Here is a 144,179-nt window from a genome sequence, read left to right on the forward strand (position 1 = left end):
TCATTTTCTCACCATAACTACTTCTGAAAAATGCTATTGAGTTTACCTACAAAATAGATCTTGTATATATTACCACTACTATCCTAGACCATCAACTATCATCCTATACTATTGAGATAGTCACCTAAATTGTTTTTTGTTTGTTTGTTTGTTTCCCTCTTGTCCCTTTAAAATGGTGGGAGGCATTGAGAGAGGTGTGTTTTTTTTTTTTTAATGAGTACTGTGGTGCAATCAAATAGATTTAAAACAAAACTTCTAATGTAGGATAACTATGGTTAAAAAACAGTTAATTTTACATTTTTAAACAGTTTGTAGAGAGGACCTTGAATCTTCCAACAAAAAGAAATGACAAAGACTTATGGCAATGGATATGCCAATCACACTCATCTGATGATTGCACAATTTGTACACGCAGTGCATTGTCACAGTGTACCCTATAAATATGTACAATTATAATGTATCAATTAAATACATATTAAAATATTTGAATGTTTTCTCTGATATGTGGAAGTTAATCCAAAATAAGTGAGATATAAAAAATAGACTGTATGACCAATGTGATTCTGCAACCTGTACAATCAGAAAAATGAGAAATTATATCCCATTTGATTCAAATGTATGAATTGTCAAGATCATTGTACTGTCATGTGTAACTAATAAAACATAGAAAAATCAGTGGAATAGATGAAGGAGAGGAGAAAGGATGGGATAAGGAAGGAACATTGGAATGAATGTGACCTTAATTTTCCTATGTGCATATACCACAGGAAATCTCACCATTACATATGTCCACAAGACATGAGTTAAAAAAAGAAACTGAGTAAAAAGCAGAAAGAGTAAAAAGGCAAGAGAACACCGGGAGAATGGGAGGGAAAGAGGAAGTACTGGGGAGTGGATTAGAACCAATTATATTCCATTCATTTTTAACTTTGTCAAAATGAATCCTAATGTTATGTATAATTAAAAAGAAGCAATAAGCACTATTGAGGTCATATCAGTTCTCTTCTCAGAACCATAGATTTACTTAACATCTTATGCAGGGAATTTCATGGCACAGGACCTACACGGCCTGCCCTCTTCTGTCTCACTGATGATTTCACGCACTCTCTGTGGCCACAATAACCTCCATGTTGCTCAGCAAAAACACTTAGCATTCTCCTTTCTCATGACCTTTGCCCTTAAGGTATCCATTCCCTGGAATGTTCTTCCCTCTGTAGAAGAGTATGTTAGGTCTACATTAAAAGGTATCTTATATGCATGATTTTGTCTAAATGACCCAATCATATCACTGATTGTTCTTTCTCCTGTTTTTTTCCTATAACTCGGTGTTGGTCCTAATATCCACCTGCTCCCCTAATTCTCTCCCCTCACATTAACAGTGGCAGTCCAAGTCAACTTCATTCTTCTAGTTCTTCAGGCCAAAAATGTTAGTCATTTTTTATATCTTTTTCTTTCAGATTCTTTAGACAACCATTAAGAAATCATATTGGTTCTGCTTTCAAAAGAAATAGCTATATGAACAATTGCATATGTATACCTATACAAAGGCTTTACCACTCCTCCCCACGTTGTGGCCATCATTTTTTCACCTGGTTTATTGCAGTAGCTTTCTCACTGAGATCTCTGCTTATGCCCCTGGTCCTCTTCTGTCAATTTACAACAAAGTAGTCTGAGTGATCTTATTAAAATGTAAGTTAGGTCACCTTATTCTTTTGAAGAAAACCCCTGATGACTTTCCTTTTTACTCACAGTAAAAGCTCACCTCCTGTTACAATAAAGGAGTACCCACCCGATCTCCCACTGCTATTAACTTTCTTAGTTCATTTCTATACTCTCCACCTTGTTTACTTTACTGTAGTCACCCTGGTTTCTTTGAAGATTTTTTGACATGGCAGATTTACATCTGGCCCAGTGTCTTTGCCCTTGCTTTTCAGAAAAACTCTTCCAGTAGATATCCAAGTAATTGCTCTTTCCTTACTTACCTTTAGGGCCCATAGCACAATGTCATAATGATAAACTTACCTGGCCCGTCTATTCAATTATCAATATTCCCTGTATTTCATATCTCCTTTTCATTCTTTATATATTTTTTAAAATTAAGTGTTCTATAATTATCTATTGATTTCTCTCTCTCTCTCTCTCTCTCTCAATTGGAAGCCTGGAAGTCCCATAAGGGCAGAAGTTGTCTGCTTTTTCTTTTCTATTTTTGATGTTGTATTCTTAACTTTTATAACTGTGCACATAGTAAGATCCAATAAAATACTGTTGAAAAACAAATGGATTGTTAAATTTGTGTGTTTTGACTGCAAAATGAGCTCCTTGTAAGCAAGAGCTCTAGCCTATCACCATTTCCACAGAAATGGGAAGAGTGCCTGGAACACTTTAGAACTCAAGAAATATTTGTTGAATGGCAAATCAAGAGCGTGGTTTGGGGCTACACTTGACTGGGTTTCACTGAACCTCAGTTGTCCCCAGCTAGAAAATGAGAGGCTTGGATGAAAATGTTGGTATTTATTCTGGAATCTAACTCTTATGTTGTAGATATTATTTATCTTTCTGGCCCTCTCTTTAGTCATTGACTTCCTGTGAATAGGCAAACAAAAGGACTTGATCTGCTATAATACTGTGTTGCCAAAGACACATAGTTCACTGATGTAACTGTTGATCTATTTCCTCAACAAATCAGAATCACCATTTTGGGACTGTTTTTCAAGTAATTTTTGGAATGCCAAGGTCTGGTAACCCAGTTGAGGATGAAGGAAGAGCTTTAACCATGCCTTCAAAATCCTCCAAAGCTCATCTTTCTCAATATGTTTAGGAGGCAGTTAGAAATGTATTTATGTATTCATTATACAGAGAATATAGTTTTATTATAGGTCATCAAAATCAATTCCATATGCTTTACTAACTGTTCCAAGTTAGAATAACCTTGTGATAGGGCTGTGGATATAGTTCAGCAGTGGTAGAACACTTGCTAACATGTGGGTCGGGTCATAAAGACACCGTAGGCAGCAAAAAAAAAAAAAAAAAAAAAAAAAAACAACAACAAAAAAAAAACTCATGATGGGAGATTCATGCAAAATTACTCAAACTTTCATCTGGAAATTGACAATCTTCTTGAAAAATATGTGGCCAGCTTACACTTCAGAAATGTCTATTTCTTGCCTTTACTCCTGTCTTCTTCTAGTGTAACTTTCCTCTCTGTAATATTTAATGCACTCTAGTTGTCTATTTCTCTGATTCCTTGGTTTCACTTTTGTGTATTTTGTACATTTTCCCTTTCCCCCAAAATTCTTTCTGCAAATCTCCCTCCATGAAAATTGCTATGCAAACTCTTGAAGTAGTTAGAACAGTATAGTACATCAGCCACAGATCACCTGTGAGTATTTAAATAAAAATTAGCTAAAATAAAATAAAATTTCAGTTCTTCAATTGCACTAACCACATTTCAAGAGCTCAATAGACATATGCAGGTAGTTCCTATAACATTAGACAGTGCAGACACCCAACACTGCCATCATGGCAGGTACTTTATTTGGAAAGTTCTTCCATATCTAATTTATCATGGTCTGTCTTCTTGTTACATTTCTCAATATTTTCTCTTTCATATTCTTAATAATTCAGAATAGTATTCATTATATCATAGGTGCTCAATATTTTGGACCTCATTATATTTTGGCTAATGCAATTGAAAAGTGTCTATCCTCCAAATTAAAATTCCTCAGTAAATATGCAGGTTTTGTTTATTGGTTTCTTCTGCTTGGGGAAGAACTTAGAGAATTTTGAATTTCATATGTCAAGAAAGAGAAGGCAAATATGCTAAGTTAATTAAATTGTAATCTTTTCTAATGACTTAAACATGGAGTAAAGTTGAACTTTTGCTCGAAGAAGATTATGTGTATCCTATTGAGTTTATTTATTTACTCAGCAGTACTAGAGATTGAACCCAGGGGTGCCTTACCACCTAGATGTACTGTAGTCCTTTCTATCATAGTTTTTGTTTTGATAAAGGGTATTGCTAAGTTGCCCAGGCTGACTTCTACTTTGCTCTCCTCTGGCTTCAGTCTCCTAAGTCACCATGCTTATTTTATTTATTTTAGAATGTTTTGTCCCATAGATGTCCCTGTTATCATATTGAATTGACTTACACACCCAGGGAGTCAGTAATAGGTTACATTTCATAAGGGTGCCTAGTAGAACAATAAGGCTCGCCTATATTTGCATGCTATCCAAGAAGGAAAATATACAGTGGGACCCTAGGGAAATAATAAACCCCAAGTGACATCCCTTGGTCCTAAACTACTATCATTTTATTGCTTCTTCCCTTTTATCCTTAGCATGCACACACTGAAAACTGGACAGGAAGAAAATATTGGTTTAGATGGCACATATATGTTTTTGGAAAATGGTGATTTAATATCATCATAAGGCATTGTGAGTGCCAAGTCAATATACTAGAGTGATTTTTTTTAGTACTCATTTCATTTAAAAAGTTACTTAGGGACCAGCATTGATAGCAGAGAATTTTCTAAATGTTGGATCCACAAGGGAAACCACATCCTCACTGATGACAAATATTCAAAATGACAAACTGAGGTGAAAAAGTGACATGTTCAACATGAGCATGATTTACTGTTTTGCTAAGAGGTTTTCCATAAGAATGAAAGGACATTTACAATTCAGGCAGGTAACTATACACAGTAATATGAAGTGTTGAAAAATATCAAGCTCATATCTTTGTTCTCACACTTTAAGATATAACTGTACAAAGAATTTTTTCCCTTATCCTTTTATTCTTCTCATTTCTTAGCATTCTGTAACTGAATGCTTTTTTAATACCCTTCTTTAAGAGCCATAGCTGTGTTTTGGTTGATTATAACTAGAAATTGCAACCAAATTACATGATCACAGCCCAGCCTACAAACTACCACATTGTAAAACCTTAGGTGAAGACCCCCAAAAGTTATATTAACGACTTTGTGCAAGCATAAAAGACAAAGTGAATGCCAGTATAGAGAAACTTTGCTAATACTGATGATCTTTTTTCCTTACAAACGACAAATATAGAAGTATTAACATACCTACTGCCTATTTTGCTCATTATGACACTGCTAGTGTAACCACATATGGTATCCTCCATAATTTATCATAATATGTAGAAGTGTTACCTTCAGGCAGCTGATATTATGGGAAACAATTAAGTAAAACACTATGGTGCTATCTCTGTGGGTAGAAAACAACTCAGGGATTCAACTATCTGCCCCCATCCAGTGGGGCAGCCAGAATCTGCCTATCTAGCATCCTCATGGCTGAATTTATAGGGTGTGCCATTTAAATTGTAGATTTCATTTGCAATGGGGTGGATGTGAATGCAATGACCTAGCCCTCTACTCATCAATAAAGATTTTTCTGCATCTTTCTCTGACTGAAATATTATTCCTACAGTTTGTATTTCCATACGAATCAACCCTGTAAGGCAGAGGAACCAAGACAGACACAGCAGGGACATTTCTTTCCTTGTGTGCTTCCATTTTTGAAGCTGACATTAAATAGCAGTACCAGGAATAATGAGGGAAGCTGCATTGGCTGCTGTGGCTCAGAAAAGTGGTAACATTAGGAAGAAAGCCACAGCACAATGATCACAAGGTAAATTTAGAAAAAAACACAACACTAATTAAGAATTCCACCAGTGACTTAAAGATCCAACATGATGATTATTGAAGGGTGCTGTTTTAATAATAAAGATGAAGATGTTGGATTTCAAGATCATGGTGCTTGCTGAGTGAAATCTGCCAGACATTATTTTTATAAGATTGTATTTTATTATTATCACTTTGAGATTTTTCTTCTAAAGTAACCTGTGTAGAATCTTCTGATCTGTGCACTTTGAAAACATTAAGTCAAATTCCTTCTGTATCTCAAGCCGTTTTCTTATGACAATAGTCACTCAGAAGCTGTTACTGCATCACTAATGTCCCTCAGTGTTGAAGTTTCCCTTGTCCCACTCCCCTATAGAACAATAAATGTCATGGGATGATTGAAGCATTTGAACTATGATTTGAGAAATTCAGCTCATCCCTGGAATCTGGGCCAGTGCATTTAATTGAGAACACATTTAAATTTCTTTGATATTTTCTTTATAGAAAAGTATAATACCCCAAGGGGAAAACATATTTCATCTAAATTGCATTAACTTTTTAAAATAAGCAAATAACTACTTACCTGTAAGCAAAAGAAATGGACAAAATATAAGCCTCGGCTTTATCGTCTTTGTATCCAGAATGAGCAATTGCCTTTGCATAGAATAATTTTCAATCAACAATTAGTCATACTGAATAAAATAGTTTATAAAGAGGCCATAAGAAACAATTGAGCCGTCCTATAAAAGTAATTGATTCCTGTCTGTGTGCAACTCTTAAAATATTACTTGTCTGCCTTTGATTATTTAGGATGTGTAAAGACAAGATCAGCATGATTCCCACCATCTTTCTTTCTCCTGAGTTATGGATATGTGTGGCCTATAATAGAGTTATCACAGCTGTAAAGTTCATTACATAGGTTTTAGAGTGAGGGGAAATTGTAAATTCTATAGCTGGATTTTCTGCACCTAGTGTTTTCACTATGCTCAGATTGAATTGAAAGGCTCTGTACTTCTACCTTCTAGGACAGAAATTGTACATTACTAGGTTCAGGATGCATGAGAACTAATCCACGGAGAAAATTGTTCCACAGAAGTTCACTCTGAGAGAAATATCATTTCCATCACAGTCAGACATTTACAATCACTGAAGAAGAAAGTGATCATGATGAAAAACATGGTTATGAAAATGGTTGCATGGCACTACTCCAAGTTGTTCTGAAAATCATACCAATTTTAATCTTTATTTTAGATCCTACCAGAATTGTATAAAGTTTTGATAGTATTGGAGAGTGGTGGACAGACTATTTTAATAATTAAATGATTGTTAAAATCTATTTTACTATTTATTTATTAAATGTTCAGCTTTTTCCAAAGAGCATTTCTGATAATAAAACCAAATCTGAAAGAATTTTTTTAAAAAAATGTTAAAAGCATTGGCAAATGCAAAGAATTGAAAGTGGTAAGGTAAAGTTTGGGTTAATCAATTTTTTAAATGAGTTATGACTAGTAGGTCACTGATTTTTTTTGAGTGTCTGATTGGAAGTGTTAAAGCAGAAATATACTCTAAATATTTTCTTGATTCCACACATTTGCTGGTATAAAGGATACAAAGTTATACTGCCACTTTCTTAACTCTTTTCAGAGCATTTCTTTTTGAGGCTTGTTGTTATAATTTTGTTTGTTTGAGAATCATTTACTTTGATAGAGATTTCACTTGTCTGGAAGAATCATGTAACACATATAAGTTAAAAAGAGAAAAAACAGTGAAAGGAAAATTGTGGTATAAAACAGGTTAGTTTTCAGATCTCAATTCCAACACTCACTTGCTGAATTAATGTGTCCTTATGAGTTTAAATTGGTTTCTTCATGTGAGAATGGTAAGATTACAACTTACACAATGGGCTTATGTTTTAGGTAATTTAGGTTGCTCAATTAGCAAATTTAAATTATTGAACACCAAATAGAATGAAATGAGGTCTGACAGTGTCTTAACAAGTTGAACTGGGCAAAGAATGCTCCCCATGCATCTGTGTTCACACATAATTATGGAATGCAATTCTAAATCTCAAGTCTTATCTCCCATTTCTGTCAGGCATATGCTGAGGTAAATTTTCATCATCTATCATCATCTCTACTATACAAATAAGTAACTGAGTACTTGAATAATGAAAATATTGAGAATAAGTTGTTCTGTTTGTAAAGATCTTTACCAGCAAGGCAAAAATTAAATGAATGATTTGCATCTATGATGCAATGATTTTCAGGTAACCCTTACAACTTGGGGTAAGAGCTTTGACTCTAAACAAGAGGGTTAGCACACATCCAGTTTGACTGATCTGTCCATTTTCAGATCTGAAATACTAAAATCCTAAATATGACATATGTTACTTTGTTGAAAAGCTGTCTGATTATTTTTATCAGATAGCTACAGCTTCCGTTATCAGATTATATCTAAATCTATATCTGGGAACTGGATACAGTGATAAATGATAGGTTGGTAGATAGATAGATAGATGGATAGATAGATAAGAGATAGAGAATAGATAGATAAGAGATAGATTTAAAGGAAAAAATACTCAGAACATTTTCAAACTCATTGTCTAAATAATTTATATAATATTACTAAGATACATTTTAGAAATTATTCAGTTTTATGACTTAGTTTGTATGTACAGACATAGCCATGAGCAACATTTTTAGAAATTTCATGTCATTAGTGTAAAAAATAAAGCCCTATAAAACTTTGTGAAGCTGATATGGACCTCTGAACTTTATTTGAAGAAAAAAGATCTTGAAGGTTCATACCTTTTCACTGAAGTTACAACAGTATGTTGATCTTAGAAGATAAAGGATAGGAAATATTGAACACTGCATTGAAGATTTGCAATAACCCTGTTCCATGTCATCACACTTTAGTAGAAATAAAATGCCATCATGATTTAGCACTGAATGGAAAAAATATAATATTGGAAGAAAACCATACTGATGAAATAAGCAAAAAAAAAAAAAGACATTTTATCAGGAAACTGAGGATGGGCAATATTTTTATCTCAGCAAGCATCTATTCCCTTTTTCTTTTCCTCACTATGATCTGAATTTGATATCAAGTTCCTTTAAAATGTTATTTATTCTTTTAAGGTATGCCTTGTATTGATGAAGTTTGTTTACTATTTGAGAGGTTCAAGAATAAAGTGAAATGTTCTCTTTAATCCTCAAGGTGAGTGTCTGCAAAGTAGGTGTCACTTTTATGTAGGAAAATAAATATTGGTTTCATCAATTAGGTTGTACACTGAACTCATTCATGGCAGAGGGGGTAGTTCAAAGTGCTTAATGAAATGAAGAAAAGTTTGAGATTTCCATGATTTTAGTGTGGGTGAAGGGCCACCTCTTTTTAATTATTTTAAATTTTTATTTTAGTTCTTCTGGACATGTTCTTTAGGATATGTGCCTACAAAAAATGTCAGATTGAAAGAATAAACATTTAAAATCTACAAGCAACTTATATAAGTCATCTTTACAAAAAAAAAAAATGTCTGTGCTTAGAAATTTTGATCCAGCTACGTGAAAGGGCCAAAATGAATGCTTCAAATGCTTAATTTATGTTAAGAAAATTGCTTGGGTGGTAGACCTTTGACTCACAATACTTAGGCTGAAAATTCATTTATGACCCTGGCCAGATGAGGACAGGTAGAGTGGTTTCAGAATACACAATATGATAAATATTGTATTTGCAAAAGATAGAACAGATTTACTAACATGTTCAATATGATAATATTTGCATAAAATTCTGACATTATAGTATGTTTACTGAAAGCTCAGATTTGTAAAATAAATGTTTTGTTAAGGGATAATTAAAAGTGTCTTTTTTACCAATTTATATAAACCTGTAAAGTAGGTACATGTTATAATTAAAATTGGCAATGGTGAAAAATATTTGTAAATAACTTGATATACCTTAAAAGCATCTGTTTAGAGACCAAAAGCATAAAGCAGTGAAAACAATACCTATTGCCCTGGTTTTAACATTTCTGGGTTTTACCTATACAAATGGAAGTGGTCTGCCCGAATGCACTATCAAAGAAAATTTAAAAAGGCAAGACAGAAAAACAGAGAAAAATTTTCCATTTAGAATTTGTGCATCCATGTATAATATGGATGTGAAACTGAGTTTGAAAGAAGATATTGATATAATGAGCATTTTTTAAAGTGAAATTTTAAGTCTAATTGTCATAATAAGTGGATTTCATAGAGGAGATATGCTAAGAAAAATAATATATATTCCTCAGTTTTATAACTTAATGGCAAATCTTTTTCTCATTAATTAAATGCAATATGGCATTTACATATGGCTTTAAATGTATCTATTTTAAAATGAAACATTAAAATTCACACCTCTGAGCAATCAAAATCTTAGTTTTACCATCCATTCTGGTTTTACAAAAGGATAAGTGATCTGAAGGTAAATATAAACTTAAATATCAGTAAATTCTTGTTTCTGAAGAATAAACCAATCCTCAAGCAACTGTACATCCCCCACTTGGCACTGAATTTGCAGTTGATTATTCCAAGCGACAGGGTTTCCCTCAGAGTCCCTCTTCCATCAGCTTTTTTTTTTCCCCCCCTGGAAATGTGACTACTCAGGCCACAGGGTGAGTGTGTAAGGACTCAGGTGGATTTTTAAACCACCTCCATTCACACGCATATATACAACAGCACCTGGGTCCTCAAATTGCTAAGCTCTCTTTTCCCTGAGTGACCAGAAAGGGGACTTGGCAACCTTTGTCCTCAATTGGCCTTTGGATTGTTTGTTGGTAAGTAACATCTGCGACTGTGCTCTGTGTTCAGCTTCTGCTGGCTCAGATGCACCCTATTTCATAAGCAGAGCTGTTCTACAGGCACCTGGTTAGGCTGATGCTAAGTCACCCAAGAAGAGGAAATGTGAATTGACATTTCAATTTCCTCTTAAGTCAGTCAATCTTAGATTTAGATATGACATCATTAAAAGTCACAGAAGTTCTTCTTCTTCAATGTCACATTTCCTTTAAGTATTTATTATTTATATTCTAAATCATGCTACTGTAGTCCAGGTCTGTGCTGGAGACTTATATATCTAACTCCTAATCCTCATGGCAAACACTTTAGTCACATTACACTGGCCTCTCTGACTGCCTTAACCCATGTTGCTCTAACTACACGTGCCAAAGCCTTATTGTGGCAATCTGTGACATGGCTTTATTTGTCAACTGCCAGCTAGAAAAGAATAGGATGATCTCCTGCAAGACAATTGCTACCTCTAGCCTAGCATTTTAATGAATATGATTTTCTCAAACAATAGTTTGATTCTGCCACCATGCAAAGAAAACCAACCATTTTTCATTTCCTCTCTTCTGTGGTACTTTCTTCTTTGACTTCTGTCCTTTGTGTCACTGCCAACATATATTTTACATCTACATATTTTATAAACTTAAAAAAATATTACTTTATGCTTTCAACAGAAAAAAATATCAAGAAAAAGTCACATATGAAATAATATATGAAGTCATATGCTGAATATAAATATAAATATTTTTACATAATATAAATATACAATACATAAATAAAAATATGTATAATAAATATCATATATAAATATAAATATATAAATATAAATATAGATAGATATAGTTATTATTCCCAGGATGCTTTAGTCTTTCAGAATATTATAGTGTCTCTCTCATACAATTTCACCTTCAGCCTGAAGAACAACTTTAGCTTCTCTTTTTGTATAAATATATTGTTAAAACAGGCAAAACCTCTCAAATTTAATTCATCTGAATTCCATTGTATTGGATGACAAGTTAGCCATCATTTGCATTGCTAGTCCCTTGTGTGTATAGCATGTTCCTTTTCTCTAGGGATCTGTATGATGCTCAATTTTTGTTTCTCATCTGTGTGACCATGATTTGACAAGGTGAAGTTATTCTTTTGTTTTATTACTATATATATATAAAATCTCTTTGCCTGTTCTTTCCACTATCCATTTTCATCTCTCTCTTTGTATTTATTTCATTCACTTTATCTACCCTCCTCTCATTAACCATGTGTCATGTTCTTACCTTCCATAGTTTTTGTAGCTCTGAGTTATGATCCCTGTTTTGTAGACTTCATCTCAAACCATCGTGTAAACTGAGGATTCTCTGTCAATGGATGTTTTACAGATTAGTGGTGCTATTTGTGAAAATGAGTGAAACCTGGTCAGTGTGATTCTGAATTAGGAGAAGGTGCTAAGTTGCTGTTTTTCAGGATGGAAAAAGAGACCATAAGGCGAGAACTTTTAGAAGATGGAAAAGAAAAAAGAACACCTTCCTCCTGAAACCTTCAAAAGGAACTCAGACCTTCCAAAACCTTGATTTTAGTCCAGTGGGCCCTATTTCTGGTTTCTGATCTTCAAGAACACATAATATATTTGTGTTGCTTTAAGCCACTATATTTTTGGTAATTGATTACAGCAAACATAGGAAACTAACACTTTTCCTCTATGTAGATGGTGGCAAATTTATGGAGCTTTTAAGTTTCTAAAATGATATTGCATTAGTTGACATCTGAGTAAGTGATATTTTGACCATGTATTAAAGACAAAGGAAACAGATGACAGACTGGTAAAGTGTTGATTTCAATATTCCTATTCACAAACAAAAAAGAGAATGAACAATGTTGAAGGTAGTCGTGAAAGGAGTGAGGGCCTTCATCTTTCCAGGGAGAAATTTTTTAATAATTTCTAAAGATGACAGAATTGTCAGATAAGCGTACCATTCTTTGACAGTAAACATCATAAACAGTTTTTCAATACCTTTTATGTAACTCCACAAAGGTATTTAGAGAAAAATAGGAAAAGAAAGGCTAATACAAAGAAAAAAGACAAAAAGGAGGCTATTTTTTTTTTTTTGAGACACAGATAAAATTTTTCAATCAATGTCACTACTTCTTAGTTCTACAGCCCCTGATTCCTTAAGCCTATCCGTCTTTTACTTTTCAGGTTAGTTACAGCCTCCAGCTGGTTCAGTTCTACTATCTTCTCTAATATGGCATTTTATTTTAAATTCTGGGGCAGTGTTGTGAAATCATTTCTGTAAATGAAATAGAATACAATGGAAAAAAATAAAAAAGCCTCACATGCAGAAAATACAGTGTTTTTTTTCATAGAACAGTTACCATTTGATATGTATAAATGAGTAGATGTGTGTGAGAACCACATTCAACCATCTTCTGTACTATTATTCTCGTAAAAAGTTTGAAGCAGGGCTGGGGTTATGGCTCAGTGGTAGTTTGCCTTGCATGTGTGAGGTCCTGGATTCAATCCTCAGAACCACATAAAAATAATCAATAAATAAAGATATCGTGTCCATCTACAACTAAAAATATATTTTTAAAAATGTTTGAAACACACAGCTGATAAATTTATAAAATTTGCTCAAAATTTAGGCATACTATACCTGTGATTAAGAAACCTGTGGTTAAGACTGTAGTCTAAGGGACAGAGATGAAAACAGTATTTGAGAGACATTTTGGGCAATGGAAATGAATTTGATTAAAAATACACTAAGGAAAGTAAAAGAGTTAATACTCAAGAAATGATTATTTTGTAAAAGATTTTCAGTCCCATAAAATAAATATACTCCGTATTTTAAGAGCTAAAGACAGCTGATTTTACTGACATTTTCAATGTGTGACCTTTATCATCTGGGGCTCATATAATACAAATAGAGTTCAAATTTACTTGTGCCAGAAAACAAGAAAGTGCTCCAAAGCAAATGCAATCATGTTGAAAGTACACAGAAATGACATGAAATGTGAGGGTAATTGAATATATATAAGACACTGCATATTTAAGAATCCATAATCCATAGTGATATTCAAAAAGGGAGAGAGAAGGTATATGAAGCCTGAGAGAGAAGAGAAATATTTTAGACAATACTGTTAAAAAGGTGAAGAATGTGAAATTTATTATTATAAAAACATGTGTAATTTTCCAATACCCAAAGTAAAAAACTCATCCAAGAAAGGCTCATTGACCACTTAATACTATTGGTTCAACCAGTACCTGATTGTTGGTGAATACTGATTTATAATTACGCAAAAGCATCAAGCATCACAGAGAGCTCACTATGACAAACACTATCTATGGGATTTGTACTCCAGGCATTTAATGTATATGGAATCATAAAAAGAAGTGATCTATTTTGTCTATTTTCCTTCACTAGGTACAATATTTTCAAGGCTCATTATATAACGGCATGTCAACACTTTCTTCCTCTTTATGACTGAATAATGATAGGTCATTGTTTGGACATAACACATCTATTTACCCATCCATATGTTATAGAACACTTCAGTTGTCAATATTTGGCTGTTAGAAGTAATGCTACAATGTATTCGTGCATAAGTTTTTGTGTAAACATGTTATTAAGTCTCTTGAGTTACACCTAAGAATGGAATCTGTGTCTTATGTAGCAATATGTTTAACTTTTTAAACAACTGCTCAGCATTTTTTTAAGTGACTGTCCTATTTCACATTCTCTCAGCAATGATTGAAGGATCAAATTGCTTTAAGTAGTCACCAATACCTCTTATTATGCATCTTTTTTATTATTGTTCTCCTTGTAAGTATGAATGTCATTATTTTTTGAATTTTATCACATATTTTTTATTTCTAAAAAAATCTATATGAATAAGTGATTTTGTTTTCTAGAAATAATTTATGAGTGATCCCCTTTTCAAGAGTTCATTATCAGAAAAGATCTTAATATTTCTCAATACAAGCAGGTATATACATTAGTTTCTATGTTCCATACTACTTTTGGCCAGGATTTTTAAAAGAAAGTCATCTAGTTCTCATATAAATATGATACTAAGATGATTCTTATTACTTTGTTGGAAATGTGTGTGTGTTAATCATATTTTTCTCTGTGTGACCAAAAGACAAGACATTTATTTTGGAGACTTATGGTTTCAGAGGTCTCAGTCCATAGATGGCTGACTCCTTTCCTCAGGGGCTGGGATGAAGCAGAACATCATGGCAGAGGAGTGTGGTGGAGGAAAGCTGTTGGGAACATGGCTCTAGGAAGGAGAGGGAGAGGGAGAGGGAGAGGGGGAGGGGGAGAGAGAGAGAGAGAGAGAGAGAGAGAGAGAGAGAGAGAGAGTGAGTTAGTTAGTTCTGTTCAACAAGGACAAAATATAAACTCCAAAGGCAAGCCCCCAATGACCCACCTCCTCCAGTACACCCTACCTGCCTACAGTCACCATCCAGTTAATCCCTTCAGGGGATTAATGCACTAATTAGGTAAGGCTCTCAAAACCCAATCATTTCACCTCTAAACCTTCTTGCATTAACTCACACATGAGCTTTTGGGGGATACCTAATATGTAAACCATAAAAATGTGTGCAGTGTTTCTTTTTAGAATCTTTCAGAATATTCTCTAATCTCTTTATACTTGAAGTTATGGAATTGCACAAATTTATATTTCATTGTGAATTCTCTTTATTTATCTTGCTTATTCTTCTGTAAGCCTTTTTAAATTCAAAATTCGGAGCTAAGAAAGTATTTTCTCACCATTATTGAGGCATATTTGACAAAATAAAATTTGAGTATATATGATATATAATGTGATATTTTAGTATATGCATATATTGGGAAATGATCACCATAAGCAAGCTGTTGCTTCATCTCACAGAGCTAACTTTTTTGTTGTTTGATTCAAGCCATCTTCTATACATGTGCTCTTGTTCTCTTGTGTTTTGAGGTCATATCTGAAAAATCACTGGCCACACCAATGTCATGAAGTTTTTTCCTTCTGTTTTCCTCTATAAGTTCTGTAGTCTCAGGTCTTACATTTAACTCATGCATTTTGAATTGACTTTTTCATATCTTGTGAGATGAGTTTACAATTGAATTTTCTGTGTACATATTCAGTTTTTCCAAAATCATTTATGGAACAGATTTTCCTTTCCTTATTGTGTGTTCTTGATGAATATCAATCGACAATACATGTGTGCATTTGTTTCTGGGCTTTCTTCCATTCCAATGATGTGAATGTCTGTTTTTATGCCACTGAAATACTGTTTTGATTATGAAAACCTTGAGATATATTCTGTAACCAGGTAATGTGGTGTTTCCAGCTTTTTTGTGTGTTTGTTGACTTTTTTTTTTTTGTAAAAAAATGCCATTGGAGTTTTGCAATAATTACACTGAATATTTAGAATGTTTTATTTTGGAGGCTTATGGTTTCAGAAGTCTCAGTCCATAGATGGCTGACTCCTGTCCTCGGGGGCTGGGATGAGGCAGAACATCATGGCAGAGGAGTGTGGTGGAGGAAAGCAGTTTTGGTTTAGGTATGTGGTGCCCCCCAAAAGCTCCTCTATGAGACAATGCAAGAAAGTTTGAGGTAAAATGATTGGGTTATTAGTGCCTTAATGTAATATATGTGTTAATCCCCTGATTGGTATTAACTGAGAGGTGACTGTAGGCATGTAGGGGGTGGCTGGAGGACATGAGTCTTTGACTGCATGCCTTTGGGTTATATACTTTTTGAATTGAGCTTAGTCTCTCTCCTCTCCCTCTCCCTCTCCCTCATCCTCCCCCTCTCCCTCTCCCTCCCTCCCTCCCTCTCTCTCTCCCCTAGTGTTATTTCCCCAGATGCTTTCCTCTGCCATACACTTCTATCATAACATTTGCCTCTCCTTGGGTCCAGAGCAATGAAGCCAGATTCCTATGGACTAAGACCTCCACAACCTTGATCCCTGAAATACATTTTTCCTCCTCTAATTGTTCCTCTCAGATCTTTTGGTCACAACTGGGAATAAACCCTGATAAAACAGGTAGTATGGACATTTCAACAATGTTCTTTCAAGTTCAAGAACACATCTTCCAATTCGTTTTTGCATCCTTTAATTTCTTTCATCATAGCTTTATGGTTTTCAATGGGCAGATCTTTCACTTGCATGGGTAATTTATAGCTTAGTATATTTATGCCAATGTACATATGACTTTTTGTTTGTTATTTCTTGAGAGATTTTTGTTAGTATATAGAAAAGCTACTGATTATTATATGTTGATTTTATGTTTCATAACTTCACCAAATTCATGTATTACTTCTAGTAATTCATGTAAAGTCATTAGAGATTTTTATATAAGTGAAATCATTCTATCTACAGATAATTTTACTTTCTTTCTGAGTTGATGTCATCTATTTCTTTTTCTTACTTAATTGCTCTGGCCAATACTTCTAGTACTATCTTAAATAGAAGTGGCAATAAGTTGTGGGCTGGGGTTGTGGTTCAGTGGTAGAGTATTTGCCTGGTATGTATGAGGCACTGGGTTCGATTCTCAACACCACATATAAATAAAATAAAGGTATAGTAACAACTAAAAAAATATTTTTAAAAGCGTGGCAATAATTTGTCTTTTTTTGATTGTTAATTTGGAAGTTGACTATTCCCCAAAATGGTCATGTGTTAAAGTCTTGGTCCACATTGTGGTACTATCAGTACGTAGTGGGACCTTTGGGAGGTATGACCTCCTAAGACATTTTTAGGGGATTAGAGGCATGCTCTCAAAGTGCACTATGGAACCTGGGTCTTTTTCTCTTCCCTTTTTACTCCCTAGCAGAATGGTGAATAGCTTTACCCTGCCACATAGTTCCTGCCATTGCCTATCAGTACTACCACCAGAGACCTAAATGCCATGGGTCTGACCAAATACCAACTGAAATTTCTAAAACTGTGAACTAAAATAACCATTTTTCTTTTTATAACTTACTGTCTCAGATATTTCATTATAGTGGCAGAAAGCTGATTAATGCATTAATATTACTGAACAATGCATTAATATTATGAACTTATTCCTGTTCATCATTGAGTATGAGGTTAGCTTGGACTTGTCAAATATAGCTTTCATTATTTTGAGATAGTTTCATCCTATATTCAATTTGTTGGAAGCTGTTATGATAGAATATCAATTTTTTTTTTCAAATTCATTTTCTGCATTTATTTATGTGATCATATTACTTTCCCTACATTTTGTTAATGTGATCTATCATATTTATTGATTTGCATATATTGAGCCATCCTCAATTCCCAGGGAAAAATCCTACTGGATCATGAGGAATGACCCTTGTTAATGTTTTTATTAGTGTATTGTAGTAATACAATATATAATATCGGGGTTCACTTTGACATAATCATATACACATAGACTATAATTTGTCCCACTTAAGTCCCTACTACTTTCTCTTTGCCTCCCCACCTCACCTCCCTCTACCGTTCACCTTCTTCTACTCTACTGTTCATCCTTCTATTTATTTATAATGTTATCAATAATAGATATACATAAAGGTAAAAATTTATCATTTTATATTAATATTTTGTCACATTTCATTCTTCAATTTCTCCCCTTTTCTGTTCCTCCTCCCTCCCCTCCATTCCCTTTCTCTGTTTCACTGATACCCCCTCAATTTTTGTGTAATCCACTCCCTCTTTTTCTTTATCATTCTCTAGCTTCCACATATGAGAGAAAACATTCAACCCTTGACTTTCTGAGTGTGGCTTATTTTCACTTAGTGTGACGTTCTCCAGTTCCATTCATTTACCAACAAATGTCATAATTTAATTTTTCTTTATGGATAAGTAAAGCTTCTTTGTGTATCTATACCAAATTTTTTTAATCCATTAATCTATTGATGGACACTGGAATTGGTTTCACAATTTGGTTATTGTAAATTGTGATGCTAAAGACATTGATGTGGCTGCATCAGTGTAATATGCTGATTTTAATTCTTTGGATAAATACTGAGGAGTGGCATACCTGGGTCACATGGTGGTTCCATTCCTAGTCTTTTGAGGACTCCCCAAACTGCTTTTCAAAGTAGTTTCACTAATTTGCAGTTCCACCAACAATACATAAATGTACCTTCCCCCACATCCTCACCACCATTTTTTTATTATTTGTATTTTTGATGATTATCATTCAAACTGGAGTGAGATGAAATCTCAGTGTAGTTTTGTTTTGCATTTCCCTTATTGCTAGGGATGTTGAACATGTTCTCATATATTCTTGGCCATTTGTATTTCTTCTTTTTGGAAGTAACTGAATGACCCTTCCAATGTACTGCTGAATTTGGATTTCTATTGTTGTGTCAAGATTTTTTCCATGAATATTTATCAGGGATGTTGTTTTTTCCTTTCCTTATAGTGTCTTTTTCTGCCTTTGATATGAGGATAATGACTGCTTCATAGGATTAGCTTGCTAATTTTTTAAAGAGTTTCAGGGGACCAGTGTTAATTCTATAAACTTCAGTATAATTTATCAATAATGTCATCTTCTTCTGGGATTTTTTTTATTGAGAAGTGCTGATTACTGATTCAACTTTCTTGTTTATTTGTTCTTTTTAGGTTTACATGACAGTAGAATGTATTTTGGCATATTATACATACAAGGAGTAAAACTTACCTATTTAGGATCCAATTCTTGTGGTAGTACATGATGCAGAATTACACTGGTCATGTATTCAAATACAAGGATAGGAAAGTTATATCTGATGGATTCTACTGTCCTTCCTATTCCCCTCTCCCTCCTTTCTCTTTGTCGATTCTTCCCCTTCTCATCCTACCTTCTTGTGGGTAAGCATCCACATATCAGAGAGAATATTCAGCCTTTGGTTTGTTGGGATTGACTTATTTCACTTAGCATGATATTCTCCAGTTCTATCCATTTACCAGCAAATGCCATAATTTCATTCTTCTCTAGGACTGAGTAATGGAATCATTGTGTATGTATACCACATTTTTTTTACCCATTCATCCATTGAAGGGCACCTAGGTTGGTTCCATATCTTGGTTATTGTAAAGTGAGCTGCTATGAATTGGTGTGGCTGCATCACTATAGTATGCTGATTTTAAGTCCTTTGGGTATAGACCTACAAGTTGAATTTACTGGGTCAAATGGTGGTTCCATTCCAAGTCTTCTAAGGAAACTCCATACTGTTTTCCATAGTGGTTGCACCAATTTATATCAGCACTTTGAGAGCACTTTTCTCCTCACATCCTTGCTAACATTTATTGTTTACTTGTATTCTTTATAATTGCATTCTGACTGGACTAAGATGGAATCTCAGTATAGTTATTTTTCAGAGTTAATTGAATATTGAATATTTTTTTAACCTAGCACATTTTTTATAAAAAGAATAGAACTTCAACATATAAAGGTATATATTATATCTGCATAATATATAATTATATATATTATGTAATATGTAATTATATACAAACATATATGTACATATATCTATATACACATCACTTGTAAATTCTACCACAAATACATTTTTCTTGATTCTCTCCAAATTAATAGAGAGAAAGAGAAAGAGGGAGAGGGAGTTCTAATTAGTTATACATGACAGTAGAATGCATTTTGACGTATTGTACAGAAATGGTACACAACTTCTCATTCCTCTGGCTGTACATGGTGCAAAGTCTCACTGGTAGCGTATTCATACATGTATATAGGGTAAAAATGTCTATCCCACTACAAAATAGCCATATTACTAAAAGTGTTATACAGATTTAATGTAATTCTTATTAAAACCTTGAGACATTCTTAATAGAACTAGAAAAAGCAATCATGAAATTCATCTGGAAAAATGAGAGACTCAGAATCACCAACTCAATGCTTAGTAAGAAGACTTAAGCAGGAGGCATCACAATACCAGTCCTTAAACTATACTATAGAGCAATAGTAACAAAAACAGCATGGTATTGGCACCAAAATAAACATATAAACCAATGGTACAGAATAGAAGACCCAGGGAGAAACTCACATAAATATGGTTATCTCATACTAGACAAAAGCGCCAAAAACATACATTGGAGAAAAGATAGCCTCTTCAACAAATTGTGCTGGGAAAACTGGAAATCCATATGTAGCAAAAAGAAACTAAACTTCTATCTCTCATCCTACACAAAAATCATGTCAAAGTGGATCAATGATCAATGAGGCACTAGAAAAGAAGCCCTGTGCCTAATAGAAGAAAAAGTAGGCCCAACTCTTCATCATGTCGGCTTAGGAACTGACTTCCTTAACAAGACTCCTAAAGTGCAAGAAGCATAATCAAGAATCAATAAATGGGATGGATTCAAACTAAAAAGTTTCTTCTCAGCATAGTTTTAATTTGCAGTTTTGTCATTGCTAGAGATGTTGAACATTTTTTTTTCATGTATTTTTTGACCATTTTTATTTCTTCTTCTGTGAAGTGCCTATTAAGTTCCTTTGCCAATTTATTGATTTTTGGTGTATTTGATTTATGGTGTTGAGTCTTTTTTATAACCTGGAGATTAATGCTCTATCTGAGGTAGAGATGATAAAGATTTTCTCCCATTCTGTAGGCTCTCTCTTCACATTCCTGATTGGTTGCTTTGCTGTCAAGAACTTTGATTTTTATAACATCCCATTTATTAATTCTTGTTTGTACTTCTTGTGCTTTAGGAGTACTGTTGAGTACAGTGATTCCTCACCCAACAGGAAGTAGATTTGGGCCTACTTTTTCTTCTAGTAAATGCAAGGTCTCTGATCTCATGCCTAGGTCCTTGATCCACTGAGTTGAGTTTTGTGTGGGGTGTGAGAGAGGGTTTCAGTTTCATTCTTCTCCATATGGGTTTCCAGTTTTCCTGGCATCCTTTGTTGAAGCAGCTATCTTTTCTCCAATGTATGTTTATGGCAGCTTTGTCTAATATGAGGTAACTCTATTTATGTGGGTGGGTCTCTATGTCGTCTATTGAATTCTGTTAGTCTACTTGTTTTTTTTTTTCCTCTACACAGGACTTTTACTTCCTCATGATTCATTCTTGATAGGTTTTGTGCTTTTAGGAATTTATGCATTTTTTTTCTAGATTATCCAATTTATTTATCTGCAATTTTCATAGTATTCTCATTAATACTTTTCATTTCTGTGACTTTGTTAGTAATGTTTTTTTTCTTTTACATCTCATTTTATTTATTTTCTCCTTTTTCTTAGTTTCTTTAATTTGTCACTCCTGTTCACTTTTCAAAGCTAGCTATTAATTTGATTACTTTTTTTCTAGTCTCTGTGTCACCTATTTCTGCTCTGTTCTTCAATTTCTCCTTTTGTCTGCCAACTTTGGGCTTTCTTTATTCTTTTCATGCATTTTAGGATGTAGAAAAAGGAAAGTAATATTTTGCCAATTTTTGTTTCTTTCTTCTTTTCCACTGTATGTTGAATCAACCCCAAACTCCTACAAGCTAGAACTTGAGTTTCAAAGTCTAATGTCCTTGTCTGTCTAGTTTTTATTTTTCCCTCATATTTTCATAGAGCTACAGTTAAGTCAGGGAGCCAGAGCATTGCAAAGCTAAAGAAGGTTATAATGTGACTTCTCTGCATGCTTTTCTTTTTTTCCTTAAGTGTTAAATACAGAGATTTGAATTTACCTGAGAGTTGTGTGATTGTGCATGATCTCAAGGGGGATGATTCATCTATGGGATTCTGGATTTCTTCTCATGGCAGAAGAATTTTAAGAGAAAAAGTAGAAACACACAAGATCCTTTGAGATCTAGGCTTACAAAAGACCCACTGCTCCTTCTGGCACGTTCTTCTCATTCAAGTAAATCACAACATCAGCTGAAATTTAGTGGGCATAAGTTTTGCTGTCTTGGTGGAAGCAGAAGCAAAGTCATATTGCAAAGGGCATCCATAAAAGAAAGAATGAAATGTTTAGGTTACTTTTCCAAGCAATCAAGTTTGTGCAATCAGTGTTGGATACCATTTTCCTCAAGTTTTCCTATCTACTCGTGTTAATGTGCTAATTATTTATCTATTTTTTTGCTTAGCTTGAAGCTCACCTTTTATCATCACCACCATCATCGTCATCATCTCTCTCACACACACAAACATATGATGCATGCATATGTGTACACACACACACACACACTATAAACTATGAAATTACATTTTCTACATTTTAATGTCAGTTGGCTTCTGGTGAAGTTCTGCAAACCAGAAACCAGAAAAGAGAAAGCCAGAAGAGAAAGAAAAAAATTGATTGATATTTTCTTTAAGCTTTGGGAACAATGCACAGCTACATGTTCTAACTTCCTCCTTTCTTTATCAGGCCTGGCCCAGCCATTCCAAGCTCTCTTAGAAGTGCAACCATCACCACAAGGCTATGTCTCCACTTGGTGGGTATGGTTTTAGCCACACATCACTCATTTCCAAATACCAATCATGTGGGGCACAGTCTTCTAGCTTGTGAACACTCTACTTCTTTATTTTTGTATTATCAGCTCTAAGAATTTTAAAGTGCTTCCTGTAGTTATTAACATCTGTGTTAATTGAGAACCTCTTTAGCTCTTTCTGCCTTCCAACACCTAAATAATAAATTTCTGGCATTATTTAAAAACTAGTTTATACATTTTTTTCTTCATATAACACTGATACATACTCTGTGTTATTTCCCAGAACTTTTTAAAATTTACTTTTCACTTTCATTTTTTTTTGTAATTTCTATAAGATTTTCAGAGCTGCAACAGATGCAAGTGAACTTTTTATTTTTTTAACTAAAACAATGTATGGCTATTTATGTTATCTTGTAGTTCTTTATATACAAAATAGTAAACCTTTATTTTTTGAATGAAATTTTTTCTATAGCCTAATTCCTGTTTATAACTTTGCTTGTGTTGAAACATTCACTATTTAACAAGTTATCTTTTACTATATCAAAGCTATCAAATTTTCACAGTTAAAATGAATAGGGTACATATTACCCTAGAGGATACCCAATTATTGCTATAATGAATGTCAGAAGGATGCAATGGATTGTCTGTATGCTACAGTAAATTTTTTTGTGTGTTTAAATTCACCCTATGCTAACACTTAGGTGTATGCTTTTATGAAAGCTATTTTATGACCTTAGTTTCGGTTTCCTCATCTGAAAATTAGTATAATTAAAAAAAAAACTGTACAGTACAATTTTCTTAGGACTAATTTGAAAATGAAGTGATGCATATGGATTGGGAATTAGAGGTACTTGTCAATGGTATCATCTACACCCATACTGTTATTTATACCATTACTACTACTGTTAGTACAACTTTTATTGTCACAATTATCACTGCAACTATTAGTACTGCTGTCATTATCACTAGCAATCTCTTTGCCTACACTAAATTTATTCATTTTGCTTTTGTGCAATTTATTAGCTTTGGGGGGATATGGTAGGCTGAATAATGATCCTCAAAGGTTTTAATATCCTAGTTGCTAGAACTTGTAAATGTAACCTTGTATGGAAAAAGGGACCTTCCACATGTAGTTAAGTATTTTTAATTGGAAGAGTATTTGAAATTATGCAATTATACAAGATCCTAAATATAATCAAAAGAACCCTATAAGAAGCAAGCAAAGGATATTTGACACTGAAGAGTAAAGGACAATGTGACCAGAAAAAAGAAATTAAAGTGCTCTGTGTGCCCAAGCCAAGAACTGTTGCATCAAGAAATAGATTCTGACCTGCCAGAGGAACCAGCCGCACCATTCCTGTGGCTTTAGCCTAGAAACAGATTTGGAATTTCTGGCCTCTAGGACTGTAAGAGAAGTTTTTGTTGTTTTAAGGCACTTACCTTGTGAAACTGACACAGGAGATATAATTTACAATTTTAAAGAATTAATTACAGTTCCCTAAGACATTAAAAGTTCTTAATACATTATATAGTATAGTGGTTTTGAATATCCTGCTTCAGTATAAATCTTTTTTAGCTGAACCAGGCATGGAAACTCAATATATGGAATGTTAAACATCGATATCTCTTTTTATGTTTTTTATTAACATTAGTTTAATGTTAAATCATAATTATATATATTAGCAAGGTAGGTACAATGTGATAGTTTTAATTATATGAACACACATACAGAAAAATATAGAACAATTAATAAAATTGATTAAAATCTTTCACCTTATTTTTGTGACAAAACATTTGGAATTTATCCTTAGCTATTTTAAAACATACAATACTTTACCACTGAATACATTTATACTGCTGTGCATAAACCTTCCTGTTATCTAACTGAAACCTTGGACCCTTTGACCAACAACTCCCTATTCCCCCTTTTCCCCATCAGCCTTTAATTACTACCAATCTATTCTTCACTTCTGAGTTCACCTTTTTTAGATTCCTTGTAAGAGTAGAATAGGTATCTCTTTTTGATCTAGTTCCACCTATAGCATCCTCTTCTGCAAAACCTAAGGCAGCCAAAGATAACCTAGGCACATGAAACTCCAAAGAACACATTTCTGTCAGTGCAGGTTTAAATGAAAAGTAGCAAGAATGTTTCCTAATCTTATGTATTTTAGGAATGTCTTCTAATCTTATCCCTTGGTATTCTCTAGGGATTGATTCTAGGATCTCCGATGAATTCCAAAATCTGAGAATGCTGAAGACCCTTATACAAAATGTCACATTATTTGTGTATAACTTAGGCACATCCTCCTATGTAATTTGTATCATCATTAGATTAATTATAATACTTAATGCAATCTAAATGCTACATAAATAGTTATTATTCTGTATTGTTCCAAGTAAAATGCCTGCATGTTCAGTACAGAGACAATTGTGTTATTTTGGTATATTTTTTATACATGGGAGTTTGAATTCCCTCATGGGGGACCTTAAGATACAGAGGGCCAGCTGTACAATCCTTAAGTGAAGCTGAGAAAGGAAGAGTACTTGGGGGAATTCAATTAAAATGAGAGGCTGACACTGATCTCAAAGTTTTGTCTCACCAAGAAAAATCCTATAAGCAGGTGATTTTAATGCAGCATGACAAGTGCTAAAATTAAGTAAACACATATCCCTGGGTGGTTATAGGAGAAAGAAGACAGAGAAACTGATCATTTTTGTAGTATTCTGTATGCTGAGATCATTACTGGGAAGGATGAGCGTGTTCCTCTAAAAATACACACCTCATGTTTACTTATTTCTGCTCTATAATTCAGTTCAAATGAAAAAGTTTCCACTTATGTGAAAATGTCCATAAGAGAATCATTGACTTAGACATTTTAGTAAACACATTCACACCATTTTTTGCTTAAAGTTTTGAAATCTCAAGGGTCAGAGTGCATCCAGTCTGTTAGAGCAGTAAGACCAAGTTGCCAATTGAATTCTGACATTTCAACAACTTTGGTATCACCCTCTTAATGACTAATGATATATGCTGCTAATAACCTAAAGGCTGATGTCATGCATGAATACTTTAGAGAGCAATATATAGCTTCATTTTCAACCTTTATAGAACAAGAAAGCAATTTTAAAGCTATTTTTTGCCTAATAATGATGTAAATTCTATATTATTATGTCATGTGACTATTTCACACCATGACCAGTCATGCATATATAGTGATTTACTACATATGAAAGAGAAAGGAGAAATGATTATTTATTATTAAAACAAAGTCTAGAGTAAGACTTCCAATACAAATATCTACTGAATTATAGCTTAGTACTATGGAAATTCCTCCAATGACTAAGTAATTCATATGCAGGAGTTAAGGGCACCATTGGAATACATGCCTATTACTGCTCTCACCTGCTTTGATACATCCTTTATTAACACTGCTTTCAAGCAAGAAGGGATCTACTTTGAAGTAACTAGATTAAAAGTTTCAGTGTTTTAAATTAACATTATTTTGTAGTCTGTTCTGTCTCAATACATCTCTCACTATGAAACTCTAAGATTGAGTCCTTTCTCATCTTTGGGAAAAAAAAAGGGACTTTAAAGAAGTTTCCAAATTAAATCTCAAAGAGGATATTGCATGATTATTAACAGGAATAAACTATTGTCTAATAACTACAAAGTTGAGAATAGAGACATGTGAAATATATATCCTAAGATAGGTATTGTTAAAGAATTCTTATATAAAAGATATATGTTCCAAGATACATAAGATCAAGATAGTCTTATATTGTTGCAAATAAGAATGTATTGATACTTTTGTATTTTAGCAAATAGGTTAGACCTCATTTTAAAAGCAAATAAAACATTAGAGTTTATTCTTATGGATTTTTATTATAATATGTCCTTGCATTTTTGTGATGCAAAGTAGGATAACCCAAACTCACATATTTTACATTTTCTATTTGATGAACTTTAACAAATATGTATTCAAAGGTAACTCCTATCAAGATAATGAACATTCTTTTTGTAGGATTCCTTCATGCCATTCTCAGTTAATTCCCTCCCTCCTCCTTCTTCCTCCATAGCACAGGGAACCTGATTTCTAAATGACACATTTGCTTTACCTGATGGATATTTTCATAAAAATAAGTATATTATATTATTTTTTAGCTCAATATACTACTTTTGCAATATTGAATTTTTCAGAAATTTATTTATTTTTATTGCCAAGATATACTGTAATTTGTACGACAATAACACAGTTGTTCACCCAATTTTTTGACAACTATTTTTTTTTCATTTTTTTATTCTCTAAATCTATGCTAATTTCCTTCCTTGGTGGGTGAGGCAGCAGAAGCTAGTTTGATCTGAGAAACAGCCTAAATACAACACCCTAAATACAATGAGGATTCTTTACTCCAAGTCAAGTATCACATTAAAACTAAGGAAATTGCAGAGTTGAGAATCAAGTGGGGACTTGACCAGAGAACAGGATACATGATATCAAATAGGAGAAAAAGTTCAATAGTTAATAGAATAGCAGATATCTTCAGCTAGAGACCAAAGAGTCAAAAAGTCATCAATGAAGAGAAGCAGGCTGATTGACAGTGAAAAAAAATTGGTCCTGGAAAAAAAGCCAGTGAAAATCAATACTCTCTAAATTCTAGATTTTTCTTGTTTAGAATTGTTCACAAGGAAAATGCAACTGTTTATGTGGTGCTATGAACAGTACTTTAAAAATCTGAGCAATTAAACATACTTTTATGATCATAAAAGTAAAAGAGCAAAGAGAACTTACATATAAACTAAAGAGTTTATTTATACTGGTATAATTAATAAGATCATGTAATCCATACATGTTATCACAAACTTGACTAGTGTCTGTATTCATGATCATTACAATCAGAATTATTAATTTAAACATTCTTTTTAAAATTTAAATTTATAGGGATATTTTTAATGTAAAGTAATCTTCACTTCAGAAATATTTTACTTAAGTTTATTTGCTTGTATTCTGTAAGAAGCCCTGTAAGAGAAGCTCAATTCAAGGAGGATTTTGGAAAATGATATATGTGGAAGGATAAGGAGTGACGAATCTCAGGAAAATGTTATCAAAATGGAAGGACCTCCCTGAAATGAGGGCTGAGCTTGGGCCCCATAAACTTCTTCAGTAGGATTTAGTGATTTCCCCTATTAATGTTCAATCACTAACATGTTAGGTACATACATGTTTTTTTTTCTTTGCTTACTGTTTATTTTTGCTTACTATTTATTTTTGCTTACTGTTTAAAAGATAAACCATGATCAGTTATTATTTATTTATTTATTTTTATGCAGAATAAACCCCTCATCGATTTTGGAATTGTCACCCTGAGGTCACTACCCATGTGGTAGGGGTCATATGTTAGAAAACCCAGCTACTAGCCTTAGCATTCTCTTGAGGGGATAGATTCACTTAGGAAGAGGTAAACACTAAAAGATCCCTTATATTAAAAATCTGATCAAATTAAGATTTTAAATAGGTTTTACTTTTCAATTTCACATTTTAGATCAGGTGTGTTTTCTGAGTATTTATTAGCAATAGTTTGATCCAATATTGTTCACTATTCATTAATTTCTATTTACATCAGGTTTGAGCATTAAAAGGATTGGATAAATGTTAGAGTCTGCAAACAAGTCAAAATAACACCTGGCATTTTGTCAGGGGAATGTTAGAGTTCATAAACAAGTCTGGATGGTGCCTGGCAAAATGCCAGAGGGAGTGGTTTGAGAAGTAACAAAAGCGAGCCATTAAGTGTGGAGATTCCTTATTGGTTGACTGATGTATCTATTAGATAAGCTGTGTGGAATGTATAAATACTGCTCCTGTCCTGCAATAAACGGCTCCTACTCCTGCTGTATCAACGTACACAAGTTGTTCGTCACCCCCCGGTTATTTTGCTGCAGCTGGACTGCGGCAGATAAAGAAGATGGTGCAAAGAGTAGTGAATTAGAGATGATGAAGACCAACTGAAAACTAACCTGAGAGGGGAGATCTAAGGGGTTACAGGCTATGTACCAGCAATTAGGACCTGGACAGAAAGAGATGGGCAAAGCAATGTAGGCCATCACTGCCAGCCAGAAAGTCCACAAGCAATAAGTGCATGTAAATAGAAGGTCATAGAAAGGTCTGTAGAAAAAGACACAGTTCCAATATTAAGGAAAATATCGAAGGACTATTGACATTTGTGTCCTCAGTGTCATTCACTTTTACTTTTGTCATTCGTGGGAGAAACATTTGTAAGAGAGACATTCAGGACCTCCCTGTGTGAGACTTTATTCACAAACACCTAGAATTAACCAGAGCTATACAAAAAGTCTGTCCTGGAGAACCAGATGATTCTTGAAGGATACACACTATTTCCTAAGCGAAATACATACCACACTAAAAAGCCTTTTCACCTATACCCTTTCAAAATACATAGTTCAAATCTGAATTATTGTGAATCTTGTACTTAGATTGGTGTCTTGGGGGGGTCTAAGAATTATTCTGTGCTCACTTGTTATCACTCAAATTCAGAGGGACCCCAGTAGATAATCTTTTCTGAAGTCTGGGTGTACTGTCTTCCTGATATATATTGTCTTTATTTGTTCTAGTCAAATTAGGTACTAATGACATGCTAATATTGAAGAAAAGATGTTAGAAACAGGAACTACAATGTACAGAGGAAATATTACAAATTAGAAGTAACCACCTATGCCCACTTGTAATCTTTGTCTTGAGGTAAAAGACACCTGCAGAATGAATGTTTTCCCTTGACATGGAGGATAAGGCTGGTGATGAACATGATGCTAGTAAGAACTCCTCTTAGAAAATGGTGTGACAATTTCTTCTTCACTGAAGCCAGTGACCTGTTCATAAAGAAACATGAGAGGCCAGTTTGAAATTTAAAGCACCACCTCAATCAGCAGGATTTGTACCCTTGAAGTATCAGCTGGAGACAAATTTAAAATCTTTAACAGATTCCTTTTGTCTCACCTGTGAACATCATCCTTCCTATTTCCTTTTTTTTTTTTTTTAGGATAAAAATCTGTTCAACACTACTGCATTCAGCCTCCAGCTTCTACAAGACAAGGAAAGTCTTGCTCCTGTTTGTCTTACTTATGGCTAGTCTTATTCTAAGTAGGGAGTTAGTTTGCATGGATTCAATGGCTTTATCTCAGTGTATTTCCACTAAAATGAAAGAATGAATGTGGGTTTGATTGTCATACAAACAAAAGGTAAATTATTCCCAAACATTTTGATCATTCTTGCTACCTACACTTTCCTTGTAATAAATTCCTCTACAGGAATTTTTTTTTCCTTCAAGGCACTTTCTTCTCTGTGGTATTATGATAGGCATTTATTCACTTACTCGTATAATGAACGTTTGTTTTGCCATTTACAACAATACAAATGTGTGCCAGGTAGCACATACGTTGAATGTGTTTGCTCTTAAAAAAATGTAGGTAGCCAAGCAGTGCAAATGCATGTACAATTTATACTTTCATGGAGAGTGACTTTTCCCCAGAGTTGAAAAGTACTCATAAAGGTGGGCACAATTAATGCATTGTACAACCTCTATTAAAGAAATGAAACAATAATTTCAATTAAGTAGGTTTTGTTGGCAAGTTGTGTCATCAATTTTTATGGTGACATAAAAGAAGAAAGGAGCAAAGACACATAATTTTATTACTGTCTCCAGGGTAAAGCCCAAACTGATTTAGGTCTTAGGATTTTGATCTTGAACCATGGATTCATGAATAAGACCATATTAATGAAAGTTATAATTATGACTGTGTTGCCATCCTATGGCTCAACAAGTCAGTTTAATTGAGCACTTCACAGCCATGACTGGTTATTCTGCATGGAGCATATTTGTCATGAAGATAATCACTTAGTTTTTTACTATTTTAACTCTATTGGTCCTGGCACAACGATATTAGCTGTTTGTTAAAGTATTGAAAAGATGCTATAAAATTATTCTTTCTGTAAGAAAACTTGCACCAGTAAACCAATTTATAAGTCTTTTTATCCATATTTTTTTCTGTATTTAAACTGAACAAGCATAATCACTTTATTTTAAAGACACTTTGGAAGCTTTTTAAAAGATACTTTGGAAGCTTTTAAATCTTTTATAAATACCATTCAGTGTTGGTTTAATATCAAAACAAGCTTTGCCTACAAATCTTTGTGAGTAGTAACCTGAAATAAAGATTAGTATTTTTGACAAAAATCAGAAAAATATATATATTCTTTTATTTTGCTATTTTCCAAATTTATTACATGTAAATAAAGAACATAGACTTAAGATCTGTTGGCATATTTGTTATTACTAGTTGACATAAAGTTTTCTTAAAAGTCCAAATTCATTCATTAATTTAATTAGGTATATATGACAGTAGAATGCATTTTGATTCATTGTTCACAATTGCAGCACAACTTTAAATTTCTCTGATTCTACACTGTGTAGCATTGCACCATATGTGCAGTCATACATGCACTTAGGATAATGATGTCCACATCATTCCATCATCTTTCCTGCCCCCGTCCCCCACTCCACCCCCCTCTCTTTGCCTAAAGTTCCTTCATTTTCCAATGTGCCCCTCCCCCCCCATTATGGATCAGCATTCACTTATCAGCGAGAACATTTGACCTTTGGTTTTGGGGTATTGGCTTACTTCAGTTAGCATGATATTCTCCAACTTCATCCATTTACCTGCAAATGCCATATTTTATTCTCTTTTAATGCTGAATAATATTCCGTTGTGTACATATACCACAGTTTTCTTTATCTATTAATCTATTGTAGGGCATCTAAGTTGTTTCCACAATTTAGCTATTGTGAAATGAGCTACTATAAACATTGATGTGGCAGCATTACTATAGTAGACTATTGCCTTTTTATCACATGCAGCCTAATCTATCCTAAAAGCTAAATTCAGAAAACTTTTTCTATATTGTCTCTTTATTTTTCCTCAATATCTGAAATTTCTTTTCCCATGGAATTCATTTATTTTTCTAGTTAGATGATGTCATGAGGACAGAATCTCTCTGGTACATGAAAGCAGGCAGTTACTGCAGTGGGGGAAAGCTATGCCCTCCTTAAGGTCAGTATACATTTCCACTTCTATGCCCAACAGGGAAGCAACGGAGCCACCTGTAGGAGCTCACCAGGTACAATGTTACTAGAACTGTAATTACATTCCTGAAATTATTTAACCTTTTCTTCTACTGCTATATATCATAAGATCATTAGCATTAGTTATTATAGCTTCTTACTGTATTTTTAGCAAATACCTGCTGTCTGGTAAGCACTATGAAAATTTGTTAAAATTAATTAACCTGGTTGGTGTTCCTGAAAATATTTTTTCCCCAGGTTTCTTCAAACTCCATTTGATTCTGGGCTCAGATCAGAAATCCTTTGCCATGGAACCTTCATCACTATTCAGAATTCTTTCTACTTTGTGTAATGCAATGTATAGTATATCACTGTTATTACCCTTAAAAGTATCTGCTGTAATTATTTGTTTGGGGGTCCATCTCTTGTAATAGACTATAGCTCCCTAGAGAAAGAGCATCCTTCTCTCTCCCCTTTTCCCCTTCAGTTTAATATGGTGGATAGATACTGGTAACATTGTTCAGTATTAGACAAATATTTCTTGAGCTTAGTAGATGCCCAGGTAGGCTTTTAGGCACCAGGAATTCAGTGGTGAGCAAAACAAACCTCTTGTCCTCAAGGATTTTGTGTTCCTTTGGCAGACCATATAATAAACAAATAAACAATGTAAAATTATGTAGTGATAAGAAAATAAAGTTAGGCAACTGATTAGAGGTATTTAGGTGAGTGGTCATGGAGGCCTTTTTCCCCTGGTGGCAATAGATGCTCCACGTGTGTCCTGTGAGAAATGAAGTGTTTGTTTATTTTATTTTTTAATTTGTTCTAATTAGTTATACATGACAGTACAATGCATTTTGACACATTGTACACAAATGAAGCACAACTTTTCCTTCCTCTGGCTGAACATGGTGCAGAGTCACTCGCGTAGTGTAATCGTACATGTACATAGGGTTATAATACCATCTCATTCCACCATCCTTCCCATCCCCACAACCCCTTCCCTACCCCAACTCTACTCTGCAAAATCCAGAGTTCCTTCATTCTTCCCTATCCCACCCCATTATGGATCAGCATCCACTTATCAGAAAAAAACATTCAGTCTTTGGTTCTTTAGGATTGGTTTATTTGGATTAGCATGATAGTCCCCAGCTCTATCTATTTACCAGCAAATGCTGTAATTTCATTCTTCTTTAAGGCTGAGTAATATTCCATTATGTATATGTACCACATTTTCTTTATCCATTCATCTGTTAAAGGGTGTCTAGGTTAGTGTCCATAGGCTAGCTATTGTGACTTGAGTTGCTATAAAAATTGATGTGGCTGCAACACTGTAGTATGCTGATTTTAAGCCCTTTGGGTACAAACCAAGGAGTGGAATAGTCAAATGGTGGTTCCATTCCAAGTTCTCTGAAAAATCTCCATACTGCTTTCCATAGTGACTGTACCAATTTGCAGTCCCACCAGCAATGTATGAGTATATCTTTTTCCCCACATCCTAACCAACACTTATTGTTTCTTGTGTTCTTAATAATTGCCATTCTCACTGGAGTGAGATAAAATCTTAATGTAGTTTTGATTTGCATTTCTCTAATCACTAGAGATTGATAAACATTTTTTTATGTTTATTGATGGATTGTATTTCTTCTTCTGTGAAGTATCTGTTTAGTTCCTTAGCCCATTTATTGATTGGTTATTTGTTTTTCTGGTGTTGAGTTTTTTAAGTTCTTTATATATCCTGGAGATTAATGCTCTATCTGAGGTGCATGTTTTAAATATTTTCTCCCATTCTGTAGGCTCTCTCTTCACCTTATTTTTTCCTTTGCTGGGACTATGCTTTGTAGTTTGAATCCATCCCCTTCTTGATTTTACTTCTTGTGCTTTAGGAGTCTGGTTAAGGAAGTCAGATCCTAGGGTGACCTGGTAGAGATTTGGGCCTACTTTATCTTCTATTAGGCACAGATCTCTGTTCTAGTGCCCAGGTCTTTGATCCATTTTGAGTTTTGTGCAGGGTGAAAGAGAGAAACAAAGATTTGAAATCACCTGCTTTTATTACAATCCATTTTCAGGAAACAACAAGCAGAGTCCAGAGAAGGCAGCACATTTGATGTGGTTATGAGGATGCCAGTGTATCGGGAACAGAGGAAGTGAGTAGCAGTCAGAGGGAGCAAACAGGCGCCAGATCTTCTAGACCATGGTAGAGAATTTGGACTTTAGAATGTCCAGCATTAAAGAAAAAAGGAATGGACAGTTTATTCCCATAAGTTTGTGGCTATTATGTAATTTAGCTGACTTTCAAATGTACCAGACTTAAGATTTTTCTAATAAACAGTAACCTCATCAAAGTAATTATTTTGGAATGTGGAGAAAGAGTTCACTGGTGTTCTTCCTGCTGGAGACATTTTGGAGAGCACCTCTCATGTTGTGCCTTGGAGATCCCATGGTGTGCTCTCTCAATACTTCAGATTGATGGAAAAAATCATGATTTGAAATTGGATTTCGTTTTTGGAAGCAGTTGTTAGCCATTTAGAGCCAAGTTTACTGAATGAAATGGGTAATAATTTAAGTAACATAGCTTTGACTCCAAAGAAAAGCTTTTTAATGGAGTGAGGCTATAAATGTTAGTGTCTTTCATGTTAGCTCAAAAACATATTCCAAAAGACCATGCCCCCACCTTTTAAAAATAATGGCAATATTGTTGCTTTCAGGGAAAAGTCTTCACTGTTTAAAATCTAAGGTACATTTACTAAAGCAAAATCTGATCTTATTAAAAAATCTATACCTCTTGCATCCAGTAACTCTTAGAGTATTTAATTAGCTATGTATGAAAGCACAGTATTCTTATACTATACTTTTTCATGGAAAAGCAAACTATTTTATATCAACTACTAACACAATGAAAGAAGAAAATCCTTTTTCCCCCCCACCACATTTGACCTAACTTTAGATGTGCAAAAGGAAAATTTTACCTAGCACATTGTGTGTGATGATTCTAGAACTTAATTTATTGTTGGACATTTTGCTAGATTTTAAAAATATTTATAAAAAGATCAGAGAAAAAAGATGGATTGGATGATGGAAAGCATTTTAAACAGTCAAATTACCTTTAAGATATTTTTCTCATTAGAGAAGTCAGAGCTCACCATTTTCTGCACAAGTGATGATATTTCCTTCTTTCTAAATCACTTTATGAGCTACATTAAAAAGGCAAGGAATGAGGCTCCACATCCAGCATTTACTTAGTTGACAATGGAACCTCAGAATTAGCTAAGGAAGGAATTATAAAATAGCTCCAATTGTGGGAAAGCTGTCCTCATTAACATGCTAAATGGCAATTTCTGTGTTGATGATGCTTCTACATTATGAAAGCATGGTTTTAAAGTTGCTTCTTGCTACTTAATGTAAATGACTCTTGAAACAAAGTGTCATTATTTTGTTTTGCTTTATAATACTTAAAACATAAAATTTACCTGCAGATGACCCAAGTTGGAACCCAGCCTCTAAATTCACCCAAGTTCTGGGTCATCAGGAATATGGCTATAGCAGGTTATCTAATCAACTGAGGCTATATCAAGACTAGAGTACTTTATAGGACTACCGAAGAATTTTTTTTCATAAATGCAGTATTTGTACTATTATCTCTCTGAGATTTTCTGTAGATACTTATAAGCATTTCCATACTGAGTTTATTCAAAATAGTACGTTTCTACCAGAGAGAGGTAGATTGGTCACTTTTAAAAGGTTGTTTGCTTTTACAAGTTTCTGAGTAAATTTTGAGGGTTTCCTGTTAGCTATACTTTCCAATATAGTAAAGGTCAATATTTCAAATTTTCATACATGTGAGATCTTACTAGGATGTATTTATACATCCTTGGTTGGATTATAAAGTAATTAGCATTGCCCTTATGCCATTCTCTTTCTGGATGCGCACATGGAATTTAACTGCGCTGCCGTGCATGTTGGCTCTAGAGGAATGAATGTTATAAGAGTTCTTAATCTTTACTATAGGGCATGTTACTAAGTGTGATCTTGGCAATCACTGAATAATTTGACATATTTGGAAGTACAAGTTAATTTCACATATGAAACTAAGCCAAAACCATCATATTCATACTTTAAAAATACTTCACATGTAACCTGCCACACTGAAAAGTCTACATTTTGCATCAAAATCCTGCCTTAGAAAATCAATATTCATCTCATCCCTATATTAGAATAAATAGTAGTTACAACCCCTTGAACTATTTAGTTCACCATAGCAAGAATATCATCTATCTACCTAACCACTCGTCCACCTACTTATTCATGTCTACATTTAATAGACATGCATTATGAAAAAGTATGCCCACTGCAAAGGATAGAAAGTAAATATTTCATTCTTGCCTTGGAGATGCACATAGTCTGGTCAGGAAGACATGCATAAAACATGATTTTATTTTAGTTTTTGCCCCTGAATGAGTCTTATTATAATTATTGGCTTTTTTTTTGGTGTTTTATCTTTTTTTATTGCTGCATAATAATTATATACAATAATGGGATCCATTGTGACATATTTGTACATGCATTTAGTATAATTTGGTGGGTTTCATTTTCCCAATACCATCCCTGGCCCTCCTCACCAAGCATGATTTTAAACACACAAAATTAACATTTTGAACTTAGTAGCATGCAAAGAAGCATTAACTCTGCCTGGAAGAACAACAAAAAAAAATCATGTAAGACATGGGATATTTAAGTTGGCCTTTTAAATTTCTGCAGTAGTTTTATAGGATATTTTAGAAATACAAACAAGAATAGAATTGTGATGGGACATGCCAAATTATAGAGAGAAGTCTAGGGTGGTTGAAGTGTGTAGCAGATAGGAAAGTGGAACAGAATCTAGAGGTAAAAGTAGGGGCAGAGTTTTAAAGGGCCTTGTATAATGTGCTCATGCTAATCCTAATCCTAATAAAAAATCAGTTACCACTTAATGAGCTCCCCAAAGAAAAGGAAATTAAATGTAGCATTTATCATATTCAAAATATTTCTTCACAAAATGGAAATATACCTAATATACAAATGAAGAAAATAAGACTGAGAGGGTATAAGTTTCATGCCAACAATCATGATCATCATAAGGAACCAAACCAGATTCAGACACGGTTCTGATTTTGTAATACTTGTTTTTGGACTATTCTAGCTGCCATGATTCATGTGTGGAATGATAAATTTTGGTAGGAAAATAAGTGATCATATTATGCAATGGAAATTCCAGCACTAAAAAAACAAAGAAATTGGTGAGCAGGTTCTTGCATTGATTCAAAGAAGAAATGATGAAGGATTTAAGAGATTAAGAATATGAGTGTGAGGGGCTGGGGTTGTGGCTCAGTGGTAGAGCACTCACCTAGCAAGTGCAAGGCCCTGGGTTCAATCCTCAGCACCACATAAAAATAAATAAAATAAAGGTATTGTGTCCAACTACAACTAAAATAAAAAATAAATATATAAAAAAAGAATATGGGTATGAGATTACAGAGATATTGGATACATATTAGATGATGCCTATTGGAGAAGCTTAAGTGGAATATTCTCTTATGAAGTAAGAATAGCTGGGTGTAATGTTGGAGGCCAAAGTAATATATCTGTTTTTAGAAGCATTAGTAAATAATGCATTAATCATTTTTTGTCTTACTTTCAATGAGATTGCCTAATATTTACATTCCAACCATGCTACATAATTTTTATCTTTTGACTATGATACCATTTTAAATTTTCAGGATTTCTTCCTAAAAATTTAGCAAAATTAAATTAAATTGCTAAATTTATTTCTCAAAATGTTAATTTAATTTGTAACAAAAGGTTACACATTTCTAATATAAATTATCACAGTATTTTATATACATATTTTTCAAAATCCAATAATATAAAAAGTTTATGAATAAATATTTTCTTTATTTCTCAATGGCAATTAATTGGAAATGTTTTAGTTATTTCTTCTGTATTTTGCTGCCAGATTGCTATATAAGTATATTTCTACTTATAAATTTTTTATTTATAGACATTATCTATTTACAATTATCTGTATTGTAAATGAAGATTTTTTAACTCATACTTCTCTTTCCTCAATTGCCAACTGTGGACTAATTTTTTTTACTTAGTCCCTATTCATTCATTGTTTTTTAAGAGAGAGAGAGAGAGAGAGAGAGAGAGAGAGAGAGAGAGAGAATTTTTAAAAAATAATTATTTCTTAGCTTTTGGTAGACACAACATCTTTATTTTTTAATTTTTTAAAATTTTTTTATGTGGTGCTGAGGATCAAACCCAGAGCCCCATGCATGCCAGGGGAACACGCTACCGCTTGAGCCACATCCCCAGCACTCATTCATTTTTAACTTTAAAACTCTAAAGGTGTTGATTTCTATTGAGCTGTAATTCTATATTATGCTTATATTTCCTATTTCCTTTCTCTTACAAATTTCATCTTTTCTCAAGTTAATGATTCATTATTATTATTATTTTCAATTTTTAAATGTCTGATTAAATCTAAATTCCCTAATAACTTAGTGTAACTTGCCTTAATACAAGTTTTACGTTGTCAAACCTGGAGCTACAATTGTTCCTTTGCAGCTCACTAATATGGTCCTGTTGATCTGTATGTACACTGCACAGCTATCATCCTGGGAATGCCTTGTCTTTGGTTGATAATTGCTTTGCCTTGGTTTCTGGATTCTGTCTTCCCCTTTCATGATTTTCTCCCCTGTTTGGGGATATATGTGTTTCCTAGAAGCTCTCTGAAAATACATAAATGAGAGCAGCTTTTTGATGCATATAAGAAAATGTCTTAATTTTAGCCTCCTGGTTGATTATCTGAGAAGGAATTTCTATGTTGGTATTTTCTTGATTCAACATTGACATTATCATCTCTTACATTCACCTTTGAAACATGCATTTTGTTTATGACCAAATGATTGTCTTTGTTTCTGGTATTTTAGCATTTTAATATTGTGTCTTGTGTTCCCCTCCCTGCCCTCAGTCAATACCTCAATACCTCATGTTTTTCTTATGTACACTTTTGCATGATGTCCTGATCTCCTTTCCCAGATGTATTATGCAATAAATTTTCTGTATTGGGATGGAGTTGGAGCAACGACTTGCTGACTGGCCTAACTAACAGTTTGAAGTTTGAATAGACCACCAGCTATCTTTTTGAGAAATACTCAAATGCCAGGGTTTGCAGGTCTTCCCCCCACCCCCACCCCCCCAGTAAATAAATAAATAAATAATATTTATTCTCATCCAGAAGATATACCTGTCTACCAATGTGGCAGGGGGGAATCTGGCATATTAATTCATGATGTTACTATCTTTGTTTTCCAATCATTTGACTTACCATTTTCACTGTTGGTGATGCCACTAACTCCTAAGTAATTTTTAAGGGCAGACTGATCTTCAACTTGTTTATACCCACATACTTCCTCCTTCAAACACAAAGATTAAATATTTGTTTCTCTCTTCCATGAGTTATTTACAGTTAAGCTTTCTGTTTTCAATATTATACTTCATGATTGGGGTTAATGTACTTTATGCTTTATATTTTATGATTTCTTTATATTTCATGATTTCCATGGCTTTTAAGGGAATGAAAGAAGAAAAGTGTTTCCACAATATCATGTTAATGTTTTCTTTCATCAGTTGATAATACCAAGTAGAGACATAAACATCAGCATAAATAACTGTAGTGATGTCCCCTTATGATGCCATTTCTGCCAATGATGAACTACAATAACTGCTGACCCATAAGACAATAATGGAACTGAAAGTTCATATCACCTAATGTCATAATAACTTCATAGCTTCATGGCATGGTGAATTACTCATAACAAATGTTTTTTTAGAAAAATGAGTCCCAATATATTTTCTATGATTTTCATTTTTCATTTTAATTTGTTATGTATGACAGCAGAATGCCTTATAATTCATATTAATATAGAGGACAATTTTTCGTATCTCTAGTTGTACACAAATTAGTCACATCATTTGTGTCTTCATACATGTACTTAGAGTAATGATGTCCATCTCATTCCACCATCTTTCCTACCCCCATGTTCCCTCTCTTTTTCTCCCTCCTTTTTTTCCCCTTTGTCCAAGCTACAGTTCATCTAACCCTCCCATGCCCCCCCACCACATTATGAATCAGCAGCCTTAAATCAGAGAAAACATTTGGCATTTGGTTTTTTGGGATTGGCTAACTTCACTAAGCATTATATTCTTCAACTCCATCAATTTACCTGCAAATTCCATGATTTTATTCTCTTTTAATGCCAAATAACATTCCATTGTGTATATATACAGCATTTACTTTATCCATTCATCTGCTGAAGGGCATCTATGTTGGTTCCACAGATTAGCTACTGTGAATTGTGGTGCTGTAGACATTGATGTGGCTGTGTCCCTGTAGTTGCTGTTTTTAAGTCCTTTGGGTATAGACTGAGGAGTGGGATAGCTGGGTCAAATGGTGGACCCATTCCCAGTTTTCCGTACTGCTTTCCATATTGTCTGTACCAACTTGCCATACCACCAGGTATGTATGAGTATGCCTTTTTCCACACATCGTTGCCAACACTTATTATTGTTTGTATTCCGAACAGCTGCCATTCAGACTGGTATGAGATGAAATCTTAGTTTTGATTTGCATTTCTCTAATTGCTAGGAATATTGAACATTTTTTCATATATTTGTTGATTGATTGTATATCTTCTTCTGAGAAGTGTCTGTTCAATTCCTTTGCCTATTTACTGATTGGGTTATTTGATTTTGGTGTTAATATTTTTGTGTTCTTTATATATACTAGAGATCATTGCTCTATCTGACGTACATGTGGTAAAAATTTGTTCCCATATTGTAGGCTCTATATTCACCTCACTGATTGTTTCTTTTGCTGAGAAGAAGCTTTATAGTTTGAATCCATCTCATTTATTGATTCTTGATATTAATCCTTTCACTATAGGAGTCTTATTAAGGAAGTTGGGTCCTAATCCAACATGATGGACTTTGGGGCCTACTTTTTCTTCTAATAGAGGCAGTGTCTCTGGTTTAATTACTAGGTCCTTGATACAGTTTGAGTTGAGTTTTGTGCATGGTGAAAGATATGGGTTTAATTTTGTCGCATATGGATTTCCAGTTTTCCTAGCACCACTTGTTGAAGAGGCTATCTTTTTTCCAATGTATGTTTTTGGCACCTTTGCCAAATATAAGATAACTGTAATTATGTGGGTTAGTCTCTGTGTCCTCTATTCTATACCATTGTTCTACCAGTCTATTTTGGCACCAATACCATGCTGCTTTTGTTACTATTGCTCTGTAGTATAGTTTAAGGTCTGGGTATAGTGATGTCACCAGCTTTATTCTTCTTGCTAAGGATTGCTTTTGCTATTCTGGATCTCTTATTTTTCCAAATGAATTTCATGACTGCCTTTTCTATTTCTATGAGGAATGTCATTGGAATTTTGAATGGAATTGCATTAAATCTGTGTAGTGCTTTTGGTAATATGGTCATTTTGACAATATTAATTCTGCCTATCTAAGAGCAAGGTAGATCTTTCCATCTTCTAAGGTCTTCCTTAATTTCTTTCTTTAGAATTCTGTAGTTTTCATTTTAGGGGGTTTTTCAGCTCTTTTTTTTTAAGTTGATTCCCAAGTATTTCTTTTTTTTTATTTTTTAGGCTATTGTAAATGGGATAGTGTACCTGTTTCCCTTTCAGAGGATTTGTCACTGATATACAGAAATGCCTTTGATTTATGGATGGTGATTTTGTATCCTGCTACTTTGCTGAATTCATTTACTAGTTCTAGAAGTTTTCTGGTGGAATTTTTGGGTTTTCTAGGTATAGAATCATATCATCAGCAAATAGTGCTAATTTGAGTTCTTCTTTACCTATCTGTATCCCTTTAATTTTTTTCATCTGTCTAATTGTTTTGGCCAGGGTTTCAAGAACTATGTTAAAATAGAAGTGGTGAAAGAGGGCATCCCTGTCTTGTTCCAGTTTTTAGAGAGAATGCTTTCAATTTTTCTCCATTTAGAGTGATGTTGGCCTGGAGCTTAGCATAGATAGCTTTTATGATGTTGAGATATGTTCCTGTTATCCCTTGTTTTTCTAGTGTTTTGAACATGAAATTGTACTGTATTTTGTTGAATGCTTTTTTTTGCATCTATTGAGATGATTATATGATACTTATCTTTAAGTCTATTGATGTGGTGAATTACATTTATTGATTTCCATATGTTGAACCAACCTTGTATTCCTGGTTTGAACCCCACTTGATCATTGTGCACTGTCTTTTAGATATGTTTTTGTATTCGATTGGCCAGAATTTTGTTGAGAATTTTTGCATCTCTGTTTATTAGAGATATTGGTCTGAAGGTTTGTTTCTTTGATGTGTCTTTGCCTGGTTTTGGAATCAGGGAGATATTGGCTTCATAGAATGAGTATGAAAGTGCTCCCTCTTTTTCTATTTTCTGAAATAAATTGGTATTAGTTCTTCCTTTAAGGTCTTGTAGAACTTGGCTATGTATTCATCCAGTCTTGGGCTTTTAATTGGTTGGTGGGCTCCAATGGTGTCTTCTATTTCATCACTTAAAATTGATCTGTTTAAATTGTGTTTATCATCTTGATTCAATTTGGGCAAATCACATGACTGTAGAAATTTGTTGATGCTTTTGATATTTTCTATTTTATTGGAGCACAAGTTTTCAAAATAATACATATGGTAATTATTGTAGGGTATGAGACAACAAAAAGAAGATTTTCACAGCACATTTAGAATTGCTAAAAGAGACTGGCAAGAAAAAGGTTATATGTTTCAGGTATGGGTTCCTGTAGTTATCGTCCATTTCTTTATGTTTGCTCCAGAGTTAAAAATTAGTGAAATGTTTTTTTTCTCAAGTGCACTAGAAACACCAGTACAGTAAATGTGTCATCCAGCATTTTCATTTGTATCCATGATTTGCCAAGTCACAAAGTTCACAGTTTTATTCATTTTGGTCCAAATGAAATTTGCAAACAAAGCTATGTTTTTCATTTGAATTCAAGGATTGCTTTTTCTGTGTACCTAAACCAAATGACAAAAAAAAGAATGTTATTATTTTTCAGGGTTTTTGTTGTTTTCTTAAATAAAAAAAAACTGAAGCAGCTGGCCTAAAAGAAAGATGACATTATATTTCAAATACACATATTAAGACGTGGTATTTGGTTCAATCAATTAAGAAGAACAAGATACTGAATATCAAAAATTATCTAATATGCTTTCACAATACATATGTTTTGGCATGAAAAGTTAGAAAAAGCTATTTACAAGATTATTGCATACTATAATAATGTAATTACATATATTTACACTAATTATGCACTTACATGTAATTATGCTAATTATGTAAATACATGACATTTGATAAACTATTACTTTGAAATTCACTCAATAAAAGATGAATAAACTAGATGTAGAACCATGTGCCAAATATGAAAGAAGGAAAATTAAGGGTCTTAAATAATCTCTCTATTCTGTTTTGCTGTAAAATCCTCTAATTCTAAATTTTAACAACACAGTAGAGAGACATTGTTGACATATTTGATATAATGGCACTTATATTTAGCTTAGGAAGATTTCTTTATTTTTTTCACACACCTTTGGATGCAACTTTAATGAAAGCAGTAACCAAAATACATATTCTAAACAAACTTAAATATAAATGTGAGGATATAAACCAGATATTTGTCTAAATTAATGACATTAATTGGCCTATAAATTTCAATATTTGAAAAGAAAGATTGTCCTCCTTCCCACCAGTTTTTCCCCTGGTCATAAACACTCTTGGTCATCTCTCTGCAACTTGGGGAAGGGAAGAGCACTGTATAAGCAATACTGGTTGGGTCTCAGGCGGCTAGTGTCACTCAAGGTTGAAATAACACACTTACACATTATCTAAGCTTCCAAATAATATTCCTGCCATCCATTTTCAGTATTTGGAGATTAATGCTGATGAGGATAAGGCTGGGACCTTGACCCTCTTGTGGATAACTTGGGACATTTAGAGCTGTTCCTTTTTCCAGAGAAGAGATTCCTTGAAGATACTGACAAGGAAGACACTTCATCAAAACCAAAGAAAGCCCTGCAGGTTCCAGGCTTTGACCTGCATGGCAGGGTAAATACCTAGTCCATCTTATTCTTGCTGAAGTCATTTCATTTAGTAAATCATTGATAAGCATTTGCAATGTGAAAAATAAGGACTCCATCCTCAAAGCCCTCCAAGCATAGCATACACAAAAGAGAAATTATGTTCATGTTTACAACCTCCCAACAGCTCAGATCAGAACCATAAGGTCAGTAAAATCAATTTGCTAAAACCCAAAATTTCTAAACTATGTTTTAGGGCCAAATTATCTGAAAAGTTTATCTAGGCTGCTTCCTGTTTGATACAGAAACTACTGCAAAGGGGTGAGGTTCCCATAACTTATTGACCAGATTAATTATGTTACTGTTGTTGCTTTCTTATCATTATTGTTTTTAGCATACAAAATTTTAAATTGGGAATTTGTTCTGAGAAAATTATGATGTTTTGATTGTGTTGAAGGCAGAATTTATGTTATAGACAAAGACAAATGTTTTGAATGGAAAGCTGGTGGTAAGATGATGAATTTGATAATGATACAAGCTATTTGAATAGCTAATCATGGGCTTTTGAATTTATTGACCTCCTTTTAAAATTTATTTAATAATACCCATCAAAATAATGGTTTGGATCATTGTCTCGCTGAGCAAAGACTCGGTAGAAGTATATACATTTTATATATTTTTTACTTGAAGCTTTAAAGAAGGATACAAAAACTGATTTACACCTGAATATAAGCAAGTGCTAAAAATAGCAGCATCAATGTGTGTTTAATCAGTATGTTTAAGAACTAGTCTAATATCTGTTCATCAGATATTTGGAACAGCAGTTTGATAATCAAAATGCTAATCTGCACAGACCATTTGTAATCTAGTTGTGCTTGTAATAAATAAATCTTGAGGGCTAATATGTATTCCTTATGTTGCTGCTATTTGGATAGAAAGAAAAGAGCCTCTAAATTCTCTTATAAAACCAAAGAACCCATCTCCTCCTTGTTTGTATTCCTTTCTCATAAATCCTTCCAAACAGATGTGTACACTTGTTGTCAGCTGTATTTGTCACTGTACAGACTGTCTCTTGCCAGCTTGTCAGCATGTTGTTAGGCATGATTCATTGTGTGCTGTCAGTCCTGTAGTTTCTTTACAAAGAAGCAAATCTGACTTCCGGGCCTGAATAAAGAAGTCATCGGGGTGGTAATCAGTGATGTACAAAACTTAGCTAGCCCAAGGGGGCTTGACGCCTTCCTGATCACCCTTTGGTGAGTCAGTGCTCCAAGCTTGAACAATATCGAGTGAAAAGAAAAAAAAAAACATAGGCATTGAAAGATTCCTCAGATTTAAAAAAATAAAATAAAATAAAGGCACTGACATTCAGGGTACGCTTTTAATAAAAAGGTTATGCTTTTTTAATGTCCTTTATTATAGTGGAATTGAATCTCCTGGGGCTATCAGAATGCTGAACTATTGCCCAATTACCACATCATAAAACTGCTCCTAGAAAAGGACGCAGAGTACTGGAATAAATTGAGAATTCTAACTTTCTGTCACTTTGCAAATCTAGTTCAAGCTGAACTCATCAACATAATCTAGTCACAATGAGGATGATTTATATAGAGCAAAATCATGTTGGCTCCAGAGCTGGGGGCAAAGGATAAGGTAAGAAGACACTGAACCTTAACACAGAAATCATCTCAGCATGGACTCTGGGAGGGAGTTCCAATTTGGTTAGAAATTTTCAATTTTTCACTTAAGAGTTTTTCTTTTTACTTATTCTCCATAGGATCGAAAATACTGTACTGATAATTAAAAAAAATAGGCTAATATGATAAAAAATTTCATTTCCTGTGATAACCAACAATGAAACATGAATGGTCAATCATCAGAATATGACATTGTTTTCTTACTTGGAAAAATCCTTACAAATATAGAAGAAATAGTTACTCTAAAAATTCATAGATACAGCTAATTCATGCTTAAGGCCTGCCACTTATACTAGTACCCTCTTTATGTAAATTATGTGTGTGCTTATACATACATTGGTCACTTTTGTTCATAAATATTTACTTGTATTTATTACCAAATAAGTGTTTTTGCTTACATTTTACCAGATGCTGATCAAGGTATTGAAAATAAAGCAAAAAACAAGACAGACATGTCTTCTTCCCTCAAAAAAGTTAAATAAGAGGAACACTTACATAATAATTATTATTTGTCATAACTTTTACATTTGTAATATACCTATCTTTTCTTTGTATTCTATATGTAATATGGTAGTATATCAGGTTACTTCTAGTTTATGCTTGCTCATCTGATAAAGACCTAGAGTGGTCATTTGCTCCTTACTCCTTAAAACATGTCATGGTATGTATTCATGTGCTTTGAACATCCAACAGAAGGTAGGGATTCACATGGAATAATATTATAAAATAAGTGCAATGCTTTCTGATTTCTGGCTGCCTTTCCTTTTATCATCAGGGCCTCAATCTCTTATATCCATATTTGAATGAAAGGCAACTATAAATACAGTTTTTATTTTCATTTTATGAGTAGGTCAAAGATGATGATTCATAATTAATTTTAAATATGGCAAAGACTAGACAAATTATTTAATTTTAATACATTATGTATTTTTATCCGATGTGTGGCTTGCAAATCTCCTAGGCCATAGGTTATCTGGTGTTATCTTTGTTGTGCAGAAACGTTTTATTTTGATGGAATCTTATTTGTCTAATTGTGCTTTTGTTGCCTGGATTTTGTGGGTCAAATTTAACAAATTCTTGTACAGATCCGTGTCATGAAATGTTTCTTCTATGTTGTCATTTAGCAGTTTCCCAGTTTCAGATCTGATGTTTAAATTTTTCATTCATTTTGAGTTGGCTTTTGTACATAGTGAGAGACAAGAATTCAATTTCATTCTTTTGCTGTGATTATTAGTTTTCCTGGTGCCACATTTTGAGGAAACTGTCAATTTTCCTATTGTATATTCTCGGCACCTTTGTTGAAAGTCAATTGATTGTTGATGTATAGGTTAAATTCTGAGCTCTCTGTTCTCCTACATTGGTCAATGTATCTATTTTTATGCCAATATCATGTTCATTTAACTACTACTACTTTGTAGTACAGTTTGAATCAGGTGGTGTGATATCTCCAGCTTTGTTCTTTTTGCTCCTACTGCCTTGACTATTTGGAATTATTGTGGTTTCATATGAATTGGAAATTCCATTGGTTGATGTTTTCTATAACTATGAAAATAACACTGGAGCTTTGACACAGATTACATTGAATTTGTGTATTCCTTTGGGTAGCCTGGACATTTAGTAATATTAATTCTTCCACTCCATGAAAATAGAATATCTTTCCATTATTCGTATCTTCTTCAGTTTTATTCATGAATGTTTTAGAAAGTTTGTTTTATGTGTAAAGAAACACTAGTGAGTATATGCAAGTTTATGTTGCATCCTGCAACTTTACAGAATTTCTCTGCCCTGAGATTTTTTTAATGAATTATGTTATATTTTCTGTATAGATGATCATATTGTTAGGAACCAGTATCAGTTTCACTTTTTCCTATTCTATGTGGATGACTTTTCATTCTTTCTCTTGTCTTAATGCTCTAACAATAACTTTTAGTACTATGTTGAATAGGAAAAATTGTACAGGAAGAAAATAAATAATTCAGTTAAGTAATGGGAAAAATGTTTAAATAGATATTTTTCAAAAGAAGACATTGAGATGGCTGAAATATTTGTAAAAATATGCTTGGCATCACTAATCACTAGGCAGGTGCTAATCTGAGCCACAGTGAGACATCATGATCTGTTTGAATGAATATTACCAAAGAGAAGATAACAAATGTTGATAAGGAATGTGAAGGAAGACTTCTATACTGTTGGTGGGAATGTAATTTAGTAAAACTGTTATGTAAAAACTAAAAATAGAATTATCATATTTTGGTTTCCACTAATGGATATTTATCCCAAAGATTTGAAGTATGGTGAAGAGATGTCTGCATGTCCATGTCCACTGCAGAACTGTTTAAGATAACCAAGATACAGAATGAACTTAAGTGCCCATCAATGAACTAATAAAGAAAATGTGATATATAGATATATATACACACACACACACACACACAATGGAATACTATTCAGCCTTTAGGAAAGAAAAAATTCTGTCATATGTGACAATAGATGGAATAGGAGAACATTTTGAGAATTTGAGAATGATGCTAGAAGCATTAGATGAAATAGTTCAAACACAGAAAAACAAATACCACATATTCTCCTTACATGTGGAACTAAAATAATTTAACTCATAGAAAGAAACATTACAATGATGATTACCCATGGTTGGGGATGGGAGCAAGGGGGAGATGATAATCAAAGGGCATAAAGCCTCAATTAGATAAGAGGAATGAATCTGATCTCTTTTTGTGATCAGTGTGGTAAATTTAACTAATATTTGAATACCATTCATCTCAGTATTATTATTTCAGTGTTACTGGGAGTACAGATGTCAAATGTTCTCATCATAGATGTCACATGTCAGAGGTAATGAATGTGTTGATTGGCATTATTTGGATATTACACATTGTATTCAAAAGTAATAATACCATTTTGTACTCCTTAAGTTTGTCAATATATGATTTAAAAAAAAATATTTAGTCTTCCATGTCAATCAACTATTTTAATGAACTCCCTCTGACATTTACTTCAGACTCCAGACTGAAATCCTTCAGTATCTTCAGACTGGTTGTCATTTTTTTCTTCTAATAAATGCCTAGATCAGCATAATAGAGAGTCACAGACTCTATGGCTTCATCTAATGCATCTAATACAACCCAGCATCATTTTCAAAGCATGTTTAGGCTTAATCATAAGTTTCTCCAATGATAGAGAGTTCTCACGTTTTATCAGATCTTTATTCTAACTTTGGTTATAACTGATTGCTTATACTTTCTTCTTTATATTCAGCTGAAATCTATCTGCTTGTAGCTTCTATTTATGCACTCAACCTCTTAGAATAGATGTAACCCTTTCCCTCGCTGTTATGTTCTGTTTCATGATTATTTACCATCATCAGCAGCCAACTAATTACATGTAAAGTTACTGACTTAATGTCTATTTCCTGCAGTTACCTATCATCTCCACTACTTTTCCAGCCTTTACATAGTAACCAGTAAATAAAAAAATCTCTCACTAAATATTTGTCCAATGAATGCATGTGAATGACTCAATGAATTTTCTAGACTTTCATATCCTGTGTTTTACATAGAGGAAGCAAGAAGCAGTCCTTGATATAAAGAAGTGTTTGCAAATGATTTATTAAGGGACTAATCCAGAGAAAGGTAATAAGAATAAGGAAGGAAGTTGGATGAGGGTGTCATTGAGCCAATCTAGAGTGAGATCTCAGACATGTTTTACAGAGGGGTAAGCTTTATTGTGGTATTCTAGAGCATGGGTTTTACTAAGAGTTGTACATCCTGAAGAAAGAAAGCTTAGCTGTCACAACCTTCATGTATTAGTAACTGGTTAAGTCAACACACCTAATGCACAGTGAAGTCCTGGAGCATGTCAGCCCTGCATGTCTAAGGGATAAAGGGTCGTCTGATTCCAGTTCAAAGGCCATTTACTAAAGAAAAGGCACAGGTCTTGAGTATTAAACAGCAAAATCACACAGAAAGTAAAGGTGTGCCTACACCCAAAATGATAAAAATGAATGTAGAGGACCTGGGTAGAGGGAGTATTACCCTCATTACAACCTCCTCTTGAATATTCTGCTTCATATGCTCCACATTCCTATACCCTTGACCATCTCACAATATGAATTCAGTTCACCTTCTGTGCACCCTTTTACAAAGGAGCATTAGCTTGTTACATTTAAACCTTGACCACAAGGAAGAACTAAAGTTAATGTGAAGTTATTTGATCAAACTCTCGGCAAAGCCTGTTACCCTGGATCTCCAAAGTTGCTTCATTCAGATTCAAAATTGTATAGGAAAATTCAAACTTAAGTTTCTTGCCTGAAAGGACAGCAAGACCCATATAGAGTTCTGGATTAAAGACTTGAGATTTGCTCAAGGCAAAACTGAAGGGGAAATCAAAGACATAGAAAGGCAGTGTGAGCAACTTGTAAAGAAAATCCTGGGCTGCTAGCAAATGGGTTTCAGAAAAGAGAAATTAGGAAACAAACTATCTCAAGCAGTATGACTGAAAGCTTCATAAGAATGAAGCTTTGATCTACTGATCTTGAGGCTACCTGTGGTAACTTTTTAAAACAAATTCAGAAACTGAAAAAAACAAAGCAACAGAAGCAAGTGACAATTTTCACTAATCTGCTACTTTGAAAAATATATTAAAAATGCCTCGTAGTTAGAAATGAAGTGCTTTTACTTTTAATGTGATATTTTAGACTATAGAGACTGGACTTCAATTCTACTAAAACTTCCTCAATTCCTTCAGTATCATTCTTTAGACTGTGAAGCCCGATTCTTCAAGGGATTACAGAAGACCAAGTGATAAGGAAGCGTTGCAGGGGAGTTTGAAGTGAGGATAGATGTGAGGATTTAAGATGCTTCTTATTCCCCACATCAGACCTGTCTTTCTTGATGTATTTCTGGATTTTAGTCTAAGGGTCTGACTGGGACTTTAAAAAAGAGATAGAAAGATGGATGTGAAAAAAATAATGAAAGTAGCCCTCTAAACTTTTTATTCTCCCCTGGGGTGGGAGGGGGAAGTATTTTAGGATTACTCCATATTGAGAGCAGAAGATTCAGAAGAATGATCATTTTATTTTTCTCACATTTTAACTATAATAGAGACATATTCTGAACTAAGAAAACAAAATCCCCTACTGAAGATTAATGGAAATTTTAACCCAGTTATGCATACTTAGTGAGGCTCCTTTATTAAATATCAATGCATTCTCACGGTCGTATTTAGTTCTCTCAAGAAATAGACAGTAACTTTCCACTAGTTACATTTTTTTAATTAAATTTCTATTAAAATAATACCAAGAAAATATTTTCATGTTATTGTATCTTGCAAAAATGTGTGTGTGTGCGCTCTGTGTGTGATTCAAAATATATGCATTACTTTTTTTCCCTGTTTAAAACACACACTTTTATATTAAGAACTATTTGCCTGACATAGTTATGAACAGTTTTCAGATGTTAACTCATTAAGTGTTCATATTAAATATTAGTGAAGGCATTAAATATCTGGCTCACAATCATATACTGAATAAGTGTTGAAGCTGGGTTTGAACCTAAACACCATGGCTCAGAGTCACCATTCCTATCATGTGGATACTACTCTCTTTATTAAAAACGTGTCCCAATAAATACACCACATTGTTTGTCTATCGAGCCAGCAGTGAATTTGGAGAGCGATTATTTCTCCTTTTCTCATCTCTTCTTTGGCCCAAAGCAACAATATTTCTAAATTTAGCTGTCTAGACTCAAAAATAAGTTGCAATTGAAAAACATTTGGAAATACTTCAGAAATCAATTTTCAAAGAAAAAAAAGAGAGAGGGATCCTCTAGATAGTTTAACTCCAAGTTTCTAATTTAATACATCATTGAGATGGAGACCCAGAAAAGCAAAACAATAGCTTCTAATTAACAGGACGGGTTCTGAGAAGTTAGTCTCTTGACTTCCTGATGGCTTCTGTTTTATTCTTTGTCTAAAACACATTACATGGTGGAAAGAAAACCAAAAATAACAAAAGAAAACAATTCAATTATAATCCAGGTCCTTAAAGCTTCTTTTTCTAATTACTAGCTTTATTCTTGAATATTGCTGCCTGGTTCAGATTATGCATTCTTTGTCATTTTCAAATCAGAAGTTAGGTCAGTAATCATAGTTGCTCATGTATTTACTTATCTTTGGCCATAATTTGAGACACTTTATAAACAAAATATTTATAAATAGGTGGTTCAGACTCCCAGATATTATATTGTGGCTTTTAAAATATTAACAGTCCCATTGTGAACAAAGAGAGAACCCAGGGGAAAATTTTTAAAGCTTAATTGACATCAATGAGCTTCCCAACTAATGAAGACGAAAAACTTTTCTTTGGAGGGGAGAATTGCTTGCTGCTGGGGGTGGGGTAGGGAAGGAAGTGAAGTGGGGATGGGATTGGGAGGGAATACAAAATGTTGGTAGTTTCATGGAGCCAGGGTAACAAAATCTGGTGACTTGGGGGCTTAAACAAGTAGTAATGCTTTCCCAAAGTCTGAACAGCAGAGCGGAAGAGAAATGCTGGGAAGACAAAGTTGCCACGGTGGAAAAGCCCCCAGAAAATAGAAGATGATGTTTGCAATAAGTGTAGACAATAAAGTACTTATAGACTAAGACCAATCCGTAAGTGAAAAATTCAAAGAGATGCTTTGAAGAGATAATATTGAAAGGCAAATAAAGGGGAAAGATTATTCCACTTCATTAGTTATCAGAGAACTACAAATTAAAATCACAATTCCAAGGTGCTACATTTAAAAGAATGGCATAAATGAAAGAGATAATGAATATTAACAAGTATAGATAACCCTCAAATTCTCATTTGTTGTTGTGAGTGGTGTAAATTGGTAGATATACGAAGAACTTCACAGTACCTTCCGAATCTCTTTAAATTGCTAAGATTAGTTTGTGAAAAGCCATTGGACTATATATTTATGGTTTGTGTCATTCTCAAAATCTGCTCTACTTTGATGAAATGTGCTCCATTATGTTACTCAGCTTTCTGTCCCAGTAACAAACACCTGAGTTAATCAACTTATAAAAAAAAGGATAAAAAAGTGTATTTGGCTCACAGTGTCTTTGGAGGTTCCAATCCATGATTGCTCTGTTGCTTTGGGCCTGTAGTAAGGTGGCACAGCATGGTGAGAATACATGATGGAACAAAAACTGTTCAACTTGTCTTAAACCAGGAAGTAAAAGGGGTTCCACAATCCCCTTCAAGGAAACATATCCCCAGTCACCTCAAGACCTTCCACTGGGCCCTGCCTCTTAAAGGTTCTACCACTTCCCAGTACCACTCCCCTGGAAACCATGCCTTTAGCACTTGGAATTCTGGGGAATATTCAAGATCAAAACTGTAACAACTATATATAAATATGTGCACAAATAAAAGGATGATTAAAAACTAAGTTCTAAATCTATGTTATTATATGTTATGTACCTAAAGCCATATCTATAAAAAATAATGAATTACTTGACAATACATTTCTTAGTACCCTGGCCATATTTAGAGTGCAAATATGAATAGAACATATTAGATTAGTAATGTTTAATCTAAATTTGTCATTATTGCTGCTAAAATATTGTTATCATATATATTTATCTTATTCTAAAGATCTCACCTGTAACTTCTCCATGATTAAAGATAATTTTATCCAAGATTGCCAATATCTGTTCAAAATCAATTTGGCCAAGCTCAGTGAAACTTTGGCATATGTTGCATTAACATCCTAGGATATAATCACTAGGAATAGTCCCTAAAGTTCAATGAAACATGCTGATTTTTATTTTTATTGAGGCACAAAATTGAACGATCTTGGCCAGGTATACAGAAGCCAGTTACTCAGCTTGAAGGTGTGCCTCTCAGCATGTGTTGTCTATTAATGTTTTCTAGCTTGATAGCACAGTGTGGTTTTGGCAAATAAAACAAGACTTCCCTTCAAACACTCTCCATCTGTCTAGAACAGATAAACTTGTCTATAAAACTTTCTCATTATAATATCACAGTTTGCAATATTATCCTTAGTGAGTTAGTTGATTAATGCCTATCTCCTCCATTTATCTCCATGAAAACAGACATATGTCTTTTATATTTAATTGACCATTTTATCACTAATGCCTGGCATAGTGTCTGGTTAATTGACTGAAGAGTGGGTAAATACTATAGAGTATTTCTAGAATTTTGAGATTAACATAGACTTCAGTATATATTTATTGAAAAAGTATTATCATTACTAGATATTCAGTATAATCATCTGCTGATTTGATAGCATGTTACTGTGAAATGTCATAGATACTAGGTGTCTTCTGTCCCTTGGCTGGGAATTATGATCATTTCTGATGAGTTAAAATGGATCTGAACGAAATTAGAATTTATTTAATCATTATATATGATGTGTTTAGCATTCTTTTCTTTTTTCTAAGAACTTAAAAGAAAAATTTTAGTATGTATTGTAAATTGTTGTGGTAAGGTATGATGTGTCCTCTCAAATACTCATATGGCATTATAGCAATATTCAGAGGTGAAATGATTATGAGAGCTGTAACATAATCAGTGGATTAATCCATTTGATGGGTTAACACTTTGAAAGGACTACTGTGCTGAGTGATAACTATAGGCAGGTGGGTCTAGAGGAAGTGGATCACTGGGTGGGCACTTTTATTGGTCCCTATCATCTTGTTCTCTCTTTCTGATTTCTGGCTGCAATAGATGAGCAGCTCTCCTCTGCCACGGCCTTCCACCATGATATTCTGCCTCACCTCAGCCCCAGAACAATGGACTCAGCTAACTATATCCTGAACCTCTGAAATTCAAGAGCCACAAATTAAACTTTTCCTCCTTTAATTTGTTTTTGTTTGGTATTTTTGTCACAGTGATGGAAAGCTGATTACAAAAATAATATGAAGTTTTAAATAAAGTCAAACTCAGGTAATACAGAATTAGTGAATTAAAAAAATCTTCATCTTTCTACATATATTCCCATGAATTTCACTAATGATTCATGGTTAACCTGGAACAAACTTTTCTGGTTTCACATACCATACTGTTCTTGTGGTGTTGCCTTTGCTTCACTCCTAATTCTGTTCACCAGTTCTCAGTGTGGTCATGGCCAGCAGAAGCAGGATTACCTGGGAACATCTTTGAAATAAAAAAATTAAATGTATTAGACTCATTCCCTGGAACTCTGGAGATAACATCCAGTGATACATATTTTAGCAAGTCCTCCAAGTGAGAGTGCATAGCCCCTTTAAGGAGACTTAGTTGTATGTATTCCTGCTCAGATGATGATGATATGTTTGGGTTTACTAGTTACTATAAAGAAGAAAAAATGGTAGCAGTGACCATTCAATGTGTACAATGTGATTTTGTTTTTTAGGTCTTTATTGTCCCAGAATGGACTTTACTGATGTGGAACTGCAAGAAGCTGCCATTTTAGCATTATTCTCATCTGTATCAGTCATTAATGTTTCCTATTGTTCAACTCAGAAGCACCCTGATCTCTTATCTAAAATAATTCTTCATAACAAGCTAATGCAGTGGATTATATCTTCGAATGAGAGTCAACTCTCTTATAAACTTTTATAAACCCGGCCAAACTCCATAGCACTTAAATTAGAATTTCTGGGGTGATGGCAGTTGTGGTGATGTTAAACTGTCTAGGTAGTTCCAGTCTGCAAGCACATTTGAGGATCGGGGAACTGGAGTGATAATTTGCACAGTGTGGTCCCTGGTGGTATCAACATCACCCCAGAGCTTGCTTGAAGTGCAAATTGTTGGATTCCACCAAATGAAAATTCTTGGATCCCATAAAAGGCTTACTGAATCAAAAACTTGGAGCACTTTCTATCATGCCTTCTTCCCACAGCATTTTAACTCACCCCTCCAGGTGTTTTTGATGTGCTCCAATGTTTGAAAATCACAGTACCTCACACTCAACCTCATCTTAAAATAACCTAAGAAATGGAAGTAAAATCAAAGAACTTGAATTTTGTAAAGATGAACTTGTAGTATTTTCAGACTGAATAATGATATCTAGATATAAAATATTTACCACTGTCACCATCAGAAACTTACATTGCTTGCACTCATTTTTCATTAAATGCCTGATACTGGAAAGCTTTCCTAGAGGTAAATGCTTAAGAAAGTTTCCTTCTCAGAGGAACTCCATGGGAAAGTACTGCTATGCAGTCTCTGCATCAGAACTGTTACTGAAGGAAAATATGCTGCTATTTGCAGCTACGTGTATAATTCATTAACCTTTGGAAACTCATGTTGGCTGCAGCATCTGGTGTCAATGAGTCCTTACAACAGGATTAGCCACCTTGCTGCTGAGCTTCTCAGGAGGATCCCGAGACATGAGTGGAAGGGTTCATGTAATGAATCTCTGATGTCTTTTTACTTCTACACACTGGAAGTTTGGAAGACTTACACTGAAAGACCTATTAGGCTAAATAAGTCCAGTCCTCTAATAATCAGAAAGCTGTGTTAATTCAAGGATAAAATTGTAATAATACTTGCTTGTTGGAAAAGTCAAATCTCATTATAATAAATCATTTCAAAGCTAAAATTCTTCCAAAACAAATACTTTTCATCTTAAATATTCATAGTTATCCTGGCACGTTCTCCACTTGAATAACACAGTCATTTAAGAAACAAGTATTCATCAAGTACCTACTCTATGCAAGGAATTTTGTGCAACAGAGAATTAAAACAAGGGCTGAATGAACTATTGGAATGTTACAGTTAACACACACACACACACACACAAATTTAATTGGTGTCCCAAGATATAACAGATTAATTCCATTTGGTAAATTTAAGAAAACTTCTTGACTAAGGAGACATTTTCTTTGGGTTTTGAATCATGTGAATATTTGAGAAAAAATGGGAAAAGAACATGGAGTGAGACAGAGGGAGCAAAAGTAACTTGGAGTACACTAATGACTAGTAAAAATTTTTTTTAATGGACTTGTGAAATTATTTGGGGCCAGTCATCAAAAAACTTAATGGCCAGATGAAAGATTTTGTCTTTATTATCTATACAGAGAAGATATATTAAAATTTTCCACCAAGGAATTAATATGATCAAAAGGATGAAAGAACATTATTATTAAAGTATAGAAATAGTCTAATTAGAATGGAAAGAAAAATGGAGTCATGAAAATAAAAAGTTAAAAGGTAAAAGGGAATGGGGTGTGGTTAACAGTGGCTTGAATGCTGAGAATGGGGGTAAGAAAAGTGTTACATTAACAAGACTAGAAGTGGGATGCCTGGGTGATGTTAGAGGTCCAGAGGTATGGGAGATTCCCTGCATCTTTGAAGCTAACTGAAACCTAGGCACAAGAATAAAGTGAGTTTGGGAGGGTAGCTGTGATTATTTTTTGGATAATAAATTTTAAATGCTGATGGCAACATACTGAGGGTATAAAGCTAAAGTTTAGTGTGAATTAGATTTGTGGTGATTGTTTCAATTTCATTTACAGGGTTGTAATTGTTGAGTCCATGCGTTTGTCAGAGTGCTGAAGACTGGTGCTTTAAAAACTTCTTCTTTTTAAGACACTTATAGAATATGAGGCAGCAAATGAGCAGATAAAAGTTGTTCAAAAACGTGGAGAAGAAAATAGGAGATCCAAGGTCAATGAGACAATGTTAGAGCTAGATTCTTGTATCGAGGGGTTGGCAATAGGAAAAATACTTAAGATAGGATCAGAGGAGTTAGAGCACAGAAAGATCATTGAATTTCTGAAGTCATTAATAGACTTCAAAACCTTTCCTTCATAGAGCAGTGACACCAGAAGACAGAAGACAGAAAGTTAACATGCCTGTGGTTAAAAAGAGGGAGTGCAGAATATACTTTTAAAAAGTTTGGTGAGGAAAAGATGAAAAAAGATGAAAGAGAAAAGAATTCTCTTCTACGATATCCTTGTTTTTTTTGGGGGGGTGGTATTTAATTTATTATTTTTCTGTTTTATCAATAATAAAGATACAATATTTAAATGCTGTGCTTTTTGGAGATATTTAAAAGGTAAGAGGCAATAATATAAAATACACAAAGATAAAAGATATTGCCAGGGAATGCTGTAGTTAATATTAAACTGGATGTTGTACTGAAGGTCAACATCTCAAATGATATTTGTTTGGTGAACTAACAAAATTTGAATAAAAACAGCATATTAGGTACGTGTTCTATCAGCTTTCAACTTACTAAATTTGATAAGTATTTTTTTTTTTAAATAAGAGAAGATCCCTTTCTTAAGAAACATTCCTGAAGTACTCATTGGTAAAGGACCATGACATATGCAAATTTGTCCAAGTAGGTATCGTATATTTTCCATTTTAATTTGTGTATTTTATATGTTTTACATATTCTATATATTTATTTTGTTTGAGAGAGAAAAGAGGGAGAAAAAAGAGCTCACATGGTAAGAAATGCAGTGAGTGCTTACAATAAGAAAATGTGTAAAGTGGATACAGGGGTTCTTTTTACTATTTTATCCCTGTAACTACAGCAAATTTGAATTTGTTTCCTAATTTAAAAAAAAAAGAAATCATCTCAGAGGAACAAAATTTTATGGTTGAAACTGAGGAAGATAAACAAGATATTCCTGGTTTCCCCAAAAGAACAGTTTATTAAGTTAATGCTATCAGACTACTCATTCTTTTCCTACCCTCAAAATGTCATTTGTTTCTGAAAAATCTCTTAAATAACGTATTGTGGTGAGGGAAAATTTAATTATTCATTTCAATGAAGACTGTTTTAAGTGTTTCTGAACTTGAAAATTGGCATATATCATAAAAATATTGTATATGAGAACAATTTAATAATGTACAGTAACTGTTTTAACGCTCCAAAGAAATCCTTTTTCTCTCACCAATTTTTTTTAAAGCATGCCTACTTATCAACTCTCTTAAAGCTCCTTATTACACATAAAGCCAGGCTTACCAACAAAACAGGTATACCATGTATAAGGTTTAGTCTTCAATAATATGAGAAACTTCAAAGACAATTGTGTGGAAGCAATATAAGTAGAATCATTTGATCAATAAGTTAAACTAATGCAGGATATGATACTATATCATTCCTTCTATAAAATAGCAATCCATGAGCTCTTTCAAAAAATGTAAAGCAATGTGTACAGCTGTTCATCAGCAACTAGACTGAGGCTTCAGCAAGCTGGACTTGACTTCAGCTGCTCCATTAATGTGATGAAGGTCCTGAAGAAAGTACAAGTGCTAAATGAAATTTCTATTTTCTTCAAGTTCACCTAGCTCCAATAAGTGTATTGTGGGGTATGACTACCTATATCTATTTATAAGTTTAAAAATTATTTATATTAACAGATCCAATGTATTTTCCATAAATAAGATATCAATTATAATAAATAGATAATACAAAAGTGTTTGAAGTTAATATAGGTTAATATAGCATTGGAAATAAGAAAAATAACAAGGCCTGACCTTTTCACTTAAAACATGCCTTTCTTGGGCTGAGGTTGTGGCTCAGTGGTAGAGCGCTAGCCTAGTACTGGGTTCAGTCAAATAAATAAAATGAAGACAATATTATAAAAATGCCTTTCTTAATCTCTCTCTGTTTCACACATGCACATACACACATGTCATTAAGAGCTAAATGTTTGTCAATAATATTTTTTGACTTCTGGTTTCTTTTGTACACTATATACAACATCAGAAATTTATGTACGAATTTAAACATTCATCTTTCTTGCATGATATATGATAAGTAAATAAATTCAAATTTTAAAAGCATAAATATGTAAAGTATGCCTATAAAAGTTCACAAGTCATCATTCTTTAATAATGTATAAAATATGCACATATGAAAAATTCAATTTTTTTGTGTAATTTTTTGAGATATGTTACATAAGATTAAACCTGGTATTTCAATAAAATATAAATAAAATGCTATGCAATTTTTCATCTGGAGGCCATAAGAATATTAAGTTTGGATTGAAATGATATTTCATACTATCAAAAATTTGGCAAAATTATTTTCATGTTATATTGTTTGGATTGCTTTCATTATACACTGAAAATTTGCTTTTTCATAAATTTCATATGTTGTTTCTAAAAGACATAATACCATACCATTCAGGTTCCTATTTTAAGGAACTTTACTAAAATAATAAATTGAAATTTTAGAAAAAATAAATTCCAAAGATTAATTTATTGTTACTATTTTGCTATTTTCTTTCCTTTATATTATTTTTGAAATAACTGATAGAAATTAATGTGATGGGTAAGATTATACATTGTTCCACTTTTGGCCAGTAGGAGAGGGGTACATTCCTGCTGATTTTTTTTTTTTTTTGGTCATTTTTAAAATGATGTGTTCTTCTTTGCTTTCCTGTAAAATATGACACTATAGAGTTTGCTCCTCAAGGTCTGAAATTCACCAATTTTCCTACTGGGTGTGGTTTTATTCAGTGAAACAAAATATTAAGACCAAGACACTGAGATAGTTATTATTGAGTTAATAATTTTGTCTAGGCATTTTCAGAACTAGAAAATATGTGTATTGTAATTCCTAACTCAAATTTATAATAACAGGACTCTCACAGAAGTATTTTATTTCATATTTATATCTATTTTATACACCAAAAACCTTTGTTCTAAATGACATTAATATTTTCTTTTACTACTATGTGTATTGGTTCAGAACACCAATAATATTGACACTGTAATTTTTATTAATACATGCTAACAATAGATAACATATATTATCTACTTAATTATGGAGAGCGGTTCAATGTGTCTTTGCAATTCTTTTAACAATACAAGGTACTCAGTTAGAAATATTTAGTAATTATCTATAGATGGGAGTTATTGGAATGATTGTTCTCTGTTTTATTAAACTATAACTCAATTATTTTTTATTTTTCTTTCAGTTTGGGGAACTGGGGGTTCTTACTTTGATTTAATTTTGTTTAATGACCAAAATGATTTGTGTGAAAGATTTTTATAATCCCAAGGTCAATTTTTAAAAAATATGAAAGGAATCTATCTTTCAAATCTTTTCCTTGTTATTATTATTTTTTATTTTCACCCATTATTTTTCTTAATAGAAGCAAATGTATATCTATATGTGTTAATATCCCTCTTCTTTCTTAGGTAAAAGTCAAGCCATTTGGCACCCTATTATTCCAGTGAACTACATATCAGGTTGGTGACTCCACTTCCTTATAGAGATAGAGCACTTCTGTGGCTGCATGGTATTTTTTCTGAGGCTATGGAATTGTTTACACAATGATGAGCATTTGAGAAATTATAATTATTTTGCTGGTATAACTGTTGCTGCAATTCCTGCTACATACATTGTTTCCTAGTTTTGTTACCATAGCCTTGGAATAGAGTTCTTGAACTTGTATGGCTGGATCAAAATGTGAATATGTGTGTATTTTTGTTTTCAGTACTGTCAAATTGCAATCTATACTGATTGTGTTACTTTGCATCTTATCATTCCTATGTGTAAAATCCCCCAACATTCCAACAGAGGATAGACATCCCTTGTATCTGTGGAGGATTGGTTCTAGGACACCCTATGGGGTATCAAAATCTGCAGATGCTGAAGTCTCTTTTATGAAATGGCACTGTTTGCATAAAACCCATATATATTCTTCCTTATGCATCAAAGAGCCTCTAAGTTATTTATTGTCTCTGTATTACCAATCAATATAATGTAAATACTATGTAAATGTTATATTGTATTTTTGCTTAGTATTTTATATCTAGATTTGGTTGAATCACAGATGCAGAACTTGCACTTAGGGGGTCAATTTTAAACTTTTGGACTGTTGTGTATCTAAGGGGTGAAAAATTACATCTTATTGTACCTTTAATTTAGCTCTTTTAATAAGAGTAAGCCTGAAAAACTTTTCATGAATCATGAAGTTTTAATAAATATGTTAAAATTATTTGTTATTTTAAAATTGAAATGAATACTATCACTACATTATTATATCATTTGATGTTATACACCTTAGGGGATTCATTTGGAAGCCCCAAATGTTTGAGAAATATAGCCCTACAGCATATCCTTATCTATCTAAATATGCAAGGTAATAAGATTTTTGTATATTTTAAAAGTCCATGTACTAACTTAAGTTTGTACAAATTAACTGTACAAATTAACTCGTTAAAGTTTGAGTGTACCAAGTTAGAATACTATGCTAACAGCATAAGTCCTTTAATGGAACTATTACCATGTAGAATTTGGGTCCATGAAAAAGATGGACCATACATTGTCCAGGATTAAAGCCCCTTCATTATTACACAATGTGCAATCATAGAGCAAGTCTTACCTGATACTTCAATATACAGATGAGGAGACTGAGGGCAGAAGAAGGCAAGTGACTGCCTCGAATGACATTATTAATAATGGGTTTGAACCTGATTCTCCGCTTCTGAGTTCAATGCTGTTTTTTTTATTTTAGACATTTTACTAGAAAGCTTTCATGGCAACACTGACAGCTTGCCAGTGACAAGGACTTTTCTGATCTGAGTCAACTTCATTTTGTAAATTATTTCAAAAAGAAAACAAGGAGAAAAGCTGAAATAGCATTTTCATGGTTTCTTTAATAAAAAGATAAACCCGGGAAGACATAAAAAATTGAGAAGTTCATTCTACTGCCAACATTCTTTCCTGGTGTCTGACACAGGTGTGTTGTGCAAAGTCCCTTGACCATTCATGGACAATGCCATCATTATCTCAAAGGAAGAAAATGTATCTGCACCAAATTTTCTCATGTGTCTGAATTATCATTAGGGTGGGAATGGTGAATGGTATTCATAAATATATCTCAAGCACATGGTCCTGGATTTCAAAACCTTTCTTTACCACCATAGAGTCAATGGCTTTTGCAAACTGAAATTTTTAGTTGTATCCCTGTCAGAACACCATTTCAAAATTGACCTGCAAGAAGTCCTGTACTGATTATCCTGTTAGTTTTACTTCTTTGTTTATCATATAGACTTCGTCTAAACTATAAAAGCCATCCTAACTTTGCATGGTAGTAGTGGACAGTAAAAATGACCGTTCAAGCTGAAACCATGAAAAGCAATCCTAATCATGCATAGGAAGAGTCACACACATGGAAAAATCTTTTACTCTATGCTTTATATGTATAGTAGATAAAACTGATATGTATTTAGTACACTGGGATGGTGGCTCAGTGGTAGAGCGCTCACCTAGCACGTGTGAGCCACTGAGTTCGATCCTCAGCCCCAAGTAAAAATAAATAAATAAAATAAAGGTGTTGTGTCCATCTACAACTAAAAAAAAATTTTTAAATATGCATTTATTTATAAAATGTATTGAGTAATTTGAGCGTTTGCCTTCTTGTCATATATGTTACCATAGGAAAGAAGCATTTTTTTGTTCCTTTGTGAATTGTCATACTTTTATAATTTAGACCAGTTTCCAATACCTTATCATTTGTTTTTTCTTATGATGTATTTATGAGAATTCATTTAATGTGAAGTATTAATGTGAAGTGTTGTTATTTTCTTTTTGGACAATATTATGGTTAGCAATGAGGTCTTCCTCCAAAAGCTCATATGTGAAACAATGCAAGAAATTTCAGAGATGAAATGACTAGTTTATGAGTCATAACCTAATCAGTGGCCTGATCCACTGATATGGATTGAGTGGGTAGTGCTTATGGGCAGGTTAGGTTGTGGATGAAGAAAATAGTTATGATGTTTCACCTCATGTTGCATCTAGAGTTATTGAGTGGGCCAACCATGAACTGAACCTCTGAAACCATGAGCCAAAATAAACTCTTCCTCTTCTAAGTTCTTATAGGTCTTTTGGTGGGAATCCCACAAAACTGACTAAAGCAGACATCTTCATACTTTTCTTCACATCCTTCCTTATTTGTGTTGACAATTCCACTTTCATTCAGTTCCTCTGACTGTATCTCTAGTCTTCTTTTACCACAATGACAATACTCCAGCCACTATTTCTTCTTTAACTCTATTTATGTTTCACTTAAATTTTACTTATAGTTTTATCACTTTTCATTTTCTTGCTTCACTCTCATCTTTATTGACATATTTCCTTTTTCATATACCCACTTTTGTAAAATTTCACATGGAGTCAGGAGTGGAAATCAAAGTCAACATGTTGTTTTACACATTGCTGTGTGTGTGTGTGAACCGAAAAATAAGCACAGTGACTCATTACTGACAGACATTGAGGAGAGTGACAGGATTGGTCACTGGTCATGATGCATATCTGTTTTTTGTGGACTAACATGTTTCTGGACAAAAATGTGTACTTTTAGCAGTTATTAATAATTAATAAACCATAATAACTAAATGAAGTTCATGCATATGGAAACTATATCCACAGCAGGAACTTTTGGGATGTTCACCCATTCGGGTGGTGTTGTTCATATTCTTGTTTAAATGGAATGAAACAAATTGTTCATTGACCTTACTCTACATCTTAGTTGTGAACTTTCAAATTCTATTGTCTTTCGTGGGTCAATCCTTTGCATATTTTCCAGATGATGCTTGCAGTAACAAATGTCTTATTGGTCTGAATCATTTCAGAAAGCTTTTTTGATAGTTTGTGCAATCATTGGCTCATCTGTCTGAGTTTGATGTCACTAGTGATGTCAGTGGGCATTTTCTCAAATGGTATTTCACAGGGTCTCCCTCCACACAGCCTGTGAGTAGCCCACCTTATTTTGAAAAGCATGGTAGTTGTGAAAAGAGATTATAAGAGCATTTAGAATATAGTTCCATAAGACAAATTATTTAACTACAAGTTTATGATAAACAAATCATAAATATTGAAAAATATATCCATTTCAAAATAGTATTCAATCATAGAAAGTGCTGCACATTCCTAACATTAATTAATTTTTAAGAAAGGCTACTTATTGTTGAATAACTAGAATGATCTGAAAGTTTTATCCAAGAACCAAAATATTTCTGATTATAAATTCCACTAAATGGTGTTAATTTTATATTTAGGATTTATTTTAAATAATTCTATTATCATTTTTACGTGTCAAATATTATACAAAGCTGTCATATATTTTATGACAGCTTTTAGGGAACTGATAGCCCCTGAAAACTATATATTCCATTCCAAGAAATACACTTCTAGTTTTTAAAATATTTTTATCATGTAATATCATAACATAATATCAAATGTCCACTCTGATTCTGGAAAATTCCTCTATATATTCTTTTGACAGATTGTGTATAAAAATAAGCACACAGTATTAGGGCAAACACTATAAAAAATGTAGATATTTTAAACTTGTTATAAAAGTTTTAACACTATGTTCTTCTACCCATTGGGAAAAAAAGTTAAATATTATCAAATCAATCAAGGAAATGAGTTTGAGAATTTCCTCAATTTAACCATAAACCAGCACTTATTTTTTTACAACTTAGAAAATTGTTACATAAATGAAAATAAATTTAGTATTTGTTATATTTTAATATGGAATATTTCATATCTACAAAAAAGCTCATAAACAAACACGATGAACACTTGCATAGCTGCTATAAGATTTAACAATTGTTAAATGTCCTGTTTTTCTAAAAAAGAAAAAAATAATAATAATGAAAGCTTGAGAAAGAGAAGGAGTCTTCTTTATAACCTTTCTATCCCACTCAACTTCTTCCCTCCTTTATAACACCAACTACATTATACTTCTGTGCTTTGTTTTACTACATATACTTATATTCACAAAGTAAATGATATCTATATTGTCTCAATGCTTTGAGCTCCACTCACATCATTGAATTACACTGGTGGTTTTCTTTCGAATCTTTCCTTTCCAGATTCCTTATAAAATGCAATTCTAAACTTTGTCTCTCTGTAGTGTATGTAAATTGAATAAAAGAAAATTATATTATTTATGACTAGATTTTATCCACACTTATATCCATATGCCTGTTTCTCTCATTGAGAATGTTTTGTGGAGTGTATTGAATAGCAAGGAATGACTCGTTTGCTTTTGCATCTTTATTTTACAAAAGTTAGATATTTTGAAATGTTTATTGGAAGTGTGGTTTATAGTACAAACTTAAGTGCACTAAATATTTATTTAAGATGGATAGTCTCTGTTATTTTACAGTAAACTGCAAACATAATCTCTTTTTACCTTGGAAGAAAAGTATTAGTCTCTGTTAGGAAGAATTCAGCATTTGATATGGAATCAAGGAACTTGATATTTTCTGTGTTTTTAGCTATTTCTTTTTACTTTTGTGAATGAATGTATTAACTATTTTTCAATGTACAAATAGCAGAAATTTCTATTATTTAGTCATTAATTTTTTTTCTTTGTCCTCTACACAGTAGAATATTCTAAACCCACTTCTCCACCTGATTTGTTCAATTTTCATAATATGCTTCTTGTTACAGTTTATTTAAAACATTACTTATAAGTCTGGTGAGGAGGGAGAAAGAATCATGTGTGAAGATGAGAAAGGAGGATAAGCAAAAATAAATGGATAAAGTAATGTGGATGAAAATTGATAAAAAAAGAAAATATTTCTCTGGGAAATTATTCTGAGTCAGTTAAAAAAAATATCTTGTGAAGTTTGCTGAGCTGCCTCTGTCCTTCTTTGGAGGGTAACTATCTTTCATTTTTGATTTAATTGTTCAGAACATAGCAGTGTGATAAAAGTTTTTTATGGAAATTTCTCACAGCAACACAATCAATCATATTTCCAACTCATGTGCTGTCTTGAGCCCCTGAGCCTCAAAGACTTTTTTTTTTTTTCTGGGTAGCTTACTTGTTAAATTAGCACTGATCAAAGGCTAAAACATTTATCATGCTTATTAGTGAATAAACCTAGCAGCAGGTATCCCAAGTGAGGAAGCAAATCCTCATTTCCTGCAAGAATGAATTGGAAATTATCCAAACTGCTTGCAAACATTTTTCAGGAGTGACGAATTGTCAAAAAGAAAGCAGCTGCTAGATGTGGCAGCAACCAGGGTTAGCGGGGGAAAAAAGAGCATCTTTGGAAGGTACCTTCAAACTAGCCCATGGGGATGTTCTGCAGTTTGATTTACCCTAATTGCCTTTGAAATCCTGCATCAGCTGACCTTACCAAGGAGCTCCAGAATAATACCCCAGATAAAACAGTTTGGAAATCACAAAATTTTCACCTTTACTATTCCTATCCTTGTTGTTGTTGTTGTTTATGAGGACGTAAACTGACAAGTGCTGAAATAGACTCCTTTTTTCCCTGTTTGTTGCAATATTGCCCCATGTTGGTTTTGAAAGAACCACAGTCTCATTAGCATAGTTTAATCAGTTGGCAGATGTAACAAGGGAGGGAAACTTGTACTGAAAATCTCCATTTTTAACTTTGTTAATAAATATTTAAAAAAAAAACATTTAATTCTTAACTTTTACTTCCTATTGTATTAAGTTAGAAGTATTTAAGTTTTTCTCTGGCAATTGTGAGTGAACAAATGTATAAACAAATAAAGTATTTTAAATAACCTTAATTAATCAGAAAAATCCATAATGGAATCATAGATGTTCCAAAATTGAATGGAGTTGAAGTCCTTTGTTTCAAAGCTGATAGTGTTGCGTGTGCAACTGCTTTGTTTCGTAGGATTATAATAAACTGTATGGAGCATTTGAAGATTAGTTGAGACTAAGAATTCTTTCTTTGGAAAAATACCAAATAATGTTTTGGAAAGGATGGAATTACCTGCAATATATTTTTGGCAGATTTTTTTGAAAGATCAGATTCAGTATAAATATTTTGTGTGGTAACATAGGTGAACATCAGAACAAAGATTACTATGTAATGAGGAGCAAGGTGGTATTGTAAGAAGGAGGTATCTACAATTAAAATGATCTGACAACATTTATACTTGCTCCATTTAAGTTAAAAATGAAAAAGCAGCCTATTGCCTCCCACACTTTTCCCCAGAGTCCTCATCCTGTGAATAATGATAGGCATGCCAGTTTACAAAGGGCATATTCCTTCCTCTCTCATCCCCTATGAAAGGCCAATTAGAACCTTCTGTTCATCCTAGAACCTCTGATCCTTTTTTTTTTTTTTCAATCTGGATTTGCACACCCTGCAGGTCTCTCTGCCTGTTTGGTTATAATTACACTACTGAAACTAAGTGGAAACCAAAAGGAGACAGAAAATAAACAAGTCCTGTTTATTTTATAAAATAAACAAGTCCTGGGTTTCACAGCTTATAAAAATATCCAGAATCACATCTTTAGCTTTCTTATAAACTCAGAGATTACTTATTTCCCCCAAGAGTTTTAGATCTGAGTAATAAAAAGCAAGGACAATAAACTCTTTCCTGGAGCTGCTTGAATACCAAGTGTCTCTGAGAATCACTGTTTCGTTTGCATCCATGATGCTGACCTTCTAATCTAGGTCCTTGTTATTGCACACCTGTGTTCTTGTTATAGACTTTTTTATTATTTATTGCTTCTCCAGCTTCCCCTCTCTAGAATAATGTCATTGCTTCTTTATGTACAATTTCATTAGAAACATAAGGGATTTTCTCTTTCATTCAAGCACCTGTCAATCAGTTCTCACATTGCACAGTGTAGATCACTTTGCTTTACCCTAATCATGGGTGTCCTACTCCAGCCTAAATTATTCCTCTCCTTTGCAAACATCTCTTGCCTTACTTAGCAAGTACACACTGACCACCTACATAGTTTCCTTGTTCTGTAATATCCTTTCTGCCCCCTTTCAGATTTCTTCTGTTTTTTAGGATGCATCTCTTACCAGTGTGAGTCTTCTTCCTACCCTTCACTAGCATCCTTTTACCCCTAAAATCAGTACATTTGGTTTATGTTAGAATTTTTAATTTCTTATTTAATATCTTACTCTCCACAATTTAAATAAAATTACCTAATGGTAGGGATTACATTTATGCTGAAAAATCATAGACATTTTTCTGATTTGTTTATGTAATTATCCTTCATTTTACTAAGCACCCAGATTTTCCAAGAAAATGTGCTAATCTGTGAATGACTATGCAAAGTTTCAAATAATGCAGTGAATATTTTGGACTTAAAATCACTCACTTACATAGGAAAATTAATGTTGTCTATTCTCATCTATTTTGAATCCTTCATATTCTCTCTGAAAGTAACCACACAGCTCAGCTTTTCCATCTATATGAACTCTGTTCTCTAAAACCTCTACCAATTCTGATGCTGATATTTTGATCTCCTTCTTCTTGAGCCCTCCTCTACTTATCAGTTGGTACAAAATAAAAGCAGGAATGAGAGTAGTGTGAATTCACCACCTCATATCCTAATATTACTACAAGTATTAAAAGAATAACTACAATAGAATTTTAAAATCCTACTTTCTGTTGTCCCTATAATTATGCTCCTATCACACATATACATTAGATCCAAGCAGTTTCCAATTTTCATAGGAATAAGAGGTCAGAATGAAAATTCCCCATTGGAAATATGAAAACTATTGGTTTTATCAATAAAAATGTGAATAAACAGAAGAAATTAGGTTCTCATTTGTTTTCTGTACTCTTAGTGTCTGGCTTTTCTTTGAATACAAAATAAAATTTCAGATTGTTCACATTTGAATGTAGCTTTATTTATTCAAATGTGTAATCTGTTTTGACTCATATAGTTCAGATATCAAAAATCGAGGCAATAGAATGATCATATTGACCAACATATTCCCCCAAGAGAGAATAAGGAAAAAAAATATTCAACACATGGATTTCTCCAAGTCTGAGTGATTACCCCCAGGTGTTTCCATTGTTCTTGATGCTTATGCCCAAGATGAGCTTTTGGGCATGTGGGTTTTTGCTGGTTGAGCTGTTCAGTTTCTCATGCAAAAATTCACAAAACCCTGAGACTTTCTGAAATTTTTAAGTTTCTCTTGTGGAGTTAGAAAATAGATGTTGAGATTCAGGATAGAGTAGTCTAAAATAGTTAAGATGCCAAATAGCATGTTGGACAAGACAAAGTACTCTGTATCACACCTTAGGATTTCTATGTATTAACCGTGTGCTTCCCAGTATCTCAGTTTCCTTGGATATAAAACAGTCATGCTGTCAGCATTAGATAGCTTCATGTACAAAGGACTCTGAATGGTGTCCAGTACATAGTAAATGTCAAATAAGTGTTAACCAGATTATCCATTTTAATTAAAGAGGTTTATTCACAGAGAAGTGATTTTTCTGGCTAAAAGGATTTGTGTACTTTTGGCTTACTATTTCTTTTGCCATTAAAAAAGGATTCATAATCCCTGTGTACGTATTTGTGTGTGTGGATACTGTGTCTCTGTATAAATTTTTTGAAAAGAAATATAAGAAGATATTTTGTCCTCCCTATAATAATCAAAATAATATTTTCTATTAACCAAAGGAGTGTGTGTTCAAAACGTAACGAATGTCTAATTTCATCAATATAGAGATGTGGATTCCATCAAAATGAGGAAAATACAGATCTTGAAGTTTAGATTTAATCTTTTCTCTGAAGTTCTAATGTGGTATTGGAGAGGTTCATGGGTGGACATAAGCTGAAAGTAACATTGGTCCAGGGAGAGAGTGGACGGAAGAGACAAGAGAACAGTATCAGCTTCTGAAAGAGAGGCTGCTTCTGGCTGTAAAATTGGTTCTCCAGTGACCTCACTAAAGAACCAGCTCTGGATAATTAGATTCCCTTTGAAGATGGAATATCTTTCTTCTTCTAAAGTCACATGCATATACACACATACACACACACATTCCTGAGATTTTCTGAAATCTTTAATATGATTTTTAGATATTCTATAAATGCTTTATTTGTCATAACTTCTGCTAATAAAATGCACTAACATAAGGAGACTCTGATATATTTATTTAGAAATTGTCTAGAAAAATGTATCCTAATGTAAACCTTGAAATACTAATCACAGGTCTGAATACAGAAAAACTCAGAGAGCAATGATATATATTTACTACAATGATAAGAACGTTTTTTTTAAAAAAAAACATTTACAAAATGAGTTTTACATACGTTTATGGTATTTTTCCTTTAGGATTTCATTCTAAGCCCTTTATACCTGAAAAGAAACTATTTCCTTTTTTTATTGGGGGAAAAAAAAAGCACGGTGTGAATCATCCATTTAATACACCCTGTTCACAATAGGAAGTGCTGTACCACATGCGGCCTCTGCTTAGGAGAAACACACCATGATTTTTACTCCAGCCATTCACTGCCAGTGAATTATCCCTAGGATGAAAGACAAACAAACCAAGGTTTTAAAAGGCTGCAGAAAATGGGTTTTTGTCAATTGTTGGTGAGGAAATGAAAGCAGATTTTTATAAATAAAGTGAATTTGATATGTGGATAGGCATATTGATTTAGAATACTAATAAACTAAAATGCATATGTTATGTTTCATGCTAGGACCTAGTAAACTCTCCACTTTAGCATATTTTTTTTCCTACAGTAAAATTCCAAATTTTGGTAAAAATATGTCATCTTCATCATCTCTTCTGACTGGAAAAAATACATGAACCATACAATCTTATGATATATTAAGTGTAATGAATTCAGAAATAATAATCTAGCCATGTTTAAGATAAGTTTAAATACATTCAAGTTGTCAACTAAGTTACTTAAGTATTAAAAGGGTCCAAATTTTAGATTTTGACTCATTGCCTGTTCCTATATATGACTCTACAAGATTAAATTCAGAGTATCACTTATTGGAAATCCCAGAAGCATTTCAAATGCCACCACAAAGGAAAAATACTATTCATTAGGGTTTTTATACTAATTTCTTTTTACTTAAGAGTTTTTACTTTATAATTCTTGAAGAAACCATTTTACATTCAATTAAACATAAATAAACTCCTTAAGCATATAAAAAGAAATGCAAAATAAATCAGTTAAGATATTTAAAATTATTTACATTCAGAATCACTTTTCAGTCAAGAATAATGCTGTTCACGTTTTTCTAATGTAGCCTTTTGACCCATCAAGGACATTTCTTGAAATATTTCACAAATAACTAAGTACCATCAAGTCAGGACTCTTCAGTTTTGTGGTTATCTGAAGCTGGGCTAATTTCTATTCTGATTTCTGTAGTAATGAACAAAGCCCTGTGATTCACCCATCTCCAGTTCTTCTTCACAATCATCTGGTTTCTAAGAATGAAATAATTCTTCATGATTGTCTCAGATTTTCTTCTAAGCCCTTGAGACTTATTTTACCACTTCTAATGTGGTCATTTTAAATTTGTTTTTGCTGAAAGGCAGACAATGTCAACAACACTATTAAGTATAAATTGGGCCCAGGTATTAGAAATATAAAAATATTAGAAAGATGTCTATCATAAAATTGATGGGCATGTGGTCATGTCCTAGCTGAAAATTGCAGCAAATAATGTGGTATGTGATTGTCAAAGGTCTCATTTGCTTTTTGGCCAACAGATCTTCACATCTTCTGAATTTTCCAGAATATGAATGAAAAAAAGCTAAAGTTTACAAATTTGGAAGATGTGAAGATCTGTTGATTAGTTGATCAACTAGCATGTCCTCTATGAGCACTGTGGGAGATAGAAGTCACAGTCCTTCTCCTTGACATCCCCCAGCTCTCTGGAATAAAGAGACAAGATTGACAAAAACCACAATTCAGAAGGGCAAATGCTTTGCCAGAGCTAAGCTCACAGTTTTGCGATCACCACTTTGAGAGGCATGAAATTTAGCATATGAAAAGTGTCAGAGGATGATTCTTGAAAACAGTACAATCTTAACAGAGGCAGGGTAGAAAAAAATTTCTTAACAAAAATGGGAGAAATCAGGAAGTGCAATGTTTGGGAATAAGAAGCATGAGCATGTATGAGTGTGTGAAGGGATGTGGAGGTGAGTGCAAAGCCTGGTTTGTTCAGGAACTCCAGGGCAGAAGCCTAAGGAGGTCTGGGAATAGGACCTCTGCAGGGGTATGATGGGTGATAAAGCTCGGGGATCCAGGTCCTTGACAAGCATGAGCACAAGTCATATTCAAGAGTAGCAAGTATTTACTGAAGGATTTTAAAGAGTAGCTCAGTTTAATTTTTTTTTAAGTTTGGAGGAACTTTTATGTATTTATTTTTTTCCACGTTTTTATTAGTGCACTATAGTTGTACATAATGATGGGATTTCTTGTTACATATACATATGTGCACACAATATAACCATATATTTTGGGCATCAATTTAAATTTTATAAAGAGTCATACTATATAACTCATTCAGATAACAAGGTAGAGGAGAGATCAAATAGTACACAGAACATGGTGAATGTTCCCAAAGCCCTTGACCATGGCTTCACTCAGTTATTCACTTTTGAGTTTTGACAACTTGTAAATTTCAATATTGCTCTATGCTTAATTGTTAGTTTTCTAGATTAAAGAGATACAGAACATTTACAGCCGGGTGGAAGGAAACTTTGTCTAGTCTATGATTTTCACACTCACTAGATTTTTTATTCTAGTGAAATTTTACTTACATATGTTAAAGAGATTTTGTTTTGATTTGTGTTAAGTGGTTAATAAATGGGTTGTTTGGAAGATGGGAAATCCAGAACATGGCTGTTCATTTCTTGAACCAGTTTTACAACTATTGCTTTGTCTCAACTCTTATTACTAAGAAAACCAAGGCTTATTATGGTCAATGGATTCAGATGATTTTTGAGTGCTATCACCAATGTTTCAATCTCATCTCCATACTTGGGTCTCCATTGAACTAATTGGTTTTCTCCATTGAACTAACTGTTCAGGCTAGCTGTAATAAAAGTATATTTACAAAATAAAGCAAAAGAACTTCAGACTCATCTCTCCTGAAAACATAATTCCATATAATTATTTCTGTGTAAATGGAGAACAGACACACTTAAAAAAAAACTGTTTCTGCTTATTTACTTGGTTTTAGTGAATCACTATAATATTTTGAAGGCTGCACAAATACTCAGATTTTTCATATCATTTCTTTCCATCCACATGCATGACCAGAATGTTTCCAAGGTGGAGAAAAGGGTTATAAATTTGTCTTTTTGATTTTCAAATATATTTATCTGAGGATCTTTCATATTAGCCTCCTCTTCTCTACCTAGTTATTTATTTAGTAAACTTTTATTGAAGTGAAATGTGGATGTATACACATTTCTTTATTAAATAGGGTAAAATATTGATGGTGAAAAGATTAAAGAAAATTATTCTATTTTTTTTTCAAATTATTTAGGGTGAATGCATTAACATGGCTCTATTGTTGGCCTCTAGCACAATGGTAAAATTAAATGAGCTACGACTACCCCCACCCTTCATTTAAATAATTTGATTTAGACAAAGGCATCTACTTGTTAATATTATTATTATTTGTTATTGTTATTATTTTTTTTGCAGTACTAGAGATTGAACCAGGGCTTTGACCATGCTGAATGAACACTCTACTCTAGAACTATACCCTCGGCACAGAGTTATTTTTTATTTAGTCAAATGCTTTCTAATTTAAAGTACTTAACTATTAACACTAAAAGCTGTTTGAAGTTTTTGTCATTTTTTAAAATGTAAGCCACACTGAAAATTACTTGTTTTTTTGTGATGTTCACTCTAATGCTAACAGGACTCTTTTAAATATAGTTAAGAAAAATGGAATTATGGTTGGAGATAAGCTGGAGGCAAAGAATTAATGAAAAAAAAAATACTGTGAGACCCAGAAAATTATACATAGCAATGTTTAAACTATTTGGAGTTTGTAGGTTGGGATATTTTTATAAGCCTTATTATCTAGCTTAACATTAACTCTGGAAAACAATGTGTAAGAGTAGGGGGGAAATAATCTTTTAATATTAAATTCTGAAAATACCTAGTTAAGTTTTTTTTTTAAGAGAGAGAGAGAGAGAGAGAGAGCGAGAGAGAGAGAATTTTCATATTTATTTTTTAGTTATCGGCAGACACAACATCTTTGTATGTGGTGCTGAGGATCGAACCCGGGCCGCACGCATGCCAGGCAAGTGCGCAACTGCTTGAGCCACATCCCCAGCCCCTAGTTAAGTTTTTTATGTGCATGTGATAGATTGATTTTTAGCTATGGTGATTATTAAAATTGTCATATTAGCCTTTTGAGCAGAAGCAAAGATGATCACTAACCTCAGCTAACACACTAGTGAAAACACATTCAATATTGGGAAGATCCTGAGGAGTTGGATCATTTGTGCTTAACATTATAAACATCCTTCTAAAAGGCAATTTCTGGGGGAAACTACCTATTGGTAAAGGCTTGGGCAAATCTGATATTATAATATACTCAGTATGTTAGTATGTTGGAGTTGACAATAGTCTCATAAGAGGGAGTATAACAGATAACAGTAGTAAAAAAAAAGTGATTCAGAGTTTCATGTATCTGTTTGATTACTTTAACAAGGACATTAAGACAATAAAGAGGTATACATTATTTTTTATTTCTTTCATTCTTTATTTATTGGTGCTAGGGATGAATCCAGGGGCACTTAACTACTGTGCCACATCCTCAGTCCTTTTTATGTTTTTATTTTGAGACAGGGCCTCACTAAGTTGCTAAGGCTAGTTTTGAATTTGCCTCCCAAGTCTCCGGGATTACAGGTGTTTGCCACCATGCCCCTCAGTAGGTATCCATTTATAACTCTTTCCTGAACACATCACGAAATCTCCAATATTATTCTACCTATGCCATCCATTTGTTCCTATTCCAATTTGCAAATGCCTGCTCTTCTGATCTCAAACCCATCTTCTCTGTAGTGTTTGCTTTCCTCCACACTTTAGTGAAACACAATTCACTCTCTAGTCAGTGTTCTGGAATACTTATCTCTAATTGAGTGCTCTGGAACATGTTAGGAGAATTAAATGCAAATTAGAATCTTTCTATTCCTAGCACCTAGCATACTAGCTGGATCACACAGAAAGTAAACATCTATTCAAGTGAAAGGGATTTTGCAATCCCTGTTTTCTTTAATGTCAGTCAAGTTTGGAAGTGTCTCTTTGAGAATCCAAGTTTCTCTGTGGGCTCAAGGATTAAAGTTACTTTTGTATGCTCAATCTCTAACTCATTGTGAACATTTTCTTATTTCCCCTTGAAAAACAAAGTGTGCTCAAGTCTCATTGTCATATTTCTGTTTTGGGTTTTGCAGCATATTCACCTATGTCTACTTATTCCATAACCATCACATTCAATTGTAAATAACAATCACCTTTAATTTGTATGAGTGTTTATGCACCTCTTTTGTGCAATGAACAGTGTCAAATAATTTATCTCTCTTCATCTCACTAAAATGTAGCAACAACTTTTGTGACAGGGATTATTGTTATTTACAACATAAGGCTAACTTCCCTTAGGTATTTTACCAAATTTATAGGCTAGTTGCAAAACCAGAAGGTGATCTCAATCTCTGACTGAGGCTTGTTTCTTCTTTTTTGCTGTGCAAATCTTCCTCTTATTTTTAGAGTTACAATTTGAAGATCACATGTTAGGGGCAAGATACACAATCATTTCCCATATGCAATCTCCTTTAATCCTTACAACATATTTTCCTTCCACAGCTGAAGTTGCAGAAACATTTCAACTTTGATAATTTGCCTGTGTTTACCCAGCTAATAAGTCATTACAATCATATATGTCTGACTGCAATATTTAATATTTTCATCTCTTTACCACACAGTAGAAGTCTGTTGAAAGGAAAGTAAATGGATATGTGCATGAATATCAGAATGTCTACTTATATGAAAACCTGTTGTCCCCAAAGCACTGTGCTCCTCAGGGGAGAAGGCTGAAGAACATCAGAGGGAGGGTGGCATGAAAAGATGGAATTATTCTTACAACTAAACCTGACAGAGGGAAAGAAACCCAGGCACAGGCAGACCTCTCCTTCGGTTCACAAACACATTTTGGAGAGGGTCCCTCCATAAAGGGGAAACGTTATAAACCAGGAGAAGCTTGTCTTCAGGTGAAGTCCCTTGAAAAACTGGGTCAATCTTCTGAATTTTAAGCTGCTGTTTTTTTTCTCTGCAACTCTTTAGCATGAAGAATTTAGAGACGGGAACACAGAAAGAGAATTTTTAATGGAACTTGAGGTTTATTTTTATTTTGTTCAGCCCAGTATCCCCAGTATAATCTTTGTTAGGGCATAAAGTCTGCTTTTGGCTGGAAATTCCTTTTTTTTCCTGAAAATAAAAAGAGCAGAATACAACAGGCTCAGAGTATTTAAATATATCCCATATGGGAAGGTCCAACAGTTATCCACAAATTTAGGCTCAACAAAGTTGAATGCTTTTTTCAGTTATTCCAGAAAATGAAATTATCCTTTTCTTTCTCTTCTATAATTAGAAAATTATAAAATCTGGAAGAGGTACTAAATAAGCATTAGGTAACTATTTGTATATTTTACATTTCCTGATTTTTCCAGTTAGATCCAACATTAAAGAACTTCTGGCAGGTGAACACATTTATGGGGATATAGTACCTGCTGACAGGTCCTTGTCACAATTTGGTGGCTTTCATATGTAAATTGGAACCAAGTTGGAGTCTCATCAATGATTCACGACCTGAAATACATACTTAAAAGAAATTAAAATGTTTTAACAATAAAATATTAGAAAATTAATCTCCATCTCACTTTGAGGTGACAGAATATAAAATCAGCAGAATTTTCCAAATGGTGCTGTGGCTCCCCCTTTCCCAATAATTGATTTTAATCTCAAATTAAAGATCAACACTTTGTAAGCAAGGACTTGAAGCTGCATATTGCACTTGAGCATGTTTTGAGCTAAGGTGTAAATTTCAGATTGAGTTGAATGGTCATGTTTTCCTGATAGTCATGGACTGCAAGTCAGATGCTTCACTTAGAAAGAGATTTATTTGGACTGTGTAGCAAGTAGACATTGATAAATAAACTTATCTTCTTAAAGGGGAATAATTGCTAGGAACACACGTTTCCACATGCAGCATGCACTCAATTACTCTGTTTATTTATGTAATCAGGCAAGGTTCTTGATGTATTCTAGTTAGAGACAGGAGACATACACCAGGCTTGTGCTTCACCATCTCTCAGTGGCAGCAGTAAGAAGTGAAGCATTGATGGACACAGTTAACTGTTGGACATTCAAGCTTTCATCCACGACTGTGGATTGTTTTCAGTCTTTCCTGTGTGAGGAAGTGGCATAAAGAGTCAGGGCCCTCGTGTCCTAAACAGAAAGTTGGTCTTACATTATTATTCCACAACAAACTCTCTCTTCAGAAATTTATGTGTATGTTTAAATGACAGAAGTTTGTTATCCTAAGTCTATCACTTAAAAATGTGTGATTTTGGGTAAATGATTTCTGTAAATCAGAGTTACGATCTAAAAATTGGGTAATAATTGGATGGTCCTTATGAGTTGATTGAGATGATTAAATCTGTTAAACTTTGAAATTACAGTTCCTATTGATGTGTATTGTTTTCATTCATTAAATTGCATATCTACAGCAGATTTCTGGTGTCTCATTCTCTTTAAAATCAGATTTTAGAATTAAGGTTAAAAGTTCAAAATTTAACTTTTGAGAATAATCCCAAATAATCATGTATGAAATAGGTATTCATTCATTAATCGCCTACAAATATGTACTGAGCTATCAGTGCATAAACAAAGATCTATATTTATAAACTGATCAATAGCTGAAAATATCAAAATATTGGAGACTGAAAAATATTCTATTATCAAATTATACTTCATATGAAGGAATTTTATTTGTATATAATTCAAATCAATCTTAATAATGATCAATAAATACAGTAGACTTCAAATGTGTATAGGAAAGCTACTGGATTTGAAAATCAGGAATATCTTAGTATTGAAGGTACACATAGATTTTAATTCAAGCTCTATTTTTAGTTCTGGCTTACATCTGGTTTTATAGGGGTTATTTTAAACATAAAGCTTTCATGAAAGGTTGCAGTGTGACAAAAACTTAGAATTTGCATGAAGGGGCAGGAAACTAACCTTTATTGAACACAGCATATATTTCTAAAATTTTGCAAAACTTTTTTATATATCTGTCTCAATTAATTACCACAAAATGTTGTAGTATGGTTTAGATACAAGTTTTCTCCTAAAAGCTCATATGTTGGAAAATGCAAAAAAATGTCAGAGGTAAACTGATAGGGTTATTAGAGATTTACCCTAATCAATGCATTAATCCACTTAGATTAAGTGGGTGATAACTATAGGCAGGTTGGGTGTGGGTCACTGGGGGCATGCCTTTGAGGTACATATTTTGTCTCTGCTGAGCATAGCAGTTTCTCTAATTCCTGGTCGTCAAGTTCTGAGCTGCTTTCTTGCTCTATACCTGTCCATCATGCTCTGTCACACTTCAGGTCCACAGCAAAAGAGTGGGCCATCTGCAGACTGAGACCTCTAAAACCATGAGCCCCCAATGAACTTCTCTGCACTGTTCTTGTCAGGTGTTTTGGTCAAAGCCACAAAAAAAAAAAAATGACATCTAAACTGTTTACAATTCAGAAAGTGGTAGATTTGAGCTAGGTTCAAATTTCGTTTCAGAATAAATGACTAGAATAAAAATAATGGAATTTATAAAGAAATTATAACATAAAAGCAATAAATGTAGCAATCGAAGGAAGCAACGTAGGAAGGAAAAACTTAAATAGAATTAGGTACATATCAGTCTTATTTCTCAGATCACATCATATCCTTCATTTGCTTAATTTAAAAACATTGAAAGATATAAAAAATGAAGTAAGATTACAGAAGAAAAATAAAAGGGACCATCAGAAAGAGTTAAAAAAAGAACCTAGAAGAGTAGATGAAGCTGTAGTTTTAAAATAAAAAATTGGCATTCAGGAAAACCAAATCAGAGAGAGATTAAGCAAGAAACTTAGACTATAAAAAAGAAAGGAATGATAACTGTCAGAGTAAGTGATGCCTAGCAACAACCAATCAAAAGCCAAATTCATTAACGCTATTCCTGAGGAAGATGCTAGAACAAATAGACTAACCCACAGTTAGTTATAAAGGAAGAAAACTGTTATGACTTATGAAATGATAAAATCACATATAAAAAGGTTCATAGTAAACATAAAAGAGATAAACAATTGTCAATGTTACAATAAAATGTAGTAATATATTTTAATTGAAAAAATAAATTAGAATTTTTTCAAATACCTAAAAAAATTAGGATAATTAGTAAAAGAAGAAAACTTTATATTTAGCAAAAAATAATAAATCAATGCTTATGGAATTTAAGTACAACAAAGATCACAATCTCTAAATATTTTACTTATGAGAACCACTTACTCACACGTGACTTCCAGATATAGAAATGATTTCAACTATGTGATTAAAGATATACTCTACTCAAAGAAAAAATGAATTCAAATAAAAAAGAAATAAAAGATGTATAAAAGGTATACAGCTATGAAAGACAGAAGAAAATTGAAGTAATATAGAGATGCTTACAAAATATTAAAAATATAAACAATGATTTTTGGAAATGAAGGTGTAAATAATAATTTAGCAATGAATGAAAGGATAAAATATAATCTATATCAATAAAACCCATAAGATTGGATTTAAAAAGTAAGTAAATTTTTTTTTTAAATTTCCTGACTTTAAGTGAAGAAAAGTTGAAACAGAATTTCTTATCATTTTTACTTAATGATAATAAAAAAGTTTTAGTATGACGATTTTTTTTAAACTACCAGTCTTTGCTACTAGAATTTAAAGCAGGATTCATGCCTTCCAAATGACTAGCTTGAGGACAAAAAGAAACCAGAATTTTGTAGCAAATATAGAAAACATGGGAAGAAATGAAGCCAACAAATGTAAAAATATGAGCTTAGATAACCAGTAAAATGGATGATAAAAATAAAAGGAAGTGTATCCTTTGCGACAATACAAAAATGAATTTTGCTCTTTTACCAAATGACTGTGAATATCTAATTAGGTCATGAGTAAAATACAACTCTACTAATTACAGGCAATTTACTTATAATAAAATAATTAAGAAATACAAAAGAAAAATATAAATAAAAATATAAGGCAAAGGGAGGCAGGACTGGCAATTTTAATACCAGAGAGGTTTCAAAACAAAAGCCTTGCAGTGAGGAGTAAATATTTAACACACAGTACTCAAAGGCACAGAAATTTTTGTACCTTGAAAGTGTTCATATATTTTGAAGGAACAATTTTACCTTTAGAAATCTATTATAAGGAATATTAAGAGATGAACAGATATGTATTCATCACCCTTTATAATAGTGAAAATGTGTTATTATCATATATATCTAATAATACAAATTGTAGAACATCCAGATCTTGAACTGCTCTGTTGTTAATTAAAATCTGCAAATGACTAATATTTAATGATACTTTAAAATACTGAAAAATTATTTCTATTTAAAACACTAAGCCCTCTCACTCTCTGTGTATATATATGTATATGTGTGTGTGTGTGTGTGTATATATATATATATATATATATATATATATATATATATATATATATATATATATATTGATAAATACACTTAGGTGCATTGAAAACTACACTCATAGTACATGGTCTAAGATGCTAATAGTGGTTATTTTTTGGTAGTAAAATAAGGGGTGCAATCGTTAAAATTTTGTGTGAAAGCACTAAACTTAACTTATTCAGAAATAATATTTAGTTGGCCTATGTAACTAAAATGTCTAGAGATAAGTCTGCTTTCTAGCAAAGGTTGAACCCGGGTGTGAACAGTGTGAGAAGGACTACATTTCACTGCATTATTCATCTTTGTTTTGCTGTGATGTTGTTTGTTTTCTCTCTCTCTCTCTCTCTCTCTCTCTCTCTCTCTCTCTCTCTCTTTAATTTACATTACATATGATAGCTTCTGGTTGTTCCAAGTTTCTGTCTTCTTATGATTAAATGCAGGGATAAAGAAAAATAGAAATATCTTTTTCTGGTAGTTTCTGCATAAGTTCCAGGGATCACTTCACTTGAAATACTAGTTGCTATCCCTGGACAAATAAGAATGTGTTAGGGACCATGTGTCTTATCTGATTGGTCAGATTTACATGACATGTTCTGTCCCTGTAATTGAGAGTTGAAACATGTGCATTAAATGTTGGAAAAATTACCCCATTCGCATTCCAACTTAGGTAGAGATAAAAGTAGAAAACAATGCTAGACAGTCAAAACACCAGGATATACTAGGATGACTAATTTTTTCTTTCTCAATGTTTTTCAATGTTTTCCAAATGTTTGGCTTTCACATGTGTTACTTTTTAAATGAAAAAAAAATAATTATTTTAAATGTTTATATATCCTAAGTATTATTATCTCATGTTTATTCTGAGAAATATATCATAAGGAGAAAATTTAAAAGTAAGAAAAATCTTATATTCCAGTTAATATTCATTTAAAAATATCATTATTACAAAACAATATATTTAAATGTAAAAAACAAATGATAAAATCAATTTTAACATGATATTAAATCATATATTGTACAGTTAATAAATTAATTATTGTAAAAAGTAGCAACTGCAAAATATATTTGCAATATGGTAAATATAAATAAATGAAGATGTGAGCTAACTACCACTCTGAGGCTGTAAATGCATTGGGACAACTGTTATAAATGCATATTTAAAGGAAAGAATGATTATTATGCTTAGGGATTGATTTTGTCTTTTAAAATGATTTTAAAATTATAAAATTTAAGCATTAAAAATAAAAAAAATAATTAAAATATTCTTTCAGAATTTGAAAATTATAGACTTCAAAAGCAACCAAGCTTTGTACATATAGGTTTGGAATTTCAATGTAAAAAGCACTATAGCATCAAATAGTGAGGCTAGTCACACTGAAAGATAATCACAGTCATTTTTCTTTTCCATTGGTCAAGATGTCTGTCTTGTTATTTAAAATTATACCTTCCTTAAAGAAATAAGGATATCCAACTTTAGATTTTACAAATGCAGAACCATATTTTGTATGCAGTCTTTAATATTAAAATTATTGTTGAAAGACTTTAAGTGGATATTTTTCATTTTTCTTTATTAATATTTGTTGGTCCACTGGAAATTGTCTACACTTTATGTTAGCCAGCATGTGGTTCAAATTGCTTCCACTAGTTACTGTTGATAATGACCTTTGAAAAGTTACAAAATTTCTCAGCACCTCAGGTTCATCAGCTAAACCACAGGCGTTTCCCCCACCTCACTGTGAAGTTCATAGATTAAATAAGAACTTTATGCAAATGTGGCGGGTACACTACAGGATCCACGGTAGCTCCCTTGAAATATTAACTGCTTTAGAGACCAAGCAGAAGCAAATGCTACAAACAGTTATCCCTCTCTGCCACTTTTTACTCTTTCCATTAAACCGTGTGGGGATGAATTGAATCCTTGCCCTTTGGACAATATAGAAATGGCTGAGGAAGGAGATCATTTCTGGGAATAGACATATTTCCCAACTGGGATGAACTGACAAGGAGGATAAAAGTGCATTCTAGAAAAACAATTCAAATGAGTCCTTACTACCTAAGATGTCCCAAAAGATTCTATAGGAAATGAAAGTAAAAGTGACAGAAAGAGCAATGGTGTTAATATGCTTCTGAAGTTAAAGGCATATGCATTTCCTAATGTGTGCAAAATGGATACTTGTGAAATGTCTTACCCTCTGGTGGCATTCAATAAGTGCTTATTAATGGCAAGGATAATGTGATTATTTCCCCCCATGCCTTTTCAGGAGTTCTCTGAAGTGAAGGCAGTCCATAATCTCTTAATACCTCTAGATGACGATGTTAAATACTACTACCTGAACGAAGGAAGGACTGGTGGCAACATCAAGTTCAAGAGTGGTTACCATTTGTGTTTAAGCATTTTGTCCCACAATTCTGAATTCAGTGAGACCTCCTGTCACACAATCACCTAGAGAGCAAGGCACTGGAGAAATAGCTGTAAGCAATTACAGTCCTGTTTGCTGCCCTAGGCTTGTTTTGAGTTCATTGTTCAGCAGATGAGCTAGTTCAGATTTAACTTTCAGCAGTTCATTTGATGGAACTTGGGACCAATAACAGTGAGAGGCCAGATAAAGGAGTAGGAAATGCTATGCCTTGAGAATATAACTAAAACTGGGATCAATAGGCAATAACCCACAAAATGACAGCTATAAGATTGCTTTATTTTTATAATTTTAGACCAAGGAAAGGAGGTAATTTACAACTTTTGTCTCTCTTCATTACTGGGCTATTCAATGAATAAGTTCTCAGAACATTGTGATACAAATAAGCAGCACTGGCTCTTCCTGCTCTCTTCAGGCAGGGTCTTGATAAATTATCCATACATGAATATTCTAACAACTTTTTATGTTCAATCTGGTACCCAAGAAACATGGTGAGCTCCTAATTTTCATATGTGCTCTTTACTGAAAAATATAAATAAATCACTCCTATTTGAGAAAATGATAGTGGAGGAAGTGCATCATTTCATACCACAAATAATTTAGGATCATTCAGAAGACATGCATCACATTAAATTTTGGTGAGAAAGGCTATATAAGAGAAAGATATACAAAAGAGAAGACTTTAGTATTTCTGATCTCATATTATTAGTGAGTTTCTTACAATAGATACTCCCACTAGATAAGTATTTTAGTCTCATTCCTGACTTAGTTTCTTATGATAATTTCTACTTCAATAGGACATGTGACTTTATTTTAGAGCAAAGAATAGCAGTAATAACCAGCTTCTGGGATAGCTCCAATGATACTCTACATGCTGTTATCCACAGCTTGGTATATTCCTTTCCCACAATTAATACTGCTGGTAAGGATACTAAAATAGATAGATAGGTAGACAGATAGATAGATTGATTCATAACTGTGTGACATCGGTTAGGTAATAAAACATCGAGGCTCCTGCTTTGCTATCTCTTGGATTACTACTCATGCTGGGGAAATTTGGCTGTCATGTTGTGAGGATGATCAAGCAACCCCCAAAGGATGTTCATGTGGCAAGAGATGTGGGCATCCTGATAAGAAGTTATCCAGTGCCCAATTTGGATGTGTATCCTCCAGTCCCAGTCAAGTCTTCAGATAATCGTAGCACCAGGCAGCATCCTGACTGTAATCTGTTGCAAGACCTTGAGATAAAAATCACCCAACTAAGCCTCTCTGAAATTCTTGTTGTAAATGTGAAATAATAAATACTGTTTTAAGTCACAGATTTCTGGATTACATAGCAATAGATTACAGATACAATTGCCTAAGGGAATTAACCATTTTTTTGCTGAGAATGATTGTAGTCACAGTTACTTTGAAAATACTTTCACATTGTCAAGACTCCTAGCCTTATTGTTAATATGCTCTGTATTTTTTGCAATATTCTTTTTCATGCTGTTCCTTTTTTTCTATCAATGCTATTGCATGTTTTACACCTGTCAAAATTTTACCTATCTTTCTTAGTTTGCTAAAATTCCAGATTCTTTCTACATGACACCATCTGCTCCAGTCAGAGGCAAGCTCATTCTTCAGAGCTTTTATAATACTTTGTGTTTTTCTTTCATTTTATATAATATATCATGTATCATGGTGTTATTTCTTCTGGTCTTAACAATAGCCAGATTTGACATTCTTGAGAGGCTGGGTCTTCATTGCATTGGTTTTCTATACAACATTATTCCTAGAACCTGAATTGTTATAATGTAAAAAATAGACTTGGGATGAGAACCAACCAACTGGAACAGAATTCAAGTTCCTACTTTCCACCTAAAATGTAAGATACCTCATCTATGAAATGAGTATCAGAGCAACTAACTCAAATACTTACATATTCATGGTAAGTATCATATTATAGGTGCTCAAAATTAATTATAGTTTGACACCATTTTTCTTCTCCATTCATGTAGTACACAGTAATATCCAGTATATGCTAAGCTGTGTTTTAAACTCTTCATATCATCTTACTTAAATCTTTTCAAAAGCTTTATGCAGCATCACTGTTCAAAAAAAGAAAGGGAGGTAGGAAAATATGGCTGGAGTTGTGAAGTTGCTAAGTAGCTTTCAGGATTAGTGATAGATATTCTTCACCCAGGACCAAGAACCTAACCAATGTAACATATTGCCCAATCCATAAATATGAGTTGAATACGTGAGAATATTGGACAGAACCAAGAAGTGTGATTTACATGAATATGTTTGTTTTTGTGAATCACTTACATTTCTTATTTACTCCCATTACTTAGGGAGCAAAATTTAAATATAAAGATGATGGTACAAACTTCCTTCATATATTTCTCCAGCCCATACATTTGCAAATTTAGAGCACTTAGATAAAGAATCATGAGGAATAACACCAATCCTTGCTTATACAACAATTATGTATTATAAGTATGGAATTCTAGCATCTGCCCCATTGATGGAACTCATCAGAATGAAGTTGAAGAGGGTGTCACACAGCAAGTGATGAGTAGCAAGTGTGACATGGTTGCTTTGGCAATCCATATGGAAAATAGGAATAATACCAATTCTGTATGGATTATTACAAAGAGTGAGTAATGTTTTAAAAACCTCATATACACCTTGGGACTGACTCAATAAACATTAATTCTCCTATTTCCATGCTGGTGACAGGCATAGTCAGGATAGGGCTGATTATTCTACAGTACCAAGAAACTTCAAAAATCTCAATTGCTTGAAAACAGCAAACACTTATGTCTGCCTCACATGAAATCCTCTATAAGTCTGGGTGAGGTCTGAGTCAGCTGTTGTCAATGTGATTATTTAGCACTGCCCTTCTATGTTAGTATATGCTTTCAAGATTGCTAAAGCAGAGGAGGACAAGGAAGTCCAGCACCAGCAACTAAATGTTTCTGCCTAGAAGCAACACTTGTCACTTTCACTTATGTTCCATTAGCCAAAGGAAGACATATGGCCATGCTTAACCCTGTAAGGATCAGGAAGTATAAAACTTTCCAGTCCATGAAGGCATAGATCCAAAAATAATTGCAAGCAAGCTAATCACTATCATATCATTACTGTTTTATTTGTAGACTTAGCCACAAGATGAATAGCTCTATAATTTCCTAATTTCCTCAAGGTCACTATGGTTATGATCTAGCTAATGTTGATTTTAACATTTTTTTAATATTCAGAGGAAAAGTGGTTGCTAATTGTGAGTTTAGTTAATTCAAATTAATCATTTTCTATAATTATTATTGCTTCATGAATAAAACCCATGGTGTCTGTGTAAATGCGTGTGCGTGAGTGCACACAGTCCTCTCTCATTCTGTAAGGAAAGATGTCAAGGAGATGGATGATTTCTAGAGTATCTGTTTACCCCATAGTATTAATAGCTGTCCTTTTAGAGAGGGAGAAAACTTTTCAAAGTCATGTACAGAAATTTTCTTACCAAGTATTCATTGAGTTGTGGATAAATTACTTGCACATTGGACTAAATCTTCCCACCTCTGCTGTGCTATGGAATATAATTACATGGAGAAGAAACATGGCATAGTATATGATTCTCACCAAATAAAAATAAAAACATGATCTTACATACAGTACATTGTATCAAATGCAAGTTGCCTTTATTATAGCTCCAAAGAAGAAAGAAGAAAAATAAACAAACTATTGATTTCATTACAGGACAAATCTCATGCATATCACCTAAAAGTGTATTAGTTAATTGACATCTTGCTGGGTGGGGTGGCACATGCCTATAATCCCAATGACCCAGGAGGTTAAACAGGGAATGGCAAGTTTGATGCTAGCCTCAGCAATTTAGTGAGAGCCTCAGAACTTAGTGAAACCCTGTCTCAGTAAAGAATAACAAGCACTTGGAATGTAGCTTAGTGAAGAGTGTGCCTGAATTCAATCCCCAGTACTAAAAAAAGTAAATGGACTGATTTAGAATAGGATTTCATGGCTTCTCTAATATATTCATTTATCCCTATAAGCCATAATATTATATTAGAATAAGTGCCAGGAAAAAATACTATATAAGCAACTGTGTATCCTCAACCAAAGCTATTGTCAGTTGTCCCCAAAGAAATATGTCCTACTCAACTCTTAGAAAGCCAAATCATCCTGCATCCTTCAGGTTGCTTTAACACTTGAATGATAATGTATAACAAAAGTATACACTGCAGATGTATAAGGTGATTTCAATTTATTTGTATTTATTTAGAGAATACATTGAATTTTATTGAGATAGATTTCTTCTCTAAATAATATAAATGCCTTTATAAGCCTTAAACAAATATTCTTTCATATATCAATTAGTAAACATAATACATATCCATATTTTTGTATTATATATATATATGTTAGTAATTATGTCAAGTAATTACTTTATTACAAAAACATCATGGTAAATTACAGTTATAAAAAACCATTGTAATGTACCTCCATTATGCATACATTACTGGCTTCTAAATAACATATAGTCATTAGGAGCCAATGTGAAGATGACAAATTAAACTCCACCAATAGATATTAATGGCAATGCATGGTGAGTTAGTGATGCTAATTTTAAAATGTTGTAGCTTTGGAACAGATTTTTTAAAAAGAATATTTTCAACACCCTAGTGTAAAGCTTCTGTGGGGTTATTTGACAGATGTCCTGTGAGTTCCTTCAAAGCAGGGGATAAAAGTATAGTGCTCCAAACAAGAAAGTGTGAGCAGAATGGCTTTTGGGCATGTGGGTGGGGAGGCTGGCACATTCTCAGTTCAATTAAATGCAACTTTAAATTGTGAATTTGCACAGAGCTGAAAAAAGACAGCCATGTGGAAGTTTGTTTTCATTCTTAAAGTGAATTCTATTCTGCCCTTGATACACTCACATAGTGCTCAGTGCTGCTAATGTAGAATCTTCCTGTAATGTGAGAGGTTGGGACACATATGTTGCTAGAAACATGTTTCCTTCTCAGAAACTGAGGTATAGAGCAGCTACCACCAATTTACTTTCAACATGATTGGATTGACTTTTTAGAATCCAAAAGAGTTTTCTCAAGATGCATGGAAATTAAACATAAATGGTCTTGGCTGAGAATTTTGCGTCCATTTGATATGGCATAAGCACAGTGCACCAGATCTCTCCCACTAATCACAGCTAAAACTTTGAATACAACACATATGACAACAATCTGAACACTCTAAATGGTAGAGAGAAGAAGGTACCCTGGCTGAGGACAACTCCGTGGGAAGCACACTGGAGAATATTTAATATATATCCTGTGATTTACCTTCCCATTTCTGGAGATTTATTCTAGAGCAATGAACACTTATGTTCACAAACACAGAATGACTGAACAGTGTGACTAATTGTAATAACTATATTTTTAATTAGTAAAAACTGCTAACAGCCTACAGTTAAAATGTAAATAGTTATGTTATTTTTATATGATGCTATATTTGGCTTTTAATTTTTCACATGTCATTGGTTACAACCATTAAAATACATGAAATCTCCTAGGACATAATTATTTAAAAAATAGTACATTAATATTATGGGAAAATCAGGTTCAAGCCCACCTAATAAAGTTGAAGAAAAGAAAAATTTGAAAATGAGGTATTAGAATTTAATTAAAGATATAATCTAACTTTTTGGCCATCAATATCACTATCTTCAATACTATCCTTTGAGAATATAATATAAAATAAACAGTACTATAAAGACATTTTTCCATATTCCTTTTTATTAGAGTTCAAGAAACACAATGACTTAAAAAATGTGTTGGCAACAGTAGGTTGTTTATTCAAGCTCTGATACCATAAATCTATTAAAGACCTGGCAAAAGCATGGCTAAAGACTGTCACAAAGAACTCTCATTGTCACAAGGAATTCTCTTCTTATAAAATAGTATTTATGAACTCAGTTAAAGAATCTGCTTACTATTTATTAAGGAATCTCACCTCATCTGTTAAGGTTATAGTGCTAATTTTGAACTCTTAAGATTATGTAATCACACATAGTCAGGTACCACATAACAACATTTCAGTTGGCAATGGCTTGCATATACAATGATGATAGTGGTCCCACAGGATTATATTATCTGGTGACATCATAGCTGCATTAGCTTGTGTAAATACACTGATGCTTTCATCATGCTGAAATCACCTAACAATGCTTTTCTTAGAATGTGTTCCTATCATTAAGTAATACATAACTGTACTAAGAAATAATAGTTACTATTGGGTTCCTCAAGAATTTTGTATTGTGGATGGATCAACTTGCTAGCTGATCCTAGGGAAGTTACTAGTCCTAAGTAAATGCTTATATATAGGTTATTTGGTTTATATTAGTGTTTAGGAATAGGCTTGGTACAATGTAACTAAGCTTTAATAGTACTGAAAAAAAGTGAGGTCTTAAAATCGTAAGGATTATATCACTGAAGAATACAATGATTTTTGAGTAATGTCAATAACACTGTAATCAAAACATCATCTGAAGGACAAAGATTTGAAAGAGTAATCACTCCATTAATGTCTTCTCTCTGATGAGTTTCTGGAAGTAGCAGCCTTATGGCATTGTGCTTCTGCTTTACTTTATGGGATGGTTCACTTTTTCAACTTTAAAATATAGATCTATTATGATCTAAGCTTGAAAGAGCCATTAACTTTTTTTTTTTTTGGTACCAGGGATCAAACCCAGGGGTGCTTAACCACTGAGCCACATCCCCAACCATTTTTTAAATTTTATTTAAATACAGGTTCTTACTGCATTGCTTAGGGCCTTCCTAAATTGCTGAGGCTGGCTTTGAACTTGTGATCCTCCTGCCTCAGCATCCTGAGCCTCTAGGATTACAAACATGGGCCATTGCACCTGGCTCAACTTTTCAAAGTTAAATAAATAACAGCTATGGATGAAATACCAGAGGTTTAAAAAATAAAGACAGATTTTTAAAAATTTCTTTGAATCTCATTTTGGAACTAAAAAATAAATATACTTTTGGTACTGTCTTTTGAAATGTATTTTCTATGCACAAAAAATTACCAGGTTTAAACAGGCTCAGAATTCTGGGCTTTCCTTTCACTGGAGATTTGTGAAAATAATTAGTTCAATAGGAAGGTAAGTTTAGTCAAGGGAATAGAGACAGGGCTGTAGAATCCATTTTGCTCATCTGGGAATAATATTACCCACAGCCTCTCATGCAGGACTATTGGAAAAGAATTACTAAATTGCTACTATAGGTATATTTGAATTAGTTTTGAAATAAGTGAGGAAGGGTAAAAAGATATGTCAGAGGCCCCCACCCACACCCTGGGTGAAGTACAAACTGATTTCCGTTAATAATGACTTTGATAAAATCTTATTTTTCATTCCAGGCATGTACTTGTAATTGTATATATTAATTCCAGTGTCATACACAGAAATAGTTGCAAATTTCAGATAAGGGATCTAATTTCCTGATGTGTAATCCTTGGTTATTTACACACAAATACAACACATTTGGACTGCTTCTCAGACACCCATATTTTATACTGTATATTTATAAATGGTTCTTACGTTTTTTTAATAAGAATATGATCTTTCATTCTGTCCTTCCTATATCAGAATCACTCTGATGCCTCACCACTCAATGTCACTCAAAATAAATGCTACGTGATACAGTTCTTGGTTTCTCTGCCATGGCTCCATTTCCCATATCTACATCTGACTCATTTCATGCTGTTCTCTTCAGTGTTCCCTGTGCTCTAGCTATACACTCCATTGTTCCTCAGACCTAATAAACATGCTCTTGTTTGATGGTATTGACACTTGTTTTTTTTTCCTATTTCTTAAATGCTTCAACTATTTGATTTCCTTTGAGTATGTTTTCGGATGCCACCATATTAGAAATTACCCTCGAGAACCCCCAGAAAGGAATGCAATGCAGCTTGATAATACATTGATTTTAATCTGGTGAGAACCATAAGAGTTCTGACTTGAAGCATTGCAAAATAATTGCCTTGTGTGGCTTTGTTTTATTTTTTTCCCCCTGCAGTCCACTAACTCTGAGGTAATTTAGATGATGGCAATGGAAAAATAATATATTGACCCATACCAATAGGTCCATAGAGGTGTCAGTAAGGTAATGATCCCTATAAGTTTTGTAGAATTCATTTTCTACCCTCTGGCATTTGTTTGTCTTACCAAGGTTTACTTCCTTTTCATCAAGTCTATTACAATAGGATATCATCAATGTGGTGGACCAGTGTGACAAGCTATGGACTGGAGAAGCCATTGATAACCCTGCAGATGAGAGCATGACAGGGCTGTAGGCTGAAATAGCTCTGAGGTAGGATTTTAAAGGCATATGGCTTATCTCTTTTTTTTATTGGTTGTTCAAAATATTACAAAGCTCTTGACATATCTTATTTCATACATTTGATTCAAGTGGGCTATGAACTCCCATTTTTACCCCGTGTACAGATTGCAGAATCACATCGGTTACACATCCACGTTTATACATACTGTCATACTAGTGTCTGTTGTATTCTTCTGCCTTTCCTATCCTCTACTATCCACCCTCCCCTCCCCTCCTATCTTCTCTCTATACCCCATTTACTGTAATTCATTTCTCTCCCTTGGTTTTTTTCCCCCTTTTCCCTCACTTCCTCTTATATGCAATTTTGTATAACAGTGAGGGTCTCCTTCCATTTCCATGCAATTCCCCTTCTCTCTCCCTTTCCCTCCCACCTCTCGTTCCTGTTTAATGGTAATCTTCTTCTCATGCTCTTCCTCCCTGCTCTGTTTTGAGTTGCCCTCCTTGTATCAAAGAAGATATTCGGCATTTATTTTTTAGGGATTGGCTAGCTTCTCGGACTATTCCCCAAAGACCTAAAAAGAGTGTACTATAGGGATAAACCTACATCGATGTTCATAGCAGCACAATTTACAATAGCTAGACTGTGGAACCAACCTAGATGTCCTTCAATAGATGAAAGGATAAAAAAAAATGTGGCATTTATATACAATGGAATATTACTCAGCACTAAAAAATAACAAAATCATGGCATTTGCAGGGAAATGGATGGCATTAGAGCAGATTATGCTAAGTGAAGCTAGCCATATGGCTTATCTTATCAGGCAAAATCAAACTACTTCTGATTTTCTGTTATAGTAAGTATAGGAAAAATAAGCAAACATCAAATGTCCACCAATTCAGTGACTATATGAAAGGTGTCAGAGTAGTGGAAATTGGATTCCCCAACTAATTAAGTCTTGGGGTTTTTAGCCCCCCCCCCCTTCCCTCCTGACCTGCGGGAGAGATGGGGAAAACACGCCCAACCAGGACTAGCCGAGAAAGGCAAAGGTCAACTGGTCGCCAGCCAGCACCCAGCCCTCCTATACCCAGCCCTCCCTTGTAGGAGGACAATCAGACACGCCAGGGAGAACAGTCAAAGCAGGATCTCCTTTAATGAAAAAACACACACAGCTAATATAATGTACAGGAGCCAATCAGGGTAAAGGTCAGCAGGGTGGGGAGAATTTACATCTACACCCATCCTACAGTGTAGGAGACAGGAGCTGTCCATGAGGGCAGAAGGGTTCTGAGCCTATCCTAGAGGTGGTCCGATTCTTCATCACAACCAACGACGGCAATGCCTTCTGGCTAATCGCTAGGTGCTCTCTTAGCCACATGTGGCCCCAGGACTGCGAAGCGGGTAGCAGCCAGCAAGTTAAGTTTCCTCTTTTCTGATGCAACATGCCCCACATTACATCATGCCCTACAATTAAGTTCACACATCTATCAAAATACACAATAAATGCTCAAAATGGGCATAGAGCACAAGAAAAGTGTTGCATGTGAACTCTCAACCAAGGGCTACCTGGTTGGAAAAGGTTCTTAGCAATCAGGAGGATGATTTTTTTTCCTACAACTAGTCAACTGGTCACAGCTATTGTGATTATTTTATCCAACTACCATATTCCTTTTGTACTCAGCAAATACCCTATGGCTATATAGTTTTTTTTGTCTACTGAGATGATCTAATCGAATAAATATAATTTCCTGGGGCTGGGGATGTGGCTCAAGCAGTACCGCACTCGCCTGGCATGCATGCGGCCCGGGTTCGATCCTCAGCACCACATACAAACAAAGATGTTGTGTCCGCCAAAAACTAAAAATAAATAAATAAATATTAAAAAAGAAATTCTCTCTCTCTCTCTCTCTCTCTCTCTCTGTATATATATATATATATATATATATATATATATATATATATATATATATATATATATATATATATAATTTCCTGAAGACACTACCCAAGATTTGCAAGTTATTGCTTTACAGGTTGGACTGAAATTTAGTCCTCAAAGGCCCCATCCAGTATTCTTAGTGTCAAACATGGAAATATCAGTTACTGCTGGAATATGTGCTCATTTATACATTTCATTTCTTTATGCAGCATTCTTTGTTCTCTCTCTCTCTCTCTCTCTCTCTCTGTCTCTCTCTCTCTCTCTCTCTCTCTCTCTCTCTCTCTGTCTTTCTCCATATATAAATATTTGTTCAGAAGCAATCCCTCATGGAATAAGTTTAATGTGATTGAGGCATTTTATAAATCCAAGAATGGTGATGATTATAAAAGAAAAAATGTGGCCAAGAAAGAAAAATCTTTATACAAGGTACTGTTTATTCCAATGAGAATAAAATGGAAGTGGTCCAATGTAATCAACTTGCTATCAGGTTTCTGGCTGACCCTTGGGTGATGGTGCCCTATTGGACACTCAGTGTTGTTCTCTCCTATTGGAAGTTTGGTGTTTCACTGTGACTATGGCTAAAGTGGCCTTTGGAAGTGGAATTTTATGTTATATGAGTGATTCTCAGGAGAAACTATTGTATTCAGAAATGGAGACTCTCAATTTGAGACTTGGGGAAAAGAGAGGAAGAGATCAAATAAGAGGGTAAGAAATTATACTTCTGGATGCTGCCACACACCAAACAGGGAAAATAACAGATCTGAAGCAACATGAATGAGCTACCTAGGTATTTGGCACCTCTTACAACCTCCAAAGCTTAAAAAAATTGGCTTCTGCTTTACTTCTATGCTTCCAAACACCATGGCACATGTCTTTTGGAGCCAGTGGTAACCTGGAAAAAGGCATTTTAGAAATAAATTTCTGTGTTGACAAAGAAGAATATTTTACTACAGATTTTTATGCTTCAATAATGTTTTTCATCATTTTATAAAAAATAGTGTTTTCTGGACAGAGAGATGATGGATTAAGTCTCCATAAAGTGTATGACAGATATCCTGATCTACAGAAGAAATAAGGTATTACTTTATGAATATTTTCCTATTCACAAAAATGGAAAAGAGGGTTACTACTAAAGTGGTACAGTAGAATAATACTGTATTACACTCTGTGTAAATACTGTTGCCTTAAAGCAAATATTAGCAAAGTTTAACTTTTAGAAAAAGACTACAAGTCTGATATCCCTTGAAAGTTCTTAAATTTTATTATTTGACTTTACAGGAGTTTTCTCATGAATATATTGGATGACATCACTCAGAATCTGATAAGGGAATTCTTGTGCAAGGATTTATTTAAGGAGTGTTCTCATAATCAAGTATGTAATCTCCTCTGAAGTCTGTGTGTGGCCCAATCCCACAAAAAGCTCTAGAACCCAAATTGAATCACAGAGTTGATCACAGTTTGAGGATAAAAGGCTAGATTTTTATATTCCAGTCGATCATTAGTCATAGTGTATCCCAGAAGTTAGACTAGCTGGCAGGGGAAGGTAACTCTCCTTTGGCTAAGGATAATTCTCTGAAGAAGGAGACACCAGTAATTTTGTTGCAATCAAAAATCACAGTATTTAGGGTTAGGATTAGGGTTAAGAAAAAGAAACTAGGTAGAGCATCAGTAGGGCATTTGTGTTTTATGTGGTTCATACTATGTTAAAAACATACCTCTTAGACAAGTTCTTACATTATCTGCTATAATTCCTTCCCCTAACACACACACACATACACACACACACACACACACACACACACACCTTCCTGTGCCATGATAGTGCTTAGTTTATTATCACTACAACTCCTATATTTCTTGCCTTGGCCTACTTCCTATTTCTATCTATCACTTAAATTCTACTCAACCATTTCCAAGACCTCAGCTCCTGACATAAGACTCTGCCCATTACACAGTACCTTGGGAAACATAGTCCTTTCCCTATTCTGACTGCATCATCCTATGAGGAGAAGTCACTGGGACACTGGTGAATTTTTTTCCATCCGTCATATTCAGTTCTCACTGAAGTTTACATGGATGTAAAGTGTGCTGAGAAGGATCTGGAAATTCTCACTGGAAGTAGATAGTGGTATTAGTCCATGCTTAACCTTTTCAAACTCATCATCCTTCAAGATTTTGTCTACATTATCATCACATCCTTCAACTTAGATTAGACTTTGCCAAAAGTGACCAATCAATTTTTATTAAATGTACGTGAACCCTCAGATACCTAAGTCCTCAGATAACCCTACAGTCAGGCAAACTCTAACTAAGCCCAGATCTCAAAAACTAAACAGTCTGTTCACTTACTCAGATCTGGAGTGCTAGGACACTGGTTGCTGCTCTGCTCTTGCAGAGTAATTGTTGACCACTGTAAACCAGGAAATTGTCATGCATTTAGTATAATTTGTGTCTAGGCATTTTGCATTTGGTTTCTTCTTCAGAATAATGAGATCCTTAGGGTAACTTGACTCTGTCACTGTCTCCATTTGGAAAGGCAGGTTTTTGTTTGTCCATTTTGTTTTGATTTTATTTAAAGTTAAAAAATATGGCATTTGCAGGCAAATGGATGGAGTTGGAAAATATTATGCTAAGCAAAGTAAGCCAATCCCAAAAAAACAAAGGCTGAATGTTCTCTCTGATGGATGGATGCTGATCCATAATGGAAGGGGGTGGGGCGTGGAAAAATGGAGGAACTTTGATGAGGCAAAGGGAAGGGAAGGCAGAGGAGGGGGCATGGGGGCAGGAAAGATGGTGGAATGAGATGAACATCATTACCCTCGGTACGTACATATGACTGCACATATGGTGTGACGCCACATTGTGTACAACCAGAGAAATGAAAAGTTGTGCTGCAGTTGTGTACAATGAATCAAAATGCAATCTGCTGTCACATATAATTAATTAAAATTAACTAATTAATTTTAAAAAAAGTTAAAAATATATTGCTGAACACATACCCTCCCCCACATCCAATGTGAGCTGAGCTTCTGAGCTTCAAAGGTTTTCTCTTGTCATTTGCAAAGTAATCCTGAAAAAGTCATGTTTTCTTGCTATGAACACACTTGCTAGTTATGATGGGTTACTGTGGAGGCATAAGAGAGAAAAGACAATAAATTTTAAAAAAAGAAGTGGTATTCCAATATATTTTCATTAACTAGTTCTTGTACTAATTTCTTTGACTAGTTTAAAATATGATTAAAGTCATAGGTTGCAAATAGGTGCATATTAAAACCCCACCATATTTTAAAACAAGGAAAGATGATGCTCTTTGGTGGTAGATCTTTAACTTTGTTCATTTTAATGACCCCCATGTATTATACTTGAGAAAAAATAATGATGTTATATTTAGGGAACAAGACCAGTCACTTCAAGGAAATGCCCTGACATATGATTGATTTCTACATTCAAAGCTCAACTTTCTTTGGGAAACATTTCTTGCTTTCAAAAGGACTGACCAATGGTAGCAGAAACAGTTTTTAATGGACAGGTGCATTTTATCCAGGGAAGCCACTTGTCTTCACGTTAAAAGGTTTTAACCCTTGACAAAACAGAAGAGGATGAGTGGTTCAGCTATGTCTAGATTTTGTCTTTTGTTCTCTCTTAATTATCTTTCCTTGCAGATGCATTTCCTTGGCCTTACAGGTCACTTCTCTGTAGTTAATAGGCAAACATATTGTAATTTCTCCTCCAAGTTCCACTTTCAACTTTTCACCTTCATATTGGACATTTCCAATTAAAGTTCCCACTACTATCTCAAACTCAGCATTTATTATATTTTCCCACCCAAACCAGTACAAACTGCACTTATCATAATTTCAGTTAACAACAACAGCTAGGCAATAGTTAACTAAGATTGAAAACTTGAAATATTTTGTCCCTCCATATTTGATCTATCTCGAGCCCTGTGGATCTCCCCCTACTCTATTTTTGCAGATTTATTTCTTCCTTTGAGTCTCGGAACATCATTCTCATTTTGATTACTCTCACCTTATATCCAAAACTCACACTATACTCTCATTTCTAAACTCAAACCAGTCTTGCACATCAGTGGAATATCAAAATCATTAGCTTTACATTATACGGTCTATTCAGAAAATTTTAAGGAAATTCCTAAACATAGGGAGAAGCCACTGGTTTTAACTCATTCTCTTTTACTGTGTTCTCTCTCACTTGTTAGCGAAAATTTCCAGACAGGTGAATTTTTTCATAATCTCTCTTTTTTAGGATTTTATTGTACATATTTAAGGTGTATAATGTGTGTGTATGTGTGTGTGTGTGTGTGTGTGTGTGTAGACAGAGAGAGAGATAAAAGATGTGTAGTTGAATATACAGACAGAATTAAACAATGGTTACTGGGAATGGAGGTGGGAGGGAAAGAAATGGAGAGATTTGGTGAAAGGAAACAAACCAGTAGATGTAGTGGATGGACCAGTGTGAAAATGTTGGCCCAGCATGATGGCTCTTTGTAATGTCATTATGCTGTTCTCACTTTGATTCCTCAATGTTCTTTGCCGAATCTTTACATAATCCCTACCATTGCTAATTTTTTTCTGACCATTTTCTATCATGGTTTCCAACATATAATTGGAGTACATAAATGGCATGGATATTCTTCTAAAAAAAGTATTATATGACCTTGCCTTTGTTTTAGAAATGTTATTTTAATAATAGCATTAATAATGATTAGTTTTAGAGTGCCATTTCATTAGATTCTAAAAAAATATGCTTTAGATGAGGAAATATTTGTGCATTTTATGTATTATGACAAAGGAAAATGAATGGGAAACTGTGAAATTCCTAAAGTCACAAACCACATTAATGTAGAACCAAGAAAAGTTTGTGAACTTAATGTCTTGCATTTCAATTAAATTTCCATTACCACTCCAGTTGCAATTCATACCATTTGTATACGTTGCTCCCTGGGAACATCCCTTATTTTGAAACCTTTCTGACAGATATGAAACCAGGGGTACTGGATTTTGCCACATAACTAGTTTAGCACAATGCATGAAACTAGAGTGTCTTGTGTTTGAACCCCAGTCTGTCACCAACTTGTCATATGAATGTAGATTGATAACTTGAAATTGCTAAAGCTTCAGTTTCCTTGTTTCTAAAATGGGTTGATGATGTTACCTGTCTCGGCTCTAGGTTATGAGTCTGCAATGAGAATTCATGGAAACATTTAACACAGTGCCTGCTGCTGTCTAATAAAGGCTATTTTTATTACCATTTGCAACTGATAATGGGAAAAAGTGGTTGAGAAAGTAAAGGATGTTTTCCAAGACATCCCTATAACCTAAAGGCATTTAGACTTTTAAAACAGATGATGCCTAACACAATGGAAAAAATACATAATGATGGAATTTTAAGCATTCTTGTCAACCAGGAAGGCAGTTTTTGATGACACTGCCTGTTTTGCCAACCTTAAATGCTCTCTGAACAAAATGCATTATGTTAAAACTGAATTAGCTGCACCCCTACTTTATACATCCTATTAGGCCATATGTAATAGTTAATTTTGCGTCAACTTCATTGAGCCAATAGGTGCTTAGATATTTGGTCAAATCTTACTTCTGAGCATGTCTGTTTCTGGATGAAATAGGATCTATAGACTGAGTGAAGCAGATTGCCTTCTCTAATGTGGGTGGATTTCATCTAATCAGTTCAAGACCTTATTAGGACAAAGAGATTGAGTAGGGGGGAATGTTGACTGACTAACAAGTAGAACTGAGACATAAGATTTATGTCTTTAGACTAGAACGCATACCATTAGTCCTTCTACTTCTTAAGCCTTCTGACTCCAGACTAGAATTATACCTCTGTTTTCCCAGGTCTCCAACTTGTCAACTGCAGATCTTGGAACTTCTAAGCCATCAAAATTATGTAATACAATCCATTATCGTATCAATGTATTTCTCAAATTGATTAAATTGATTCTGAATCTCTGAAGAACTCTGAATAATGCACCATGACATGGTAAAAGCACCTGATCAAGTCAATTCATTCAAATTTAACAATGTGCTATGTAATGTCTTATTAGTGATAACTATGTATATCTTCCTATAAGTATGCATAATTCTTATTTTTTAATTGATTTTATTATTTTTTTAAATACACAACAGTGGAATACATTACAATCCTTATTACACATATAGAGCACAATTTTTCGTATCTCTGTATTAAAGTATGTTCATGTCAATTTATGCCATTATACATGTACTTCTTTTGCATTACAATTTTAATACACATATATATCACAATTTTTCATATCTCTGTTTGTATATAAGGTATGTTGACATCCAATTCAAGTCTTCATACATGTACTTTGTATTATGATGTAAATCACATTCCACCATCCTTGCTAGCCTCCCTTCCCCTCCCACCCTTCTTTCCTATCTAGAATTAATCTAATCTTCCCATTCTCTCCCTCCCTACCCCAATATGAGTCACCCTCCTTATATCAGAGAAAACATTCAGCATTTGTTTCTGGGGGTTGGCTGCCTTCACTTAGCATTTTCTTCTCCAAAGCCATCCATTTACCTGCAAAACGCCATGTTTTTGTTCTTTTTTTAATGCTGAGTAATATTCCATTGTGTATAAATGCCACATTTTTTTAATCCATTCATCCACTGAAGGACAGCTAGGTTGGCTCCACAGTTTAGCTATTGTGAATTGTGCTGCTATAAACACTGATGTGGCTGTGTCCCTGCAGTATGCTCTTTTTAAGTCCTTTGGGTATAGTCTGAGAAGAGGAATACCTAGGTCAAATGGTGGTTCCATTCCCAGATTTCCAAGGAATCTCCATACTGCTTTCCAAATTGGCTGCACCAATTTTTAAGAAGACACTCTCCTTTACATATTATAGAAATGCTTACTAAGGTCTAGGCTGTAAGTGTAGCTAGTTTTCCATTGTACTATTCATTTCCTACCTCCATCTGAAACCTGCATCCACAATTTAGTAACTTGTATGATCAACAGATTTACAGTTCACCAGATAAAATGAAATTAAAACAAATAAAAATTTCAAAAAATTTATGGGAGATAGACATCTGAAGCATCAAGCATTTAAAAATACTTTCAGCATTAAATTTCTGCAATTTCACAATGTAAGGATATGGGAGTTAAATCCAGGGGAAGAAATGATGGCCCAAGACTACTGGGTAATATATTTTTATCATAATATTAACTACAAGAACATGATATAAAGAGAATGATTGAATATCGGCAGATAGTTCTTCACTTTTCTCCTCTTTCCTTCATCTCCTCTTTTCTTCATCTTCTCTCCTATCTGCTCTCTTCTCCCACCTTCTCTCTCTCTCCTCCTGTGTTTATTAGACATATTGGACATAGTACTAGGTATTACTAGAAACAAATATATAAGTAATTATATAATCCTACATTCCTGCCATATAAGTGGTATTAAGCATATTTCATCAAATGAATGAACAAACATGCCCCATATAAGCAAAGATCAAAGATAACAAATTCATCAGAATCGAGGATAGATGAAATAAATTCAAGAATCTGTCTCAATACAGAGGCCTGAAAGACTGTCTTGAAATTTGGCACTTCCATTCCTATGAAAACTGCTATAGGCTCCCCAAAATTTGTATGTTGAAACTTCTCACCACTGTGATGGAATTGAGAGTCAGGTCCTTTGTGGAGTGACAGAGTCACCAGGCCAGAGCCCTCATGCACAGGATCAGAACCTTTATAAAAGAGGTGTGAGGGAGCTGTTCTCTCCTGCCACATGTCTGGATGTGACTAGAGGCAAGATCTTGTAATAAGAAAACAGACTTCACAGATTCTGAATATATTTGCACCTTGGTCTTGGACTTCTCATCCCTCAGATCTGTGAAAACATAAATTTCTCTTCTTTACCAATGACCCAGGTCTCAAGCATTTTATGATAGCAGTGGGAATGCAATAAAATAACTAAAGGAGAAAGAAATTGGCAAAATAAAAGGGAGAATTTAAAAATTCTGAAAACAATCATTGTTTTCTTGGAGTGATTATTTTTGTAAGGACAGTTTTTCTTAAATCTCTGTCATAAACTTCCTTTGGAGGGCTACAACATTCACGTAACTTTTTTATTCTTTAGATGTTTTGTATTTTTAGGTAACATTAGCTTTACTTCATAAATCCCATAAGTTCAAATAAAAAATAAAAAGAGCTTGTTTAACAGTCAGTCTTCTCTATAACTAAGGGATAATTGTTAGAAGTATTCATTTGAAAACTTAAGTTTTGGTAAATGATCCATTGATAGCATTATCATTTTTGAGTGCATTCATATATGCCTTTTTCCTCCTCGTCTACCTTCCTGAGAGGTAAACTGGGCTTATAAAGTTACATAATGTCAAGAGTAGTTCTCTTCACATTTTAAAGTAAACATAGGTCTGTTCTGATGGCATTTTGGAGATGTGTGTCAATACTTCCATTGAACAAATCACAAAGTAATACAAAATCCAATTCAGGCAAACCGCCTGCCAGATGCTTAAGGAGGCATGTGGTGTTAACTTGACTTGGGTTAGAAGAGAAAAGCAGGAACAAAGTCGTCAAAATCCTATCTCAAAGAAGCCAAGAACATTCCATTCAACATAGGCCAGTGCTTAATATCCAGTGTCCTGTGCTTGGGAGGCCTCTCATTTTACTACTTGTAAACTGTCTTACATTGCTGAGGTCACTTTTTTTTTTTTTGGTTTAGTCATTCAGGACACTGTGCTTGTTTTTAATGCATGTTGCTTGTTTTATATCTTTTTAAAATAAACAAACAACTCTTTTTTTTCAGATAGCCCAGAAAGAACACAAAATCTCAAGAGATTTCTATCTTGATATGGACTTTCCCCACTATGCTTCCCTGATATTTACCTAGATAGATACATTCATCTAAAATCATCTGTTTCTTACTTATCAAATATCATTACTGCAGCTCACATGGCAGGCAGTGCTTGGAGTTTGCTATCTTTGCACTGAACATGTGAATGTGTTTGGGCTGTCTTTAAATCTTAAATTAATGTGGCATGTGTATACTTTCAGAAGGTTAGTAAATGGTTCTCAACTTTGCATTTTTTTTCAATTAAAACATTTTTATTAGGGACAAATAATTGTTGCAAGAATGGGAAGGAAGAGGCTCATTAGTCTCTTCTGAATTGGTACCAAAACCATGGGAGGGGAATGCTATCCTGATTATTCATATAGTCATTCCTTCAAGATGATCATTGCACACTTACTCTTAGCAAAGAATAGCCAAATATGTGATCAGAGATACCTAGTGTCAATGCTTTGATAATTTAGAAATCTTAGGAAAAGCTTATTTTAAAACTTATTTTATTGGTGCACTATAAGTATACATAATACTGGGATTCATTATGCCATGTTGGTACATGCACATCACATGATTTGATCAATCTCAATCCGCTTTACCTTCCTTCCTTTTCCCTCTCTTCCTCCCTCCTATTTGCTTGCTCTCCTTTACTGATCTATTATTATTATTATTATTACTATTATTATTATTATTATTTTCTAGTGGTAAAATATAGGAAGAAGAAAGTTAACTCTAACCCTAGACTCCAACTATACTGCTATGGAAAAAGGAAAAATGTTTTCTTTGCCTCCAGATATTTTCTCCTTTTGTGATGACCCAGTGAGTAAAAATATTAGAGCTGGTAATCAGGAAAGAGTAATCAACCCTAGTAGTTTTCTGACTCTTCCTTGGGGCAGGTATATCTTCTGTAGCTATAAGGAGATAGTAACAAAATAGGGGAAAAAAGTGAAATTAAGGTTCAAGGATCTTCTGTCAGTGCCTTCCTAAAAAAAACTCTAATATGCGGTATGGTTAACCACTGAAACATGGTGACATAACTCACTTGAAAAATATTTATGGAAGAATGGATGTGTGTTGGTATTGGGAATCCAACAGCATATCATGTAGACGTTATGGGTTCTTCTATCTTGCAGCAATTTAATCCTCAGCATAAGCTTTATCTATAACTACAGGAAGAAGGTGGAAAAGAAAGAAGGACAACTCTTCACTGTCAGGATAATCTTTCTTAACATTTCCCATAATATACATAGAACATTTTTACTTATTAACCTCAAGCCAGAACTTAATCATATGGCAATAACAATTAAAAAAAAAAAAAGTCTGAGAACTGCCCATTCTGAGCATGCATGTTTCTAGCTAAATACTTCGTAACATGTTCGAGCACATCAGTCTTCTCCATGGGTTCTCATAAAAATCAGACAAATGTGTTTTGCTGATATTTGAACCAGAAAAGTAAAAGCATAGGGGAACACTGGATGACTATAGCAAATTCTGGCAATTAGCATTCAAGCCTGACTCTAAGAGAGTCAAGGCCATTAATGTATCAGATTTTCTCACCAGAAATTCTTCTAGGACTCATTTTCTCTATCAAAACCTTGGTGAAGTCTGGGAGGTGTCAGTTTAATTGGAAATGCATTACTAAACATGGCATTTACTCTCCCAAAGAGCTGAGATGCCTACCTGTAGGAAGAGAAATGTAAGTATCAAGGGACATAGATATCCCTTATAGGGAATAGGGTTTCTACCCATTTAAGTCAATCCTGATTTACATATCTAAGATCACTTGGTGTAATTAGCCAATACTCTGAATCTGTAAAAAGCAATAATTTGTCCCTATCTTTCAAGGTGACTTTAAGTTAAAGACATACAGAAAGTTCTTGATTTTTAAATTGAAATACTATTTACCTAAATCCCAACTTAAAACCAAGTTCAAAAGCGTGTTTGTGTAATAAGAACCTTGCTATATTCAGACAAGTGAAACCTAATCCCATTTTACTGACAGTGTATATCTATCAAGGCTCTGTATATATTTACACTTTTATTTCACACATTCTCCAGGTGAACAAAGGAAACATTTATAGTCATTGAACCTCTGTTTAAATAATGTCAAATGTAATAAAATATTAATGAAACGTTTCATAGTTTGACTATATTGCCACTCATAGAAGTCTGTCATGCATATTAATAGGAATATATGACCCTCTCTGTGGAATAATTATTCAAAAGTCATTTACTGAGCACTTGCATATGCCATGTGAAGGTACTACATTGAGGGTTAAAGGTATAAATTGAAATAAACTGTATATTCTACCCTAATAATACTTGCAGATAAGTTGAATAAAAGATCCAGAATAACTACTAACATAATGCAGCACACACTAAATGCCAAACTAGTAAAGCAGAGATTTATGGAAATACAGAGAAAGGAAAGATTATTTTAATCTTGGAGTGGAGGAGCTTTAGGGAGAAAGACTATCTTGATGTACTCATTGAAGGATGGTAAGATTTAAATAATGTTTAAATTATGTGCTTATTAGAAGGCAGAAAAAAATCTTATTTTTAGGAACTTTGGCTATAATCATAAAATGTAAAGGAGACTAATAATTCAATTTTAAACATTCAATGTTGAATTATATATTTATATTTAATTTTTTTAAAATTTATGTGATTATCATGTTTTAGCTTTATGAAGGTTTATAGACAAAAACTAGCCCATATATCAATATGCATTGATATATGGACACAGATTTCAACAATTAGCATCCATCACCTCATGTAGTTACCTAGATTTTTGTGGTGAGAACTTTTACGTTCTACTCCTTTAGCAAATTTCAAGTATAAAATATAGTATTATTACCTATAGTCACCATGCAGCGTATTAAATTTCCATAATTTATTTACAATGTATAAATGAGATTTTGTATGCTTTGATATGGATCTCCCCATCCAGCACCTGGCAACCACCATTTCAGTCTCTGCTTTTATGAGCCTGATTTGTTTTTTGATTCATTATGCAAATTAACCCCCATAATATTCGTCTTCTTGGACATGGCTTATTTCACTTAGCATAATGTCCTCCAGAATGCTTGTTGCAAATGGCAGAAATTATTTTTAAGGCTGAAAAATTTAACTGTGTTTATGTTGTGTGTGTAAACTATAAATAGTATATGTTTTCCATATATGTATAAGTATATATATATTATAAATATAAATTATGCATTTATTTTACTCAATTATGTATATAATTATCTTTATTCATTAACCGATGGACACTTAGATTGAGTCCACGTATTTTACTATTATGACTAACTCTGCTGTGAACATGGTTGTGCAGCTGTCTCTTCAAAATACTGATTTCATTTCCTTTGAATATGTACCCAAAAGTGAGATTGCTGGATCATATGGTGATTCTATCTTTAAGCTTTTGAGGAACCTCCATACTGTTTTCTATATTGGCTGTACCCATTTATATTTCACCCACAGTGTATAAGCCTTCCCTTATCTTTCAACTCTTTTGAGAAAATGATCCTAACAAGTATAAAATGATACTGTACCTCTTTGTGGTTTTAATTTTAATTTCCCTGAAGATTAGAGATGATGAACTTTTTTTATGCACTAGCTTTTTATGTTTTCTTCTGAGAAAGGATAATTCAGATCCTTTGCTTATTTTAAACTGGGATTGCCTTGCTTTTGTTTTAGTTCTTTGCCATTGAGTTTTTCACATATTTTGAATATCGATCTCTTAACAAATATATAGTTTGCAAATATTTTCTCTTATTCTCTCTTTTGTCTCTTCACTCTTTTCCTTGTAACCTGTATTGTGCAGAAGCTTTTTGGCTTGATTAATTCACGTTTGTTGATTTTTGCTATTGTTTTCTTTACCTTTGGGTAGCTATAAAATTAATAATAATAATAATAGCCCAAATCTAATCAAGTGGTTTTTGATTGAATCAGTCACTTTATTTGCTATCTGTCTGTTCAAATTTTCTAAATTTATTCAGATTCCACCTTTTAAGTTTTATGTTTGTGGAAACACATTCATTTCTTTGAGGCTTTTCACTTTGTTTTCATGTAAATATTCATAGTAGTCTTTTATAATCCATTGCATTTTGTGGAGTTAGTTGCAATGTCTTCTCTTTCATTTATAGCTTTTCTTATTTGATTATTTTATCTGTTTTCTTATTAAGTTATATAATGATCTGACAATTTATATGTCTTTTTATAAACCTTAGTTTTGAGTTTTGATTATCTTTTCCAATGTTTTAATCTCTATTTCATTTGCATCTGCTCTTATTTATATTATTCCCTTCCTTCTACCACCATTATGCTTACTTTATTCTTATTTTCCTACTTCTTTGAGGTTAAAAGATAGGATTTTGATTTGAGATCTTTCCTTTTTTGTTGTAGATCTTTATTGCTAAAAATATGCCCTGGGAGAATGACTTTTGTAGGGTTCCATAAGTTTTAGTTTGTTATTTTTCCATGTTCACGGTCTGAAAATTTTTTAAATTTATTTTTGAGCTTTTTGTTTGACCCATTGTTTATTCAAGAATGTGTTATTTAATTTCTACATATTTGTCTTTTTTTTCAATTTTTCTCCTGCTACTAAATTTTAGTTTCATAATACTTGTAGGTAAAGATATCTGACATTATATCAGTCTTAAGTGGGTAAAGACTTTTTTTTTTGCAATGTATGATCTATACTGAAATGTGTTCCATGTTCGTTTGGAAAGAATGTATATTCTTTTCCCTGCAAATGCCATGATCTTATTCTTTTTTAGTGCTGAGTAATATTCTATTGTGTCTAAATGCCACATTTTTTTTTTCTATCCATTCATCCACTGAAGGACTGCTAGGTTGGCTCCACAGTTTAGCTATTGTGAATTGTGCTGTTTATACATTGATGTGGCTATGTCCCTGTAGTATGCTGTTTTTAGGTCCTTTGGGTATAGTCCAAGAAAAAGAATAGCTAATGCATTCCACTATTGTCATGTATGTATGTAACAAATTAAAAAAAAAAAAAAGAAAAGAATGTATATTCTGCTGCTTTGGGGTAGAATGTTCTGTGAGATCCATTTGTTCTATAGTGTTAACTCTTCCCTATCCTTACTGATTTTCTATTTGGATTTGTCTCCATTGTGATTTTGAAATCATTCTATAGAACTACTAGTTGCCCTTTTAGTTCTCTTAATATTTGTTTCATATGGTACTCCTGTGTTAGGTATGCATATGTTTACAGTTGCGACATCCACTTGAAAAAATTGATCTATGTCACCTCTCTTTGTCTCTTGTGACTGATTTTGACTTAAAGTCTATTTTGTCTGATGTAAGTATAGACACCTTTTCTCTCTTTTGATTTTCATTTACAAAAATGGGATACCTTTTTTTCATTTCCTTCACTTTCATCCTATATGTCTCCTTAAAAAAAATCCCTTGTAAGCAGTATATAGTTGGATCTTTCTTTGTTTCTTTTTTTCTTTCAATCCATGTAACAACTTCATGTGTTTAAGAATTTAATCCACTTACATTTAAAGTAATTATTGCTAACAAGGACTCGCTATTGTAATTTTGTTGTTTCTTCCTCTTTCATACTTACTTTGTTCTTCTGTTCTTGTTCTCTTCCTTTGTAACTTGATAAAAACATTGTTATTTACAGTGCGAGGCTTTGATCACTTTCTCTTTGTATTTAATATCTCCCACTAAAAGGTTTCTTTTGAGTGGTTGTCATGACACATAAAACAATTATGTTTCTGATGATTTATTCTAAGTTATTAATAACATAATTTTGACCACGTATTAAACTCTACAAGTTAACTACACCACTCTGGTACCTTCAGTTATTTAAATCACAACTTAGGCCTTTTCATATTATGAATTCCTTAACAAATTATTGTTGGAAAGTTATTTTTAAAAACATAGAGTTAAGAGGGATCCATATACCACACTTACGGTGTTCACGTATTTTTAAATTCGACTATATTCTGACCTTCAGGGTGGGTTTTATATTTTCCTATGTTGTCATTTTGTTTGTTTCCTTTGATTTCAAACTGAAGCCCTCCATTTAGCACTTCCTTTAAGGCAGGTGTAGTGGTGATGAATTTCCGCAGCTTTTGTTTATCTTGGAAGGTCTATGCTTTGTTTCTGAAGAAGTTTCTCAACCCATAGAGTTCTTGTTTAATATTTTTTTTCTTTAGCACTTTGAGTAAATCTTCCCACCCTCTCTTAGCCTTCAAGATTTCTGCTGAAAAATCTACTGATATATTTTCCTTTTAGGTAATGAGTCACTTTTTGCTTGAAGCTTCCAAAATTTTGTTTTTGACTTTTGAGAATTTGGTTATAATGTAACTTCATTTTAAGTGTATTTGGGGTTCTTAGGGCTTCCCTAATAATATAAAATATATATTATTTATATATATTATTTTCATGATATTTATTTCCCACTCTGGATTTGAAAAATTTCCTGTCCTGAATTATTTAAATAAACTTCCTAAACCTTTCTCTTTCTTTGCTCCTTCTAGAACAGCATCATGTGCAGATTTGCACACTGATGCTATCTCATGTCCGAAGGCTTTCTTCCTGCTTCCATCTTTTTTTTTCTTTCTTTCTTTTTGTTCTTCTGCTTGGGGTAATAGTAAATGACCTGTGTTTGAGATCACTGACTGTTTCTCTGTGTGACCATGTTTGATGTTAAAACTCTTTATACAATTATTTTCTCTTCAGTTATTGTATCCTTCAGTTCTGAATTTCTGTTTGGTTTGTTTTTATGGTTTCTCTCCATATCTATCAATTTCTCTTCTAGTTTATGATTTTTTATTTTCTTGATTTTAGTTTTATTCTGTTCTCTTGGAGAGCACTGACTTTGAATTCTTTGTCAGGCATTTCAGAGGTCTCCATTTTATAGATTCAGTTTATTTTACTCTTCTTATGGTGCCATGTTTCTCTGATTATTCATGAACCTGTGGGATTGTGTTTGTGTCTGTACAGTTTAAGCAATAGATCCTTCTTCCAGTCTTAATAGACTAGCTTCAGAAGGGAAAAGCTCTGAATCTGTTATTCTGTCAAGAGATTCTAGATGGGCTCCCTGGTGGGATTCAAGGTTGGACTTCTTTTTTGGAGTCCTCAATCAGGCTGGTGCTTGGGTCCATAAGAGCTGGCTTGGTGCCTGGGTTTACAGGGGAAGATTGGAAATTTGGATTATGGGACTTATATTGGATCCAGGTCTGTGAAGGTTGAGCTGGGTGCTTGGTATACAGAGTGAAACCTGGTGCTTGGATTTGCAGTGAAGTTAGGGGCTCATATCGCTCTCATTTCTCAACATGGAAGGAATCTTTCCACACTGCATTATGTGACCTTGGAAGAAAGATGACAGTTGGTATAAAACTGTCCTTTCTACCGTCTTCATTGTCTTTTATTATTTATGTACTACACTCAGGTGCTGTATTCTCTCACCTGGATGTCTTATCTCTTGTAAAAGCATTTTTGTGCATATGATGCACATATAGTTACTCAAAATGACATCTCTGTAAGGGTACAACACTGGAAACTCCTATTTCATCATCATGTTGACATCACTTTTCAGATCAACTTAAATTCATCATTAAAATTGACAATGATAATAAAATAAAAATGCAAAATCACAATACATATTGGAGCAAAAACAAGCATGTACATTTCTATGAATTGGTGAGAACATAGTCACAAGGACATGTACATAAATATCATTGCATGTGGCTGAAGACACAGGCAGTGTGTGTGCTCGATCTAGAAGAAGAAGGCTAAAAATTAGGCATCTGTAATGTAATAAAAGTAAAGTATTCCACATAATTGGAAGGCCAGAGCCAGTCTATATGGCTGCTTAACCTTAGGAAATGGAAGGGGATATGATTCTCAAGGAGAGAACCTAAATTATGCTGTTCCTCCCTGCTATCTTGTACTAAAATTTTACAAAAAACTAAGCACATAAAGAAAGTGAGCAAATTAAGATACAACCTCACATATATGAACTAAATGCTGACAAAATTAATAAACTCCAGAATCACTTCAAAACAAGAGCCAATAAAAGTTACTGGAAAATAGAAGAAAAAGGCATTAGTAAGGTACTAAAAAACTACCAAATAGTATAGTAAATAAACTAAAAACTATAGAAAGAGAAAGAAAGGAGACAAATACACACACACACACATACAACAAACACACAGGTCCATATATATCCCTTTTTGTTATCTGTCTATCCATCTATCTATGAATATATCCCATTGTAATATATATATGTATATATATATATACATATATATTATGTATTATTTATATATATTATATATAAATGTATATATTTTACATATACATATATATGTAAATGGACTAACAAACTATTCTAAACACATGAAAATTTTAATTCATACAAATGCAATGAAGAAATCAGTTTGAGAAGCACATAGATTTAATTCAATTAGATTTAATTTTAAATATGAATTTTAAAATAATTACATTTTGAATGTTGAATGACATAAAGGTACCACAAATTTAAATAAAAATAATTATAAAATAATAAGATTTAAAGGAAAAAGGCTAATAATTGAAAGACCCAATATGGAATTCCTAACAATTAAAAATGTATTCCATTAAATTTTTGAAAAACTACAAAAAGGGTAATTTATCAATTCATCCTAAAAAAGTAATAAATTGGAGAATATTCAAATATAATTAGGCATAGAGAAATAAGGAAATAAATGTATAAGAGAATAGTTAGGTAATAGAAATCAAAAGGTTACCAAATGCATAAAATACATTGGAATTTCAAAAGAAAAGAATGTAGGAAGAGATAAAATATTTCAAAATATATAGTCTACCATCTGGAGTATGGCTTCTTCATTCATGAATTCAGCTAATGGTACATCAAAATTAATTAAAAAATAAATGTTTCTGTACTGAACAGATTGGGGGATATTATTCCAAAGATAATGCAGTATAACTATTTGCATGGCATTTTACATTACATTATGCATTATAAATAATCTAGAGATTACACAGAGTGTACAGGAGGTTGTACATAGGTTACATAGTAGTAGCACACCATTTTAAAATAAAGAACTTGTGCATCTATGGATTTTAGTATTTATAAGTGTTTCAGGAACCAATCCTATATTAATGTTAAGAGATGATTATATTAAATTTTCACTTGGTTACACATGATTTTCAAGAACTCAAGAAATATTTAAGTATTAATCTCAAAAACACATATTAACAGAATCAAATATAGAGTTCAGAAATGTACAGATACAATATGGACAATTTATTTTTGATAAATGTGCCAAAAAATTATATGGAAAAAGAAGAATTCCAATGATTGTAATTGGAGTAGCAAGATATACATGTGGAAACATTTACCTCAATCATTAGATTACAGTATATAAAAATTAACTTGCAATGGATCATAGCCATCATCATAAAAGATAAAGCTAAAACAGTTTAAGAATAACATTAGTCTTTTTTTTTAACCAAGGATCTGATTTGGCATTAACTATTAATTTAAAACCATCACACATAATTATGTTCCTAGAATTTTGGTTTTGTGTTTTAGATAACACATTATAAAACGTTAGAGATACTTTCATAATCAACATCTACTTATTTTAAGTATATATTGCAATTATATATTCATGAAAATAACAATATCAAAGAATTGGTATGGAATTAAAAATTACAGTAAAGTTATAAGGCAAAGCAGATTAGTAGCTATTTATGATGAATATTTAATAAAATAATAATTACTGAATCAAATAATAATGTATTTGAAAAAATGATAATAATACCATAGGAAACTGCAGATTTTACAAACAATGAGTAAGACAACAAAGCAAAGCATCTGAAACCTTTGTCTTTCTCTCATACATGTGACTGAGACATGATTTTACCTTGAAAGTTCTGACCATCATAAAGCTATATGTTTGATAAGGGGGAGACCTATAGGTAAGCACAGAAGTTAAAGAACACTAATATCTTTGAATTATCAAGACAAAAACAAATAAGTCATCAACAAATGAAAGCATGTAAAAATATAATAGGAGTTGTCAGCTGTTATAATAAGTATAATTGGTTTCAACTTATTTTGCCACTTCTCTAACAAAAACCAAAATCTAATTATATGCAGATTACAATAGATACCTGAAAGAAAACCAGGTTGAAAATGGCAAAAAAGTAATGGTATATATGTAAAATTATATTGGACAAAAATTAAATACAGAAATGGACTAGTGATAATAGTTATTAAACAAAATTTCCTTAATTAATATAAAGACACTATTATATATTGGTAAAACACATAGTTTATAGTCAAGATATGGTAGTATTTTTAAGCGTATATATGTAGAGATTACATATTTTTTCTCTTGTTACAGTTGGTTATAAAAATGTGTAATTTGGACAAGTTTCTGCCCTTATTAAAGTCATAGTCTAATAAAGGAGATGCAAGAAACATTTTTCCCCACAGTTTTAATTGGTGCATTATAGTTGTAACTAATAGTGGGATCTGTTGTTACCTATTAGTACATGGACAAAATATGGTAATATTACTTGACCAATTTGACTTCCCAGTATTTCCTCCTTCTCTCTAGTCCTCCCATACTATGGTCCCTTTCAAAAAACACATACTTGCCTTTTTCCATTAATGATAATATGCATAAGCAAAATGAAACAGATTAATTAGTACAATAATTATGGGAATATAGCATTAGGAAGATAATCAGGAAAAGAACATTGTCATTGAGACTAAGTGATCAAAAGCAGTAGAATATGGTGAGATTAAGGGGGTGACCCACCTAGGGGAGAGATTACAGGAGAAACACTGTGAGGTCAAAGCAGAGAAAGGGAAGAGTTCTAGGAGATGAAGCAAGATAAATTAGCAGGCACTAAAACATGTCCAGCAAGCCACAAGGAAAAGTTAAGATGTAGCCTAAATGTAATGGGAAGTCACTGGAGGGTGTTTGGTAGGAATAAAGTGTGACAAATTGATCTCAAATATGAAATAAAGAAAACATGCAGGGATTCTGTTTATGTACTGGAGAGAGATAATGGTGAATGACTTGGTTCAAGGACATCTGCGAAAACTGAGGAAGAAACAATTGATCATGATGTAAGTTCCAGAGCAAGGGCTCAGGAAGTCCTCAGTTATCAGTTCTTATGACCAGGCCAGAAAGACTTCACACATGTTGCTCAGAGTAGCAACCATGAGTTTGTTTAAAAGGATAGGTAAAGGGGAAGAGGGATGCTCTCAAGGGAGAGAGTGGCTCCTCTCAGAAGAAGAATGGTGTGCCTCTACCTGCCTCCATTTTTATTGGTGGTCCCAGAGAAGTTTTCAAAGAGTCCCGCCCAGGTCCACCTCCTGACTTTGACTGCAGCAGAAGTGCATCAGACTTCCAAGCCCTCACTGTTCATGGTGAAGACTCAAGGCAACTCTACATCACTTTGGCTCAAACTGACCACTTCTGATTAGAACTTGTTCTTACAGATTTTATTGTTGGGGGATTTGCTACTAATTACCATATCTCCTTGAGTTTGGGAATCTGGTCTGCAAAGGTCACAAAAGTCCCCAGTTCAGGGTACCTTGTGTTCTTCTCATTGGCAGGGAGGAGCCTTTTGAGCCTGTATTTTTTCTTGCAGATAACGGGTTGTTTCCTGAGTTGGTAGAGTGCTTGCCTCCCATGTATGAAGCCATGGGATCAATCCCCAGCACCCCTCGCCGCCCCCCTCACACACAGAAAGCATGTGGGGTTTACACACTGGGCTCCTTTTAAGGAATTATGCCATTAATGTCATGTTTCCACTGCTTATGTCTGTCTGTTACCTATCAGTATATACAGGCAGATTTAGAAAGTATTACTGATAGTAAAATTAATAATATAATGTTTATCAGTAGAATGTAGATGGTTAAAAGGAGGATAGGAATCAAGGATAACTTTTACATCAACTAAAGAATTCTCTTCCTGACTTGTAAATTGATAATAGGTAACCCAAAGCAAAGTGTTAAGTGGATTTGAGAAACTCAATTGTGAGATCAAGGCTGAAGGTACAAATGTGAGGATTATGTGCATACTGATCATCTGAAACCATAATGCCAGATGAGATCAATTCAGGTAGAAGTGTAAAGAGAAAAGAAAAGACTTTATCATGATGAAAATATGAAGAAATTTGGCTATAGTTGAGAAACTAGAAGAGAAACATTGCAATTAGTGTATCAAGAAGGAAATTAGTATAATTTTGAAAAAAGTCAGTAATGTAATTAAACAAAATAAAGCTTAGATTTAATGGTACACAGTTTCACAAAATGCTTAGAGAAAACTGATAATTATTGTACAGAAAACTATATAAGCCTAATGCCATTTTTGTTGACCATATTTTTGAATAGAAAAAAGAAAAAAAATGTAGATTATATTTATGACTAAAATAACAAAGTAATAAGACAAACCCCCAAATGGTAGAATGATAATGCTATTAATAAAACATCAAGAAGCTGACTTATTATTTATTTGCATAAATATCAGCAACAAATAGGCATTGGATAACATTCTAGAAAGTCTATTCTTAGAAAATGAAAAAACACTTATAAGTAATGTAAAGATCAGGAAAAATTATAAATGGTTATATTAAATATGAAGAAAACTTTTTATAAGTAACTAAATAAAATAGGCTAAATATAAAATAGACATGTATAAAATATGTAAATGTGGTTACCAATAATAGTTCATACTCTTTAAGCAGGTACTAACAAATACTACTACTCATGAAAATGAATAAAACTTCTCTGGATTATAACTTTTAGTATGTATAAAAATCCATAAATTTTTATGATAAGCTTTGATTAAAAATTATGTTTTTCTAGGCATAAAAAACATTCAAATAGCAATTGAACTGTTATTATTATTGGATTTAACTATCACTCATCTTGCTGACAAATTAAAAGCATCATTTAAATAGTGTTCTTGCAAGTCTTTATAACATGCATTTTCTAAATATTCACAAAGAAAATATCTTTAAATCAGAAATGAATAATAAAATGATGCTTTAAGATCTTAGATATTAAAAATATGAGTTGGATTTAAGGAGTGAATCAGTATGTGAAGTTCAATAACTTCATGAGAAAGAACATAAATTTAATATGATGTATGTAAGATTTTAAATGGGTTGAAGCTCATTTCAATGGATCTTTGAAGGTAAAACATTGAAACAGCATTTTAACATTTTCTCCCATGACACCAATAATGATCTCACAAAGTTGTTTATAATCATTTTATTGCATTCATCAGTTGAGACTAATTATAACTCAGATGAAAATCATCCTTGCAGAGTGCATTCTAAATATTAATAAACATAAATAATGCAAGTTTACTATTAAAGCTATTCAAAACAACAAACAGAACCCACAGGGAGTTCCTTAAAATTAATCTGGTTCCACATAAATTCTGTCTTAAAATGTTCAAAGAAACAATATCCCATATCACAGGATATTTTAACTTTTTTCCTTTGTTTTTGTTCTGTTCTGTAATTTTATAGGACAAAATAATAGATTTCAGTGGTTGTCAGGTCAGAAAGTTGTCAATGGTAACTTCTAGCAAGGAAAATGAAACTAATTTAAACCTCTATTGGATAAGAAAAAAAAAAAAAACTGAGAACTGGCTGCCCTGATGTTGATTTTCTAATATTCTGAAATGCTATTCTTTCCCTTTTCTTTATTTTCTAGACTGTCAAAAATGGATGACTTTCAAGGACATGAAAACGCACTTCACACCTTAAAATATCTATTTAAAATTAATGTCTTTCATATCTCAGATAATCTGGCACATTTTAGTATTTAAAACTTGTAGCTGTTGGGGCTGGGGCTGGACTCAGCGGTAGCATACTTGCCTGGCATGTGTGAGGCACTGGGTTTGATTCCCAGCACCGCATATAAAGGTCTATCAACAACTAAAAAATAAAAAATAAATAAAATTTTTTAAAAAACTTGTAGCTTTTAATTCAGTCTCCTACTAAATTTTAAGAAGTCTTCATTTTGATTGTCTTGGATTAGAAAATCTTATGTCAGACTTCCAAAGGGTTTGGCTTTATTTCAAATGAACTTATTAATTTGATGTTTTCTTTCTTCTTAAAGTTTTTCTTTGTATGGCATGAGATATGAGTTTTAAACACATAACTATTTAGAATGTCTATTCCTATGATTTTCATCATATTTTCCTTTTTTGACCATGATGTTTCAGATTAAATATCCTCCAAAAGCTTATGTGTGAGACAATGCAAGAAAGCTTAGAGGTGAAATAATTGAGTTATGAGATTCTTAACCCAATCAGTGTGTTAATCCATTGATAGGAATTAACTGGATGGTAACTGTAGGCAGGCAGGGTGTGGCTGGAGTAGGTTGTCCTTGGGGTGAGCCTTTGGGGTACATATTTTGTACTTGTTTAGTGGAGTCTCTCTCTCTCTCTCTCTCTCTCTCTCTCTCTCTCTCTCTCTCTCTCTCTCTCTCTCTCTCTCTCTCTCTCTCTCTTCCTGGTCCTATGCTCCCAGTTGCTTTTCTCCACCAAATTCTTTTGCCATGATGTTCTGCCTCATCCCAGGCCTGGAGGAGGAAAGTTGGCCTTCTATGGATTAAATCCTGAAACTGTGAGCCTCCAAATAAACTCTTCCTCCTCTAAAACAGCTCTTGCCTGGTCTTTGGGTCACAGGAGCAAAAAAGCCGAACAAAACACCAGCTCTTAATACCATTTCAGTTTATTGTCTTTTTTGGGGGGGTTGTTGTTGTTATAGGAATCATTAAATTTGAAGAGACGTGTATACCAGTTTCAATTCTGTCACTTAATAAATAATTTTGGCAACTTTACTCTCTTCATTTGTTAAATGCCATTAGTAACACTTGATAATACCACTCAAAATACATTGACAGATATCAAACAAAATGATTTGAAAACACTTGTAAACTCTAGACTGCTACTCATAGAATATTGCTGATTGGACTTCCACATACTCTTGCTACTGTCAAAGTTATCAATGCCAAAAACTTAGGCTCGATGATCTGATATACAGAGCCAATGCTTCTTCAAAATATTATAGAAATAACTTTTTAGCACATTGTCTAACTTTTGTTTACATAACAAAATACCAATTCCAAAGGAAAATCATGATACTTGCAGAAGTTTCTTTTGCCATTTATATCTGTTATGTAGATAAAATTTATGATGTCTCCCTGGAAAATGTCAAAAGTCATGTCAAAATTTTCTTTCATTAAGAATTTTTTTTTCTGTGTCTATGTTCTTACTTTTATTTTTAAAAGTCTGATAAAAATTTGCTCAATTATGTTTTATATGGTAATACTTAGTGAACTTTGTCCTAAAAGGCTATGTCTTAAGTTCATTTGTAAAAATGACAAAAATTTTATCATTCAGACTCTGGTCAATAAGAAAGAAAACGTTGCTAGAAATAACAATAATTTTGCACAAAGGCCAAGTGATATAATACTACTATATTAACCAATATGTTTCCTTTGTATTTACAATAAATCCATTTGTTAATACTGTGACAGAAAAAATGAATCAGTCAATATCATGTAGCAGAAACAGGCCTTAAGGATGATTTTCTCACAGTGAAAACATACAAGGATTTTTCACACAGCTAAAGCACTTTCAGCATAATGATAGTCTTAGGATGAAGCTAAAACTGAAAGAGTACTTTAAAATGGCTGTGTCCTGGTATCAAGGAACCAAGGGCATTACCATTAATCAAGCAGCAAAAAGTAGTTTAGTTTCTCTAGAACTATTTAAATATAATCAAAAGGTGCTCTAAAAAAAACAAACACCAAAGCTTATAGTTTTAAGACAGAATAGTCATTTTATATTTTGAAACAAACAGGGACAGCAATGCACTAGTGGTTAAATGTAGTTTATTTGTTCCAATGACTGTAAAATTTACCTCATTTACTTATTAGTCTGGTCATTAAGGAATATATTATGCAATTATCCTTTTTATGCATGATACACATAGAAGAATGCCTTGTTTTCTTATCAATGGCTTTTTTGTTTGGGACTGCTTTTGATAATACAGTTTTCCAATTTAGAGTTTTTACTTTTATAACTCACAAAAGTAATTTCTCATGTGGTAACTATCATTCAGAAATTTCTAAATGACAAAGTACAAAAAATCTTAATCCTCTCTGATATTGTTTTTCAAACCTTCTTATTTTAATTTCTGAAATTACTTAAGGAAAGATCATTGTGTCTTTCCTTCTCTTTTATAAAAAGAAGTGTTTTATCTTAAAAAGGATATAATATGATAAAGAAATAAATATGGTGAAAATTAGTACCACTTGAAAGTCAAAAACATCTCTTTTTTAAAAAATATTTTCTAGTTGTAGATGTACATAATATCTTTATTTTTATTTTTATTGTGATGCTGAGGACCGAACCGAGGGCCTCACCGCATGCAAGGCAAGGGCTCTACCACTGAGCTACAACCCCAGCACCCCACCCCCTGCAAAATCTCTTTTGATAAAGATAATGTATAATGAAAATCCCAAAAAGGAAATATTGTCTTACGACATATGCTGTATTTTAATGCTTTAAAGATTATACATCATAAATTCTTAGCAAACATCAAAATCATAATATTTGTGAGAACCAAACTGCTAAATAAGGTTATATCTCAATTGAAGAGGACAAATAACTAGATTCAATGCCCATATATTTGGATAAATCTTTCAAAAATCCCATCACAAAGGCAAAATGGAAAACACAAAAATAAACAAATTACATGATTTCATTTCACATTAAAATTACTAAGACTCTCAAAAAATCATATTTGATGATTTTGTTTTCAGCTCAACCGCTAGTTGGAATTGGTAAAAATCAAAGGTCCTATAAACCCCTTCCATTGAGCCTAAATGTCCAGGAAGTGGTGAAATTGAAAAATTTTGTCTTTATCTCTGGTTCAGAAACTTGCATAGATATGTTTTATCAAATCTGAAGATAATTCATAGACTCCTTCATAAAATAGAAAGCTCCTAAATTTATACTATGAGCCTAAAATAAGTTTGATGGCTAAACCCTGCAAGAATAGTGTGATAAAAGAAAATCAGAGTCAATCTCATTGATGAACATAATTACTAAGAAGTGATGGAGAGCAATGCAGTAAGATGAACGAGATTTAATCATAGGAATTAAAGGCTTATTTTAATAATTTAGTTCACCACATTAAAAGCCTCTAAAAGTTACAACTCTAGGGTTCTTTTCATATTCTGCCTTTCTTATCTTCCATGACTCCTTTGTCTCTTTCCTGTTACCCCTACCCACTAACAAATACTCTGAAATGCTCATATGCTTAAATTTACCAAGTTTCTTATCTTAGAATAAAGATATCTTGACAAAATTATTTGGACTTATGTGTACATTTTTGGAAACATTTAGATTTTAGAGTTGTATATAGGATTAAGGCTATAAGTACTTTCAGTTAAACAGCAATGTGAGAGACATTTGGGGCTGAAATAGGGTCAGGGGAAGTAATTTTCTTTTTATCTATACAAATTTCTCAAAAAGTTAACCACAATGCCTCCAAGGAGAAAAATTATAGAGGTCCTATTACTGCATATAGACTGAATTGTCCTTTACTATTATTTATCTTTGACTCCAGAGCATGATTGCATCCCTCTTTACCTTTCCCTGTTCAAGTAATAGAGTGTGGTTTTCATCCTTTAGCTAGTAATATAATAATTTGGCCTTGCCCAGTAAATCTGTCCTTAGAATAGTTCCTCCAAAATTTTTTTTATACAAGAGATTCTACTTCAGTATAACCCAAAATGTTCTACATGCTATAATCTGGCACAGAGTTCAATATGCAGAAACAATTCCTTTTAACAAGTATATTTCTCTTAGATAGAGTTTCCAGAAATAAAATTAAACCTTGTGATTATTTTTGTTTATATAATAACTTGTCTACTATCAAAGGGAGTGAGTTTTTACCTATTATGGTACTTACAAGTTAAAATATAATAAGGAATAACATAAGTATAAAAAAGAGTCAGTGTGAGTAGATGTTGTCAAATATTTGTAATGACTAAACTCGGTCATCAAATCTAACCCACTTGAATCAAATGTGTGAAATATGATATGTCAAGAGCTACGTAATGTTTTGAACAACTAATAATTAAAAAAAATTAAAAAATGGAAACTTAGGTTGTAGGATTTAGTCATCTAACCTATTCTATCCCACAAATACCATGAATCTTTTAGTTAACATTCCCCCTCCATGTATACAAAAGACACAAAACAGGGCAAGAATGACAAAGTAAAAATTAATTCTATTATTCTTGTCTTTAAGCATGTCCTTTTAAAACACAGCCATAAGAGAAACTATGTGCAAAGTGACAGAGACAATAAGAAAAGAACAGTACAGCCATTCCTGCATTTCCATCACTCTGTTCCCCCAACAACAAGAAGACATTCCATTAAAGATACATTTGAAAATTTGTGTTTTGATTTTAACTGTCAGCATACAATATTTTTCCTGAAATTCCCTGACACAAAAATAATGAAACTGTAAGAAACTTAAGAGATCCAATATTTTTTCTTGGAGTTAAAATCACTCAGAACAGATGGTTATCTGTTTTATTTTTAGGAATGTACCCAGCTTTCTGTGACATAATTCTATAACCTGGGTGGTCAAGAATGAGCTAAACCCTGTCTTCAATTAACAATAAAATCCAGAAATAAACTCAAAAGGCCAAAATATCAAACTGTTCTAGGAGATAATATTTGAAACAGATTTTTAATGGATCATTTTGTAGGTGGGTGTCAATATGATGAAAAGCAGAATATCTCAAATGAAATAGGATGTTATAGCACTTTCTAAAATATTTCATAGATTTTTTTTGCTTTAAAATATGTTTAAGAAATGCATAACTAAAAATAAAATTGTTCTTACAAAGATCCTTCTAAGAGTCATTAACATATAAATATTCACAATATTAATTTTGATGCTCAAAAAGGAAAATTACTAATATAAGCATATACTAGATTTCTTTGTTCTTTTGTTTCTCCATGGTGAAGTCTTCAGTTTGTAATGCCCTACTGGCAAAGAGATTTTTGTATATATTTTAAAATATTGCAGAATCAGATAGATCTATAAAAGACTAGGGACAATTTCCCTAATATCTTGGAATCATAAAAGTAAAGAAAACAAGACCACATGGGATTAATAAGGTCTGCATAAATTATTATTTGCCATAATAGTTGTGACTTACTCTCCTGCACAATTTGCCATTCCTGTAGAACTAAAATCAGTTTAAAAAATCAAAGTCATTTGAATGAAATCCATGTGTATATGTGAAGTAAATTTTAGAGTGATAATAAATAGTGCTTCAATAATCACAGTTTTTCTGAATTCACCAAATTTTTTATACATACAATTTTTAATTGTCATTTTGAAAAAATAGCATTATAACAAAAATATGGAAATATTTCATGGGTGTATTTGTATAGAAGTATTATGGTTTGGATCTGGAAAGTCCCTCAGAGGCTCAGGTGTTGAAGGCTTGGTCCCCATTCAGCAATGTTCAGAGATGGAGATTTGGGGAGGTGATAGGATCATAAGGGCTCTAGCCTCATCATGGGCCAGTTCATTGATGGATTCATAATTTGAAATGACTACTGGGAGGTGGTGGAGACTATAGGAGTTGGGACCTAACTAAAAGTAGTAGATCCTAGGAGGTGTGCCCTTAGGAGTGTACCTTGCCTACTCCCCCCCACCTCTCTCTCAGCTTCCTTAGCCTCCACAGGGTGAGTTTTCTTCTGCTATGCTCTTCTGCCATGATGTTCAGCCTCACCAAGCCCAAAACAATGAAATTGGCTGAACATGTACTGAAATCTCTGAAACTGTGAGGCAAAATAAATCTTTTTCTCAGGTAATTTGTTTTTCTCAGCTACTTTGTAACAGTCAAGAAAATCTGACTAACACAAGAAGAAATTACAAATAGATTTTAGTGTACAACTAATAGACTATCAATATAAGACTAACACATGACAAAAGAGTTATGTGGTATAACAAATAATAGAGAGATAAATAGTATAAACTAGATGATTAATACTATGATGAAATTGTGAATGAATTTTCACTTTATACTTCTTTGAAATTTTTATTTTTAAAAACAGTATCTTTAAATATGTAAAATAAATATTTTTGTACTGTTTTGTCCAGTAAAGTTAACAAAGACAACAGAAAATAAATGGTAGCAGCTTCCATTACACATAAATTTTATAAAACATAAAGGTAACTTGCCCATTCCAAATATACAGAAACAGACCTTCACATATACACAAAGAAGTGCACACAGGAGCACTTTTACTTACAAGTTAAAAATACAATGAAGAGTAAAGCATTAAAGATTAGAAAAGAAAGAAGGCAGAGAGAACAGATAGTGTCAATGACTGAAATTTGGAAAAATCTTTAGAAGTACTGAAAATATTGAAGATAATCACTATTATGAAAGCATGGAATAAAGGGTTTATATTCAACTCACATTTTGAAAAAGAGACACATTTTCATGGAAAGTGGTTATGATTTGAATGTGAGGTATAACTCCTATATTATTGCAGGAGTGTTCTGAAGTAAAATGATTGAATTATGAGAGCTGCAACTTAATCTGTCCATCTAAGTTTGAATAATCTGTCCATCTAGCTGGGTGGTAATTGAGGAAACTGGGGTGTGACTTCAAGAGTGGGTCTCTGGAAGGTGCACCTTCCTTGTGTTCCTTTTCCTTTTTGCTCTCTGCTTTCTGGGCCAAATGAGGTGAGCAGCTTTTGTCAACCATGCCCTTCAGCCATGGTGTTCTGGCTCATCTCAGGCCCAGAGTAACGAAACTGGCTGACCATGAACAGAACCTCTGAAACTATGAGCCAAACTGAACTTTCCTTCTTCTAAGTTGTTTTTGTCACAACAACGAAAACTAACACAAGCAGATAAGATCCATAATGTTGTTCCAAGTTAACTTTGGTTACTTCAAGCTATTTAAACTTATTTCTAGTACAAGAGATGAGACAACTTAAAAATCTCATTTACCAGATTTCCTTGTAGTTGGAAAACTGAGGAGGTAAAATGGAGATTATTTACAATGTGATCTGGGTTAAAGCAGTTGTATGTGGGGATTGGGGGGGGGGTGGAGAATCAGCAGTCACACATGGACAATATTTTTTGACATCTGAACCACAGTTGGCAAAGCATGGTAGAGAAATCCAAAGTCTGTTGGAACCTACTGATTTTCACTCTTTCAGCTGTTTAACACCTAATTCTAATACACACTTTATGCCTTAAATTCCAGGACAGAGTGGATTTTATATCCTGTACTAAACACAAATGCCAGAAATGTGAGTCACTCCAAGGTTTGTGATTTTCTGAGGGTAGAGAAATTGTGGCATAGAGATTAATTGCCCCTGATGTGCTTAATCTGAATTCCTGATCTGGGAGAATCTGTTATCAAAAATAATTCTTACAGGAAACCACTAAATTATGTGGCAATATCCTATTAATTTGATATTTTAATATAGTATTGTATTAGTCAGTTTTTATGCTGCTGTGATTAAAGGATCTGACCATAGCAACTATAGACAAAGAAAAGTTTATTTGAGGGCTCACAATTTCAGAAGTCCATCGAAGGCTGATTCCATTTCTAGGGGCTCGAGATGAGGCTAAATATCATGGCAGAGTATGTAGCAGAGGGGAGCAGCTCACATCATGGTGATCAAGAAGCAGAGAGAGCTCCACATTCCAGATACAAAATATATGCTCAATTGTCATGCCCCAAATTAACTACTTCCTCCAGGCACACCCCACCTGCCTCCAGTCACCACTCAGTTAATCCCATCAGGGGCTAATTCACTGATTTGGTTAAGACTCTCACAACCCATTCATTTCTCCTCTCCACCTTCTTGCATTGTCTCACACATGAGATTTTGGGGGACACCTCACATCCAAACCATAACAAGTATCAAATTCTCCATTAATAAAAACTAAAAGAGCATGCCTTTGACTTTGGCTGGGTGACTGACTGAAATTTGAAGGGTCTGCAGTAATTTGTTAATGAAAGTTATAAAGGCTTAGCGGCACTATTGGAGAAACCTGCAAATATAGAAAAAATTGCTTGGGAAGCAGAAAAAATAAATACTCTTTTTTACAAGGGGCCAGAAAATTTGCCAACACTCACCAATGTTGTATAAAAGAGAAAAATTATCTAATGCATTGGCGGAATTGGTAAAAGGGAAATATTAAGAATGTGCAAAGTGCCAACTCTTTAAGCCATGCCTATTAAGATATGGATCTGAAGAAACTGATAGCAAAATGGGATACAACTTGGATTGTCTGTTCAAGAAAAATTTAAAGGAAACAAAGTATGTTGGATTACTGCATTAGAAAATAGATTTCTCCATTCCAGTATCTCTAAGATACATTCTCAAAGTAAGAACGGTCTCAGGGCAAAGACCAAAACCATAGCAGTGTCAGGAAAATGTCTCAAGGTAAAGGTTAAATGAAGGAATGATTGTAAATCATAAACAACTCAAACAAGCCCTATAAACACATTAAAGAGATAAAGGATTTCTAAGAATATTAACATTAACATTACACCAGACCCACTTTCTGTATTTAAAAAATGGTATCATAAGACTGTCCAAGTGCTTGTCCATAGATATTTGTTAAATGGAGTGGATATGTAAATTACAAGTTGATACATGGGAAAAAATAACTCAAAAAGACTATAAAGAAATTTTATCAGTTTGAACTGAAGGGGGCAGAATTTATGAAAATTTTGAAAAAAGTACTTAAAGTGCCCAACTTTTTATTTGCAGGAAACTAGAGGAAAAAGCTACCTAGTTGTAATTAGTAGTGAATCCTTATGAAAAAGAAAGGATAAACACATGACAGTGCCAGGATTCCAGAATGTGAAACAAAGAACCATGGAAAACAATACTAATGGATCCCTAATCAGGAAACTGGCAACATATATTAGTCTGGATTTCACAATTGCCATAGCCCACTAACTGTGGTGTCCAGACCATATCCTCTCTATATTTTGAATGAAAGAATCCATAATATTACCCATGTCTCTCCCACCATTGTTATTTTTGTGTATTATCTTTTCAGTTTCTGATTCCTCATGTTCAGAATGATGGCACCAGGAGAATTTCATGTCTGAAGCATTATTCCTATCTGGATATGGCCTAGATGACAAAATCTTGGACTTAAGTCGATAGCAAAATGGGATAAAACTTGGATTGTCTGAGAGAACAGGTAGGTGTACCATGAATGTGGGAAGAATTTAAATAATTTGTGATCAAAGAATAAACTGGAGATTTTAAAACATAGCTCTCTATTTGTCAGACTCCTCTTATCAAAAGGTTGGTGGTTGTCATCTTTACATTTCATTCTGGGAAGGTATAGGGCTGCTTTCACAAACAGGATATGACAGAAGCCATGGAGTACAACTTCTGAGACAGGATCATGAAAAACACGATAGCTTTTTCAGTCTGTGTAGGTGAGAGTGTGTGAGAGTATGTGCATTACATCTGTGGGACATCGTGTAAGGAATCTGACTATCCTGAAGTCACCATATGGTGAGAAAACTGAACAAGCAAAATGGAGGAATCCCATGTAGGTACTCTTGTTGGCAGTCCTACACTTTAATTCATCCCATTCTAGAGACCCATATGTGACAAATATCCTGCTTTTTAGATATTTTAGTCTAAGACAACGAGGTATTCCAACTTTTGGGTCTTCTTAGCTCAAGAGTCAGACATCATGGAGGCCCACAAAAATTGTGAATGTAACAATTTTGTCTAACCTCTTAAGTTTAGGGATAATTTTTAAAAGTAGAAATAGTAACTGTGGGACCTAATGAGGATCAATAAACATAAGAATAGAAGTTAATAACTTTTTTGCGGGGGGAGGGTACCAGGGATTGAACTTAGTGGCACTTGGCCACTGAGTCACATCCCCAGCCCTATTTTGTGTTTTATTTAGAGACAGGGTCTTTCTGAGTTGCTTAGCACCTCACTTTTGCTAAAGCTGGCTTTGAACTTCTGATCCTTCTGCTATAGCCTCCCGAGTGGCTAGAATTATAAACATGTGTCATGGTGCCCACTAAAAGTTTAATTACTTTATTCAAAAAGAAAGCAGAGCAGAAAGTGCAGTCATGATTAATTTGTGAAAAGAAACATAAAATTTTTAATGAAAAATGATTGATCTGGGTTTTAGATTCTACCAAAGTAAAATTATGGTTATATCTATTTTTCTTTGGCAGTTGTCAACACTGCAGTAAATACTACTTCCTTCTGAGTATCAAATTCATGGTATAAAATTATTATATTAAAAAGTCTCAGTAGTATTTTCCAACCATATAGTGAACATATAACTTAAATGAACTAAAAACTTAAAGTACAGATATGCTTGAATGTATATTTTGTGTTTATCTATCTTACTGATAAGTTTAAATATATGAAAAGTTTTGTATGTCACTTAAGTAACTATTCTTCTTCACTAAAAGCTAAAATTTGTGCTTTACAAAAGAGTTATGAGCCAAAGTAAAGAACCAGAAGGGTTAGTTAAATGATGGATACTTTTATTATGTAATTTAATATTCAAGTTAAAATATTTTTCATTCGTTCTTCCACCATAATTTGTAACATCATTATTCTTTGATTCTTTATTCTTGAACCTATATATTCTTTCTTCTTTCTCTGAAGACTATTAATTGACTTATAATATTAAGAAGTATTTTGAAACAGGAAAATATTAATCTATCTAATTAATTATTAGTATCTTAAATCATATTTTTTTCTACTTTAGCAACTTAATAAGTATTATTTTCATGTGGAAAACAAGAATAGAATACAGGGCTGGGAATGTGGCTCAAGTGGTAGCGCGCTCGCCTGGCATGCGTGTGGCCCGGGTTCGATCCTCAGCACCACATACAAACAAAGATGTTGTGTCCGCCGATAACTAAAAAATAAATACTAAAAAAAAGAATAGAATACAAAAATAACAATGACCAAAATCAATACTCTAATTTTAAGGCCCAATTCATTTTCTATATAGTTTTCTTCCTTTTCATAGAAAAATTAGCAAAGACATTCTGAAATTCAGGTTTGAAGAGCTTTAAACTCTTTTTTAATGGCTTTTTAGATGATTCCAGTCTATGTTGTTGAGGTATCACAAACCTTGGTTATTCTTGGTTCAGGAGTTAGACATCATTATCACATTTATTCAGATATTTGGTAGGCATGTCAAAGCAAATTTTATTTTTCAATATTTCCTAATTTTTAATGTTCCTAGAGAAAACCTAATCCCATTTTTTAATTGAAATTTCTTTCTGGCTTTGTGCCTTAGTTTGGTGAAGTGAACCAGTAGAGTATGTGTGTGTGTAATTTTATGTATATTTTATATTGTGTGTCTTTGTTATGAGTTGTAAACATAATAAGAAAATGTAGAGGAGACTGAAAGATGGTGTAAGTGAGTTAGGCAGTAAGTCCTGATCTCTTCACAACAGATAAAGGAGGCAATGATGGAAAAGCAGTATTGAGAGGTGGATGACAAAATAAATGCTCATAGACTCAATATTACAATTTGTGAGACCTGGATAAACTGGAAGATAGGTTACCAGAGCAGAAAATGAACTAACAAATAAAATAGATTCAAAGTCCCTTAACCCCAGACTCTAATCAATTTATGGAATGGTGGTGGTGGACAGAGAGAGAGAGAGAGAGGGAGGGAGTGGAAACCTTCTTAAGCTCACTCAAAAATATATGGAAAGAAAAAAAAAACATTACAGTCACAGCAGAGTTATTTTTAAAATATTTTTATTAGTTATTAATGGACCTTTATTTATTTATTTGTTTATATGCGGTGCTGAGAATTGAACCCAGGGCCTCACACATGCTAGGTGAGCCCTCTACCCCTGAGCCACAGCTCCATCCCACAACAGGGTTCTTAAAACAGAAGAAACAGCTTGAAATCTTGAAAACAGATTTAAAGAGAAAATTCAGCCTGGGGTTCTGCAAACTCTTGTGGAGCCCTCAGCTGACCAGTCATCCCCTTAAATCAACATGGTGTCTTCCCACACCCAGACAACTGCAAATTAAATCAATGAGAAGTACCCTGCAGTGGAACCTCTTAAGAAAGCACTTGAAAAGGACCACTACCTGTCCAAAATTGCTGAAACCCTCTCTCCCTCCCCCTCATCACAAAGGAGGGGAATAGATTGGTGGAGACCTGTGCTGGGAAATGCATCTGACCCTGCCCAGCACAACCTTGGCAAGGGCTGAAAGCTCTCTGTGGTGTCCACTTCCTTGACTCAGACAGAGATAACAAGGAAGCAACTTAGGTCCTGAACAGAGGAAAGCAGATTCCCTAGGCACTGACATTGTGAGGAGGCACCATGAGAAGCCTAGGAATGCTGAAAGGATCACTGGGCCATACCAGAGGAAAGATGCCTGAATGTCAAACTACATAGACAAGGTTCCCAGATGGTGGCAGCCATAAAGAGAATGCTGCTAGATAAGTTCCTCAGGATAGTTAAGTTGAAAACACCTGCAAAGATAACTAGAAGGAGCTTAGTTAAGCTTGTCAATTACCAAAGCCTTCACAGTATCCTGAATTGATGCCTAGTCCAAAATATGATTACAACTGGGGAGTGAAAGAGCATTGTTTGGATACTTGCATGACCTTGTATCAGACAGTAAACAGAGGGAATCGATGCCCACCATTCACAGCCTGGGGCAGTGGAAACTAGAGTCCAGGTGAACTGTCTGAGTCCCTTCACTACAATACCTTAGAGCATGGTGTCAGTTGAAGGAATATTTCTGCACCACAGAACACCCATGGAAATCCAACATCCAGAGTACAAGTACTCACAGACAGATACTAGAACTTCACTACTGTGAAAAAGATTCTGTAGAAGGGAGAAAGGACACAGAGACCCACAGCAATCACAGGGACACTCACTGAGTCCTAAACATTGGTACACAACAGAAACAACCAAGGCACAACACTGCACCCTATGAGCACTCGGATTAGACCACTTTGAAGATAGATTTTCAGACCTAAAAGACAAAGTATATAATCTTGAAAGTAAAGTTGACCACACATGCACGTGCGCATGCGCGCGCGCGCACACACACACACACAGAGATGTAAAGAGACCATGAACAGAACATTCAAGAAATTTGGGATAACATTAAAAGTCCAAATTCAAACATTAATTGAGATAGATAAAGTCTCTAAAATACAACCTGAAAGGATTCACAATTGTTTCAATGAAAATGTTTCAAATCTTAAGGATGAGATGGAAATTCATATACAGGAAGCATATAGGACTTTGAATATATAAAATCACAATATATCCACTCCAAGGCACTTTATAATGAAATTAACTAACCTACGGAATAAGGATAAAATTCTAAAAACTGCAAGAGAATAATTACTAGTCACAGTTAGAATTAAACCAATTAGGATTTCAACTGATTTCTTAATCCAGACACTAAAACAAGAACTTGAAATATTATATACCAAGCTCTGAAAGGAAATGTATGCCAACCAAAAATACTATAACCAGAAAACTACACTTCAGAATTGACGATAAAATAAAAACCTTCCATGATAAACAGAAGATAGAAGAATTCATAACCAGAAAGCCTGTACTAATAAAATACTTAATAAAATATTTTATAAAGAAGATATGAAATGTAAAAGTGAAAACCAGCATACGATGAATTAGACTAGAAGAATAGTAAATTAATGAAGAATCAAGTTCTATTTAAATATTAGAAATAAAAATGGCAGGGAATAAAAATCATTTCTCAATAATAACATTGAATGCAAATGATCTAAATTCTTGATTTATCAAAGGACATAGTTTGGCAAATTGATGTAAAAACAAGACCCAACAATATGCTGTCTGCAAAGAGACTTCCCTTAGAAGCAAAGACATCCACAGTCTGAAGGTAAAAGGAAGGGAAAAAATATACACCATTCACATGGAACTCATAAACAAGCAGGGATAGCTATTCTCATATCAGATACAGTGGACTTCAAGGCAAGACTAATCAGAAGAGACAAAAAAGATCACTTCATACTGCTTAAGGGAATCATACATCAACAAAATGTAATGATCATAAATATTTATGCCCCAAACAAGGGAGCATCTATATATATATATCAAACCCTTCTCATTATTAAAAATCAAATAGACGATGATACAAAAGTCCTGGATGACTTTACCATGTCTCTCTCACCCATGGATAGATCATCAAAACACAAACTAAGTAAATGATCTATAGAACTAAAAAGCATCTATAGAACTATAAAAAGTAGATCCAAGAGACATCTAGTGTTTCATTCATCAATGACTGAATTCACTTTCTTCTCAGCAGTGCATAAAAAAATTTCTAAAATAGACCATATTTTAGATCACAAAGCAAATCTTAGCAAATACAGAAACAATAGACTCATTACCTTACATTCTACCAGATCCTAATGGAATGAATTTAGAAATCAATAAGATAAAAAACATAAACCACCCCAACACCTGGAGATTAAATAAACATTTTGAAATGATGAATGAGTAGCAGAAGAAATCATGAGTGAAATTTTAAAAAAAATATTAGAAGTAAATGAGAATAGTGATTAAAACATATCAAAAATTCTGACAGTATGAAAACAGTTCTAAGAGGAAAGTTCATAGCATTGAGCTCATAAACCCTTGCTCCAATAAGCTAGAAAATCTTTAAGATAGTGACAATTTCCCAGAGACATTTGACCTGCCCAAATTGAACCAGGAGGATATAGAAAACTTACAAAGATCAATTTCAAGTAATGAAATTGAAGCAGCTATTGAAAGCCTATCATTAAAGAAAAGCCCAAGACTGGATGGATTCTCAGAAAGTTCTATCAGACCTTCAAGGAAGAACTAATTCCAATCCTCCTCAAAATATTCCATGAAATATAAAAGGAGGTAATGCTGCCAAATCCATTTTACAAAGCTAATATCACCACAATACCACAGCCAAAGATGCATGAAGGAAAGAAAGCTTCAGACCAATAACCTCAATGAACTTAGATAAAAAATTCTTAATAAAATATTGGCAAAGCACATACAAAAACATATTAAAATTATAGTGCACTATGATCAAGTGAGTTTCATTCCAGAGATACAATTTTGGTTCAAAATATGGGAATCAATGAATGTAAGTCACCACATAAATAGATTTAAGGATAAGAATTACATGATTATCTCAATAGATGCAAAAAGAAAGCATTTTGTAAAGTACAACACAGTTACATGTTTGAAAGACTAGAAAAATTAGGGATAGAAGGAACTCAACACTGTAAATGCTATGTATGGCAAGCACAAGGCCAATATTATTCTGAGTGGAGGAAAACTAAAAGCATTTTCTCTAAAAACAGGAACAAAAGAAGAATGCCCACTTTTACTATTCATATTCAACATAGTCCTTGGAACTCTAGCCAGAATAATGAGGCAAGAGAAGGAAATTAAAGGGATACAAAGAGGAAAAGAAGAGCTCTAATTATCTCAGTTTGCTGATGACATGATACTATATTTAGAAGATCCCGAAAAAATCTACCAGAAGACTTTAAGAGCTCATACTTTAATTCAGCAAAGTAACATGATAAAAGATCAACATTTATGAATCAATTGAGTTCCTGTACTCCAATGATGAATCTCCTAAAAAAGAAATTAGAAAATCTATCCCATTCATAATAGCCTCAAAAGAAAAAAAAAAAGGGAATCAATCTAAAAAAAAACAGAAGAAGGAATTCTACAATTAAAACTTCAGAACACCAAAGAAAAAATTGAAAAAGACCTTAGAAGATGGAAAGACCTTCCATATTCTTGGATAAGCATTATTAATATTGACAAAACAACTATACTACCAGAAGCACTATACAGATTCAATGAAATCCCCTTTTAAAAAATTCCAATGACATTTTTCACAGAACTAGAAAAAACTGTTCTTAAATTCATTTGCAAAAATAAGAGACCCAGAATAGCCACAGCAATATTCAGCAAGAGAAGCAAAGCTAGAAGCATCATAAGAATGGACCTCAAATTATACTACAGAGCTATAGTCACAAAAACAGGATGGTATTGGTACCAAAAAAGGCATGAAGACCAGTGAGATAGAACAGAAGACACAGAGACAAATCACATAAATACAGTTATCATATACTAGAAAAAGGTGCCAAAGAACATATATTGGAGAAAAGATTTCCTCTTTAACAAACAGTACTGGGAAAACTGAAAATACATATGTAATAAAATGAAATTTAACTGCTATCTCCCATCCTCGACTCAAAGTGGATCAAAGGTATTAGATCAGAATCCCTGCATCTACTAGAAGAAAATGTAGGCCAACACTCCAACATGTCGACTTAGGAACAAACTTCCTAAAATGCAAGAAGTAAAATAAAAAATAAATGTGATGGTATCAAACTAAAAAGTTTCTTCCCAGCAAAGGAAACAATCAAGAGCTTTAAGAGAGAGAAGAGAGAGCCTACATAATGGGAAAACAAAATCTTTGCCACTTGCTCCTCAGATAGGGCATTAATGTCTAAGATATACAAATAGCTAAAAAAAAAAAAAAAAAAAAAAAAAAAAAAAAAAAAAAAAAAACCTCAATAAATAAGTGGGCAAAGGAAGTACATAGACACTTCTCAAAAAAAACAAACACATGAAAAGTTGTTCAACATCCCTAACAATTAGGGAAATGCAAATTAAAACTACATTGAGATTTTATTTCACTCCAGTTAGAATGGCAGTTACCAAGAATTCCAATAACAACAGATGTTTGTGAGAATGTGGGGAAAAGGGTACATTGTTGCTGGGCCTGCAAATTAGTGGAAGCACTCTGGAGAGCAGAATGGAGATTGCTCAAAAAATTAGAAATGAAACTACCATATGACTCAGCTATCCCACACCTCAGTATATATCCAAAAGATTTAAAATCAGTTTAAGCTGGGCACAGCAGAGCATGACTTTAATCCCAGCATCTCGGGAGGCTGAGGCAGGAGGATCTCGAGATCAAAGCCAGCTTCAGCAATTTAAGGAGTCCCTAAGTAACTCAGTGAGACCCTGTCTCTAAATAAAATACAAAAAATGGGATGAGGATGTTGCTCAGTAGTTAAGTGCACTTGGGTTCAATCACTGGTGCTAAAAACAAACAAACAAATCAGTTCTGCACAGTGATATAGCCACATTATGTTAACAACAGCATAATTTACAATAGCCAAGTTATATAGCTAACCTAGATGCCCTTCAACAGGCAGATGAATTTTTAAAAATATGATACATATGAAATTGAATACATAAATATGGAGTATTTCTCAACCATAAAGAAGAATGACTTTATGACATTTGCCAGTAAATGAATGGCTCTGGATACTATCATGCTAAGTGAAATAATCAAATCCCCCCAAAACAAAGGCTGAGTTTTCTCTCTGATATGCAGAGCTTAATCCAAAATAGGGAGGTTCAGATAAAATAGATGAAAGATCAGGGGAACTGACAAAGGGGAATGAAGGGTAGGGGTAGGAAATGGGATATGGAAAGACAGTGGAATGAATTTGATAGGAGTTTCCTGTATACATAGATGAATATATCACAGTGAATCTCACCATCATGTACATCCACAAGATACTAATTAAAAAAACTTTAATAGCAGAACAATCAGGAGAGTAGAGGGAAGGGAATGAAAAAGAGGGAAAGGAGAGAAGATGAAATACTGTGGACAGAATTTGAACAAATAATTCCATGCTTTATAATTATGTCAAAATGAATCCTAATGTTGTGTATAACTGAAAAGAGCCAATAAAAAAGAATAACAGTAATGGCCAATATCACTGTGTTTACTTTCAATATTTCTTTTGATGGACCATGTTTATTCTTATTTAAAAAATTGTGATTTTTCACATTACAAAATAACAGAGACAACTGTCACATTTTGTGTATTTCTATGAAATAAATCTGCTCTTTACAAGCAAAAAAAAAAAGAAAATAAAATGTACTCTCACACTTGGCAAATCCTCATGTGTAAGCTATAAATATTAATACATATGAAAGAAAACTATGGTAAAAAAATTCTCCCTTTAACATTTTAGTATTAATAATTTCTTAAATTCATTCTTCTTTACTTTGAAAATTAAGGGAAAAAGGTATTCTTTTGAAAGGATGGTTAAATCTTGTTTTATAAAATTTTGTTTTGAGCTTTGTGACTCATTTTTTGTCTGTTTTCATAGCATCAGAGAACTTTGACCTGCAAGGTATCCTACAGAGATTATTTTGCCAATTTTCATTTAGTTGGTAAAGCAACATGCATGTTGGATAGTAGCAATGTGAACTTGAGAGTTGGTTCCCTTACTCACCATTTGGGGTTATTGCCTAAACTTTTTTTTTAAATTTTATTCAAGTGAATTTAATTCTATTTTAACAAAAGCACTTCATCTGAGACTTTTCTATTTGTGCTTCCTTTATATAAACTTAAGTAGAACCCAAACCTAATTCCAGAATAAAAACACAAACAGTAACATGGGCAAATTAATTATAAACATAACCATAAGCCACAGTTAAGGGGGAAAGGGATGGAAACTTTAAATTTCTTGCTTGCATTTCTTTGGAAATTTTTCACAGAAAATTAAGAATCAGATGGATTATTTTTTGCAAGTTCTTAGTTCTGGCAGTAAATTTCTCAGTGGCCTATACAGTCAAATGTACTTTGGGAGGCTAACTTTGATCATGTATAAAATTAGCAGGGGAATCAAATCAGCTACAAGGTCTCTTTCAGTTTTAAATTGCTTGTTGTTTATGAAACAAACACGCAGATAAAAAAATACATAAAAAAACATCAACCATGTTTTTCTATATACTTTGCCAAATATTTACAGAATAGACAGCTACAAAACTTAAATTCTCAAATATTATATCTCTAAAGAGGACACAGTAAAGGTGATTACAGAAGGAAAAACAAATTCAACACTGCTTGATATTGGAGAGAAAGAGGTTGCTACATCAAGAAAAGGAATTTGGATAACGAACAAGGAGAAACAGAAAATAAAATTTTAGATCTCAATCAGTGATCATCCTATTCTTGAAACTGCCCCTACCATTAACATTTCCTTCCCTGTAAAATAAACTAGATGTCTTCTTGGAAATTTGACTATACTCATAAACTTTAGTCAATCTGAGCTAAAATTTCAGAGCTTATTAATATGCTCCATATATTTTAATGTACTTTGGGATGTTACCTGAATCTTACTAAAGAGATGCAAACCCTCCCAGAGTTTCATTGTAAAAACAGTCCTTGGTCTTTTAATCTTGGCATCTAAGCAATTAAATATAAAATTAAATATAAATAAATATAAAAACCACTTCTCAGATTTCAATCTAAGTTTACATTGAAATGAAAATAAAGTTTGTATTTTACTGAGCTGAGACCAGTTAGCTGGATGGACAGGTGGATGGTGAAATGGAAACTGAATGAATGATTCCATTGCTGTGCAGTGTCACATGTTGGTGAACATTACTCAAAACTCTGAAAAATAAATGGATTTCCAAAAGCACAGTGCCATTTGGCTTGAAATTTAATTCTCCTTCTTGTTCCTGTATGGAATCCTGGGCACTATGAATTTAAGTGGAGAAAAAGGGCAATAGCTTTTTGCCTACCCCTGGTTTTCTGGTTGCTGGTCCATAAATTTCTACTGATATAAATGTTTACCTTTGTTTCCTTTCATATGTCTTGCAGGTTGCTTTTTTATCAACTCATTTTTTAGTTAATCTTTGTGTACTAACAAATTGGCAGAATGACAAAGATTAGCAGGTAAAAAGGAAAAAAAAAATGACAAATGTTATTCTCTCTACCACCAAGCAGTAAAAAGGACAAAAGCAACTCTTTCATCTTTATAATATGAATACTTTTCTCACTCCTGGAATGAGAAACTACATCCTGTTTTACTGAAAAAAGTTCCCCCTAGGAATAAAATAATTGTAGATAATGGAAAATGTTGAACTCCATAGCACTTTGAGCTGGACCACTCTAGACACCTCTTCTTGCAAAACTAATTGATCTTCCAGAAATCTGAAGTAACTTTTGCTGTCAGCCATGGCTATTCTTTTGGTGCAGCAAACATATAAAATTCATTAAAATTTTCTCACATTCAATTAGTGCTTTTGCCAACACATGTCAGAAGTAATGAGTTAACTTTTAAGTATTTTCAAGGCTTGGGAAGGCTGGTGGCTTTACTTTAAGATTATAAAATTCATTGGCCTACATTTAAATAAAGTTTTTTTTAAGTTGAGTTTGAGTTAGTTCTAAGGCACACTGCAATATTTTTAAAGCATCAGGAAGAAATTTTGTATTAATGTGATGCATCGTGCATCCTTTATCTTGTCACTTTAATTTCTAAGACCTCAGAGTGTTTCAAATTTATAATTTTTGTTCTGTTTTGTCACCTAACCCTGATTATGAACAAATGTAAATAAATGTATATATAGAAAATTGAAGTCAGCTTCACCTTTTCTCCTCATGAGGTCAGTTTCCAAAACAGATTTTACAAAGTGGGGAAGGGCATGCTTCTGATTTTGACCTCATCCATTCCTTGGCATTAAATGTTCCTCTTCTCTCTGAAAGAGCCACAGGTCTTGTCACTATTGATCAGTGTTTGGAATTATTGGGCTGCAGCATTTTGTCCTTAATATGATGGAGCTCTCTTCCTTCAATTTTTTTAAATAAAACTACTCCTTTCTTAAATCCCCTCCTAGACCCTACCTTTAAGCACTGCACATATGAGTATCCATATAATATGTCCATCTTGAGATTCATTCTACACAGTGCATTTACCAAAATTAGAGTTTTTCCATTCTACAATAAAAATCTCACAGGGTTTTTACCAGGATATTTAATATACAAAGCTTCAGATATCAGTCTGAGGAAAATAAAGATAAAATAATTACGATCATTTTTAGGATTTTCTGAATAGTATAAGTGGTAGACATGTATAGCTTTTCCCTGTTTGTTATGTGAAGCCCTATATCTTTCTATGTACTTACTGGGAATTATTATGTAACATTTATACATAAAACACAGACACACACAAATACATGAATCTCATTAACTAAACTAATTTTTAGAGACTGTAATTTAAACCAGAATACAGAAAAACAGCTCACCTCTGAACTTCAAGGTTGTTTTATTTAACCCCATGTAAATTTTAAAGAAGCCAGTGAGTTTTCAAACTAAGGTATTCCATATAAAATTCAGGATATTGACATGTCTTGAATTCCCTGTCACTCTGGGGTGACATTCCCAAGTGTTAAAGATCAGATGGATATGAATAGTGGTTCACCCCTGCCATAGAACTTGAGCCCTCCACTGTGACACCCTCTCCATCACTAACACAATACCCATGCATGCCCTTCTAACCAGCTACTTGTCACTTTACATTCCTGGTCCTGGACATAGATTCTGTTTTTGTCTCTTAAAGGTTTAGACTTGGTTGGTAACCAAGAAAAAAAAAATCTCTCTGCACTATAGTTTGAATAGTTGCCTTTTCCCCCAGTGAAATAAATACAATGCACTATTCCATAATTACTTCCTTTCCATCTTTTCCCAGAAAAAAAATTATAATGGCTTCTTTACTTAGGAAGACTGCTTTAAATGGCTTTACCCTTTTTAGGGACACTGCTGAAACTTTGAAAAGACTACATTTAAAATTTGATCAGGGTCCTAGACAATTGAACTTTCATGTAGGAATTTTCTTTGTGCTTTTGGGGGGTGCAGAAGACAAATTACTTTAATTCTTCTATTTTTATACATACTCATAAATAAGATGATTCATAAGTACAATTCAATTGACTTACCTAAATAGTTATAATTAGTAAGAATAGGTTTTAAAGTCTATTTAGTTTTATCTAAATTTAATTATATTTTGTATGAAGAGATACCAGGACTAACAGTACTTTTGTTTTAATATCATATACTCAAAATTATAGTGCCAGTCAGAATAAAGGCTGTACATAATTACTCATATTTGACATGAATTATGAAAACTGAATACATGGATGTAAAGTAGTCAAGGAAGAAAAAGTTATTTTAGGCAGAAATAGTTTCTCATGGGGATGACAAGAGGTGTATCTTGTCTGAGAAACAGAAAGTATTCTTAGTTCTGAATTGAAGTAAATGGTAGTGAGAAGGAAACAGGAGCCAAAAGAGTCTGGTGAGTAAACAGAAGAGGTGCAGAGATACAATTACTATTACAACTAGCTTTGTATGTCTTCTCAGAACACAAAACACTGTCTTTGGAATTTCATGGTAATGGTTGACCAAATTTCTTTGGTTATATAGAAAAATAACATCATAATAGTTGCTAAAGTTACTTTACCCTGTGAACAATGTCTTATGAACTGCAGAGGGAGGCATATGCAGTAAGAAGGTAGAAAATGAATTCTTAAAAAATATTGCAAACAAAGAATGACATATTTGTTAACTAAGACTTTATTATTGGAAATAAAGTATGTAAGAGGAATTTAACAGGTAGTTAAATCCACAATTGACCCAATGGATAAAAAAGCTTAGAAATAGCAAGCAGAATTGTTCAACTGGATGAGGAAAAAGGAACGAATGAAGAAAACTCAGTTTTAGCAAGTGTATTAATAGCGTTGTCCCTGAAATGATCTGCAAGGTTTCTTTCAAGGTTCAATACACACAACTGTGTGTGCACACATGTGCATGCACACAAACATACATATACACACAATGAGCTTGACAACTTCCTTTCTAATAGCTTACTTTAATAATTCAACTCTACCTCATTATCACATAATGGCTTCATCCCTGTCAAAAGAGATGGCAGGAATCTGCCCCTCTGTAAAAGTTAGGAACATGGATGGATTGTCTCCCCTAAAATACCAATTTTTCCAGTTGCTGCTTTTTGAATCCAGTACCTTACACATTCTGGGCAAGTGCTCTTTACACTGGTATATTCTTGGCCAGTGCTCTGCCACTGAGCCACTGGCTGAGCCCAAAAGATGAGTTCTTTTAATGATCCACTAAATAGGATAGCAGGAGATCATTTATAGTCTTATCAAGTGGATGAGCTGTGAGATGTCTCCATATGATGTCTTGGAGAGTGTTTTTGGCTTTTTAAAATATATCACATAATGTTTTAATGAAATGATTATGTGGAGTATGAAAAAATTAAAGTTAATGGGATGTATGCTTGGAAGTTTCTTATCAATTTAATGCATACCTATAACCTATGGCCTCATAAATTCACCCTTAGGTATTTATCCAGGGGAAATAAAAATATACATTCATGAAAAGGCTCTGATTGTAAAAGTTCATAGTAGCTTTATCCAAAAAGACTAAAACTGAAAAAAACCCAGGTGTCTATAAACTTGACAAACAACAAACTAGTTGTGGAATGTGTACACAGTGAAATAGTATTCAGTGATAAAATGGAACGAAGTACTGATACATGCTACGACAGTGCTAACTCTCAAAAATGTGTTGAGTAAAAGTAGTCAAACGCAAAAGAGCAATTATTGTATGATTCCATTCATGTAAAGTTTTACAGCAGGCAACACTGAAGTGTGCTGCTAGAAATAAAAACAGTACTTGGCTTCGGGAGTGGTGAGAGATTGATTGGAAAGAGATTTCGATTAACTTTCTGGGGATGAAATTGTACAGTATTTTGAGAGGTATGGATTATGCAATTGTATGCATTTTGTGAAAATGCACAAAACTGTAAACAACCTTTTACATTTATATATTATTCTTTAATCAAAAGGGAAAAGAAACAGCATCAACAGGAAGAATGCATGTGGAAACTATAATTGAAGCTTATCTTGGCTGAGAGGAGTAAAGAGAAAGATCTGGAGAAGAGACAAGACTGAGGGCAAAATGTTTTAAATTAGTGTCAGAGACTTGAACATGTGAATATTAAAGAAGAACAGCAGAGAAGAAAATGTCAAATTTAAACGTAGGGTATTGATGGAGCAATATCCCAGAGTGGGCAGAGGGAACTGGATTAAAGTTACCAAACATGTTTTACTTTTCTACTCTAAAAGGCCAAAGAGAGAGAGAGAGAGAGAGAGAGAGAGAGAGAGAGAGAGAGAGAGAGAGAGAGAGAGAGAGAGAGAGAGAGAGAGAGAAGTCTCAGGAGGTTTAGGGACTTAGTCCAATTAATTTATAGTGGGTTACATAATCAATCATGAGAAGAGACTAAACATAAAAATTTCATTATTTGGGCTCCATGTTGTCCTCACAAGGATAAGAGTATCTCTGGGGCTTCTGTAATTGACTTCTAACAAGGTAGATAATTTTGATCATGTTAGAGACTTATTTCTGAAATGGACTCTGCCCTGGGCTACTGCTTTGGTAAGGAATAAGCAATAGCAATTCTTGTGTAAAATTGTTTTTATAGAAGAAAAGTCAAGTACTGAAAAGAAACTTTGCACAGGAATGACTGTGGACTATGAAGTCTGATGCAAACCAAAATTGCCAGATGCATTTGGAAAGACCTTACCTATCAGAATATGAAATGCTCGCTCAACCATGAACAGTTTCATATCATTGAGTTTAATGAAAAAGTACTTGGGTATCTATAAAGCAGAAAATAAATCAAACATATCTAGACAATCACTGCACCTTTTGGTACAGACACTTCACAGTCCCTTAAACCTGGGGACCTTTTGGAACATATTGGCCAAAATTATTAGGGACAATGAATGGGTACAAAAGACACCATGTGTGTTTAGGCCATGCTATTTGAAATTTGAGAATGCATGAGAGTGGCTAGAAACTCTTAAAAGAACAATACTGGCTAAATAATGATGATAGCTCCAACACTCCAAAAACAAAGCTCTGAAGTGGCTTCATTGAAAATTACTATGGATTATAAAACTTAAGTAAATAAAATAAATGGGAACCATCTGAGAGGAGAAAAACACAGAAATTAGAATTATGCTCAAAAAACCCAAGTACAATAGGAAAAAATAAAGCTTACATGCTCACATTGAACATTTGGTCTCATTTGGAACAAATCTCTCTTTGTTCTGTACTGGGTAAAATTCTGCTTTTTAATAATTACTTATTTTAATTTTATTATTTAAAAATACTTTCATTTCTGTCCAGTAAAATTGAACTATTAAAATTGTATAGAATCTTAATTCTTCATTTTCTTATTACTGGTGATGCCTATATTATGGAATGACAGGATCTTGATTTTATTATTTTTAGAGGTTCTACTGTACATGAGGAGCCCTTCTTTTTCCAGCCTTAATGAATGCAGGGAGCACTTTCTAGAGCTTTTATAACAAAATATCACAGGCTGGGTGGCTTAAACAACAGAAGTTTCTTTTTCACAGTTCTGGCAGCTGAAACCACGGGATTGAAGTGTCAGCAGGTTACAAGTCTCCTGAGGCCTGTCTCCTTTGCTGTCTTCTCTCTGGGTCCTCACTTGGCCTTGTTTGTGTGTGTGCACATAATGGGAGCCTCTTAGAAGGATACCAGTTACATTGGATTAGAGGTCTACACAAGTGGCTTCACTTAAACTCGTCTCTTGATAAGTTCTCACATCAAATACAGTCACATTGGGGGTTAGGCCTTGAACCGGTGAATGTTGGAGGTACACCGTTGGGTCCACAAATGGGTTTATGTCTGATTCAATATTTTGGAGTCCCCGCAGAACTGCTAATGAGCAAATACTGAAAAAAATCCAAAATATTATTCACACAGCTAGACCTCAGTTTGTAGACTATAGAATTAGACTGTGTCCTCAACAGATGTCCTTTCACCTTTGACCTTTCACCCATGAAAGAAAATGCTATGGGACTACTTATTTCTCTGTCTTCTGGAAAGTTGACCTTTACGATTCCTTCAAATGAAGATATAGGAAAATTAATCATGGAGGAAGTTTTCATGAAGTAGAAAAGCCAGAACTGATCATTTTGCCTTGGTGCCTTTGGGATTGGGAGATCTTGACAGAATAGGAGAACCTCGTGGCTATGATATGGTGGGGTTAGAGGATAGTTATTCTGGTTTACTTTGTTTATTACATTTATGTTTATTTTAACATGGGCTGGAAGGACCAGATATTCTGCCTGTCCCACCTAACTGAACAATCCCTGATACCAAAGTACCTACTAAGTATGATCAATACATTTGAGGAAGGTCAGAGAAGAAAGAAAAATCCAGACTGCCTGGCTTGAGACCTAAATAAAGCATGGAGAAGTGGATCCTATTCTTTGCAAAGTGTTGCTTTAAGAAGGCTTCTCACCCTCAGCACTAGTGGCTTTGCGGGGTAGATAATTGCTTCTCATTTGATGAGGTGGCTTATCTATGAATGGTAGAAAGTTTAGCAGCATCCCTGGTCGCTAGTCACCAAATATCAGTAGCTCTCCTACCCCATTGTGACACCTAAATATATCTCTCAAACAATGTTAAATGTCCCCTGGGGGATACAATTGCCCCAAATTGAGGACTGCTGTTCTAAAAGGAAGAAGAGAAATTAGGTATCTCAGGAGGAGTATAATGACCTATGAAATTTTATTTTTTCTAGGCTACCTTATTTTTCTTTAGATTGGAAGATACTTGGATATATTTAAAATTGGAAAAGTAATTTATAATTATCCATCAGTGGTTGACTAAGTGTGAGCATATCCTTGCTCTCTGAAACCAAAATGACATGAGCAGTAAACAATCAAAAAATAAAAACTCAAATAAGCAAAGGAAATAGTAGGTAGAACAGTTTTTTTTTTTTTTTTTTTTTTTTGGTTGTTGTTGTAGTTTGTTTTTATTTGTTTGTTTGTTTTGAGTACCAGAGATTGAACTTAGGGGGCACTAGACCACTGACCCACATCCCTGGCCCTATTTTGTACTTTATTTATAGAGAGTCTCATTGAGTTGCTAAGCACCTTGACATTGCTGAAGCTGGCTTTGAACTCATGATCCTTCTGCCTCAGCCTCCTAAACTGCTGGGATTACAGGCATGTTCCACCTTGCCTGGCAATAAAACAATTTTAAATAGATGAGCAATTGAATTTGATTTTTGTTTGCAAGAAGGAAGATGGCATGGTGATTATTGAGTTAGTTTATCAAAAAAAGCAATAACTTCAGTGTCCAAAATATTTTACCTTTACCTTTATTATGCCCTGAAGATCAAAGCTACTTTAGCAGGTGT

This window comes from Marmota monax, unplaced genomic scaffold (assembly GCF_021218885.2).
Source record: "Marmota monax isolate L192 unplaced genomic scaffold, Marmota_monax_Labrador192_F-V1.1 WCK01_AAM20220418_F8-fsc00059, whole genome shotgun sequence".
NCBI lineage: Eukaryota > Metazoa > Chordata > Mammalia > Rodentia > Sciuridae > Marmota > Marmota monax.